At 45.1% G+C, this 144,179-nt stretch overlaps 4 protein-coding genes across 6 annotated transcripts in view; 3 read left to right on the forward strand and 1 right to left on the reverse strand.

Annotated features, from left to right (window-relative positions):
• Positions 1–4,094, reverse strand: part of LOC115480261 (hippocampus abundant transcript 1 protein-like) — a 21,254-nt gene extending 17,160 nt beyond the window's left edge. The window contains exons 1-3 of the mRNA XM_030218801.1: positions 3,869–4,094; positions 1,740–1,835; positions 1,147–1,209 (exon numbers count right to left, since the gene is read on the reverse strand). Coding sequence (XP_030074661.1) covers positions 1,147–1,209; positions 1,740–1,835; positions 3,869–3,955 — 246 coding nt within the window. The 5' untranslated portion in view covers positions 3,956–4,094. The remainder of the gene's footprint in view (positions 1–1,146; positions 1,210–1,739; positions 1,836–3,868) is intronic.
• Positions 4,095–16,226: 12,132 nt separating this feature from the next.
• Positions 16,227–37,525, forward strand: ODF3L2 (outer dense fiber of sperm tails 3 like 2). The gene is made up of 5 exons (XM_030220194.1): positions 16,227–16,278; positions 24,644–24,754; positions 34,734–34,847; positions 35,644–35,651; positions 37,049–37,525. The coding sequence occupies exons 1-5, from the start codon at positions 16,227–16,229 to the stop codon at positions 37,523–37,525; spliced, it is 762 nt and encodes a 253-aa protein (XP_030076054.1).
• Positions 37,526–45,145: 7,620 nt separating this feature from the next.
• On the forward strand, positions 45,146–112,326 carry SHC2 (SHC adaptor protein 2). Of its 3 annotated transcripts, XM_030218348.1 has the most exons (14): positions 45,146–45,206; positions 67,177–67,359; positions 73,670–73,740; positions 86,881–86,941; positions 95,417–95,536; positions 95,913–95,966; positions 96,471–96,522; positions 99,035–99,161; positions 100,458–100,629; positions 101,020–101,086; positions 105,626–105,790; positions 106,043–106,338; positions 108,020–108,142; positions 111,888–112,326. In XM_030218348.1, exons 2-14 carry the CDS (start codon positions 67,180–67,182, stop codon positions 111,906–111,908), a joined length of 1,509 nt encoding a protein of 502 aa, XP_030074208.1. In that variant the 5' UTR covers positions 45,146–45,206; positions 67,177–67,179; the 3' UTR covers positions 111,909–112,326. The 3 variants fall into 3 exon arrangements, with proteins under 3 accessions (XP_030074208.1, XP_030074207.1, XP_030074206.1); XM_030218347.1 differs by lacking the exon at positions 45,146–45,206 and having other exon boundaries at positions 66,798–67,359; positions 108,020–108,155; XM_030218346.1 differs by lacking the exon at positions 45,146–45,206 and having other exon boundaries at positions 66,798–67,359.
• A 9,258-nt stretch (positions 112,327–121,584) lies between these two features.
• On the forward strand, positions 121,585–125,666 carry C2CD4C (C2 calcium dependent domain containing 4C). Its single transcript, XM_030219193.1, has 2 exons — positions 121,585–121,623; positions 124,075–125,666. The coding sequence occupies exon 2, from the start codon at positions 124,132–124,134 to the stop codon at positions 125,440–125,442; it is 1,311 nt and encodes a 436-aa protein (XP_030075053.1). The 5' UTR covers positions 121,585–121,623; positions 124,075–124,131; the 3' UTR covers positions 125,443–125,666.
• The last annotated feature ends 18,513 nt before the right edge of the window (positions 125,667–144,179 follow it).

A 144,179-nucleotide genomic window follows, 5' to 3' on the forward strand; every position in this document is an offset into this window, starting at 1 on the left:
CGGACTGACGATCCTCCTTTGCTGCAATATGGATGGGAGTGAGAAGTTGGAACCCCTCGTCATTGGAAAGAGCAAACAGCCCCGTTGCTTCAAGAACGTTAAGTGACTTCCTGTGTCATACGAGGCTAACGCAAATTCATGGATGACTGGGGAAATTTGGAAGCAGTGGCTAAAGAACTTAGACACTAGAATGTGGGCACAAAGGCGTCAAGAGTTTGTTGCTTTGTGATAATTGTGTTGCACACAGGGATGATGTCAGGCTGTCTAACGTCAAAGTGGTCTTCCTGCCACCAAACACTACCTCTCTGATCCAACCTATGGATCAGGGCATAATAGCCAATTTCAAACAACATTATCGGGCTCTTGTGCTACGTTGTCTGATGAGCGTTATGGATGACCAGACTGGCAAGGATAAACGTGCTGTTGAACTGGCTCGTAATCTATCACTGTTGGATTCACTACATATGCAGAAAGAAGCCTGGAATCATGTTACACAGGCAACCATTGTGAACTGCTACAAGTGGGCAAGCTTTGTTAAGGATGTGGAGAGGGACGAAACAGATGCAGCTGTTGCAAACGTGTCAGATGAAGAGGTTATTGACATCCCAGCCAGTGTTACTGAAGAGGAGTTTCATCGCTACGTAGTTGTTGATTACGATCTACAAACAGCTGACGACAGCACTGATGTGGAGATATACGCCTACATGCAGGCAACAACGGCTGATGATGAAACAGAGGATGAAATGAGCAAGGCACATGCTGATGAAATTCAACAACCTCCACCTCTCACTTTTGCAAGAGCGCTGGAGAGTCTCAACACCGTGCGGGCCTATCTGGAGGCCACTGGATGTCAGTGCTATGACAGTTTTTACCGTCTGGTAGACGTAGTCAGTGGAACTCACAGACCCATTAGTGTACAGATGACTATAACTGATTACTTCAAGTAAGCCTAATGTCAGTTAACGAAGACTGTATACTGTACGTATAACAGTACTGTACATATGTTTATCATATGGGTCACAACGGTTAAGTGCACGCTCCAATTAACTGCATGCATTTCTTTGGTCCCAGACCCTTGCACTTAAGCAGATTGCACTGTATATACATATATACACATACATATTAGGTCCATTTATTTTGTCTTACCTTAACGCCATGGATCAGGCCATTCATCAGGAAGGTATGCTGAGAAAATGTCTGATGCAGCACCTGGAGAGAGACACCCTATTAGTCACATGGGAAGAGCCCTCTGTAGCAGAAGCCATTTGTGAGGAGCCTTCAATGATACACTGAGCCACAAGAGACACTGGTTCTTACCTAGGGAGCGGAGAACTTTGAAGCCTTATTTATTTGTTTGACATTCCTTAAAGATGTTCTTATTGAATACATTTTTAAATTGATTTTATCACCTTACCATATTTTTTATGGATTGTTTTTATCTGTATTATTGTATGTATATATATATTTTTATTATTACTGAAATCTGCTGTGGACCTAAGGGGCATTGCAGGAATATTAACCGCAGATTAAATTAGATTAGATTCTTGTGAGCTATACACAGATCTGTTTTTCAGATCTCCATAATATTTATCAGATATACTGGCATACAGTTGATATGAGTCCCAGTAGTTCACATTTTGGTTATTATAAACACTTGAGCTCTGTGTGGCTGTCAGGGATCTCCAACCTTCTAGCACCGTGTTCCTTTGTATTTGTCAATTCCTGTAAAACATACTTACTGTCAACATTGGAGTTGTTAGTAAACCCCAGGCAAAAAATTCCAGGAAAATAACCACCACCGCATGGTACACGCTGGGGTCTCCAATACCTTGACGCTGAAAAAGAAGAGCAATGTCCTATTACTGCTGGGCTAGACTGGGAAAATATGCAGAGGCAAGGGGTACATCCCTTAATGCCAGAGCATTAGTCAGGGGAACAGAATTATGAGTATCTATAATTTAGCCACTCCGACTCCTCAGCCAGTCATTAACTTCACTGCTTTTTGCTGTGTACATGTGAGACATAGGAGTCCTGCAATACAATTTGGAGATATGTTGTTCAAGACTTATCCATGCTAACACTGAGCACACAAGACATTAAGCAGCAAGCAAGAACCCAATTTAATTTTTAAGCCTGAAAGTGAAAAGTTTTCATATGTATATCCAATCAAAGCTTTCAAAAGGAAACAGATTAAAAGAGATGCTGTAACCAGATCAAGCCACGTGTCTAAATGTTTTTTTTTAATTAAGGCAATTTGTTTTTTTAAATGTAGAAACAAGGTCAAGGGACAAGTTGTAGGTGATACTTAATATATCTGTTGAATGGTTTTCAAGAAATATCACTGATCCAGAGAAGAGAGGTTAATTTTCAAAAGCCAGTCATAGATGTATTACTTAGTTCAGTAAAGTGTCAACTACATTTTTGGAAGTCTGATCCTCCCACAGCATCAGTTTTGCCACATCTCTAACTGAAGTTTTGGAAGCAGGATAAGGGTCACCTTGAGTTAGGTACTGGGATGATGCATGCTGTGCGAATTTTGTATCGCCAATTATGCCGGTAACTGCCGCTATAAACTACTAGCGTAAGTCCACAGTTACATGCCAAACTTTAGGTGTGAGCACTTACGATAGATAGCTGAAAGGTGCGAGTATTTACACCAGCCAAACTGCTATCAGTTAGTTAGGCACATAACTGATAGCGTTCTACAACCTGTGTGCATAAGTTCTAGGCATGCGCCTGACCTGTCCATACCCTCCATTGCAGTTATGCGCTATGAAGAATATCAACTAAGAGCAGATACACATGTAACTGCAAATTACTGCCAATTAGTACCAATTAACTCCAATTATCAGTTAAAGCCAATTAGCAGCTAATTTCACAATTAAGTTACAAATGTAACTGGTACAGTTCTGAAACTTGCATGTGCAAGTTTGCAAGCTAAGCATCAAACTGTGAGAGCAAGTTTATAGAATTAGGGGAAAAGTCAATGCAGAGGTGGACTTATAGCTTTAGCATTAAGAGATTTGGTACCAAGGTTCCTTGCATAGTTCCAGCCTCCTTACTGCAACACTGAAATGTTCTTTCCTCATCTTTACAGTACCAGACAATACATGACCTAAAGAATAATGGGAAAAGGTTCTCAAGCTTTGGGCCCAAATCCTGACACTTTTTTTTTTTTTAGTCTGCCTCATCATCAAGGAGCGTTCAGCCAGGTTCAAAATATAAGATGAGACAATTTCCCAGAAGTATACCTGACCCAGCAATAAAGCAAATTGTACCTTATGTAAATATTTGTCTTGGCAGGGATCCTAGCACAGGTATCTCCAATGCAAGTCCTATCTGGAAGGTTTTGGAGTGCATTCTAACAAAATATGTTCAAACACAGATCACACACCTCTTGATCAGAAAGGTAGCTGCCCAACACATCCTACACCCAAGGTCTCCAAAAAGTGTGGGCCTATCCACAGGCCAGTGGCATTAGCCCCTGCACCTAGAAGCCCACTGTCTTCACTAGAAACTGCTCCCCAACATCAGGGGTTCCTGATGCGACTCTCTAGCAATTTTCACAAGCCAGTCCTGGATAACTCTTTAGGCAACCTGGTTTTCAGGACAGTCATAATGAGTATGCATGAAATTGATCTGCTAACTGAAAACCCAGTGGATACAATCTCTCATAATATTCATTTTGCATATACTAAAAACCAGGCTGCCTAAAGAATTCAGGCCTGGCTTGTGAAACACTGCACTAGAAACCCTTACCAGGAGCCCCTGGGGATTGTCAGCAAGGCAGAACAGAGCACATCCGCTGGGGCTCCGCCCCCGCATCTCTTCTCGCCTCCCCCACTCCAAGGCCCCTCCCCGCACTCACGCTGCCTCCATCCTTGATAATAATTTTCTTGACTAGCAGGATGCTGCGGTTCAGCCTCTTCTTTTTCTTCTTCTTCTCCGTAGTCATGGTTAGCACGCAGCCATCCTCAGCGGCCCCAGCAGCCGCTCACACGGATGAGGCCCGCATCGGGCTCCAGAGCCTACAGCAGCCGGCGGCCCCCGCGCCGCTTCCTGTCGCAGCTCCGCCTCTGTCACCTAGCCCCACCCCCGCCCCAGCCCAGTTTCCCCGCTCTCATTGGCTCCTCTGTTGATTCTGGCCACGGAACGCCAAAGACCAACCCAAACCCCTTGGGAAAAGACACAAACGAGCCGCCCGCCAACCAACTACTATAATATCCCCGCCCCGGGAAAACTCGTTCCGGCCCGACCTGCGACTCTTTATTGGTTCGGATTACGGAAAATTCGCTGCGTCGCACTTCCTGATTGATTAGATTAATTGTCAGTTATAGTCTAGGTCTTTTGGATTGTGGTGTGTCTGGTGATGACGCCTGTGCCTGACTTTAAATGCAGAAATCAGAAGTAGTGGTGAATGCATGCAGCTACGGTGACAACATAAAACTGGAGCCGTATCGCAGGGGCTGAGTAATCATAGGCACCTGAACTCCAGAATCAGCCTGGAGTTGCATGAGGGGATTGGGAGATGATATGCAGCTGAACTTGAAGTCCGGGATCTGCCTGGAGCTGCACGATAGAGACTGGGTGACCGCATGCACCTGCGCTTTGTTGAGGTGCAGAGATAGAGCGTGTCAAAAAGTTGTCCGAAATAAATATCTTTATTAAAAGTCATCTGACGTGGTCCAGGTTTTATCATATAAACACAATAAACGCTTTGTTTTAAAAAAGCACACAACATGCTAAGTGTAAGGAATGTAGGTCACAGGATTATGTGCACAGAGTGTAGCACATTGCAAGTGTACAATTACAATACGTAATCCATGCACAAACTTAAAGAGGACAAATAGATCTATTACATACTTAAAAAGTTAAAAAAATAAATGTCAGAAAAAGCCTGTTCAAACTGACGGACACAGTGAAAAATTGGACTGGTTCAGTTAATGATGTGTGCATCCGGATGTGATTCAAAAATACACTTGTACATCATCAACTCAGGACAACATGTACCTCATGGTCCTTGTTAGAAAAGCTAGAAATAAAACTCTCTAACACTGCCAAGAGGCATGACATAAAACCCAATGATATTTAAAATCCATAATGTAAGACCAATTTGAAACAGTCCTAAAAAAAACTGAATAAGAGAATAATTGAACACCTGGTTTGTGTAGTGGCAGGGTGACCCTGGGTGGGTGGAAGAGATGGTGATGGTGTGCTGCAACGAAAAAGTGAACTGAATGCCCCCTCTTTGTTGTGGCAGTAGCAGGAAACGCTGAAGGACTGAGGGAGACATCAACATTGACTTTAATTCACACCTTTTCTGTTGTAGCTCAAGACTACTTACACTCAGGCACAGTGGGTATGTTTCCCTGTTCCAGTGGCGTAGCCACAGGTAGACCTGGGTGGGCTAGGGCCCACCCATTTAGGGCTCAGGCCCATCCAACAGTAGCACATGTTTAGCGGTAGCTGGTGGGGATCCTAAGCTCCACCAGCTGAAGTTTCCCCCTGATGATAACGAAAATGCTACTCTCCATGATACTGGCAACTGCGCATGCTCAGTTTTCAGCACATGCCTGCTGCAGACTGCCAAGGTGGAGAGAAGCACTTTCCTACCAGCTGAGATCTTTTTTTGGTGGGGGGGGAGAACACTTGGTGCCCACCCACTTCTTGCCTAGGCCCACCCAAAATCTGCTGTCTGGCTACGCCCCTGTGGCCTGTTCCCATTGGAGCTACAATCTAACCCTTCTCCCTTTTACAAAGCCACGCTAGTGGCTACCAGTGCGGTAATGCCGACACAGCCTATTCAAAGTGAATGGACTGTGCCAGCATTACCACGTGGCTTTGTAAAAGGGGGAAGGTAAATGTGTACCTTAGGCTACTGCTTCTTAACCCTATCCTGGAGGCACACCTAGCCTGTCAGGTTTTCAAGATGACTGCAATGAATATGCATCAGACAGATTTGCATATAATGGGTGTCCAATTAGGAGTGGCCTAGTGGTTAGTGCAGTGGACTTTGATCTTGGGGAACTGAGTTCCATTCTCACTGCACCTCCTTGTGACTCTGGTAAAGTCACTTAACCCTCCATTGCCCCTGGTACAAAATAAGTACCTGAATATATATAAACCACTTTGAATGTAGTTGCAAAAACCTCAGAAAGGCGATGTATCAAGTCCCATTTCCCTTTCCCCTTACCCATATTCATTGTGGTAATCCTGAAAATCCACCTGGCTAGGTGTGCCTCTAGGACAAAGTCGAGAAGCACTGCCATAGGCAATAGAGCGTTAAGGGGACCTTTTACTAAAGGGGGTAAAATCTTTTGTAGGGCTTAAAAATTTTTTTTTATTTACAGGTTGTGTGCAGATGTTCCCATTAGTGCACGGTACCTGTCAAAAGTTAACATGGGAGCACCTACCACCTCCTATTTAGCAGAGCTCCTATAAGAGCTCCCTCATTCATAGGCGCCCCATATAAGAGGCTTGGGGAGGCTAAGCCTCCCCAGCCCAACTGTGACCTGCTTCCCCTGCCTTCTCCTCAAATTCAGCAGGGCTGGAACAACAAAATTGTACTTTTCTCTCCCTGCTAGCAAGCCAGTTCTCCTTCCTCTCCTCCCCTGTCCAGTGAATTCTTTGGGGCAGGCAGTCTTGCCTGCCCGCTGCCGGTGCTGACCCTCCCCCGCTGCCAGATCGCTCTTTAAAAATGGCCGCCAAGACTTCCAGCGGCGGCCTCCTGAGACTGCTACTGAAGTCTTGGAGGTCGCCCTTGTAAGTCTCAGCGGCCATTTTGAATAGCAATCCGGCAGCTGGGGAGAGTCAGTGCCGGCAGCTGGGAGGAAAGACTGGGGATCTTTCCTGCCTGCCCCGAAGAATCCGCTGGACAACCTGGGGGGCAGGGGAGAAGGGAGTCGCTGGACATGGGTGGGTGGCTGGCTGGCTGGAGGGGGACAGGGGAGAGAAGGGAGTCGCTGGGCATGGGTGGCTGGAGGGGGGGCAGGGGAGAGAGGAGAGTCGCTGGGCATGGGTGGCTGGAGGGGAAGCAGGGGAAAGAGGAGAGTCGCTGGGCATGGGTGGCTGGAGGGGGGCAGGGGAGAGAAGGGAGTTGCTGGGCATGGGAGGATGGAGGGCAAGGCAGGGGAGAGGAGGGTCGCTGGGTATGGGTGGATGGAGGGCAGGGGAGAGGAGGGTCGCTGGACATGGGTGGATGGAGGGGAGAGGAGGGTCGCTGGACATGGGTAGATGGAGGGGAGGGCAGGGGAGAGAGAAGAAATGCTGGACATGTGGAGGGGGAGGGAAGAGTGAGGAAGGAGATGAGATGAGGGGAAAGGAAGAGAGGAAAAAAACTGCACATGGATTTTATTTATTTATTTATTGCATTTGTACCCCACATTATCCCACCTTTTTGCAGGCTCAATGTGGCTTACAGGGTGTTAATATGATATCTTAGATACAGTCGATAATAAGCTGAAGGTAGATGAGGATTTAGATGGAAAGGTGTTAGGTAAGGTCATGTGAGAGGTGTTTTAAAGCACTTGGGTGGTATAAGGAGTGATTTGTTTCATTAAGGATGACTTTTGTAGACCTTGTTGAAGAGATGTGTCTTCAAAGATTTGCGAAAGCTGGTTAAGTTGTCCGTGGTTTTCAGGGCCATGGGTAGTGCGTTCCATATCTGTGTGCTTTTGTACGCAAAGGTAGTAGCGAATGCCTGTTTGTATTTAATTCCTTTACAGCTGGGGAAGTTCAAATGGAGGAACTTGCGGGCTGATCTTCTGGCGTTTCTGGGCGGTAAGTCTACTAGGTTTAGCATGTATAGTGGGGCATCTGCGTGAATAATTTTGTGTACGGTCGTGCAGATCTTGAACTCAATTCGTTCCTTGAGCGGGAGCCAGTGCAGTTTCTCTCTTAGGGGCTTCGCACTTTCGTATTTGGTTTTTCCAAAAATGAGTTGGGCTGCAGTGTTCTGGGCTGTTTGGAGTTTTTTAATGGTCTGTTCTTTACAGCCTGCGTACAGAGCGTTGCAGTAGTCCAGGTGACTTATCATTAGTGACTGTACTAGGGTGCGGAAGATGTTTCTTGGGAAAAAAGGTTTTATTCTTTTGAGTTTCCACATCGAGTAGAACATTTTTTTCGTTGTGTTCTTCACGTGGGTATCAAGTGTGAGGTTTCGATCAATAGTGATGAAGAAAATAGGCAGAAGCTGAGGACCAGAAATGAAGAAGAAAGGAGGAAAGGAAATAAATGGAAAGGAAGCCCTGGAAACGGAGTTAAGAGGACAGATAACAGCAGAAACGGATACTGGGCCAGCATGATCAGAAAAACAAAGTCACCGGACAACAAAGGTAGAAAAAATTATTTTATTTTCATTATAGTGTTTGGAATATGTTCACTTTGAGAATCAGGTGCTCAACATTAAAAGTTTATATTTATTTACTTATTTATGGCATTTTATTGCACATTAAACATGGATTAGATTGGAACCTGGGATCATTTAATTTTTTTTCCTGGAGTAATGCATTGCCCCCCCTCCCCCCCCAGGTTCTCTCCCTGGCTATAGCCAGCTCTGCAATTTGTGGGGGGGGGGGGGGGCCCGCAGAGGGGGACCGGGGAGAGAGCCTGTTGTTAAACATTTACCAGCACACCACTGCATAGGGGCAGTGTTGGATGGTGGTGAGGGGCAAGACAGTGGGGCAATACTGGATTGGGGCAGAGAGAGAGGTTTTATAATTTAAAATAAAAATAAATATTTTGTTTCATGCAGATCTCTTTTGTTTAAACATAACTAAATGGGCTATAAGCCCCTAATGCAGTCGATTGGTTTTCTTATATTTTGTTCTTGTAATGACTTATACTGTACCAAAATTGAAAACTCTTATCTCTATCTAGTCGTTAATAGAAGGAGTTCATTGTGAACACTATCCACCCTAACAGGTTGTTTTGTGGCTGTACATGAGGAATTGTGATAGTATGATCCCTTGTTTCATATTGAAATATTGTTTCCTATTGTAAGCCACATTGAGCCTACAGCTTTGCGGGAAAATGTGGGATACAAATGTAATAAATAAAATAAATAAAAAATATTGTTGATGGTCTGTGTTTACCGTATGGGTGGTATATTGGTGTACTAGGGTCTGCCCAGTGTAATATTTACAGTGCTGCCTTTTCATGCACAATGTTACTTCACTAATGTGACCATTTCATATTGGGATTTTCAATGGATGGAAATAGCAGTGTTTAACAATTGATAACATTTTTGAATAGTATACATTGGTTAATATGTGCTTTGAACAACCACTTTATTCTTTGACATATGATACTACTACTACTACTACTCAACATTTCTAGAGCGCTACTAGGGTTACGCAGCACTGTACAATTTAACAAAGAGAGACAGTCCCTGCTCAAAGAGCTTACAATCTAATAGACAAGTGAACGGTCGGTCCGATAGGGGCAGTCAAATTGGGGCAGTCTGGATTCACTGAACGGTAAGGGTTAGGTGCCAAACACAGCATTGAAGAGGTGGGCTTTAAGCAAAGACTTGAAGATGGGCAGGGAGGGGGCTTGGCGTAAGGGCTCAGGAAGGTTGTTCCAAGCATAGGGTGAGGCGAGGCAGAATGAGCGGAGCCTGGAGTTGGCGGTGGTGGAGAAGGGTACTGAGAGGAGGGATTTATCCTGTGAACGGAGGTTATGGGCGGGAACGTAAGGGGAGATGAGGGTAGAAAGATAGTGAGGGGCAGCAGACTGAGTGCATTTGTAGGTAAGAAGGAGAAGCTTGAATTGAATTGGAAGCCAGTGAAGTGACCTGAGGAGAGGGGTGATATGAGTATATCGGTTCTGGTGGAATATGAGACGTGCAGCAGAGTTCTGAACAGATTGAAGGGGGGATAGATGGCTAAGTGGGAGGCCGGTGAGGAGTAAGTTGCAGTAGTCCAGGCGAGAAGTAATGAGAGCGTGGACGAGAGTTCGGGTGGTGTGTTCAGAGAGGAAAGGGCAAATTTTGCTGATGTTAAAGAGGAAGAAGCGACAGGTCTTGGTTATCTGCTGGATATGCGCAGAGAAGGAGAGAGAGGAGTCAAAGATGACTCCGAGGTTGCAGGCAGATGAGACGGGGAGGATGAGGGTGTTATCAACTGAGATAGAAAGTGGAGGAAGAGGAGAAGTGGGTTTTGGTGGAAAGACGATAAGCTCAGTCTTGGACATGTTCAGTTTCAGGTGGCGGTTGGACATCCAGGCAGCAATGTCGGATAAGCAGGCCGATACCTTTGCTTGGGTCTCCGCGGTGATGTCTGGTGTGGAGAGATACAGTTGGGTGTCATCAGCATAGAGATGATACTGGAAACCATGAGATGAGATCAGGGAGCCCAGGGAAGAGGTGTAGATTGAGAAGAGAAGGGGTCCAAGGACAGATCCCTGGGGAACACCAACAGATAAGGGGATGGGGGTGGAGGAAGATCCATGAGAGTGAACTTTGAAGGTGCGGTGGGAGAGATAGGAGGAGAACCAGGAGAGGACAGAGCCCTGGAACCCAAATGAGGACAGTGTGGCAAGAAGTAAGTCATGATTGACAGTGTCAAAAGCGGCGGATAGATCGAGGAGGATGAGGATGGAGTAGTGGCCTCTGGATTTGGCAAGGAACAGGTCATTACAGACTTTAGAGAGTGCTGTTTCTGTCGAGTGAAGAGGGCGAAAACCGGATTGAAGTGGATCGAGGATGGCATGAGAGGAGAGAAAATCAAGGCAGCGGCTGTGGACTGCGCGCTCAAGTATCTTGGAGAGGAAGGGTAGGAGGGAGATGGGGCGGTAGTTGGAGGGGCAGGTAGGGTCTAGTGATGGTTTTTTGAGGAGTGGCGTGACTACGGCATGCTTGAAGGTGTCGGGGACAGTTGCAGTGGAGAGAGAGAGGTTGAGGATATGACAGATGGAGGGGGTGATAGTAGGAGAGATGGTGTTAAGTAAGTTGGTGGGGATGGGATCAGAGGAACAAGTGGTGCATTTTGAGGAGGAAAGAAGGCGGGCGGTTTTCTCCTCGGAGATATCAGGAAAGGAGGAGAAGGAGGTCTGGGTTGGTTGGTTGAGGGAGAGGGTTCAAGGGTGAAGAGGAGGAGGTGGCTTGGTAGTGAACTCAAGGTTGATCTTTTGCACGTTGTCGCGGAAGTAGTCAGCCAGTGATTGAGGAGAGAGTGAGGGGGGATGGGAGCGGAGGGCACTTTGAGGAGGGAGTTAAGGGTGGCGAAGAGACGACGAGGGTTAGAGCTGAGAGAATTAGTCAATTGGGTGTAATAGTCCTGTTTGGCAAGGAATAGTGAGGACTGGAAGGAGGATAGCATGAATTTGTAGTGAAGGAAATCTGAATGGGTGCGAGATTTCCTTCAGAGGCGTTCAGCAGATCGGGCGCAGGAGTGAAGGTAACGGATGCAAGGGGTCAGCCAGGGCTGGGGATTAGTACGCCTTGTGGGACGGGAGGTGGATGGTGCAAGGGTGTCCAGAGCAGAGGAGAGAGTGGCATTGTAAGCGGAGACAGCCTCGTCGACAGACTCGGAGGACATGATGGAGGGGAGGAGATTAGAAATACTAGATGATAAGGTGGGAGGGTCAATAGCCTGGAGATTCCTGGAAGTAGTGGTTAATGTTGGGCGGGGCTGAGAGGGAGGGTGAAGAAGTGTGAAGGTGATCAGGTGATGATCAGAGAAAGGAAGAGCTGAGGCGTGGAAATTGGAGGGTGAGTCAGAAGAGGAGAGGACGAGGTCAAGGTAATGGCCATCACGGTGAGTAGGGGTGGTGGAACACAGCTGGAGGTTGAAGGAGGATGGTAGAGTGAGGAACTGAGAAGCGTGAGAGTTGGACGGGTCATCAACGTGTATGTTAAAGTCTCCGAGAATGAGGGACGGAGATGAGGGTTCAAGAAAAACAGAAAGCCAGGCATCGAAGTCGGTGAGGAAGGAAGAGAGGGATTTATCAGGGGGGCGGTAAATGACTGCCACTCTGAGTGGCAATGGGTAGAATAGACTGATGGAGTGGACTTCAAAGGATGAGAAGCAGTGAGACTGTGGTAGGAGGAGGGGTTGGAAACTACAGGAGGGCGAGAGTAGTAACCCGACGCCTCCTCCGCGGCCAACTAGGCGGGGAGTATAGGAGAAGAGATAGCCTCCATGGCATAGAGCCGCAACTGAGGCAGAGTCATCAGGGGAGAGCTAGGTTTCAGTTAGGGCAAGCAGGTGAAGGGAATGAGAGATGAAGAGATCGTGGGTGAAGGGAAGTTTGTTGCAGACCGAGTGGGCATTCCACAGTGCACATGAGAAGGGGAGGGAAGAGGGGGGGAGGAGGGGAATAGATATGAGGTTGGAGACATCCCGGAAACGTTTGCATGGATAGGACGAGGACAGGTGTGGGGGACCTGGATTGGGATTGATGTCTCCTGCGGATAGCAGGAGGAGGAGCAAGAGAGTGCAGAGGAGGTTGGGGGAGGTAGGGTGACGAAGGCGACAAAGACGGGATGCGCTTAGGAGGAATGGGGATGGGTTAATGGCAGGAAGGAAGTGTTGAAGGTTGAGAGCTAGGAAGGAGGAGGGGGACAGGAGAGATGGTGAGGTGGTGAGGGACAGGGGTGAGTAGGGTATTGCAGTAGTGAGCAAGATGGGAGAGGACATGGGTGGGCAGTGAGTTCCAGTGGTAGACAGCGGTAGGGGGAGGGGAAAAAGATTAGGAAGGGACAGGGCAAGGAAGAGAATGTGTAAAGGGGCCATAAGTAGTAACTGAGGTGTTACGGGTGTATATGTAGTGACTGAGGTGTTAAGCAATAGATAGAGTGGGAAAGCTGGACTAGAGGCTTAAAACTGGAATGGTAGGCAGCAGGCAGGTAGGCACTGCCCAGAAAGAACAAGTCACACCCACTATGTTTGAAAAATGTGGGAGGAAGGGAGGTGAAGAGCCTGAACACAGAGACAGAGCAGTTATCTGCAGGCAGATTAGACAGATTAGGTTGCTTGGGAGGGTATATAAGAACTATCACCCTAGGGGTGGGTGGGAGAGATCTAAGTCTAAAATGTAGAGACAGAGCTGCAGCACAGCCAGATAATCTGTACATATCTGATATCTAAATTTAATAAAAGGTATTAATTGTGACTATTTTACTTTTACTTATTTTTTTTTCTGTGTTGTCAGACAATTATGGATATAAGCCCCACCCCTGGCACCACCCCTAACTCCGCCCCCTTTTGCCTCCCCAAACAGTTGGGCCACCGACCGCCTACGCCCTCATTAACTGCGCTATTTGGTGGGAGCTAGTCATAATGCACCCGCTCTCTACCTATGACAAGCCCCCGCTGAAAGATATTTTGTAAAAATCATTAATGCGTTAGTGCACTCAGGCAAAATACTGCAAAATGCTTTAATGTGGTCTGTGGCAGCCTGTTTGTGTGCACCAAACTGCGTGTTAAGGGTTCAAGGTCACAACAAGCAGCGGAAGGATTTGAACCCTGGCTTCTCTGGTTGTCAAGACACCAAAGGGCACTGATGAGTTCCACACAGACACACAAATCAAAACCAAAAATGTGGAAAAACCCAACCAAAATGTCCAGGGTGACCAAAGTTTATTCTTTAAAAATAAAATTGCTGATAGAACAACCCAACATGTGTTTCAACAAACACAGTCTTCGTCAAGGGAACTGCCATAACAGCAGTCTTATGAAGGCGCACCAGAGCTCGCAGAGTGAGTGCCGGCGGACCACCTGACTACTATGCGCCTTTCTGTTATGGCAATTCCAGTATCACAACATACTGTTTGCTGATTTGAAAGATTCCCCTGACGAAGACTGTGTTTGTCGAAACACGGCCCGTGCTGGATTGTTCTATCAGCAATTTGTGTTGAAGAATAAACTTTGGTCATCGCAGACATTTTGGTTGGCTTTTTCCACTTTTTTTGGTTTTGATTCCCTGGTTATCAGCCTGCTACTCCTGCACTCATGCAGGCTGGCTGGGGGTGGTGTTGGCAGTCCACGCATATGGTGATCTCCCCCTTTTGAACAGCTAGAAGCAAGTTGAAGAGATAATGCTGACCTCTCAGAAAGAGGTCCATCACAAGAAAAAGACAGACTAGCATGCATCAGGGGCACAAATGGCTCCCAAAACAGTGAAAGGCCACAAGCAGGACTTCCCAAACCTCTTTTTGTAAGAGGAAAGGAATTGATATACTGCCTTTCTGTGGTTACAATCAAAGAGGTTTGCATATTGTATACAGGAACTAATTTGTGCCTGGGGCAATGGATAAGCAGCATAAAATCTGTTTTACTCTTTTGGGATCTTGCCAGGTACTTGTGACCTGGATTGGCCACTGTTGGAAACAGGATACTGGGTTTGATGGCAACAGTTATGTTCTTATGAGAGTTAAGTGACTTGCCCAGAGTCACAGGGAACTGCAGTGGGAGAATGGAACCCAGTTCCCCTAGTTCTCAGGCTACTGCACTAACCATTAGGCTACTTCTCCACTCCTCTAGAGCTCATTGTATTTTTGGGATATCCACAATGAATATACATGAAGTACCTTGAAGATCCGGTATGGGCAAATGTATTCGTGCATATTCATTGCGAGTATCCTGCTAAACAGAATAATTATGTTTTCCCACAGATGGGGAGGGCAACTTTCATTGCTTCTTGTTCTACAGCTAAACAACTGCTTACCCATGGGATAAGCTTTGAAATTTCCTCTCTGTGCTTATATGTGTTTATGCTGTTTATAATGATTCATTGTTATAATGTGCATTTATTGATGTGCTGTTGTATTATGTTTTCCCCATGCCCTGGACTAGTGTAGAGAAGGGTCAAGCTGTTATTAGTTTCATTCAGGGCCAGTGTTGGGGAGGGGGATGTAAACAAGGTAGTTGCCCTGGGCTGGACCCCAGCTGCCTAAATCAGGACATACAGCTCACTGGTGGGCTTTGGGGCCCCCTTCCAAATTTCTGCCCTGCACCCTAGCATGTTCAACACTGGCCCTGATTTTACTAAGTGCAATTTGGGACCTTTCCTTTCAGTATCTTAAGAAACAGGACCCATAAGTCAATGCATGCAACGTGGAAAATTTGGTGTGGCTTAGCCTGTCCCTACATATGTGGAGCTGTATGGTCACCCCAGAGCTGAATATGTCTGTGCCTACAGTAAGGAGAATCTGGGAGCTCTTTCTGGGATACCAGCTGCAGCTCAAAGTGAAGAACTACCAAGTTACCCATTCCAGGAGGGAGACTTTTTAGCTGGCCCTGCATTTCTGCCAACCTCATCCTGGTGCATTATGAGACCTGAAGCACTGATTTCAATGGATAGAATCATGGGCCATGTAAGTTTAAAACCAGGACTGGCCAAAAAGTCTCCCACCTGGAATGGGTAACTTTGCAGTTCTGGGAGTGTGAGGACACAGCACACAGGGACAGAGATTTTTGTGAAGAGCAGAGAAAGTGATTTTGCTTCCAGCTCATAGTTACTGTGTTTGCGTTCAGCCTTTCTGTGCTGTTATTAGAAAAGTAGTCGAAATACCTCTCAGTCCTAAAGAAAAATACTTCTGCCACTGTGTGCCCTGATTCTAATTAAATATAGATATAATTCTCCTTAGTATTTACAAAACAGAGAGAGCCATACAAGAAAAGTCAAATTACAAGATCCCTGTCCCAGAGAGCTTAGAATCAGAGTTTGAGAATATGGGTTATATAACTTGTTGAAGGTTACAGAGCGACTTGTCACATATATGGCAGCAGCAACAGGGTTCTGTTCCAAGCCCATAAACCCTCTTCATTTCTGGGCCATAATCCCTCCTTCCTTCTCATCCCTTCTCAGTGTATGTATTTGAGTTCTTTCCTCCCTCCTTCCTGAATGGGCTCAGAACAAGGCATCTCCTATATGAGTGATGCCCTTTACAGTGATCTTGCATGTTGCTAGGTGGACAGCCTTTGTGTTCCCCTTAGAGGAGATAGTGTATCAGGTAAGTTGACACTGCTGTTACTGTCTGAGCATTACTATAGGTAAGCCAGTGCCTGTTACAGAGTAAGCTGAAGATATTCTTCAGGGCCGGAGAACCTGTGCTCCCTTGAGTCAGGCTGATGCAGACTGTGGATACTCTCTGATAAAGGGCAGTCTTCATGCATCTGCCTTCTCCTGGTATAGCTCCAGTACACGGAGAGCCCACAGAGTTCCAGGCGCTGAGCAGATAGCTGCAAATTCTTATATTTCAGCTGAGGCTGGCTTTGTCCAGGATGGGGGAGACAGGAGAGAAGAAGCATCCCATGATTGCTGCCCGTGACACAGGTAGGTAGCTGCATTTTCTGTACAGTGGCAGAGATGATCCTACTGGAGTTTGCATACACAGCCTCAAGGCCCCAGGCAGATAATTCTTAAGATTGGCTTTGAAGTCCACTTGCGAACATGACAGCAAATAAGAACCTTGAAGCCCATCTATTCTGGCCAATTTTGTTTTATTTTGTGTGCAGCATCATAGATGTCAGTTGAGTTTTGGCTTTCCCCTCACTTCTTCACAGCTAGAAGCTCTCTAAGCTCATTTCACACCCCCTGAACTCCATCACTGTCTTTGGTTCTGCTATTCCCATGGGAGTCTACCCCTCTTTCCGTGTTAAGAACAGCGTCACCCAGCTCATTGCTGCACTACAGTATATATATATATATATATATATATATATATATATATATATATATATATATATATATATATATATATGCCCTCCCAGAAATCTGCATGAGGACCTTCTGTGCTCCAGAACCTCTTGCAGGTATTGGGAAGATAGATTATTTTCTGTTGCATTTTAAACTCTAGGCAGACCATCTGAACTCTCCTGTGTGAGCCTGCAGCAACCCTGGTCTTCATAGCAGTCAACATCAAAAAGTGACTTCAGAGAGACACATCAGTGAAGACCCAAGGTCCCGGTGTGCTTGACCCCCCTCTTTTAATCTCTTCTTGCAGCCATGGTAGACTCCCCTAGTTGTCTTCTTCTTACCATAGTGATGTTTATGGAGTTGTCTGCTGATTTGAGCCTCCTCATTCACAGTATAAAACACTGTACAGGAATTGTTGGGCACAGGTTAGACAGTTAAGGGTTGAACTGGATGCTAGGTCTGGTGTGAAGTTTTGGTTAATTTTTTCAGAAGAAGGTGACTATTGCTATGCAGCAATTTGGAGAAGAGGAACAATCAGGTGACTCTGAGTTTTCAGAGACTGGATGTGAGGGTTATTTGAATACATTTGTCATGCCTGCAATACAACGTTTATATGATAATTTGGCTGGCCTAAGGTCAGTTTACTGTGAAGAGGACCCCATGTCCTACTTGATTACTTGAAGGAGGACATTCAGAGGTTTTGAAGCATGTTAGAAGACTGTGAAACAACCACAGAAGGTGATCTCTCCACAGGAGAAATGAAGAACACCAGGTATACACAGTGGATAAACTTCATTTTTAGATCAATATGCATTTCAAGTTGCTTCTCCCAGACCGCTGACATTTAATGGGCACCTGGCTCATATGCTTTTCTTTCCCAGTCCTAGGCTAGGGAGACTGCTGAGCCGAGAGATCAGGGAAGGACTGGGAAAGAAAAACATATGAGCCAGGTGCCCATTAAATGTCAGCGGTCTGGGAGAAGCAACTTGAAATGCATATTGATCTAAAAATGAAGTTTATGTAAAAGATTTAAAGGTGAAGGTACTGAGCGACGAGAGTGAAGGGTCCGACAGACACTGCCTTCGGGAGAATTCTACTAGGTCGTATCCCAAACCCTGAATCATTCAGCTCTTCCTCACTGTGGAATCTTTATCAGGTCCAGAACCCTCCAGGAACCTCTCCAGACATCCTTGTTCTTTACAATTTCATTGTAATTCAGCTGTTTCATCTGTTCCAACCAAAGCTGATAAACCCCTGATGCAGGCCGGTGTGGCCAAAACACGATTCGTGTCGGGCTTTTATTGATTTTAATAAAGACATTGTTTGGGAAGACATTACATGAGAGAGGACTCTTTTTTGGATCCACTGTGTGTACCTGGTGTTAGAAGACTGTGGCAGTCTCTTTTATGGCAGGGATGCTTCCAGAGGCACTCAAGAGGACAGCTGGAAGACCTAGATTAAAGGAGAGTTTAGATAGATAATCCTGGCCAAGTTTCACCACTATCAAAGCTCCCTTTCTTAGGAAAAGCTTTGGAGAAGGAAGGTGGTATGATGTTAATTGACAGTGTTTCTAGTTGAGACTATAATTCTAGATACAAATCAATCATGGTTAATTTCTGGGAAACAATCCTTGATGAATTGTCACAGAATATGGATGAGGGAGGTGGTACAATTTTGATCATGCTAGACCTTACTGCTGCTTTTGATATTGTGAATCATCAGCTTTTGTTACATCAGTTAGCAGCAGTGGGGGTTGGAGGAATGGTATGGAAGTGGTTTTGATCTTTTCAGAAATAAGCAGAAAAGAGTAGTGATGGAATCAAGTAACTCAAAACCTTAATGTATGGATAGTAGGGTTCATCAGGGGTCAGTTTCATCCTTGTGTCACTTTAACATCTATGTGTACTTACTGTGTGATGTGTTTAAATAATGAAGGGATTTTGTACCATATATATATGCTTATGATATACAGATTTTTTTGTCCAGTACTGAGGAATGTAGAGGCAGACTTTTTAGTACACAGTAATGTTTTAGAACGAGTAGCATGATAGCTTAAGATCGATAACCTTCAGCTGAATGCATCAAAGTCAAATGTGGTATGGGTGGGTAAGGATAATGTAAGACCAGTTGGTAAGGTGGTGTTACAGGGTATACCATTGCCATGGGTTCAGGAAGTACAGAATTTAGGTGTGAATATAGACTATTTACAGTGGCATCACATATTTATTCTCTGGTTCAGTCATCCTTTTTGCAACTTAAGATGATTTGTCAACTATGTACTTTCCTAGCACCTGAAGACTAGCAAATGGTAATACAGACTTTAGTATTGTCACACCGAGATTACTGCAGTGTTGTCTATTTTGGTTTACCTATACATAATATACACTGCATGTAATTGATTCAGAACAGAGCACACGGTTAATTGGGAGTGTAAAGAAGTACAATCATGTGAATCAGCAGGTTGCCGGTCTTACATTGGTTACTGGTCACTTTTTGACTACAGTTTAGAATGTCAACATTGGTGTTTAAAGAGCTCTATGGGTTGGTGCCAACCTAGTTGAGTGATTGATTATGGGATTATCTGCCAGAGAGGAATCTATGATCAATGGGATAGAAGCTTCTGATTATACCAGGAGTTGGACTGATTCGTACTTCTGGGATTCAAGGACAAACTTTTTCATTTGCAACACTTGTATATTGAAATAGACTTCCAAATGAAAATTGTAATTACACTGATTATTTTCAGGTTTGCAAGGTTGTAAAGATATGGATGTTTTGTCAAGCCTTTGACCATGTTTGATTTGTCAACTGTGCTGAGATTGTGAATTTGATGATTTTAGCTGGTATGTGGGTGACGGGTCAATAATCAAAGAGATTTAAATGGACAGGAGAGGCACCTGCCCGCTGAACATTGTGTTCAGCAGACCGGCTGCCAATATTCAGCGGTACCTAACTGGGCAGTGCTGCTGAATATTGGCTCTGACTGGCCATTAGAAAAGTGAGTAGGAGAAGAGCATTCTGGAGGCTGAGGCGGAGGTGGGGAAGAGCTAGGAACACAAATTGTTCTGACCTTGTTGTTTAGCTATTCAGGTGCCGGCACTGAATATCGGCTGGCACCTGCATAGTTTCTTGGTCTCAGCTGATACTGTGGGATGCACTCCCCTCCCTCCCAAACCCCCTGTGACCAGGACCCTCCCAGACAAGACCCCCCCCCCAGCAAAACCCCCTTGTCAGGCCCCCTTAAAAAACCCCAGGACAAAAATCCTCCTTGAGCAAGCTCACTCCCCTGACACGATCCCCCCCCCCCAAGATCCCCCCTCCCCCATGAGATCTGCCTAAATCCCTGGTGGTCCAGTGAGAGGGTACCCTCGGCATGAGTGATCCCTTCTCATTCTTGTCCCTAGAGGCTGCCTGAGCTAATATGGCTTCTGTCAGATCTCAGACCTAGCAGTGGTCTTGTGGTACTACCACTAGAGGCTAGCCTTCCATATAAGGGCTCCTTTTGCCCTTATATGAAAAGCTGACCTATAGCAGTAGTATTGTGAGACTACTACTAGAGCTGGCAGCAGTCATTTTAACTCAGACAGCTTCTAGGGGTGAGAGGAGATCACTCCTAACTGGGTACCTCCCACTGGACCATCAAGGATATAAGTAGGCCCCATGGTGGGGAGGTGTCTTTTTTGGGGGTTTCTAGTCTGGGTTTTCTTTTCTTGTTTGGGGGGCTTCCTTGGGGAGGAGGAGTTGATCACAGGAGGAACCTGGTCAGGGGGTGGGGTGGAGGAAAGGCAGTATTAGTGGGAGGAATTGGGGGAATGTTTAACAGACACTTATGTGGGTCCCAGCCAATATTTTTCCAAGACCCGCATAAGTATCATATGTGAATCCTGGTTGAATATCGACAGGGATCCACATAAGTTGGGGCAGCCAGCAGCAGTCCGCTTTGAATATCTGAGTTAAACTTAGCCTGCGATAGTCAACATTTAAAAACACACTGACCACTGCTAGCTGAATATTGACCGGATAGGTTTTAGCTATTTTGGTTTTATGAAGAATATATTTTATTGTCACCACAACAAAGTAGAATATAACCATAGCTTACAACTGCCGAAATAGAACTACATAGACATTATAATCGAATTGTGACAACCATTTTACAAAGATAATCCCAACCAAACCTGTACCAACTCCCCCACGAACATCCAAAAGACATAAAAAACCTTCACAGCATGAAATCCACTCCCCCACAAACCCCCTCCCCCATAACCAACCCATCCCACAAGACAACTGTTAAACATCCCTAGGACAAAGCAATGAAGAATAGCAAAACGTCCTCCAGTAGCAAAGTTCTAAGGTATTCAAAAAGGAAGAACAAACCCTTGGTGGCAGAGTATGTGGATAGGATGTCCAAAGCTCAACAAAACACTTTTATGTTCTAGGGCTGTGGTCCTCCATAGATAGGCACTCCACAGTAAGAAGCTTGTGCATTTGATTTTTTCCTTTGGAGCATAGTAGGCAGTGAATCCTCAATCCACTGAAGCAAGATGCGGTGTTTTGCTATCAGTGCAGCTTTTTGCAGACATAGACCAATCTAGCACATGCCCTCCACAATGCTTGTGATCTTATCCAAAATATATAACCGAGGGGTAGCTCACCTTGGTTGCCAATACATCACCTCCAGATGGGACCACACTGCAGTCCAGAAGACACAAATAGGTGCACATTCCCAAACACAATGAGTATAGGAGGCATCCAGCTTGCCACACTTAACGCATGCATCATCTGTGGGAAAACACATCTTCTTTGCTCTGGAAGGCTGAATGTGCATGCTGAGAAGAAACTTGAAATGCTGCTGCTGAATTCGTATACTGCCTGCCAGTCGAGGGCCCTCTTTTAGACCCAGGAGCAAGGGTTCAACTGTATATTCCACAAAATCTTGAACCCATTTGTGAATAATATGATGAACAGGAGTCATTCCTAAGGACTTTTTGAAAGTTCCGTAATAGTACATAAGTACATAAGTACATAAGTAGTGCCATACTGGGAAAGACCAAAGGTCCATCTAGCCCAGCATCCTGTCACCGACAGTGGCCAATCCAGGTCAAGGGCACCTGGCACGCTCCCCAAACGTAAAAACATTCCAGACAAGTTATACCTAAAAATGCGGAATTTTTCCAAGTCCATTTAATAGCGGTCTATGGACTTGTCCTTTAGGAATCTATCTAACCCCTTTTTAAACTCCGTCAAGCTAACCGCCCGTACCACGTTCTCCGGCAACGAATTCCAGAGTCTAATTACACGTTGGGTGAAGAAAAATTTTCTCCGATTCGTTTTAAATTTACCACACTGTAGCTTCAACTCATGCCCTCTAGTCCTAGTATTTTTGGATAGCGTGAACAGTCGCTTCACATCCACCCGATCCATTCCACTCATTATTTTATACACTTCTATCATATCTCCCCTCAGCCGTCTCTTCTCCAAGCTGAAAAGCCCTAGCCTTCTCAGCCTCTCTTCATAGGAAAGTCGTCCCATCCCCACTATCATTTTCGTCGCCCTTCGCTGTACCTTTTCCAATTCTACTATATCTTTTTTGAGATACGGAGACCAGTACTGAACACAATACTCCAGGTGCGGTCGCACCATGGAGCGATACAACGGCATTATAACATCCGCACACCTGGACTCCATACCCTTCCTAATAACACCCAACATTCTATTCGCTTTCCTAGCCGCAGCAGCACACTGAGCAGAAGGTTTCAGCGTATCATCGACGACGACACCCAGATCCCTTTCTTGATCCGTAACTCCTAACGCGGAACCTTGCAAGACGTAGCTATAATTCGGGTTCCTCTTACCCACATGCATCACTTTGCACTTGTCAACATTGAACTTCATCTGCCACTTGCACGCCCATTCTCCCAGTCTCGCAAGGTCCTCCTGTAATCGTTCACATTCCTCCTGCGACTTGACGACCCTGAATAATTTTGTGTCATCGGCGAATTTAATTACCTCACTAGTTATTCCCATCTCTAGGTCATTTATAAATACATTAAAAAGCAACGGACCCAGCACAGACCCCTGCGGGACCCCACTAACTACCCTCCTCCACTGAGAATACTGGCCACGCAATCCTACTCTCTGCTTCCTATCTTTCAACCAGTTCTTAATCCATAATAATACCCTACCTCCGATTCCATGGCTCTGCAATTTCTTCAGGAGTCTTTCGTGCGGCACTTTGTCAAACGCCTTCTGAAAATCCAGATATACAATATCAACCGGCTCCACTAAAGCAGCACACTAAACCCTTATGAACTGCTGGTAAAGGCCAGCTATCATCAAAAGGAGACTCAGTGAAATCCACAGAAGAAGTGCAAAACAAATTATGTACATAATGTGCAGTTGGAGGTAGGGGAACCAGTCAACAAGACCCAGAGCATAATACCACTTCAAAACGTCTTAAGATAACATTATAGGATCATCATCTTCTATTACATGATACAACAGAGTCAACCCATGCTGCTGCTATTGAGTGATGAAGGTGGACATCATACCAGGGGGATATTTCACATTGCCCTGGATAGGAAGAAATCAAGAGCAATGAGAATGTAAGCCAAACTTTTTGTGGAATCGAGACCAAGCCCATCACACAGCTCTCACCAGGATATGATGCTTCAGGAAAAGGGGCCATTGAACCGATTTTGCATGAAAGACATATGCCAAACTCAAGGGATGGACCAAGTTGGTCTCAAAATTCAGACATATGGAACACCCAATCTCGAGCATAGTGCAAGTGACACGCAAGATTATGTGCTTGAAGATCCAGCAAGCCCAGAAGAGACACCCGAGGCCTCCTCGCACCCCAAATAACAGAGAAAATGATCTTATTCCATGCTGCCAAATCATATGGGTGAAGAATAAGAGGCAAATGCTGAAGTGGGCAAAATGACCATCTTAAGGAGCTGGACTCTACCCCACAGAGACAAGGGGAGATGTTTCCACTGGGTGCACAACCTCCTTGCTTCATTCAATAATGGTGAAACATTAAAAGCATACAGATTGCCTAGATCTTTAGGAATCCACAAACCCAAATAGCGTAACTTTGGAACTTCCCATTTTAGTGGGAAGACCCCTGGCCAAGTCATCTCTAGATCTTCTGCTAAGCACAAGGCCTCAGATTTATCATAGTTAATCCAGAGACCAGAGAGGTGACCGAAGGTTTGCAAGTGATCTAGTGCGCTGGGCAAAGCACGAGTGGAGTGAGTAAAAGCTACCAGCAAGTCATCTGCAAACAAGGCCACCTTAAATTCATGGTGGTCCACCTGAATGTCTCTGACAAGGGGATCTGCCAACCACTTCAAGGCCAAAGGTTATATGCATAAAAGGAATAGGGTAGAAGGGGGCAACCCTGCTTTGTGCCCCTAATGGATGGAAAATCTCGAGGAAGAAGGCCATTTGAGCCCAGCGATCAGTATAAAGTAATCTAATCACTGGCAATATAGGGCCCTGGAATCTATGCCTGTCCAACACTTCCCAGAGATACGGCCAAGAGACCGTATCGAAAGCTTTCTCTATATCAAAGCTCACTAGAAGCGCCTCTACATCCTGCATGCTCACCGACTCCAGAGCACAAAGCAGACTTTGAAAGTTAGCAACCACATTCCTACCCCTCACAAAACCCACCTGAGAGATCCCCACCAGGCGGGGGAGGATATGTAAAAGCCAAGTAGCCAGGACTATCGCATAACGCTTAAGGTCTACATTCTTAGCTATTTTGGTTTTAATTGTAGTAATGAGGGCTGGTAGGGTTAGATAAGTGTATTGATTGTGAGTTATGATGTATAGAGACTGAACTGCTGTATTTTGGTGGGAGGATTTCAATTTTGTATTGGGGTTATGTCATACTTAGTTCTATTTATGATTGCTACGATTCACTTCAGGTCTTTTTGATAAGTGTAAATAAATAAATAATTTGTTATTTAACACAAATTGTCTTTTTATCTGAAAGGTCCTGGACCAGGACGATACAGTTTGCCACCAACTGTGGGATTCATGAGCCATGACTACACCAGATTCACTAGTCCAGCCTATTCCTTTCATGGGAAGCTCAGTGACAGCAGTAAGTCTCAAACATCTGGAAAAAAAAGTAGGTAGTGAGCTTATACTCTGATCACCATGTGCCAGGAGTGAATCCTCCTGGGAAGAGCAGCTACCAGATACAGGATGGAAGAGACTTCAGGGTAAAATTACACCTCCAGTTAGAGTATAGAAATGTCAATAAATGAAATAAGGATAAAATCCTGACTATTTCTCTGAATATGCTCTTCCAGATAAACCAAGTTCCAGTCCAAATTTCTGTTTTGTGGTTTCTCTTCCAACAGCACTAAATTCCCAAATACCCATCATTGGATGCATCAATAGCAGTGCTTTGGTGAAAAACATTTTATTCAAATTGATAAGGAGATGTGGAAGCATATTTTCAATGCACTTAACCTTACAAAGTTTTATTGTAACCTATGGAATTTTGTAAGTCTAAGTGCTTTGAAAAAGTAAGATTGTTCATGCTTTTAATTACTCCACATTTCAACTACTGTAATTCATTGTTCTTGGGTTTATCAAATAATGTTTTGAAATGTTTGCAAGTTGCTCAGAATGCAGCAGCTAGACTTATTTCTGGGATTTCAAGATTTGAGCATGTATCACCAATTTGAAATAAATGCCATTGAATGGCACATTCAGTTTGAAATATGAATGCTTATCTCTAAAGTTTTAAACAATGGTGTACCTCTGACACTGGCCACTACTCTGAGGATTTATTGTCCTCTGTGTTCTTCAAATATGACTGAAGGAGTATAGATCTACAGTGTTTTGTGCAGAAGGGGTTAAATTATGGAATTCACTTCTGTTAATACTACGCATCATGAAAGACATAAGAACATAAGAATAACCATACTGGGTCAGACCAATGGTCCATCTAGCCCAGTATCCTGTCTCCAAACACCAGCCAAGCCAGGTCACAAGTACCTGGCAGAAACCAAAATCGTGGCAGCATTCCATGCATTAAATCCCAGGGCAAGCAGTTGCTTCCCCATGTCTGTCTCAATACCAGACTATGGACTTTTCCTCCAGGAATTTGTGCAAACCTTTTTCAAACCCAGATATGCGAGTCGCTGTTAACACATCTTCCAGCAAAGAGTTCCAGAGCTTAACTATTCGTTGAGTGAAAAAATATTTCCTCCTGTTTGTTTTAAAAGTCATTTCCATGTAAATTCCTAGAGTGTCCCCTAGTTTTTGTACTTTTTGAGTGAGCCAAAAATTGATTTACATTTACTCATTCTACACCACTCAGGATTTTGTAGACCTCAATCATATCTCCACTCATTCATCTCTTTTCCAAGCTGAAGAGCCCTAACCTCTTTAGCCTTTCCTCATATGAGAGGAGTTCCATCCCCTTTATCATTTTGGTTGCTCTGCTTTGAACCTTTTCTAATTCTGCTATATCTTTTTTCTGCTATATCTTTTTTGAGATGCAATGACCAGAACTGAATGCAATACTCAAGGTGCGGTTGCACCATGGAACGATACAGAGGTATTATAGTATTTTCAGTCTTATTCACCATCCCTTTCCTAATAATTCCTAGCATCCTGTTTGCTTTTTTGGCACCACTGCACACTGAGCAGAAGATTTCAGCATATTATCTACAACGACACCTAGATCTTTTTCTTGAGTGCTGACCCCCAAGGTGGACCCAAGCATTAGGTAACTATGATTTGGATTATTCTTTCCAATGTGCATCATTTTGCATTTGTCCACATTAAATTTCATTTGCCATTTGAATGCCCAGTCTTCCAATTTCCTAAGGTCTTCCTGCAATATTTCACGGTCGCACATGTTTTAACAACCTTGAATAGGTTTGTGTCATCTGCAAATTGAATCACCTCACTCATCGTTCCGATTTCCATATCATTTATAAATATGTTAAATAGCACCGGTCCCATTACTGATCCCTGAGGCACTCCACTGTTCACCCTCCTCCATTGAGAGAAATTACTATTTAACCCTGTCCAATAACAAATTCCTAATCCACATCAGAACCTTGCCTCCTATCCCATGACTTTAATTTTTTCAGGAGTCTCTCATAAGGAACTCATAAGGATCGAAGTGGTGAACTGGATTAGGAACTGGTTGACGGACAGACGCCAGAGGGTGGTGGTGAATGGAATTCGCTCGGAGGAGGGAAAGGTGAGTAGTGGAGTGCCTCAAGGATCGGTGCTGGGGCCGATTCTGTTCAATATATTTGTGAGTGACATTGCCGAAGGGTTAGAAGGTAAAGTTTGCCTATTTGCAGATGATACTAAGATCTGTAACAGAGTGGACACCCCGGAGGGAGTGGAAAACATGAAAAAGGACCTACGGAAGCTAGAAGAATGGTCTAAGGTTTGGCAATTAAAATTCAATGCGAAGAAATGCAAAGTGATGCACTTAGGGAATAGAAATCCACGGGAGACGTATGTGTTAGGCGGGGAGAGTCTGATAAGTACGGACGGGGAGAGGGATCTTGGGGTGATAGTATCTGAGGATTTGAAGGCGATGAAACAGTGTGACAAGGAGGTGGCCGTAGCTAGAAGGTTGTTAGGCTGTATAGAGAGAGGTGTGACCAGCAGAAGAATGGGGGTGTTAATGCCCCTGTATAAATCGATGGTGAGGCCCCACCTGGAGTATTGTGTTCAGTTTTGGAGGCCGTATCTTGCTAAGAATGTAAAAAGAATTGAAGCGGTGCAAAGAAAAGCTACGAGAATGGTATGGGATTTGCGTTAAAAGACGTATGAGGAGAGACTTGCTGACCTGAACATGTATACTCTGGAGGAAAGGAGAAACAGGGGTGATATGATATAGACGTTCAAATATTTGAAAGGTATTAATCCGCAAATGAACCTTTTCCAGAGATGCGAAGGCGGTAGAACGAGAGGACATGAAATGAGATTGAAGGGGGGCAGACTCAAGAAAAATGTCAGGAAGTATTTTTTCACAGAGAGAGTAGTGGATGCTTGGAATGCCCTCCCGCGGGAGGTGGTGGAAATGAAAACGGTAACGGAATTCAAACATGCGTGGGATAAACATAAAGGAATCCTGTTCAGAAGGAATGGATCCTCAGGAGCTTAGCCGAGATTGGGTGGCAGAGCCAGTGGGGGGAGGCGGGGATGGTGCTGGGCAGACTTATACGGTCTGTGCCAGAGCCGGTGGTGGGAGGCGGGACTGGTGGTTGGAAGGTGGGGATGGTGCTGGGCAGACTTACACGGTCTGTGCCAGAACCGGTGGTGGGAGGCGGGACTGGTGGTTGGGAGGCAGGGATAGTGCTGGGCAGACTTATACGGTCTGTGCCCTGAAAAGGACAGGTACAAATCAAGGTAAGGTATACACAAAAAGTAGCACATATGAGTTTATCTTGTTGGGCAGACTGGATGGACCGTGCAGGTCTTTTTCTGCCGTCATCTACTATGTTACTATGTTTATCAAAAGCTTTCTGAAAATCTAGATGCACTACATCAACCAGTTCACCTTTATCCACATGTTTAGTCATGGCTTCAAAGAAATGAAGCAAATTGGTGGGGCAAGACTTTCTTGTCTGAACTCATTAAACCATGTTTGTCTATGTGTTCTGTAATTTTATTCTTTTTAATAGTTTCCACTATTTTGCCCAGCACTGATGTCAAGCTTACTTGTCTGTAATTTCCCAGATCACCCTTGGAACCCTTTTTAAAAATCGGCATCACATTGGCCACCCTCCAAACTTCAGGTAGTATGGACGATTTTAATGACAGGTTACATATTACTAACAGCAGATCAGCAACCTCATGCTTGAGTTCTTTGAGTACTCTCGGATGTATACCATCCGTTCCAGGTGATTTACTACACTTTAATTTGTAAATTTGGCTTAGTACATCTTCCAGGTTCACTGAGATTTCTTTCAGTTCCTATGCATCATCACCCTTGAAAACCATTTCCGGTACAGGCAGATCTCTTACATGCAAAGTGATGCACTTAGGGAGTAGAAATCCAAGGGAGACGTATGTGTTAGGCGGGGAGAGTCTGATAGGCACGGACGGGGAGAGGGATCTTGGGGTGATAGTATCTGAGGACCTGAAGGCGACGAAACAGTGCGACAAGGCGGTGGCCGTAGCTAGAAGATTGCTAGGCTGTATAGAGAGAGGAGTGACCAGCAGAAGAAAGGAGGTTTTATTGCCCCTGTATAAGACGTTGGTGAGGCCCCACCTGGAGTATTGTGTTCAGTTTTGGAGGCCGTATCTTGCGAAGGATGTTAAAAAAATAGAAGCGGTGCAAAGAAAAGCTACGAGGATGGTATGGGATTTACGTTCCAAGACGTATGAGGAGAGGCTTGCTGACCTGAACATGTACACCCTGGAGGAAAGGAGGAACAGGGGAGATATGATACAGACGTTCAAATATTTGAAAGGTATTAATCCGCAAACGAATCTTTTCCAGAGATGGGAAGGCAGTAGAACGAGAGGACATGAAATGAGATTGAAGGGGGGCAGACTCAGGAAAGATGTCAGGAAGTATTTTTTCACGGAGAGGGTGGTGGACACTTGGAATGCCCTCCCGCGGGAGGTGGTGGAGATGAAAACGGTAACGGAGTTCAAACATGCGTGGGATATGCATAGAGGAATCCTGTGCAGAAGGAATGGATCCTCAGAAGCTTAGCTGAAATTGGGTGGCGGAGCAGGTGGGGGGGGAAGAGGGGGTGGTGGTTGGGAGGCGAGGATAGGGGAGGGCAGACTTGTACGGTAACCTTGGAGGATGTAATGGGTCAGTTCAGCAAGCTGAAGAGTAGTAAATCACCGGGACCTGATGGTATTCATCCCAGAGTATTAATAGAACTAAAAAATGAACTTGCGGAGCTACTGTTAGAAATATGCAATCTGTCCCTAAAATCGAGTGTAATACCGGAAGACTGGAGGGTAGCCAATGTTACTCCGATTTTTAAGAAAGGTTCCAGAGGAGATCCGGGAAATTATAGACCGGTGAGTCTGACGTCGGTGCCGGGCAAGATGGTGGAGGCTATTATTAAGAATAAAATTGCAGAGCATATACAAAAACATGGACTGATGAGACAAAGTCAGCACGGATTTAGTGAAGGGAAGTCTTGCCTCACCAATCTAATGCATTTTTTTGAGGGGGTAAGCAAACATGTGGACAATGGGGAGCCGGTTGATATTGTATATCTGGATTTTCAGAAGGCGTTTGACAAAGTGCCGCACGAAAGACTCCTGAAGAAATTGCAGAGTCATGGAATCGGAGGTAGGGTATTATTATGGATTAAGAACTGGTTGAAAGATAGGAAGCAGAGAGTAGGATTGCGTGGCCAGTATTCTCAGTGGAGGAGGGTAGTTAGTGGGGTCCCGCAGGGGTCTGTGCTGGGTCCGTTGCTTTTTAATGTATTTATAAATGACCTAGAGATGGGAATAACTAGTGAGGTAATTAAATTCGCCGATGACACAAAATTATTCAGGGTCGTCAAGTCGCAGGAGGAATGTGAACGATTACAGGAGGACCTTGCGAGACTGGGAGAATGGGCGTGCAAGTGGCAGATGAAGTTCAATGTTGACAAGTGCAAAGTGATGCATGTGGGTAAGAGGAACCCGAATTATAGCTACGTCTTGCAAGGTTCCGCGTTAGGAGTTACGGATCAAGAAAGGGATCTGGGTGTCGTCGTCGATGATACGCTGAAACCTTCTGCTCAGTGTGCTGCTGCGGCTAGGAAAGCGAATAGAATGTTGGGTGTTATTAGGAAGGGTATGGAGTCCAGGTGTGCGGATGTTATAATGCCGTTGTATCGCTCCATGGTGCGACCGCACCTGGAGTATTGTGTTCAGTACTGGTCTCCGTATCTCAAAAAAGATATAGTAGAATTGGAAAAGGTACAGCGAAGGGCGACGAAAATGATAGTGGGGATGGGACGACTTTCCTATGAAGAGAGGCTGAGAAGGCTAGGGCTTTTCAGCTTGGAGAAGAGACGGCTGAGGGGAGATATGATAGAAGTGTATAAAATAATGAGTGGAATGGATCGGGTGGATGTGAAGCGACTGTTCACGCTATCCAAAAATACTAGGACTAGAGGGCATGAGTTGAAGCTACAGTGTGGTAAATTTAAAACGAATCGGAGAAAATTTTTCTTCACCCAACGTGTAATTAGACTCTGGAATTCGTTGCCGGAGAACGTGGTACGGGCGGTTAGCTTGACGGAGTTTAAAAAGGGGTTAGATAGATTCCTAAAGGACAAGTCCATAGACCGCTATTAAATGGACTGGAAAAATTCCTCATTTTTAGGTATAACTTGTCTGGAATGTTTTTACGTTTGGGGAGCGTGCCAGGTGCCCTTGACCTGGATTGGCCACTGTCGGTGACAGGATGCTGGGCTAGATGGACCTTTGGTCTTTCCCAGTATGGCACTACTTATGTACTTATGTACTTATGTACGGTCTGTACCAGAGCCGGTGATGGGAGGCGGGACTGGTGGTTGGGAGGCGGGAAATACTGCTGGGCAGACTTATATGGTCTGTGCCCTGAAAAGGACAGGTACAAATTCAAGGTAAGGTATACACATATGAGTTTGTCTTGGGCAGACTGGATGGACCATGCAGGTCTTTTTCTGCCGTCATCTACTATGTTACTATGTTACTATCTTCTTCCGTAAAGACCGAAGCAAAGAATTCATTCAGTTTCTCTACTATGGCCTTGTCCTCCCTGAGTGCCTCTTTTGCTTCTTTGTGATCTAACAGTCCCACAGATTCCCTTGCAGGCTTTCTGCTTCTGATGTACCTGAAAAAGTTCTCTTTTAGCCTTCTTTATCCATGTTTTATTTTGTTTGATTTCTATTGATAGCCTTCTTTATTAATGCTTTGTATGTGACTTGCCAGTTCTTATGTTCCTTCTTATTTCTTCATTTGGGTACCTTTTTCATTCTTTGAAGGACAATATTTTGGCTGTAATAGCCTCTTTTACTTCACCTTTTAACCATGCTGGCTGTCATTTTCTCTTCTTTCCACCTTTGCAAATACATGGAATGCATCTGGACTGGGCTTCCAAGATGGTATTTTTGAATAACATCCATGCTTGATTTAATTCCCTAACCTTGGCAGCTGATCCTTTTAACTTCTTTTTAATCATTTTCCTCATAGTGGACATGGAGAGCAAAGAAGTGCCAAATGGACAAGGAGACCCTGGCAAGACAGTTAAATGAAGACAAGAGGAAAGCAGAACCCACAGACTGGGACCAACTCCATTAGAAAAATAATGATCAAACAACAAAAGTAGAAAAAATAATGTTATTTCTATATATTAATTAGCATATGTCAGTTTTGGAATGTGTATCTACCACAATTGGTTTTAGACATGGCTGGGGCCCCCTAGAAAAACTAATGCAGATTAAAGAAACCTCTGGCCCCAAAAAACTTGAATCAAAAACATCAGAATCCAAACACTCTGAAGATGAAAATCATGCAATCATGTCACACATGACTTTATGAATCAACTTTATTTAAATTAAAAATGAAAAAAATGAGCTCAATTATTGAACAGCAGCAATACTAAAAACTACTTCAATCAACAGTACTTACTCGGGTCATATTCATGAAGATTTCTTTTTATCAAAATTTTTCATTCTCTTAAAAAATCATTTTAATTGAATTTATTCACATCACCCTTGCTGTTTTTCATCACAATGGTATCAATCCAAAAGGAAGTTGTAGATAATTTATCTGGTTTATAATCCCAACAGGACCCATTTCACACTAATAAAGGGGCTTCTTCAGGGGTTACCGTTTAAATCTTAAATAACATCAGATAAGTATAAGCAGACTTATAATTCCAAGTTCCTTTTAGCCAACAAAATGAACTTTACATAGCTGATGCAATGCTATCATTTAAAGTCGCTTCCTTTTGGTATTACGGAGTGCTACAGAATCAAACTAGAAAAACTTTACTCATTGGCATTCAATCTCCAGCATAGCGATGGTAAATCTCCAGCTTTGGGATGGGCCACCCTTGGCATCTCTGTTATTTTATTTAATTTTATGATTATGAGTGTTTTATTATTTGTATGTTTGACATTTTATTATCATCAGTGTTAGATTGTAAGCCGTGTGGAACTGTGGATAGTGTGGTCTAGAAATTGTGGAAATAAATAAATAGAACTCTCCCTGTATCCATCACCTACCGCACCAAAAGTACCAGACTCTTCCAGTATCTCTTAACGCATGCATAAACAGCACCAAAACTCCCCAATACCAATCAATGGCTGCACCAGCAGCACCAAAACTCTCAGTACCTATCGGTGGTAGCGCCAAAACTCAAACGCCCACAAATAGCTGCACTAGCAGCACCAAAACTCTTTTTTTAATTGACATTTCAAAATAATTTTTATACATATATATCTAACAAGTAAATGATTTATACAAGAAATAAAGCAAATAAATAAACAAAACAGGAAGTCATCCAAAAATGTTTTTCCATATCCATTGCCATTATCCAAAAGTCCATAGAAGAGATCAAGATACTTTACTCTCAAAAGAAAACTAAGCATAAACTTACTATTAATTAAGCCTAAACCTTTTCAAATTCCCAGATCTCAAACTTTCTCAAGTTCCAATACAAATTTCTCCAGCTGTGTAGGATCATAGAATATATACTTCTTGTCCTTAAAATGCACCAAACATCTGCATGGAAACCACAAAAAAATGAGGCTCCCAAAGCTGTTACTCTAGTCTTCAATAACAAAAAATTGTTTCCTATGTTCTTGAGTGACCAACAGTACTAGACTCTTCCAGTACCTCTCAATTCATGCATAAACAGCACCAAAACACCTCAATACCTATCAATGGCTGCAGTAGCAGCACCAAACTCCTTCAGTAACCTTTAGCGACAGCACCGAAATGCACAAATGCCCATCAATGGTTGCACCAGCAGCACCAAAACTCTCAGTACCTATCAGAGGCAGCACCAAAACTTTCCAATGCCCATCAGTGGCTGTATGAAAACTCTCTTAGTACCCATCAGCGGCAGCAACAAAATTCCCCAAGGCCCACCAGTGGCTGTACCAAAATTCTCTCAGTACCCATCAGTGGCAGCACCAAAACTTCCAAATGCTCATCAGTGGCTGCACCAAAACTCTCTCAGTACCCATCAGCGGCAGCACCAAAAATCCCCAAGGCAGTAACCTTTAGCGACAGCACCGAAATGCACAAATGTCCATCAATGGTTGCACCAGCAGCACCAAAACTCTCAGTACCTATCAGAGGCAGCACCAAAACTTTCCAATGCCCATCAGTGGCTGTACGAAAACTCTCTTAGTACCCATCAGCGGCAGCAACAAAATTCCCCAAGGCCCACCAGTGGCTGTACCAAAATTCTCTCAGTACCCATCAGTGGCAGCACCAAAACTTCCAAATGCTCATCAGTGGCTGTACCAAAACTCTCTCAGTACCCATCAGTGGCAGCACCAAAATTCCCCAAGGCCCACCAGTGGCTGTACCAAAACTCTCTCAGTACCCATCAGCGGCAGCACCAAAACTTCCAAATGCTCATCAGTGGCTGTATCAAAACTCTCTTAGTACCCATTAGCGGCAGCACCAAAATTCCCCAATGCCCATCAGTGGCCGCACCAAAATTCTTTCAGTACCCATCAGTGGCAGCGTCAAAACTCCCCAATGCCCATCACTAGCTGCACCAAAACTCTCTCAGCGCCCATCAGTGACAGCACCAAAACTCCCCTCTTTCCCAGTGTCTTGTATGCTAACACTAATAATAGTCAGTTTGACTATAGGGTTGCTGCCATTATTTCTGAGTTTATATTGGATTGTGGGGTTTGTGTATTGTGTTTTCTTAAGGATCACCAAGGTCTGTGTGTATTCTGCTCTGGGTGAAAAGCCTGTGTTTTTTGTCCAGGTGTGGTTGGGGGAGGGACAGAGTTGGAAGGAAGGTTTTGGATGATAGCTATTCAAATGAGCCATGGTCCCTATGCTGTAGGAGCAGATGGCAGAGGTCCTTTGGTCACTGACATGACTTCTCTGTATTACAGTGTTTTTTAAAGACTCCAGCCCAGGACCCTGCTACTATGTGGATGCAAAGGTTACCCGCTTTGGCCGACATGAAGGTCCTTCCTATTCCATGCTGCCTCGAGCCAAACCTGCAGGTAATTGGCACTTTTCAAGAGCCAAAAGTGTAAAGGGAGGCACATCCCACACTGAGAGATCCCCCAGCTTCATTCTCAGACATACATGAAGACAATGAGGAGGAGATGATGCTGAACAGCTCTGAGCTCTGACCTGCTGGCTTCAGAGTCACAAAGTTGCTTCCTGCAGGAGGTCCTAGGCCACCATCTGACAGTAACACCCCTAGAATAGTATAACCATACAGACAAGAAGGAGTTGGTTACCAAGGATCCTTTGTTACAGGAGCCTCTCCTCTTTTTTAGTTGTGTCTTGTTATTTCATTGCAGCCTACCTCATGTTCTGCTACATCTGAGCATCCATTCATCAGAATTTGCCCTACCTCTACACTCTGCTATTTCTAACGGAGGTTGGAGCTGAGGTTCATGGGTCTTCATTCATAGTTACCAGAGCATTTTCCTTGCTAAGTGCCCTCTCTTCCACCTTTTCTAGCCTAGCCGTCACAGTGACATCCTTTGGTAAAGGGCTGTGATTCCCTTTAGAAACCTATACATGAGCACTCTTAATTCTCTCCCCAAAGGCTGTGAGTGCTGCCTGCAGCATTTTCAGCCCCAAATAGTCCAAGAAACAAAGGCTGGGCCTGGGCATCGACCTTGAATCTTCCATATAGCAGTGCACAGTATTGCCAATAGATCCTCAGATGAAATTCATTAATGGGGTGGATTGTGTTTTAATCAAGACATTTCAAGCTTCAGAAATGGCCCATCTGATCAAGATGTCTCTCATAATCAAGGTGTCACAGCAGTGCATTTTTTCTAGCAAAAAAGGTGCCAGTACTCAAATGCCAGGCCACCCTTCAGGGGTGGGGTGATCACTGAGGGGACCCACCCCATAATAGCCAGGCCCCCTGCAACCTGTCACAAAATCTATGACAAGGCAGAATTGGTGTGTAGAGCCTGAGCTCTTTCATTAAAACTTGGGGACCATGGGTCAATTTTTGCAGACAACGGAAAAGGTGCCGGTACTCAGTACCCCCTCAAAAAAAGCCCTGTGTCACAGAATCTTAAAGGTGTCTCTTGTTGGCTTCAGTAAGCTCCTTCAAATTTGACAGTATACCTGTTGCTGACTGCAGAGGGAGCTCTGAGCCTTTCTGACTCTGCCAAATAGTTGCCCCGCCTATCCCCCCCCCCCCCCCAATCCCTCATATGGGGCGGCTCAGGCTGTTGTGTGCCTTTCTCTAACCAAAAAAGCAGAATGGCAGGGGATGAAAGCAGCGTGAGACTGGAAGTGTTGTATAAGGCTCTAAACTGAAGAAAGAAAACTCACAGTTCAGTATTCCTAGGGAAAAACGAGGAAACTTCAGGGATGTGCTATTTTCATGCTTTTCTTGGTGTTGGTATAATAAATAAATACCCTAGTGGACAGGATGTGGTAAAATGTTTTTCCCTGTGGTCTGTGGATTAAAAGCTGATTTTCTCTGTTCAATGGCCTGTGGCTGCAGGACAGATGTTTTACATAGTAACATAGTAAATGACAGCAGATAAAGATCTGTATGGTCCATCAAGTCTGCCCAACAAGATAAACTCATTTACATGGTATGTGATACTTTATATGTATACCCGAGTTTGATTTGTCCTTGCCTTTCTCAGGGCACAGAGCGTAGAAGTCTACCCAGCACTGTTCTTGTACTAAGTTCTGGAGCTAACGTTGAAGCCCCTTAAAATTTACACTGCAGCCCATCCCTATCTATTCAGTCACGATCAGGGCATTGACCGTAGAAGTCTGACCAGCTCCAATTGTCTCTGGGTTTTGCACTGATACGTTTGTGGATGGATTTAGAGATGTGATGTGTGATGGGTTTGTCTGCACAAAGCCAGCGACAATGTCCATATGGTTCAAAATGTGGAATTCCATCACATACAAGTGAAGTATACAGAACACGCAGCCACCTACATGCACTGTGCCTATTCTGAGAAGAAATAAAGCACTAATTAAATTTTTCTCTAAATCTTTGCCAGCAGGAAGGGCCCTCACCAGTCTTGGTTTTGTGGCTCCCATTCCATTGCATCCAGATGCTGAAGGATGGGGGCCAGAAAGCTAGCACTGGATTGTAACATGTTAGCCATATGGAAGGGGATTATGGAGAGCTGTGCAACAGCCTACTGTTGGAATCTATCACTTACAGTGACTTCTGGGGCCTTTTGTCTCTTCAGGTCGATTGCAGGTCTCTGGGCCTGGACCTGGCTTGTACAGTCCAGAAAATGCACCTCATCCTCATCACAGAAGACCACCTTCTTACAGCATGGGAATCCGCACCAAGTACCGTAGCTTAGACCCTGTGCCGGCCCCTAATACTTACACTCTCCCTTGCCTGCTGGGGCCCCGCATCCCCAGCAAACCCTCCTCTGCCAGCTTCACCATCTCTGGACACGTCAAATCTGGTGGCTTCTCTGAAGACCTGGCCCGGACTCCTGGGCCAGGGCACTACAAAACCACAGACCCTGGCACCTACCTGCGTAGGGGGCCTGCTTTTTCCATGCTGGGACGTCACAGAGCAGCAACCAAATCATTCCAGACACCAGGACCTGGAGCGCACAGTCCTGAAAGAGTGACAACCCACAAGGCCAGAGCCCCAATCTACACGCTGGGAATCCGCCATTCTGATTTCCTTACACCTCTAATTGTGGACACATTAGAGTGAGACACTTGGGGGCATGTTTTCTAAAGCATGCTAAACAGTTATCGCAGGATTTAGCGCGTACTAACTGTTAGCATGGGCCCATGCTATTGGTCACTGCGCACTGAAAACAGCGAGGGCACTAAACATTCCACATTAAGGCCCAGACGCTCAAAACTCTGGCACTGAAATGGAACAGCTCTGAAAAAAAACTTCCCAATTCTCAGTGCTAATAGTATGCAAATATATGCGCATTATTAGCATTGAGCATTGGGAAGTTAAGGGGGAGGAACCTGCCTGGTACATGCGCACAAGAGTTGTGCCTTAAGCACAGCTCTTGTGAGCATGCCCAATCAAACTGTGGAGCAGGAACCTGTGCCGAGGAATGGAGGCCGGCAGGGAAGAGAGCAGATAAATTGGGTGGCAGGATTCTTAAAAGTGTATAGTTGGATGGGAAATATTTTTCCAGCTTCACCTTAATGCACAATTTCCTCCGAGTGTGTGCCATGTACAGAGAGCTTCCCTTCCTGTCTCCCACTGTCATCACGGACAGACATGTGCTCTGGCGATCCTGAGCACCCCCCGCCCCCACCCCAAGCTGGATGTCCGTTGAGAAATCTCACTTCAAACACCATAACGTCAGCTCAGAGCTGGCATTAGATTTTCGGCAGTAAGGTGCCTTTGCTTTAATGCGGTGTTCCCTCATCATTGGGAGGGAATAGAAAATGACCTGATTTGCATGCTGTTTGCGGTAGTATTTCCCACTGGCGTTTCTCCCCTGTTAGAGCCCCTCTGAATAGCACTGTACACCCTAATGCCAGTGCTAGGTTTCCAGTCTCCTGATAACTGTTTAGTATGGGATGGGGAGGGAGGGACTGGGCAGAGGACAGGGATTAGATGTGGACTGCATATTGCAGTTAACACACAGTAATTGGCATATGTTAATTATCACTTGTGCAATCAGTGTGGGTGCAATTAACACCTGAAGAGGAGCCGTTAAGTGCTAATTGCAAATTAACTTAACATGTGGTAAGGGCTTTTCTGTGAGGTAACTGCAAGGGACATGCTGGATACGCCCCCCTCCCCCATTACTGCACAGCCTTTGCACTTACTGCATGATACTTTTTGCTGTTAAAACACAGTAAGTGCAAAAACTTGCTGCCCTTCAGTAAATTTGGCCCCTTGATTTCATTTAATACCACAGGCTTACTAAACAAGGTAGATTACAACATAATTATTACAGTTCACACATTCTACAGCCATGGTGGCGCCTTCATCTTTTTAGCAGGGGCGTAGCCAGATAATAGATTTTGGGTGGGCCTAGGCAAGAAGTGGGTGGGCACCAAGTGTTTTCAGCCCCCCCCCCCAACCCCCACCAAAAATATATCTCAGCTGGCAGGAAAATGCTTCTTTCCACCTTGGCAGTCTGCAGCAGACATGCGCTGAAAATTGAGCATGCACAGGTGCTGGTATCATGGAGAGTAGCATTTTCGTTACCATCAGGGGGAAGTCTTCAGCTGGCGGAGCTTCAGATCCCCACCAGCTACCGCTAAATGTGTGCTACTGTTGGGTGGGCCTGAGCTCTAAGTGGGTGGGCCCCAGCCCACCCAGGCCCACCTGTGGCTACGCCACTGCTTTTTAGATTCATTTTGTCACTTCATCACGCTTCGGACATTGCTTAGAAGATCCCACACAAAAGGCCTTCCTCTCCCATCTCTTGAGCCCCGCTGCTCACACACATTCAGCAGCCCTAAAGCTCAAAAGTCTCAGTACATGAAAGAAAAATGCAGGGGGCAAAAATCAAATGCTCCACTTTTCACCTGGGCTCCTAACTTTATTTCCCTGCGCTAATTCTATCCCCATAATCTCCTACCTTTTAGGCAACTACATTTAGGTATTCAGCTTTTGTCAATTTTCAGAGGGGCCTACTTCCCCCCAGGCCTGATTTAGAGTCTTTTTTTCCCATTCTGTATCTATGACGGAAACATTTAATAAATACAGCCCTAAGGGGTCCTTTTACTAAGGTGTGCTATTGACATCCTTGTCACACAGCATGTCTCTAGCAGTTGTGACAAGACTTTTGAGCTTTAGGGCTGAATGTGTGTGAGCAGCGGGGCTTCAGAGATGGGAGAGGAAGGCCTTTTGTGTGGGATCTTCTAATTTTAAGCAATGTCTGAAGCGTGATGCAGTGACAAAATGAATCTTAAAAGATGAAGGGGCCACCATGGCTGTAGAATGTGTGAACTGTAATAATTAAGTTGTAATCTACCTTGCTTAGTAAGTCTGTGGTATTAAATAAAATCAAGGGGCCAAATTTACTGAAGGGCAGCAAGTTTTTCCACTTCCTGTGTTTTAACAGCAAAAATGATCATGCAGTAAGTGCAAAGGCTGTGCAGTAACTGGTTGTGTGTGGGGGGGAGGGTGGCGTATCCAGCATGTCTCTTGCAGTTGTGTCACACAGCTCATAGGTATACAACGGACAGCGTAGCATTTAGGGGCCATTTTACAAAGGTGCGGCAAGACCACCGCAGGCTTACCGTGGGCCAATTCGGCACTACCGCTGTGCTACCGCAGGAGCCCAGTGGTAGTGCCTGCCCTCACCGCGCACCATTTCCGGCGCAGAAAAAATACTTTTATTTTTTTAGCGCCGGGGGCTTACCTGGTGATAATGGGGCAGCCCCGCGTGTTGTCCGGTTACCACCAAGTTAGTGTAGGAGCCCTTACCGCCTGCTAAATAGGTGGTGGTAAGGGCTCACACCAGGAAATGGCCGTGCTGCAAGTGGCTCACTTACCACACAGAAACAGAAAAAAGCAACACTGGGCCTTCAGGATAGAGGTAAATGTCGTCCTTTAATTTGAAAATGACCCGACACGGGCCGTGTTTCGGCGAACAAATGCCTGCCTGAGGGGTCAGAATGGTTCTTTTAGGTATAAATATGTACAATTGGAGATAATCAGACAAACAGGGTATATTACCCAAAGCCTGCTAAATGTCCGTGCACTCCAACAAGACGCTGTCGGTAAAAAAAAATGCCAAATCTCTGATGCTGTCGGTTTTTTTACTGACAGCGTCTTGTTTGACTACACGGACATTTAGCAGGCTTTGGGTAATATACCCTGTTTGTTTGATTATCTCCAATTGTACATATTTATACCTAAAAGAACCATTCTGACTCCTGAGGCAGGCGTTTGTGCGCTGAAACACTGCCTGTGTCGGGTCGTTTTCAAATTAAAGAATGACATTTATCTCTATCCTGAAGGCCCAGTGTTGCTTTTTTCTGTTTATGTTTGTTTGCTGTTTTACCTTCTCACTTACCGCACAGCCATTTCCTTTAAAAAAAAAAGCCTTTTATCCGCTGTGGAAAATCCATGCACTGACACTACTGCAGGGTCCCTTTTATCGCACTTGGTAAAACGGGCCCTTAGTGCGCACTAATTGTTAGTGTGCTCTAAATCTGTTAGCGCATTTTAGTAAAAGGACCCGTAAGTTAGGTGTCAGAATTCTTTGAAAAGTGACCCCATAAGGGGCAGTTTGGAGACTGCCAGGGTAGCGTACAAGTGTGTGGGTACAAAGGCAAGCTGATTGTCAAAGGGCATGCATTTTTGAATGTAAAGAAAGGATTCCTGTAACACGGTGCAAGGATGCATGTGCAAGTTATACCACTATTTAACAAAGTTCAAGGGTATTTGAGTACTTCGTTCTGCCATGTAATATTGTGTAAGGATATGCCTGTATTTTACACCACCAGGTAAAGGTACAGGTGTACTTTAAACCATTGTCCCATTATTGCAGAAGAGCACGTGGGGCCCAAGGTTAATATGGGTGGACACCAGGACACCGTCTTCAGTTCTTTCTTTGGCCTATGGTACTGCCACTGACTGGGTGGGCCTGACTCCAAAGTGGAGGGGTCATGACTCACCCATGACTATGCCCCTAATGTGTATGTGTTCTTCACATCCTGTATGGTTCTTCACAACCAGTTTTTCAAATTCCTTTTCTATGGAAAATGTATCCTTCTATTGATATACTGAAGTCTACAGAGTTTCCAGTTTCTAGCTTCTGAAAGTTACTCTGCAGATGAGATAGATTGGATGGACATTCTGATCTCTCTCCAGCACTGCACAGCAATTATGCTGGTTGCAGTGGTGTGCTGGAGCCGGCTTGCACCGGCTTGCAACAGCTGGTTGTTAAATTTTTAAACATTTTGCGAGTTGGTTGTTCAGGCAGGGCGAGCCAGTTTGCCTCTCTTCCCCCGAGCTGCAGGGTCCCAGCACACAGAGCCAGTCAAACCCAGTAAGCAGGGTAAGCACCGCAGGGGGGAGCTTGCCTTGAAGGGCACCATTGCGGCGCCATACTGCGCCGCCCTTGGGGGTTTAAATCTTTAATTTTCCTCCGTCCCAGCAGCCGCGTCATAAGTACATAAGTACATAAGTAGTGCCATACTGGGAAAGACCAAAGGTCCATCTAGCCCAGCATCCTGTCACCGACAGTGGCCAATCCAGGTCAAGGGCACCTGGCACGCTCCCCAAACGTAAAAACATTCCAGACAAGTTATACCTAAAATGCGGAATTTTTCCAAGTCCATTTAATAGCGGTCTATGGACTTGTCCTTTAGGAATCTATCTAACCCCTTTTTAAACTCCGTCAAGCTAACCGCCCGTACCACGTTCTCCGGCAACGAATTCCAGAGTCTAATTACACGTTGGGTGAAGAAAAAGTTTCTCCGATTCGTTTTAAATTTACCACACTGTAGCTTCAACTCATGCTCTCTAGTCCTAGTATTTTTGGATAGCGTGAACAGTCGCTTCACATCCACCCGATCCATTCCACTCATTATTTTATACACTTCTATCATATCTCCCCTCAGCCGTCTCTTCTCCAAGCTGAAAAGCCCTAGCCTTCTCAGCCTCTCTTCATAGGAAAGTCGTCCCATCCCCACTATCATTTTCGTCGCCCTTCGCTGTACCTTTTCCAATTCTACTATATCTTTTTTGAGATACGGAGACCAGTACTGAACACAATACTCCAGGTGCGGTCGCACCATGGAGCGATACAACGGCATTATAACATCCGCACACCTGGACTCCATACCCTTCCTAATAACACCCAACATTCTATTCGCTTTCCTAGCCGCAGCAGCACACTGAGCAGAAGGTTTCAGCATATCATCGACGACGACACCCAGATCCCTTTCTTGATCCGTAACTCCTAACGCGGAACCTTGCAAGACGTAGCTATAATTCGGGTTCCTCTTACCCACATGCATCACTTTGCACTTGTCAACATTGAACTTCATCTGCCACTTGCACGCCCATTCTCCCAGTCTCGCAAGGTCCTCCTGTAATCGTTCACATTCCTCCTGCGACTTGACGACCCTGAATAATTTTGTGTCATCGGCGAATTTAATTACCTCACTAGTTATTCCCATCTCTAGGTCATTTATAAATACATTAAAAAGCAACGGACCCAGCACAGACCCCTGCGGGACCCCACTAACTACCCTCCTCCACTGAGAATACTGGCCACGCAATCCTACTCTCTGCTTCCTATCTTTCAACCAGTTCTTAATCCATAATAATACCCTACCTCCGATTCCATGACTCTGCAATTTCTTCAGGAGTCTTTCGTGCGGCACTTTGTCAAACGCCTTCTGAAAATCCAGATATACAATATCAACCGGCTCCCCATTGTCCACATGTTTGCTTACCCCCTCAAAAAAAAAAAAATGCATTAGATTGGTGAGGCAAGACTTCCCTTCACTAAATCTGTGCTGACTTTGTCTCATCAGTCCATGTTTTTGTATATGCTCTGCAATTTTATTCTTAATAATAGCCTCCACCATCTTGCCCGGCACCGACGTCAGACTCACCGGTCTATAATTTCCCGGATCTCCTCTGGAACCCTTCTTAAAAATCGGAGTAACATTGGCTACCCTCCAGTCTTCCGGTACTACACTCATTTGAAAGCCCTGCCCGTCTCTAGCCTTCCCTCCCTTCGTGAGTTCGTTCCACAGAGTCCCGCCTTCTGATGTCATTTCCTCAAGGGCGGGACTCTGAGGGAACGAACTCACGAAGGGAGGGAAGCCTAGAGACAGGCAGGGCTTTGAAATGACACGGCCGCTGGGACGGAGGTAAATTAAACAAGACTTAAACCACGCAGGGTGGCAAGAATAAAAAGGGGGATGTTGGGGGGAGAAGAGGGCGGGCAGGTGGCCAAAAATGGGAGGGGGTTGGGGGCGAAGGAGAATTGCTGGACAGGGGCAGGGTGGGATAAGAGAGAAAGGAGATGCTGGGGGGGGGGCGCCAACATAGTCTGCAGGGGGGCGCCAGAGACCCTAGGACCGGCCCTGCCAGCACATACTTGAAGGCAGCCACCCTGGTGGTCTAGTGGATTCTTCAGTTCGGGGCAGGAGAGATCCCCAGTCTTTCCTGCCCGCTGCTGGCACTGATCCTCCCGCTGCCGCATGCTCTTTAAAAATGGCTGCCGAGACTTCCAGTGGCGGCCTCGCGAGACTTCCACTGAAGTCTTGAGGCTGCTGTTGTAAATCTTGGCAGCCATTTTAAAGAAGATGCTGCAGGACTCAGGAGGAGGGTCAGCCGCAGCAGCGGGCAGGAAAGACTGGGGATCTTTCCTGAACCAAAGAATCTGCTAGACTACCAGGGAGGTTTCAGGTATCTGCCGGGAGGGCACCCTGCAGCTCGGGGGAGTGGGGAGGAAGCCTGGAATAGGTGGGTGGGGTGGGGTGGGGTGGGGACCGTGGAGAGGATACTGTAAAAAAAAGCTATATTTTCAAACATATCGGCTTGTGTATACGGATGTATACAGAGGAAGTATAATAAGGGAATAACTTTTCATAGGTAAACTTTTCATAGGTAGAGTAGAAATTTGTTATAAATCATAATCAGTGTGTCATTTGGAGGGACTGGTTATAGGGACACCCTAGCACATGTTATATTCGTGCAGACATTTTTTTTCCTCCTGGTAAAGGGCCACTAAAACAGAAATCATGTTATGAGAATCAGGTGCTCAATATTCAGAGTTTCCATCTATTTATTTGCTTAATTATGGCATTTTATCCCACATTAAACATGAAATAGATTGGAACCTGGGAGCATTTAAAATCTTTTTTTATTTTCCTGGAGAGAGTAATGCATTGCCCTCCCCCCCCCCCCCAGGTATAGCCAGCCCTGCAATTTGAGGGTGTGTGTGTGTGTGCAGAGGTGGACTGGGGCCCCCAGTCCACCTCTGTGCCCCCCCCCCACCAAATTGCAGGGGGCTGGCTATATCCGGGGGAGACAGCATGTTGTTAAAAATTTACCAGCAAACCACTGACTGGTTGAGTATCAAAGATGCTTCCCTAAGACTCCTGCCACAGTGACAATGTAAAAGTTGCTGACCTGATAATGAGTTAATTTTTTATTCACCTGTCTCTGTTCATCCTGCTAGCCTTCCTTAGTATTGTACTGAAAGTCTACCCAACATATGAGCTGCCACTGGCTGGCCATGGAGTTTCCAATTCAAAGTGGAAGAAGGACGGACAAATGAGGTTTCTGAGAGCTGTGCTCAGACAGGAAGTGGTGACAGGGAGTTTGTCACAGAACATGCAGCCTGACAAAGAGACAGCACACAACACATTCTCTGGGCACTGGGGGAAGACACACAGAGGGACAGTTGGGAGAGAGACAGTGAGACACGCTGGAGCAGGTAGATATTTTGCTAGTTTCCGTGCATTGAAATGCCAGAAATAGATCCTAACATTGAGGGTGAAAAGGAAAAATAATTCTATATTCAATGAGTGAAATTCTTAGTTCAGATCCTGCTGTGAGAGAGTTGAAAGCAGGTGTAAGCTTTGTTTCTAGTCTTGTACTTAGTTCCTGGGTCCACTTCTCAGAGGCAGTGGGGTTGTAGCACAGTAAGACAACACACAGGTGTGGCTTGGAAAAGGGTATTTTATATAGGAATAGGCTTATTACAAATGCACAGCACTTAGAATAGAAATTTCTTACTGAGCTGCTTCTGGGTGTGTATGTAAGTGATTGTGTGTCTGTCCTTCCGTTGGTGGCTGAGGAGGTGTGTGTGTGTGGAATGGCTGTTGCTAATTATAGTGCTTTAAGGTATAAAAACATCACATAAACAATAAAGTTCAAGAAAAAGGTTTATTTCAACTGTCCTCCCTTGGTACATTATATACACTGTCTGTAGGTATGAATGTGGGTTGGTGTCCCTTTCCTGTTTGTGTGTCCAAATGTGATAATCTGAAAGTGAGTGTGTGTATATGTCCCCCTCCTGTCTCTGTTTGTCCCTCTTTGGGTTTATATACCTGAATTATCTCTTTTCCAGCACATTCCTGTGTCATAATCTGGTTTACTTGTTCTGATGCCTCCTGATTACCAAAGAGATGTGTGTTCCTTTGAAGGCCCAGTTCTCAAAGCCTGACTGACTGCCCTTGTAAACTAATCCATCAAGCCAACTAATCCCATCAGGTAGGGAGATGTCCTGTCTACTTATACTAACATCACCAGGGGTCCGGGGGGGGGGGGGGGGGGGGGGGGTCAGAGCTGCCTGCAGTATCTCCCAGAGGCCTAGTTAGGCTGACTTTCAGGTTAGGCCCTGAACAGCACAATGTCAGCACAAGTAGGCAGTGATATCCAGGAACTGTGGAAACTTTGTAAATTTTGAGAAATAAAATACACTATACTACAAGAGATCAATAAAACTGGTCTTTTATTAGAGCTACATAATATATCTTGTTAACAAGGAAGAAAGACTGGGAGAGAAATCTCTCTTCTTCCAAGTCCCCCCTGAAGTTTGGTAATCCAGATGCTCACATTTAAATCCTCAACCACATATAAGATAATTGATCCATCTACACAGAATTGCATAGCATCAGCAAGACATCTTTTTAGAATGCTGAACTTAATTGATTAATTTATTTGTTACATTTGTATCCCACATTTTCCCACCTATTTGTAGGTTCAATGTGGCTTACATAGTACTGGAGCTGCGTTTGCAGACTCCGGTGTAAACAAATACAAAGTGATGTTGTGGTAAGATAAAGTTCATGTGGCACAGCCACATTTGGGAATCGTACAACGGAAGAGTTGAGTCATGTCCTTTACGTACTTTAGTTTTGGTGCGTTGCAGAGATCATCATTTATGTTGGATTGGTAGGGTCCCAAAAAACAACAAGGCAAACGATCTGCAAAATCCAATATGGGAAAGAAAGCCAGCAGATCAATGTCACAACAAAAAGATTTTATTGAAGATACCGTGTATGAACAAATCGCCCAACACAGGCCGTGTTTTGCCCACCTAGGGCTGCGTCAGGGGCTAATTTGAAACCTTCGTAAAGGGGCAAATATGGTGCATAAAAGTCAAGAAAAAACCAGCTCAAACGGGAATCCTGAGGCCTCTAGCATAAATTTCCAGCTTCAATAATGGTGTGTCCATTTGTGTATGCTAGAGACCACAGGATTCCCGTTTGAGCTGGTTTTTTCTTGACTTTTATGCACCATATTTGCCCCTTTACGAAGGTTTCAAATTAGCCCCTGACGCAGCCCTAGGTGGGCAAAACACGGCCTGTGTCGGGCGATTTGTTCATACACGGTATCTTCAATAAAATCTTTTTGTTGTGACATTGATCTGTTGGATTGGTAGGGTATGCCTTTTTAAACAGGTAAGTTTTTAGTGATTTCCGGAAGTTTAGGTGGTCGTACGTGGTTTTCAAGGCTTTTGGTAATGCGTTCCACAGTTGTGTGCTTATCTAGGAGAAACTGGATGCGTAAGTAGATTTATATTTGAGTCCTTTGCAGCTTGGGTAGTGCAGATTTAGGTACGTTCGTGTTGATTTGGATGTGTTTCTATTTGGTAGGTCGATCAGGTCTGTCATGTACAGTGGTGGAAATAAGTATTTGATCCCTTGCTGATTTTGTAAGTTTGCCCACTGACAAAGACATGAGCAGCCCATAATTGAAGGGTAGGTTATTGGTAACAGTGAGAGATAGCACATCACAAATTAAATCCGGAAAATCACATTGTGGAAAGTATATGAATTTATTTGCATTCTGCAGAGGGAAATAAGTATTTGATCCCCCACCAACCAGTAAGAGATCTGGCCCCTACAGACCAGGTAGATGCTCCAAATCAACTCGTTACCTGCATGACAGACAGCTGTCGGCAATGGTCACCTGTATGAAAGACACCTGTCCACAGACTCAGTGAATCAGTCAGACTCTAACCTCTACAAAATGGCCAAGAGCAAGGAGCTGTCTAAGGATGTCAGGGACAAGATCATACACCTGCACAAGGCTGGAATGGGCTACAAAACCATCAGTAAGACGCTGGGCGAGAAGGAGACAACTGTTGGTGCCATAGTAAGAAAATGGAAGAAGTACAAAATGACTGTCAATCGACAAAGATCTGGGGCTCCACGCAAAATCTCACCTCGTGGGGTATCCTTGATCATGAGGAAGGTTAGAAATCAGCCTACAACTACAAGGGGGGAACTTGTCAATGATCTCAAGGCAGCTGGGACCACTGTCACCACGAAAACCATTGGTAACACATTACGACATAACGGATTGCAATCCTGCAGTGCCCGCAAGGTCCCCCTGCTCCGGAAGGCACATGTGACGGCCCGTCTGAAGTTTACCAGTGAACACCTGGATGATGCCGAGAGTGATTGGGAGAAGGTGCTGTGGTCAGATGAGACAAAAATTGAGCTCTTTGGCATGAACTCAACTCGCCGTGTTTGGAGGAAGAGAAATGCTGCCTATGACCCAAAGAACACCGTCCCCACTGTCAAGCATGGAGGTGGAAATGTTATGTTTTGGGGGTGTTTCTCTGCTAAGGGCACAGGACTACTTCACCGCATCAATGGGAGAATGGATGGGGCCATGTACCGTACAATTCTGAGTGACAACCTCCTTCCCTCCGCCAGGGCCTTAAAAATGGGTCATGGCTGGGTCTTCCAGCACGACAATGACCCAAAACATACAGCCAAGGCAACAAAGGAGTGGCTCAGGAAGAAGCACATTAGGGTCATGGAGTGGCCTAGCCAGTCACCAGACCTTAATCCCATTGAAAACTTATGGAGGGAGCTGAAGCTGCGAGTTGCCAAGCGACAGCCCAGAACTCTTAATGATTTAGAGATGATCTGCAAAGAGGAGTGGACCAAAATTCCTCCTGACATGTGTGCAAACATCATCAACTACAGAAGACGTCTGACCGCTGTGCTTGCCAACAAGGGTTTTGCCACCAAGTATTAGGTCTTGTTTGCCAGAGGGATTAAATACTTATTTCCCTCTGCAGAATGCAAATAAATTCATATACTTTCCACAATGTGATTTTCCGGATTTAATTTGTGATGTGCTATCTCTCACTGTTACCAATAACCTACCCTTCAATTATGGGCTGCTCATGTCTTTGTCAGTGGGCAAACTTACAAAATCAGCAAGGGATCAAATACTTATTTCCACCACTGTATCCTGGGGCTTCACCGTAGATAATTTTGTGAACCAGAGTTTAGATTTTGAAGGCAATGCGTTTTTTGATTGGGAGCCAGTGTAGTTTTTCACGGAGGGGTTTTGCACTTTCAAATCACGTTTTTCTGAAGATAAGCTTAGCTGCTGTGTTTTGAGCGGTCTGAAGTTTCTTTAAGGTTTGTTCTTTGCATCCCGCATAAATTCCATTGCAGTAGTCTACCCTCAGGAAGAATTGTTTTACGCGTTTGAGTTTCCACATTGAGTGGAACATTTTCTTTCTTGTGGATGTCACTTGGCTCTCTAGTGTTAAGTTGCGGTCCATTGTAACGCCGAGGATTTTCAGGCTGTCTGAGATAGGGAGGGTGTAATCTGGGGTGTTGATGATTGTTGGGTTGTCCACGCTGTAGTTGAAATGCATTTGCCCATGATTCCATGATGTTCAAGCTGTTCTTGATTTCATTGGTGATTTCTGTCAGTTTAGATTTGTAAGGAATGTATATTGTAACATCGTCTGCATAGATGAAGGGGTTAAGGCAGTGGTGTGCTGGAGCCGGCTCGCACCGGCTCGCAAGAGCCGGTTGTTACATTTTGTACCGACTTGCGAGCCGGTTGTTTCCCACTGTGAGCCGGCTCTCCTCCCTCCTGCCCGATTCGGTCCCTCACTTGACTTTTCTAATTCTTCGGCGGGGCAGGCAGTCTTGCCTGCCCGCTACCAGCGCTGACTCTCCCCTGCTGGTTTGCGCTTTAAAAATGGCTGCCGAGACTTCCAGAGACGGCCTCGCGAGACTTCTACTGAAGTCTCGGCGGCCATTTTGAAGCGCGAACCGGCAGGGGAGAGTCAGCGCTGGTAGCGGGCAGGCAAGACTGCCTGCCCCGCCAAAGAATTAGAAGAGTCAGGTCGGTGAGGGACGGATCTGGAGGGAGGGAGGAGAAGTCGCCGGTGAACAACGCGGGAGGGGTGGCAGGGGAGAGAAGGGAGTCCCTGGGCATGGGTGGATGGAGGACAGGGGAAAGAAGGGTCACTGCTGGGCATGGGTGAATGGAGGGCAGGGGAGAGGAGGGTCACTGCTGGGCATGGGTGGATGGAGGGCAGGGGAAAGAAGGGTCACTGCTGGGCATGGGTGGATGGAGGGCAGGGGAGAGGAGGGTCACTGCTGGGCATGGGTGGATGGAGGGCAGGGGAGAGGAGGGTCACTGCTGGGCATGGGTGGTTGGAGGGCAGGGGAGAGAAGAGTCACTGCTGGGCATGGGTGGATGGAGGGCAGGGGAGAGGAGGGTCACTGCTGGGCATGGGTGGATGGAGGGCAGGGGAAAGAAGGGTCACTGCTGGGCATGGGTGGATGGAGGGGAGGGGAGAGGAGGGTCACTGCTGGGCATGGGTGGATGGAGGGCAGGGGAGAGGAGGGTCACTGCTGGGCATGGGTGGATGGAGGACGGGAGAGAAGGGTCACTGCTGGGCATGGGTGGATGGAGGGCAGGGGAGAGGAGGGTCACTGCTGGGCATGGGTGGATGGAGGATAGGGAAAAGAAGGGTCACTGATGGGCATGGGTGGATGGAGGGTAGGGGAGAGGAGGGTCACTGCTGGGCATGGGTGGATGGAGGGCAGGGGAGAGGAGGGTCACTGCTGGGCATGGGTGGATGGAGGACAGGGGAGAGGAGGGTTACTGCTGGACATGGGTGCATGCAGGGCAGGGGAGTGGAGGGGAGAGAGAAGAAATGCTGGACATGGATGGAGGGGAGAGAAGAGTGAGGAAGGAGATGAGATGAGGGAAAAGGAAGAGAGGAGAAAAACTGCACATAGATGAAGAAAATAGGCAGAAGCTGAGGACCCGAAATGAAGAAGAAAGGAGAAATGGAAAGAAATAAATGGAAAGGAAGCCCTGGAAATGGAGTTAAGAGGACAGATAGCAGCAGAATCGGATACTGGGCCAGCCTAATCAGAAAAACAGTCACCAGACAACAAAGGTAAAAAAAAAATCATTTTATTTTCATTATAGTGTTTGGAGTATGTTCACTTTGAGAATCAGGTGCTCAACATTAAAAGTTTATATTTATTTACTTATTTATGGCATTTTATCCCACATTAAACATGAATTAGATTGGAACCTGGGGTCATTTAATTTTTTTTCCTGGATAATGCATTGCCACCCCCCCCCCCCCCAGGCTCTCTCCCCGGCTATAGTCAGCTCTGCAATTTGGGGGGGGACACAGGGGTGGACGGGGGGCGCAGAGGGGGATGGGGGGCACAGAGGGGGACCGGGGAGAGAGCCTGTTGTTAAAAATTTACCAGCACACCACTGGGTTAAGGCCTTGTTGGATAAGGACTTGGCTAGTGGGGTCATCATTAGATTGAAGAGAATCGGTGATAGTGGTGATCCTTGTGGTACTCCGCAGTCTGCTTTCCACGGTGATGATATGTTTGAGTTTGATTTTACTTGATATGCTCTTGTGGTTAGGAAACCCTTGATCCAGCTAAGTGTGTTTCCACCAATTCTGAACTTATCTAGTAATCTTATTAATATGTTATGGTTTACCATGTCGAATGCACTAGACATATCGAATTGGAGGAGGAGGAAGGTGTTTTTGCCTATTGCTGTTTCCTGTTTGAATTTGCTTAGGAGAGTGAGTAGTACTGTTTCTGTGCTGTGGAGGGGGCGAAAACCTGACTGTGATTCGTGTAATATTCAGAATCTGTTTATATAATCTGTAAATTGTTTGGCTACCATGCTTTCCATCAGTTTGATTGACAACGGGATGGATGCTACTGGACGGTAGTTAGTGATTTCATTGGTTTTTTTCTTGTTGACTTTTGGTATCGGGCAGTGGCGTAGCCAGAAGGCAATTTTTGGGTGGGCCAACAGGTTGGATGGGTGGGCACTAGAGTTGCCAACTTTTTTGAAAAAGAAAAAAACAGCAAACCTGATGCACCCATGCTCTGTCCCTACCCCACTCCCCATAACTTCAATGAGGGTTGCAGTGCAGGCTTCAGTGGCTGCAGGCCAATTGAGAGCTAAGGGAAGTACAATAGACTGCACTATTCAGCCCCACTGAGCCATGGTTCTCCAACACATATATGGTATTGAAGCCAAACACATTCTGCATCCAGAGAACCTCCTGGCCGTCCACCAACAATGGATACAGAGCACAGCAAGGACAATTCTCCATAAAACTCATCATATAAAGAAATTTTGCTTTCTAGTGTAATCTCAATTACAGACATATTATAAATTAACTTTAAAAAAATCTATAAAACAAAAGTCACTCAGAACCTAGAGCAAATCTACCATGCCAACACTAACTTCCAAAAACAAAGATCCTACCTATGAAAAAGAAGTGCCTTAAATATTATAGTAGGGCCCTAAAATACAAATACATTTATCAGGAAAGCTGAACAAGCCAAATTGCTACAGAATGCTACATGGAAACTTCATGCTAACAGAATACCTCAGTCACACACACAAGACACAAATGCCAAATACAGAATAAGTGACCACAAACTCTAGAAATATAAATTAAACGGAAACCCCAAGAAACTAGACCTTGCATGTAGTACAACACCAGAGAGACAAGAAAGAAAGGCACTTGCTCCTGTGCAAAATATAAAGATGGCACATGCCAGGGATGGTGTTAGGGGATGGAACTAGGGCAATTGTGCTTGGTTCCTTGGCCAGAGAAAGCCTGCATGCTGGAAGCTGAAGGAGCAGCCTGGTAATGGACTTTGGGGTCCTTTCCTAGATTTCTGTCCTGGACCCCAGCCATGTTTACCATCAACTTTGGCAAGATGTACATTCCAAATCCAACATATTATATTCACAACATTGAAAATAAAATATTTTTTATACCTTTTTGTTGTCTGGTCATTTTTTCTGAAATCATATTGGTCCCAGTCTCTGGTTTCTGCTTCCCTCTGTCTTCTCTTAACTCACTTGCCAGGGTCTCCTATTTGACATTTCTTCTTTCTTCATGTCCATCATCCATCTCCCATCTCTGTTTTCCTATATTTCCTTGTTCAGTATCTCCCCTGTGTTCATATCCCCTCATCCATCATCATTCCTCTATGCACCTATGCATCCCATGCCCAGCATATCCCTTCTGCATTCCTATTCTCTCCCTTGTCTGGTATCTCTCCCCCCCCCCCCCCCCCGTGTCCATATACCCCCCTCTCCAGTGTCCAGCATTTTATCTCTATTCAGGCATTACCCCTCTGTGCCCATGTGCCATCCCCATACAGCATCTCACATTTGTGTCCCTGTCCCCATGCTCCCACCTAATGCCCATCATCTCCCTTCTGTATCTGTATACTTCCCTAGGTCCCCTTTCTCCCTCCTCCACACCAATGTGTCCCTCTCCTCTCTGATCCCACCCCCCAACCAGCTTCTCTTCCTCTCTTTCCTTCCCCTTATGCATCTGGCTCTTTCTCCCTGCATCTCATCATCTGCATATCCAGCACCTCTCCTTCAGCCCCCCCCCCACACACACGTCCAGCATCTCTCCCTTTCATCCAGCCCCCCTACATGTTCAGCACCTCTTTCCCTTTCATCCAACTCCCATACATGTCCAGCACCTCTCCCCTTCACTTCAACCCTCTGCATATCCAGCACTTCTCTCCTTTCCCTCCACCCCCCTGCATATCCAGCACCTCTCCCCTTCCTTCCACCCCCCCCTATATATCCAAAACCTCTCCCTTCCCTCCAACCTCCCCTCTGCAAATCCAAAACCTCTCCCCTTCCCTCCAACCTCCCCTCTGCAAATCCCAAAACCTCTCTCCTTCCTTCCAAGCTCCCCTCTGCAAATCCCAAAACTTCTCTCCCTTCCTTCCAACCTCCCCTCTGCAAATCCAAAACCTCTTCCCTTCCCTCCAACCTCCCTTCTGCAAATTCCAAAACCTCTCCCCTTCCTTCCAACCTCCCTTCTGCAAATCCCAAAACCTCTCTCCCTTCCCTCCAACCTTCCCTCTGCAAATCCCAAAATCTCTCTCCCTTCCCTCCAACCCTCTGCCCCTTGCAAGTCCAGCACCCTTCTGTTCCCTCCCCTCCCTGCCTCCCCTTACTGGGCCAGCACGCAGCACCCCACTGACTTCCTCACCCTCTCCCACCCCTGCCGCAGCGCTTTATTTAATGTTGTTGATGCTGCTGTTACAGTTTCCCACCCCCGCGGCGGTGCTTTACACTTTACCTGACGGCAACGCTACAGATGCAGCGCTGACGTCCGACGTCCTGCTCCGGGGCCTTCCGCGTCCTGCCTCCATAACAGGAAGTTACATCAGCGTGGAAGGCCCGGAGCAGGACGTCGGACATCAGCGCTGCATCTGTAGCGTTGCTGTCAGGTAAAGTGCAAAGCGCCGCCGCGGGGGTGGGAAACTAACAGCAGCGCCGACAACATTAAATGAAGCGCTGCGGCAGGGGTGGGAGACGGTCACGGCAACTGGATCTGCTTCTGGGCGGGCCTGAGGCTAAACTGGGTGGGCCTGGGCCCATCCAGGCCCACCCGTAGCTACACCCCTGGTATCGGGGTGAGTAGGATATTACCATTTTCCTTAGGGAAGAGACCTTGCTGTAGCATGTAATTTAAGTGGGATGTGAGGTCTGCTATGAAGCGGTCTGGGGCAGATTTCATTAGGTAGTTGGGGCAGGTATCCAGTTTACAGTGGGTGTTGGAGAACCTGCAGATTGCCTGTGTAACTGTATCGACGGTAAGGAGGTCAAAGTTTAACCAGGTTCGGTCAGCCGGGTATTCTCTATTGGTTGGGTCCAGTTCATTAAGGAAGTTTTTGATGTCAGTGTTGTTCTGAGGTAGTGTGTTGCGTAGGTTTATAATTTTTTAATCTAAGCACATATGCTAAAAGTCTAAAGTTTAAGGGCACTGTACAATGGAAAAAGCCTATTACATAGTATTTCTCAATTACATTTATAGACTAACATTTATAACCTGTTCTCTTTAGTTAAACACAGAGTATGATTTACTTTTCCAAATACAGACATCTATCATTAATCCTGGTCAGTTTCAGACCTACTTTAACCTCTCTTATCTGAAGGCCTTTCTTTGTCAATATAGATAAAGAGGTCTGCAGTAAATAATGACTTCTATTGTTATATACTGGCCTTCTTTTCACAATATAAAAGTGGAATCTACTAAACTAGCATTTGTCAGTAACCAGTGTGTTTTTTCTAGCAAATAAGGTGCTGGTACTCAAATGCCAGGCCACCCTTCAGGGGTGGAGTGATCACTGAGAGACCCACCCCACAATAGCCAGGCCCCCTGCAACCAGTCGCAGAATCTATGACAAGGCAGAATTGGTGTGTAGAGCCTGAGCTCTTTCATTAAAACTTGGGGTCTCATGGGTCAATTTTAGCAGACAATGGAAAAGGTGCCGGTACTCAGTACCCCCTCAAAAAAAGCCCTGTCAGTAACTCACGTAAGACAATTTCTAACATTTTTTTCATGTTAACTCTAACTTTTCCAGTTCCACATTACCTTGGTACAGTGCTCTTCTGATAGATGAAGGCACTGCCACACCTAGGGGCTGATGCAGAAAGCCCACCATGAACCTAACTGCACAGTTACTGTTAAGTGTGCATGTACATTATTGGGTGCAGAATGCAGAGAGAGCTTGAACGTGTGAGTTAACTTGTGCAGAAGAGATGGCCATATGCTGTATTAAAATGTATAGTAATAAGCTTATTTAAGTATTCTGGCAATGCTATTCACTTTTGATGTACACACAGTGCAAGAATTTTTTTGCCAGGACCTGGGGGGGGGGGGGGAGGGGGGATTTGATATACTGCCTTTCTGTGGTTACAATCAAAGCAGTTTATATATTAAATATAGGTCCTTATTTTGTACCTGGGGCAATGGAGGGTTAAGTGACTTACCTAGAGTTACAAGGAGCTACAATGGGAATCAAACCTAGTTTCCTAGGTTCTCAGGCTGTTGCACTAACTATTAGGCTACTCCTCCACTCACATAGAAGGGTTTGCGGAAAGGATTTCATGCCAATTTTTGATATTTAACAAACAATTATATCTTGTTTTGCAAGCAGAAGGAAGCCCCTGCAAGTTTCAAAGGCAGATGAGAGGTAACACATGTGTGCCAGGGACATAGTCAAAAGTTCAATTTTGTGGGAGTCCAAAAGTGGACTGAGGGGCAGTGGCGTTCCGAGGGGCGCTGACACCTGGGGCGGATCGCTGATGCGCCCCGCCCCCCCGGGTGCAGCGCGACCCCCCCCAGAGAAGAGACACCCCCCCACCGTGGCGAAGGAACCCCCCCCGGGTGCACGCCGCTGGGCGGGGCTGCGCGCCGGTCAGCATCATTGGTTTCCATGCTCCCTCTGCCCCGGAACAGGTTACTTCCTGTTCCGGGGCAGAGGGAGCATGGCAACCAACAACGTTGATCGGCGCGCGGCACCCCCCCAGCGGCGTGCACCTGGGGCGGACCGCCCCCCCCCCCTTGGTACGCCACTGCTGAGGGGGCCAAGCATTTCCTCTCAGCTCTTCTCTCCCCCACCTCCAACTCCCCTTCCCACTCATACCCTTGCTGGCAGAGATGTTCAAATCCCACTAGCTCAGAATCTCTTTGGCTGCCAGGGCTTGGGCAACCCCACCAGCCCTCATCTACTGCTGCAATTTTGGAAGGGGTCTGAGTCCAAAATTGGGGGAGGCCAGGCCTCTAAGGCCTCCCAATGGCTACATCACAGGTGCATGTGTCCAGAAACAAAAAAAAAAAGCAAACATGAAAGAACACAATAGCCCCTGTTCTTCTGCACCTAAATATGAGCCTTGCAAAATATTCATATGCAAGCAGTTTTTGTGAGGCTCATATTTATGTGCAGAAGAGCCAGTGCTGATGTGTGCTGACACGTTTGTATTTTGTTTGGACATGCACAAAAGTAGCTGTACTTACTGCAAAACCTTTGTGCATCTCGAATATTGTGTTCAATTCTGGTCGCCGCATCTCAAAAAAGATATAGTGGAACTAGAAAAGGTGCAGAGAAGGGCGACGAAAATGATAAAGGGGATGGGACGACTTCCCTATGAGGAAAGGCTAAAGCAGATAGGGCTCTTCAGCTTGGAGAAAAGGTGGCTGAGGGGAGATATGACAGAGGTCTATAAAATAATGAGTGGAGTTGAACGGGGGTAGATGTGAAGCGTCTGTTCACGCTTTCCAAAAATACTAGGACTAGGGGGCATGCGATGAAGCTACAATATAGTAAATTTAAAACGAATCGGAGAAAGGTTTGGACGGCTTCCTAAAGGAAAAGTCCATAGACCATTATTAAATGGTCTTGGGAAAATCCACTATTTCTGGGATAAGCAGTATAAAATATTTTGTATTTTTGGGGGATCTTGCCGTGTATTTGTGACCTGGATTGGCCACTGTTGGAAACAGGATGCTGGGCCTGATGGACCTTTGGTCTTTCCCAGTATTGCAATACTTATGTACTTATATGTACTTATGTATCTGACATGCACCCTCCCCCCCCATTAGCCACAAGTTTTTGACACATAAAATTTGCATGCATTAGCTTTCTGCATGGCATGGTATTAAGCTTGCAGTAGAAGCCACATGCTCCGGCACCTGAGAGCCTTTCTGCATCAACCCCTGGTGGTTATATGGGACTAGTGCTAGATATACTGGGAGAATTCTGCGCAGCTGCACAGTTTGCTCAGACGTCTCCTCCTCTGCAGACTGCATAGAGTTCTGCCTTTACCGGAGCTGGAGGATGTAGTAACAGCGGTTAGCATATCTGGTTTAAAAAAGGTTTGGACAAGTTCCTGGAGGAAAAGTCCATAGTCTGCTATTGATACAGACATGGGGAAGCAACTGCTTGCTTGGGATTGGTAGCATGGAGTGTTGCCATGATTTAGGTTTCTGCCACAGCTGGAAACAGGATACTGGCCCAGTATGGCTATTCTTATGTAATTCTGTGCAGTCTGCTAAATATGCTCCATTTCCAGTTGGCCGTCTCCCTCCCTCTCTGCCTCCCTCACGCACCACTACAGAGTGGCAAGAGAGAGGAGCTTCATGGCTGCACATTGGGCTGCTTCTACCTTCTCTGCCCCCTTGGTCCCAATTGGTTCCTATAAGCTGTGTGTTGTAAGGAGGCTGACACGGCTCAAAGGAACAATCAGGCCCAGGATGGCAGAGGAGGAGGAGGCAGTCCAATGTGTGGTTATGCAGCTCTTCTCTCTTGCTGCACTGTAGTGGTGCGAGTGCAGGTAGGCAGAGAGACAGAGGGAGGGGATGCCTGGAAAAAAGGTGGATGGAGTGTGAGTGGTGAGAGGTTGGAAAAAGGTAGATGGAGTGTGGCTGGAAAAAAGTGGATGAGGTGTGTGTTTGTACCATGGGAAGGGGGTGGATGGCTGTAAGATGGTGTTGGAGTTGTGTGTGTGTCATGGGAGAGGGGTTGCTCAAGCAAGGTGGATGGGTTGTGTATGCCATGGAGGGGGGCTGAAGCAAAGTGAATGGGGTGGTGTATGCCATAAGGGTGGTGACTGAAACAAGGTGCATGGCAGTGGCATAGCCACAGGTGAGCCTGGGTAGGCCAGGGCCCACCCACTTTGGACTCAGGTCCACCCAAAATTGTGACACTCTTGCTGTGGCTGGTGGGGATCCCCAAACCTTGACAGCTGAATATTTTCTCTCCTTGGGCAGCCAGCGCTCTTCCAAATGTCAGCCAGCAGCACTTGCCTTGAGCTGGCGCTGAGACCGGCCCTTTTGCACATGCTCAGTTTTCACACATGCAAAAGCACTGAGCATGCACGGCCTGGACAGCAGCATCAGTATGAGGCAAGTGCTGCTGGCTGCCATTTGGAAATGTGCTGGCTGCCGTTTGGAAATGTGCTGGCTGCTTGAGGAGGAAATCTTCAGCTGGCAGGGTTTTGGGATCCCTCCAGTTTAAGTATTTAATATTTGGGGTTTGTGGGCAGGGAGGGGTGGAGAGAGGAGCAAGAGCAAACCGGAGGGGGGGGGGGGGTAGGGGTGGGGCAAATCCATGCCCACCCACCTTGGGCTCAGGCCCACCCAAAATTAGCCATCTGGCTACGCCCCTGGTGCATGGGGTTGTGTATGCAGGGGGAGTGGAAATAAAGTAAAGTGGATGGGGTTGTGTATGCCAAGGGGAGGGGGGAAGGCTGGAGCAAGGTCGATGGGATGGGTGTGCAATGGAAGGGGGGGGGGGCTGAAGCAAGGTAGATCATGTGTGTGTGTCATGGGGTAGAAGACTAAGAAAAGGTGGTTGGGGGATGTATGCACCTGGGTGGAGATGCCAACACTTATATTGGGGGAATTCTGCTGAATGCGAAGCCCATTCTATTCGCATGGGCTTCTTGGCAATCAGCATGCCACTAATCAGTAGTGCAGCTTTGTAAAAGGAGCCCAAAGTATGTAGAATTTCAAATATTATGCGCATAATTTTGAATTTTTTTAAATGCAGAATTCCATCAGGATATCCACAATGAATGTGCATGAAATAGATTTGTATGCAATGGAGGTAGTGCATGCAGATTTATCTCATGCAAATTCATTGTGGGTATCCTGAAAACCACTGGTGTAAGGGCTGTCAAAAATGACAGGAATGAAAAAAAATGTAGGTGCACACATTCACTCCCCATGCCGGCTGCCCACAAACCTTTCCAGAGCGGCTGAAAGTACACAAGCTGGTACGCAGCTAATAGAAGAACATGAACTGAATCAGTGTACAGACGTCTCTAGTGGGTGGGCGATTAGAAGAATGCTACATATATGAACAGAAAAACTCATGTGAAATGGCAGAAATTCAGTTTCTTTGCTTCCCACTAGAAAATCATTTTATTGTATTTCATCTTCAGTTTATTTATTTATTTCAATTTGTAAGTCACCTCAAGAGACCTTCCGTTAAGGTTATTGAAGTTTTTAAAAAACTTTTTTATATAAAGTACCAAAAGCAGACCCAGGAGAGAAAAATCAATCAGCTAATGTCCTGGAAAAGGCAGCACATATATGGGTTTTGGTGCAGGACTGACAAAGAGGGGCATTTTCGAAAGAAACGTCTAAGTTGTAATTTGGATGTCTTTGTAAAATGTCCAGATTCGGAGGCGGGAAAAAGGTCATTTTCAAAAAAAGATGGACGTCCATCTGGTTTCGATTACACCGATTTGGACGTCTCTGTGAGATGGGCGTCCAAGTGCCGATTTATGTCGCTTTTTGGACGTCCATATCTTTCAAAAATGAGCCTGAAAGTGACCTACACACAGAGGGAAAAACTTAGAGAGAAAAAATGAACTCCCTGAGGGAGCATGACATGAAATGGAGTAAGCTGACTGTGCATGATAAGTCCCTGAGGACAGCTGGATGGTGAGAAGCAATGAAGTACTCGGTACTCTGTCTTGATTCACAGAGATGGAAACCCTTCTAAAAATATATTTAGTCATTTCTGGGATTAAAACAGCTTCTGGCATCTGACTCCTTCAGACACTGTCAACAGCTTAAAAAAAATACACAATACAGCTGCCAGCAAAAAGAAATGATTAGAGAATAAAAATCCAACAGTCAAAGCTTGCAATTCTGCCACCTCCATTACATCAGTTTGTGCCATAACCCCTTCAGAGCATACCATTACATCCGTACTGCATGTTGCACATCACGTGAACATCTGAGTGATTCCATCAGCCTTTCATAGTAAAAAAAAAAACCAAGGCCAGAAAATCTGCCGGTGAATTTCAACCAGCCACACCAAAAAAAAAAAAAAAAAATCTCATACTTTTATCAGGCAAGCTCAACTCAACACAAATTACCTCAGTGAAGGGGGGTTTAGATATCCACTGCTGAGCCATCCACTACTGGCGAGCCTAGGATGGAACAGATTCTACCCTCCCACATTAACTTCCTCATCTTTCTGTTAAACTAGGACCACTTCCAAAGTTTGATGAGCCTGTTTTCTCTAGATGAGGATACAGTGCAAAGGCCAGGCCTGAACGGAGTGTCTTTGAGGATTCCTAGGCTCTCTTCCCCGTAGACTGGCCAGGCAGAATATATCAGGTGGGCTCTGAAAATGGAGCCTTCAAATGAGAACTGCAAGACTTGATAAGATAGTCCAGGGATGTAATTCTATTACTGTGATTTATTGATCATCACTGAGTGCTCTGGCAGGCTTCCCCAAGTGAACCAAATCAGAGGGGGGGAAGGGATGAGCAGGAAAACAGAGAAGAAAGGAAGGAGAGACAAAACCAAAGAAAGGGAGGGAAGGAAGGAGAGAGCATACAAAAATATACACGTCAGTTCTAGAAATAAGATAAAACCAAGAGCCAATGATTTCTACACTTCCTACAATCTAGAAAACACAATCTGTCTAGTACAAACGACAATGTGAGTAAATTAGTCTTGATTATTTTACGTTCATCTACCTTTATAAATAAGAACATGATAGTTTGTAAATGCAAAATGAGAGTAATAGAAGACTAAGCTATACACAGTGTCAGTGGTAGACTGAGTGATACCTTTTGAAGAGGCAAAAAAAAAGGGGGGCTGGAGGGAGCCCAAGAAAGAGAGAGAGGGAGAAAGGGTTAATACTTAAAGCCTGTTACAACATCCTAGATCAGTTGTCTTCACAAATTTTTAAGTCAGGGCCACTTTGGATCCAAAGGAGCTGAAGGAGAGCAACCAAATACCTTCCCATGTGAGGCCACAGCACTGCTGATCAGTGCGTGTCAATGATATCCACCTCGCTGGCCTGCCTTCAGACTTTTTATTGGGTGTATCCTTGAGGAGATGGGAATTTCCAAATACATTCTCTTCAACAATTGAGAAATGCCTTGTCCTTCATGCATGCAGCTTTTCCTCCCATCCTCTTTCCCCTTTCTGTCATGATCTTGGGTATAGAGGCAGAGAGTAGCAGGAAAAAAGTCAGAATGATGATGAAGGCCACCTCTCAGGTCTATCCAGGGGCTGCCATTGGCTCTCAGGCCTTGCATTGACGAGCACTGGCCTAGATCATGAATTCAGGCAGACTGGTAAGGAAATTCTTACTCAGAGTGGTAAAATTATGGACCAGTTCATTAGTAAATTAAGGAATATTTAGAGATTGAAAGATCTTTGGACAGATCAAGTGTTAATGTAGCAGTCCTGACCTGCTTGTCATCTAAGAGGAGGGGAGAGGTCAGGGAGGAATGATTTGTACTGTTCCAGATGTACAGCACAGATGCCAAATCTTACTCATTAGAAGTGTGTCACACTCATTTGAAGGTTTTCTCACTCTCTTAGAGCCAGGGCTGCTGAGGGGGGGGGGGGTGCAAAATTCCTTAGACCGATGATTGCATTAACGTGATATTGCGTTAATGCAATCATCCAGGTCCCGACTCCTGGCACACAGGAGCAGGAGAGGACAGACAGAGTGAGCAGCAGTCAGAGACAGAAAAGTAAGGGGGCAGCAGACTGAGTGTGTGTGTGTGGGGGGGGGGGGGGGGGGACACAGCGGTCCAGTTCTGCCCCAGTCGACTGTGTCTCTTGGCAGCCCTTCTTTCAGCCCCTTCTCTTACTCAACAGAGCACCAGGGTTAGTACATTGACCTTGATTGTTGTTTTCATGAAAGACAAGCCTCTGAGAAGAAACGTCAAGTGACCCAGCCAGTAGGAAGAAATCTATGTTTGATCTATTCTTACTGAACACTGCCTTGAGAGAATTCCTTCAGAAAGGTGGTAAATGAATCCTTATAAATAATAAATAAATAAATATATATTTCTATGTACTGCCTCTCCCTGCCCCATCCCTTTTCCTTGTACCTTCAAGTCAGGGGCATATCTTCTATGGGGCCATGGGGGCCAGGGCTCCCATAGATTTGGCCCTGGACCCCCCTACCGACGACCCTCGCAACCCCCCCTCCCACCGCCAACCTGCTGTCAACATCCTTTGCTGGCGGGGGACCCCAACCCCCGCCAGCCGAAGTCGTCTTCCTTCGTTCGTTTGGGTTTCTTTCTTCTTTCTGAGTCTGACTGATGTCCACGTCAGAGTCAGACTCAGAAAGAAGAAACCCAAACGAACGAAGGAAGATGACCTCAGCTGGCGGGGGTTGGGGTCCCCCGCCAGCAAAGGTAGGCGACAGTGGGCGGGGGTCGAGAGGGTCGTCGGGCGGTCGAGAGGGTCATCGGGTGGGTGGTGGGCCACAGTTGTTGGAGGTGGTTCTGGCGGCGCCGGGGGGGGGGGGGGGGGGGTCACATGGTGGGGCTAAAATGTGCCCCCTCACCTCGGCTCTGGACCCCCCTACCAGCGAAGTCTAGATACGCCCCTGCTTCAAGTACACGTGTTCTGAAACTTAGGAGGCAGTGAGGGCTCCCACGCTACTCCCGTGCTAATCAGGTAGCATGTAGCAATGTGCCTGCACTACCCAATTAGCGCAGGCATGCCTACTGTCTGCCCCCCAGACAAAAATTTTATAATATTTTTTACCATGGAAGTAGCATGCTCCAGGGGCGTATCTGTGTGGGGCCACGGGGCAATTGGCCCTGGACCCCCCCTACCACCAATGCCTTCGACCCCCCCTCCCGCCGCCAACCCTCCCCCGCAACCGCTGGTACCTTTGCTGGCGCCGCCAGCCAAACAAGTCCTGTTCTCCGGCACGAATCTGCAAGGGCAGGCTTCACTTCTGTGAATCTGACGTCCTGCACATACAACGTGCAGGATGTCAGACTCACAGAAACAGAAGCTTGCCCTTGCAGATCAGCAACACACGGCCGCACACTTCTGTTTCTGTGACAACGTGATGTCCACAGGGTCCTTCCCGCCGAAGTCTGGCCTGATCTAGTCCGGTCCAGGTCAGCAGCTGTCCGACTCCACAATTCTTCCCGCTGCCGCCCTGTTGCTCACCGCCTCGTCATGCCTCACTGCCGCCCTGGCTGGCTGCTCACCTTGACCCGCCTCGTGCCTCACAACTTCGGTTTCGCGAACTTCTCACCAACCAGTTGCCACTCACCTGAGGAGGAGGACTGGAGCACTGAAGAGCCCACCACTGAACAGAGCCACCATCCGCTGCCTAGCCTGCCTATCACTGCAGCAGCAGCAGCTCCAGTAGTCCTCCAGGCTCCACACTGCCCTGCCTGCTGTCCACTCCAGAGTCCAGACTGAGAGTCCAGACTCTGCAGGTAAAAAAAACAAACCCCAAAACAAAACAAAAAACTTTGGGGACACTGGTGAAGTGATGCTGGTGTTGTGTGGGTTGTGGAACTGTGGGAACTGCAGAGTTAACTCGATGCAGGGTGATGTGGGGTTAGTGCCCCCCCATTTTAACTCTGGCCCCCTCAAAATGTCAGGTCTAGATACGCCCCTGGTGTGCACTGATAGCCAAACTATCATGGGATGCATCATCATGTCCCATGGTAGTGCTCTTTCACCGTGCAGTAGGCCCACGTTAGGCCTACCGCACCTTAGTAAAAGGGCCCCTTAATCTTTCTCAATTTATCCCCTGAAAAATCTCAGGGGTCACTATTCAGCCAGTGGTGCTCAGGGCCACCGGGATTATTCCCAGATATTTAATGCCAGGCCCTGTCCAGGCTTCAGCATTGAATATCTGTTTTTTTGCGGAAACAGCTAATGCATAGCCAGTTAAGACCGATATTCAGCAGTTAACCAGCTAAGAGTTATCGCATAAAGATAGGACTGACTTTTATGTGGTCCCATTTATGCATTAAACCTTTTTGGTTAAGTTAACCGACCAAGTGCCAACTCAGTCCCTGGAACACCCCCAAAATATCTGGGTTTCCCTTAGGCACTAACCACTAATTTTCAGAAGTGATGACCAGTTAAGAGCTGCTGAAAATTAGCAGATAGCCCCTGCACAGGTGATTTAACTGGCTAGGAGCTGTTTCTGGCCGGTTACATCACTTTGACTCAGTGGCGTAGCCACAGGTGGGCCTGGGTGGGCCGGGGCCCACACACTTAGGGCTCAGGCCCATCCAACAGTAGCACATGGTAATGAAAATGCTGCTGTCCACAATACTGGCACCTTTGCATGCTCAGTTTTCAGCACATGCCTGCTGCAGACTACCAAGGTGAAGACTGGAGAGAAGCATTTTCCCACCGGCTGAGATATTTTTTTGGTGTGGGGGTGGGGGAGAGAACATTTGGTGCCCACCCACTTCTTGCCTAGGCCCACCCAAAATCTGCTGTCTGGCTACGCCCCTGCTTTGACTGTTGACCTCTCAATCTTTAGCTTTAAGTCTCTTTGGAAGGTTAATCTCAGTCTTTGGGATGGCTCACCCTTGACATCTCTGATTCAGGAAGTTTTACTGTTCCATGGAGTATCCCAGAAAGTAATTAAGTAGTCAGGGAAAGGTTATAGAAAACAGCCTCTAATTTTCTTCTGACCTAAACTAGCTTTGCAAAGGAATACTAGGGCAGTGCAACCATATTGGGGAAGGAAGTGGCGTTCATTAGAATGACCCAGAGGCATGCCAAGGAACTAGGGTTACCATATGTGCTCTTTTAAGAGGACCTGTTCTCTTTTTGGACATCTTCAGATATGTCCTCCGGGTTTTTTTTTAAATTTTTAGGAAAACATCCTCTTTTTCTTTTATGTGCTTATGACCAACACACCTACCCACATAATGAGAGCAACCATCTCTGTCCTATTAGGCAGTTTGGCATTGCTGATCTCCTCTGTTTCCTGCTGGTAGAATCTGTCAAAGGAATTTTGTTCATGCAGCACAACTTCAAGCAAATGTAATACAAAGATTTTCACATGTATCTCAGAAGCCAGTCAAAGTTGTTGAGGGATATCCGCTCTTTTGATAAGCATGCTTGGGCTCAGACTCAGTTCATATCTGGAAGTTTTTGAAAAGTAGATTATTGTCCACTGCTGTACTGTAAGTCAGTCACTGTTTGATGTGTGTTCATTAACTAAAAGCCATTTACACATTTACTACGATTAAAATTAAATATTTCTTTAGCAATGGTAGCAACCATTTTAAATATTTTTTGTCCTCTTTTTTGTCTCTGCAAATATGGTAAGCCTACAAGGAACTCTTCCTAGGGAAAGGACAGGAGCTGTGCTTACCGTGGCTGACACTTTGGTGCTTATTTTCAAAGCACATAGACTTACAACATATGTAAATTTGTAAGTCTATGTGCTTTGAAAATGAGCTTTTTTCTGCCCGATATTTAACTGGCCAGGAATGGGTCCTGGCCGGTTAAATAGCGTTTAACAGGCTATCTGCAAATATTCGGTGGGAGATAGCCGGTTATCTTCTATTGAATATTTGCAGTCAGCGCTTAGCGGATAACCGGCTATATTGCGTGATATAGCTGGCTATCTGCTAATATTCAGTGCATCGCCGGCTAAGTTTGGCGGCCAAATTGGGCCGCCAAAATAGCAGGCCTATCTTTGGCCGGCTTCAGCTTAACCAGCCAGCGCTGAATAATTGACATGGCTGGTTAAGCTGAAACCGGCCAAAAATAAACTGAATATTCAATGACGGTCACTGGAAACGGCCTGGTATTGAATATCTGGGTTTGGCGTCGACTGTGGGAGTCAGCCCAGTGGTTATCCTGTGGTCTGAATATTGGCCCCTTTGTCTCTTAGAAATATTTGTGGGTTCAGAGCAGGAGCCACAGCCTGCTCCAGCCGGCTTTCCAGGGATGCACCCCAGGGGAAGCTGCTGCTTGCTCTCAGTTACTTGTTTTCTTCTCTAGTTGAGTCCAGCACAGGCTGCAGTCTGCTGGCAGATGAGCAATAACAGCATGACATCATTGAGAGAGCTGAGCCTCCCAAGAGGGGGGGATGGGGGCAGGAGAGCGAAGGAGAGAGAGAGAACTCGCTAAAAGCCCTCAGTCAGACACACAGCAGCAGGGCATGCTGACAGAACTCAAGTACGATCGCTTTCGGAATGACTCTGTGACATCCTGCGAGGGCCTAGCACAGGGCAGCAACATGAGCAGCAAAGTGTCCTCATCCCCAATCGCCTCCTCGGCCCCTACCAGCACCCATCCTTGTCCCCCACTCAGCGAGTCCCACCTGCTTGATGACCAGGAACCTGCCACCACCTTCTGCATCCTCATCCCCAAGATGCCTCAGTGGAAGTTCTCCAATCCTTCAGGGTTCCTGAGTCGTAGTCCTTCCAGCAACAGCAAAGAGCTGCCCCCAGCTAAAGGAGGAGGCCAGGGCTCCAGCCTTGCTGCCATGTTAAGTGCTTGTGAACCTGTCTGCTCCACTCCTTGTTCTCTGCAGGTGATGAGCCGTTTCCGTGCTGGAGGGGGAGGGACAGGGAGCAGGAAGGCAGCGCGTGTGGAGGGCATCAAATTGGCAGGGGAAGAGTGGAACCGGAAGGGGAGCTTCATCAACAAACCGGCACAAGGTTGGCTGCACCCAGAAGAGAGGGTCCTGGGGCCTGGGGTCTCCTACATTGTGCGGGTAAGTTCATTCTTCTCTCTGTTTTGTTTGGGAATAGAGAATGACACGGGGACAAAGTTTGTCCCCATCCCCACCCCATCCCTAAAGCTTTGACCCCATCCCCGACTGTCCCCGCAAACTCAAACTCCACTGTACTAGTTCTGTCATTTTCAATAAAAGACAATCACTAGCTTTTTGTACAAATGAGATTTGGTACTGTTGTAGCGATGGGGTGGGAATTGGGATGGGGACAAACTTTGTCCCTGTGTCATTATTTGGGACCCAGGAGCTGAGAGGAGAGGATTCCCTCCCCAGGGTCACAAGCTTACCCAGATCAACCTGTAGCGGCTAAGTTAAGCCTTATATATGAAGTTCCTGGTTGTCTTAAGGAAATCAGAATGACATCTCCGTGCATGGAATGGAGCAAAACCAAAACAGCACCAGCTTCTCCAGTTTAATCCAGATAGGGTGATGAACCTAGCTATGCACTATGCTGTCAGAGAAGCAGAGGCAGGACACTTGCCCAGTGACCTCTTTCCTGGAGAGTTAGAAGCAAAATTCCATCCAAGAAGCTCCTGAAGTATAGGGGGATATACCTTGGTGTGGATACCCCCCTTACTTTATGGGCTTTTTCTGGTATTTTGGTTGAGGACCTTTAATTTGAACTCTTGCTACTGGAGGCAAGTCCTCACCTTGATGCCCTCTCCTGAAGCATTCTGGGCCCTACAGTGCTGAGTTCACATGGAAGAAGCAGGACTACAGATCACACAATTCAATGGGATGGTAGTTCAAACCCAGGCCTAGTGGAGTTTCCTTTGAGGCACCGATTGATAGGGCAGCTGGGGAAAACAGAATTCAGAAATGTGTGGGGAGGATAGGTAGCCCCTCTGAGCAGTCACCAGCATCTAGACTTCAGCCCAGGCTGATCGAACAGGCTGACCCAGTGCTGTCTTACCCCAATCTATGCATAGATCGTAGTTCTGATCTGCTGTTCCAGGGACCTCACAGCTAGCTGGGTTTTCAGGCTATGTCCAACAAATGTGCAAGGGTTAAATTAGCATATACTGGGGTTTTGATGTATGTAAATGTATCTCATGCATCTTCACTGGAGACATCTGAAAAACCTAACTGGTAGGTTTGGGAAGCCCTGTTTTGGGAAGTTAGTGGGAAAATGAGAAGTACAAGTCTGTGTATGCAATGGGACAGAACCAGGACTAGCTTAATCTGTTTAGTTGATCTGAGCCTCAGGTGGCATGTTTAGCATTTCTGGTAGCAAATGATAACTGAGCTGGTCCAGCCACACTGCGGTGGACACCAGAAGCTGTTGTTCAGGTTAGGGTTAAGAACAAGAGTGCAACCTGTACTCCTGTCTCCCATTAGTTTAGTATCTGAAGTTATCTGAAGAATTAGAGATTCAGATAACTTTATTGGCATATCGGTGTGTTGCCAAAGTGATACATTTAGCAGTTTAGCTAAAAATAAAAAACAAGATAATAGTAACAACAGTAAAATAAAATTACAGTGCACAGAGAGGACAGTAACAATGACAATTTCCAGACTCTGGTTTATATTGTCCCTTCTAAACTGCTTTGATGGTATGGGTGAAGGGAGACAAGAGATTGTAACTGAACCAGTGTGTATAGAGCAGCATTAGACTGAGAACATAATCCAGGGATGGGGGGGGAGGGGAGGGGGGTCAGTATGTAGTGCAGCATTAAATCTGGGCAGTTAACCCAGAGAAAGGGGTCAGTGTATTGAGTGACATTAATCTCTGGAGATACCCCAGGGAAGGGGGGGGGGGGGAATGGAGCATTAATCTGAGTAGATAATCCAGGGAGGGGGCGGGGTGGGGGTGGGGGTGGAGGATCAGTGTGTAGTTTAGCATTAAATCTTGGCAGTTAACTCAGAGACAGGGGGTTCAGTGTGTGGAGTGACATTAATCCCTGTGGGTATCTGGGTAGGGGGAGTCAATGTAGCATTAATATGAGCAGATAATTCAGGGATAGGGCGGGGGTGGGGCTGGAGGGTCAGTGTGTAGTGTAGCATTAAATCTTTGGCAGTTAACCCATTTGAGTTCTTACATTCCTGTGATGCACATTTGAGTGTAAATCTGTACACAAAAAAACATTCAGACCCTATTTACTACAGTGCACTAAGATTTGGCAGTGACTGAACAGTAACAGCCAAAATCAACAAACAAAAACTGCAAAACCTCCAAGTTCAGGGTTGGGGGCATTCTCAGCATTTTGGGAGGCTGCCATACCTTTAACACAGAGGAAAAATTTCTCTATGTGTTAATGATATGGCCATCACTGTGCAATAAAGTCAGCTACACCTCTGGAGGTGACATTAACTGCTTTGTGTTATCTGCCATGATAACAGAATTCACAGTAATGACCTCTGTGGTAACTGAACAATGCAGTCCCTGCCCATTGGGTGTTAAAAACTACATCAAACAATGCAGTTTAGTAAATGGGTTCTTTAATCTCTTTCTCATTCTATGGTGTAATTCAATCACTTATCCACATACTGTAGTATGTCCCTCCTCCTCTACAGAGAACAACAGGGGAATGGGGATTGGAACAGAGCTTGTGGGGACAGGACAGGGACAGAGCCTGTGAGGACAGGGCTGGGACAGGGACAGAACCCACAGGGTCTTATCCACATACAGAATGTCCCTTCTCCACTACAGAGAACAACAGGGGGATGGGGATTGGGACAGAGCTTGTGGGGACAGGACAGGGACAGAGCCTGTGAGGACAGGGCTGGGACAGGGATAGAACCCACAGGGTCTTATCCACATACAGAATGTGCAGATGAGGACAGAGTCCGCAGGGATGGGGTGGGGACGAGGACAGAGCTCACGGTGATGGGGCAGGGGCAGGGACAGAGCCCACGGGGATGGGGCGGGGACACAGACAAACTTTGTCCCCTTGTCATTCTCTACTACAAGTGGCCTAATGGTTAGAGCAGTGGGTGGAAACCAGGGAAGCCAAGGAGTAAATCTCACTGACAGGCCTTTGATCTAGGTCTCTATTGCCTCAGTTACAAACCTATGAGCCAATGCTCAGAACTCTGGTGCTATAGGGAACAGTGCTGGAAAACACTGTGGAACCAGTGCACAAAAATAACTTCCCAATGCTCAATGTTAACAGCATGCAAATGATATGCGCACTGTGCAAGGGGGGAGGAACATGCCTGGCGCATGCACACAAGAGTTTTGCGGTAAGCAAAGCTCTTGTGCGCATGCCCATCCAAACCCGGATGAGCAGGCACACATCATAGCTGTTCTTCTGCTCCTTAAATGTGAGCTTTTCAAAATTGTTTTCACATGAAAAGCTTATAGTTAAGCAAAAAAACAAGCGCCAATGTGTGCTTCCACTCTACACTCACTGGTTCATACCTATGTTATTTCAAAACTGGATTATTGTAATTCTATCTTTGCTGGTTTGCCAAATTCTCAGACGAAGCGTCTTCATACTTTGCATAATTCTGCTGCCTGTTTCCTTTGCTCAGTCAAACAATAGGATCATATCACCCCCGTTATTCCTCCATCCTCACTGGCTACCTTTTCCTAACAGGGTTTTTTCAAGGTCCTCTGTTTAGTTCATAGAGCCTATTTACACTGGTGTTCTGCCCCCCCCTCCCCCCAGCAGACTTACACTAGTTTCATAGTGTGGCCCTAAAATGTGTTTAATGCCTTTACTGTTATCCTCACTTCTAAGGATTTTCACTGCTGCAGTCATTCACTGCAATAATATATGAGCAATGCATTGTATGTAATATAGTCTTACTAGCCGTTCAGCCCGTAAAAACGGGCTAGTATAGGAGGGGGGGTTGAAAGTCCCCCCACCCCCTCGCCGAGTTCGTCGCTGCCGCTCCCCCTCCGAGTTCGCCCCCCCCCCCCCCGGAGCCGTCGCCACCCACCTTCCACCCGGTCGGGCCCTCGCTCCGCTATTGAAACAGCGAGGGCACGCAGCACACAGCTCTACTGCTGAGCTGCCGTCGGCCTTCCTTCTTCTCTGCCTGTGTCCCGCCCTCGTGTGATGTAACATCGTCGAGGGTGGGACACAGGCAGAGAAGAAGAAGGAAGGCCGACGGCAGTTCAGCAGAGCTGTGTGCTGCATGCCCTCGCTGTTTCAATAGCGGAGCGAGGGCCCGACCGGGTGGAAGGTGGGTGGCGGTGGCGACTCCGGGTGGGGGGAGTGTTAGCGACGGCGGTGTCCCTCGCAAATGCGCAGTAGAGACCCTCTCTGTTCCGCCCTCATCATCACGTATTGACGCGGGGGCAGGGCAGAGAGAGTCTCTACTGCGCATTTGCGAGTGAGTACGACACTCGCCATTTATATATATTGATATGTAATGCAGTCATTCCTGCTTGTTTGTATAAAACTTGTTATTATTGGTCTATTCTCCTACAAAGACCTCTTCCCTTTCTCAGCCAAGCTTGGCTTCTTTGTCTACCTACTGTTATTTCCTGATTATTTCTCCTGTCTCTGTCCTGATGGGTCAGCTAGGGTTTGACCTTTCTCCCCAATCCTCTGGAATCACCTCTGCTACCTAGTGGCAGGTTCTGTCCTTATTGTCCCCTTTACCTCCCCCTCCCTGGGCTTGTGTGGGGCATTTCTTGACTTCCCTGTCTCCAGAAGGCACATTCTCCATCTTGCTGTGGACAGCACTTGTCCTTCTGCTCCCCTGAAGAAAACTCATCTTTTCACCTCGTTCATTCTTTCTCTCAAGATATTGCACAACCCAGCATCCCATCTCTGAACTGCTTCCATTTATTTAATGACTCTCCCACCTCTGCAAAAAGCTCCCTTTCTTCAGATTTCCATCCACTGTTACAGCTATCAGAACTACGAAGCCTCGTACCTTGGGGCATGAACTTCTGAACATCTACTGACTGTGAGTAAACTATCTACATTTATTCAATAAAATAAATTTCAGAAAAAAAAGAGACTTCTGGGTGTGCTGATATGCCAAGGTTACACTTCTTGGATATTAAAGCCTTAAGCTATTATGCTTTAAGAGGCCTTGACAACTGGTTTCCCTGCTTTTGTCTCTACCCTGACCATTCCTTATACTCCTTCTAGGTTCCTTCGCTCCTTAGATTCTCGTTGATTAGTCCTCCCCGCTCCCAAACAGGCCCACCTTGAATCCATTAGGGATACTGCTTTTTATTTTTTAGGACCAAATCTTTGAAATGACCTCCGTCCATCCGTGCCGAACTCTCCTTTAAGACCTTTAAACCTTTGCTTAAGACTTTTTATTTTTCCCAAGCTTCTGGTACTCAGCAACAGTTATTTCTTAGTTTTCAGGATTTAACTATTTTAATCTTAGGTGTGTTTGTTCTTGATTTGCGTGTTTCTTTCCTATCATTAATGGAATTCTTTTCTGTTCTTGGTTTTATGTTATTTTCAGTTTATTGTAAACCACCCTGACTTGAGTGCTCAGAAAGGGCGGTATAGCAAATTTGGGATGCAAGTTCAAAACCCAGCCTGGAAATGGGTAACTTAGTATCTCTGTGTCTCGCTATCTTTCTGGACATGCTTCCATAGATTTAATGACACTTATTGATTGATTGATTGATTGATTGCTTCCTTTCTACAACCCAAATCACTATCTAGCTCCTGACTCTTTACTTCAACTATTCCACTCCTAAACCCCACACCAATACATGAACACAAAACTAACTAGCCCTTCATTCTATTCACTCAAATCTTCCCCTGCTTCATCCCTCCACATTCCCATTTCACTATCACTGCGACAACAGTCAAGGAAACTGGGCAGACAATGGTATCGTGTCTGTCTGATTGGGGCAGGGGGCAAGATGGCTGTGAGTCTCTCTGGGGTGTAGGAGGGATCACATGTGTCATTTGGACGTAGGGAGGAGGGGAAGGAATTTTTTTTTTTGTTACATTTGTACCCCGCGCTTTCCCACTCATGGCAGGCTCAATGCGGCTTACATGGGGCAATGGAGGGTTAAGTGACTTGCCCAGAGTCACAAGGAGCTGCCTGTGCCTGAGGTGGGAATCAAACTCAGTTCTTCTGTTCCCCAGGACCAAAGTCCACCACCCTAACCACTAGGAATGACAAGTGTTACTGTGAACCCAGGGCCAGCTTAAGTCATGAGCCAGGTAAGGTACTGGCTCAAGGTGCCTGAGGTAAAGGATGCCAAAATCCTCTGACATCATCGACTTACCTCAATATATGTGTGTGTGTGTGTGTGGAGGAGGGAGGGGGTCGCAGCCTCTTGACCTGGTCCTGTGTGAACCTGTTTGGGAAGTAGAAGGAATCCTGAGTCTAATCAGTTTTTCTCATTTTCTCATAGTATATGGGCTGTATAGAAGTGCTCAGATCCATGAGGTCCCTGGATTTTAATACACGTACACAGGTTACCAGGTACGTGTCTTTCTTTCTGAATGTATTAGGTTTTCATACTTATTGTCACCCAGCAGAAACCTGACTCTCTCTGTCTGCCAATTTGGGAGAGATCTCTAAGATCAAATACAGGCCAGAGGCTACTTACAGAGCAAAAACTGGGGGAGAAAGAAATGTCAGAGAGGGCCATCAGAAGACTTGAAATATATAGAGAGACCAGAGCGAGCCTGAAAAAAAGCAGCAGGGAACATGGGAGCCATCTTTACAATACATTTGGAGGAATTAAACTCAACACAAATTACCCCTCTCTGGAAACAGGGAAGGAGTTTGCTCAATACTAGGGATGCTTTATTCAAGCAACCACAGAGCCTATACTAATGACAGAGAGAAGGATGGAAGGAAGGACAGAAGAAACATGGGGAAGTAGAGAGAGGGAACACCTCACTTAGATGCTAGATTCACAAGAACAAAACCTCAATGTCTCAGACCACCTAGCAAGCACACAAGCTGTAAATATTTCCAAAGAATTAGATTATTCATCAGCTGTGTAAGCTCTCAAGAGAATAAAGACAGTTTCTATATTTCCAAGGCACCAACCACCTCCAGTTCTAGAGCAATCTACAAGAATTAGGCAAGCTTAAGAATATAAAAACAACCTCAGAACATGCACAACACTGAAAGACCAATTGACCACCAACTAAGAGGCCAAGCAAGCAAATGATGGCAGCACTGGCCTACCACTCTGTCATATAGCCCCTTCAAACCAGTCAATAATGGAAGGGGTGGAACATGTCCCAGACTCTCCTAATCTTTTGCCTTGTACACCCTGTGAGAGAAGACCCCCAGGCTCTCTTGGCTCTTTCACCTTGTACACCCTGTGAGGGCAGACCCCCTAGGATCTCCTGGACCCTTCACCTTGTACACTCCCTGAGTGTAGACCCCCAGGCTCTCCTGGCCCCGTCACCTTGTACACCGTAACAGAGCAAACCTCCGGGCTTTCCTAGCCCCTCTTCCTCATACACACTGTAAAGGCAGACCCCCAGACTCTCCCAGCCCCTTCACCTTGTACTCCCTGTAAGGGCAGACCCCCCCAGACTCTGCTTTCTGAGAAGTTCTGAGAGAAGAGGATATTTCTCTGGGTAAGTGAACATTATTTTGCTCTGTGCTTTGGCGATTTAAAGATTAGGGATAAAAGAGAAACTGTAGGTTTATTGATAAATACAGTTTGAATTTAGAAAAGCAAACTTTATTAACTAGTTCCCATAGTGTAAAACCCTTTTCCTCATAGTTTTAAACCTGAACTTTCTGCCAGAGGTAGAAACTTAACTGTCATGGTCTACAGCATTAACAGATAGCCTCTAGAAGGCATAGCAGTGCCTAGTTCAGTCTTCATTCTCACCCACTCCTAGCACATCTCTTTATTTATAGTCTTAATTTATAGTCAGTTATTCTAATTAGGATAGCAAAAGGAGAGTTTTCATTACAGAGTTTGGTGAGAGGTTATATGTGTATGCTCAATGCAAAGATCTCCTAGCTCTCAGAGAACAAGTCCATCCGCTCGAGGCTAGAGTAGAAAACTTGGAGGAGCTGAAGGAGACAGAGAGTTACACAGAGGTGACCTACAGGGACATTGTAGAGAAGTCCCACCTCCAGTCTGACAGCCCCTGTGCTGCCTTGGAGAGGGGAGGTCTGCTAAAAGGAGAGCATCACCCTGGTGAAGTAGGAAATAATCCTGTAGCTACGATTTGCCTACCAGGGGACGCAATATCCTCTCACACCAAGGATGTATCTCCAGGGGCTTCTGCCCAGGAGGGAAGGGTTAGGAAAGCTGTTGTGGCTGATGATTCAATCATTAGTAATGTAGACAGCTAGATGGCTGGTGGACGGGAGGATCGCCTGGTCACTTGCCTGCCTGATGCAAAGGTGGCAGACCTCATCTAGATAGGATTTTAGATAGTACTTAGGAGAAGCCAGCTGTCTTGGTATATATGGGTACCAATGACATAGGAAAATGTGGGAGGGAGGTTCTGGAAGCAAAATCTAGGCTCTTAGGTAGAAAGCTGAAATCCAGATCATCCAGGGTAGCCTTTTCAGAAATGCTCCCCATTCCATGCAAAGGAACCAAGAGGCAGGCAGAACTCTGAAGTCTCAACATGTGGTTGAGACGATGGTGAAGAGATGAGGAATTTAGATTTGTTAGGAACTGGGCAACATTTTGGGAAAGGGGAAGCCTATTCCAAAAGGATGAACTCCATCTTACCCAGGATGGAACCAGGTCACTGGCGCTAACAATTAAAAAGGAGATAGAGCAGCTTCTATAGCAGGACATTTAGGGAATCCCAATAGAGAGGTCTCAATAATGGTGAAAGAAAGCCAGGAGAACAGCGTAGTAAAGGATGCAAATGATCCCTGTCAACTTCTAAGCAGCTTGTAGGGTCAAGGAAAACACACAATTTGAAGTGTCTGTATACAGTGGTGGGAGGCGGGACTGGAGGTTGGGAGGCAGGGATAGCGCTGGGCAGACTTATACGGTTTGTGCCAGAGCCGGTGGTGGGAGGCGGGGATAGTGCTGGGCAGACTTATACGGTCTATGCCCTGAAGAGCACAGGTACAAATCAAAGTAGGGTATACACAAAAGTAGCCCAACAAGTTGTCTTGTTGGGCAGACTGGATGGACCGTGCAGGTCTTTTTCTGCCGTCATCTACTATGTTACTATGTTAAATGCTAGAGGCCTAATAAATAAGATGGGAGAGTTAGAGTATATAGCACTAAATGAAGAGGTAGATATAATAGGCATCTCAGAGACCTAGTGGAAGTAGGACAATCAATGAGACACTGTGTTACAATGATAGATGGGCTCATTTTCGAAAGAGAAGGACGTCCATCTTTTGACATAAATCGGACGATGGACGTCCTTCTCCCAGAGACGTCCAAATCGGAATAATGGAAACCCGATTTTGGACATCTCCAGCTGCACTCTGTCGCAAGGAAGTCCAAAGTTCAAGGGAGCATGTCAGAGGCATAGCGAAGGCGGGACTTGGGCGTGCCTAACACTTGGGCTTCTTTGACCCATAATCGAAAAAAACAAGGATGTCCCTGACGAACACTTGGATGTTTTCACCCGGGCATGTTTTTTTAACAAATAAGGCACAAAAAGGTGCTGGAACTGACCAGATGACCACCGGAGAGAATCGGGGATGACTTCCCGTTACTTCCCCAGTGGTCACTAACCCCCTCCCACCCTCAAAAAACATCTTTAAAAATATGTCGTGCCAGCCTCAGATGTCATACTCAGGTCCGTGACAGCGCATGCAGGTCCCAGGAGCAGTTTTAGTGGGTACTGCAGTGCACTTCAGACAGACGGACCCAGGCCCATACCCCCCTACCTGTTACATTTGTGGAGGAAACAGCGAGCTCTCCAAAACCCACCACAAACCCACTGTACCCACATCTAGGTGCTCCCCTTCACCCGTAAGGGCTATGGTAGTGGTGTACAGTTGTGGGTAGTGGGTTTTGGGGGGCTCAGCACACAGGGTAAGGGAGCTATGTTCCTGGAAGCATTTTATGAAGTCCACTGCAGTGTCCCCTAGGGTGCCCGGTTGGTGTCCTGGCACGTCAGGGGGACCAGTGCACTACAAATGCTGGCTCCTCCCATGCCCAAATGGCTTGCATTTGGATGCTTTTGACATGGATGTCTTTGGTTTCGGAAATTGCCGAAAGTCAGAAACATTCATGTCTAGGGACGTCCAAATCTAGGGACGTCTAAATTTAAGGATTTTGGACGTCCCTAGACATGAATGTTTCTGACTTTCAGCGATTTCCGAAACCAAAGACATCCATGTCAAAAGCATCCAAATATTCAAAACGAAAGATGGACGTCCATCTTCTTTCGAAAATACGGGTTTCCCTGCCCCTGGATTTCTCCGTTTTGCAAGGATGTCCAAATCACAACTTGGACACTTTTGAAAATGCCCCTCAGAGTGGACCAAATTGGGGGGGGGGGGGGGTGCAGTATATGTTAAAGAGGGAATTCAGCCAAACAAAATAAACATTCTACATGAAACAGATAGCAGCGTGGAATCCTTATGGACAGAAATTCTATATGCATAGGGAAGGAGTATACTACCGTCCGCCAGGACAGAAGAAACAGACAGATGAAGAAATGTTTACAGAAATTAAGAAAGCTGGCAAATTGGGCAACAGTATAATAATGGGTTTTGAATCTCAGTGGCACACCCGTACCATTTCCTTTCTGGCTGTGGAAGTAACTTATGATCAAGGGGCATTTTGTACTTCTGTTTTTGTGAAACCTACTGATCATAATATTTTACCAGCATGCATCCGATTCATTCAAGATCTAGTATTCCTTTTTCTGAGTTTCTACATTACTGTAGAATTTGTTCATCTACACTTGATTTTAAAGATAAGGCATCTACTCTGCATGAAAAATTTACAGCTAGGGGTTATACGATTAAAGCTGAGGCTAAAGCTGCCAAGAGAGTATTGTTTAATCACAGAGAACATTTGTTGAGAGATAAAACTGTAGATTCTGATACAAATATTTTGACCTTTGCAATGAAATACAATGCCCATATACCTCAAATATAGTGCATCTAATAAAGAAACATCTTGGACTGTTAATGGTGCATCTATGCTATCAGAATTTGGATATTTTGTTGTCTTATGAATGCAATTCTAATCTAAATGATCAATTATATTTGGCAGAAGTTTGGAAACAAGAGGGAAGTAGGTGGGGTAGGGAAGTTTGGGGTTTCCATTCTAAATGTGACCTGTGTGTGATTTGATGATGGAAATGTCTCCATTTACTGACAGTAAAATGGGCAAAATCATAACCTTGAAATCTTGCACGTCTTGTGAATCGTCTAATGTGATAGTTATTGGTCTATCCTTGCAATTTATATTACATAGGACAGACGTCACGACCACTGAAGACAAGATTGATAAAGCAAAAGCATAGACATTATGTGTCTGCACAGAAAGACCTTGAACCTTTAGTACCACATAGCTTAGAGTACAATCATGATTTTTCTTCATTTCGTTGTGTGGTAATTGAACAGTTAAATTGAAGGGATCGTCGAGGGAATGTTTGCCACTGACTGAGACAGAAGGAACAATGTTGGATTTTTTGTTTGTAGACGGTGATTCCGCGGGGTTTGAATACAGCTTTGTAGTGGAAAGCTTTTCTGTGACCCAACTGGTCAATTTATTGCTGTGATGTCAATATGTGATATTTTATTTTGTTGGCATCTTTGTCTTCTGCAGCCATTTTGAAGCAGCTAGGCTAAATGTTGGTGATGTTCCCCTGAAGGGTAATTCTGTTGGGATTTCAACTATCATCAGTGAACTGAATTTATGCTGGATGAGTATTTCAATCTTCTTTATGCTGAGATTGTGAGATTACTGCTTTGAAAAGTTTGAACTTTCTCCTTTCACTGAAAAACAAACCATAAAGATGATTAAAGTCTCTTTGATGTTACCCTAATGTGAGTTTGATTCACTATTTCTATTATTCATTTGACTTCAGGAGTTTTTTTTCTGACCTATGATTACTAGTGAGCATACTTTTATGTGTCAGCTGTATGCTGAAATAGTATGACTTCTACTGACTGAGGTCTTTTTTCTCCACATATTTTGTTATGTAATTTCAGGTTCACATTGGAAGAGAATAGATGTTTATGATTAAGTATTTGATTTCAATTATCCCAATATTGACTGAATAAATATTATATCAGGGAGCTCTAGGGAGGTAAAATTCTTGGATGTAATAAATGATTGCTTCTTGGAGCAACTGGCCCAAGAACTGACAAGAGGGGAAACTATTTTAGATCTAGTCCTTAGTGGAATGCAGGGCATAGTATGAGAGGTAATGGTGTTGTGTCTACAGGGAAACAGTGCTCATAACATGATCAAATTTGAGTCGATATCTGGAGTGAAGTCACAAAGGAAATCTACTGTAGCAGCATTTAATTTTCAAAAGAGTGACTATGATAAAATGAGGAAAATGGTTAAAAAGAAGCTAAAAAGGATCGGACACAAAGGTTAGGACTTTAAATCAGACATGGACATTGTTTAAAAATACCATTGTGGAAGCACAGACCAGATGTATTCCAAGTATTAACAAAGGTGGGAAGAAGAGCAAACAACAGCCAGCGTGATTAAAAGGTGAAGTGAAAGAGGTTATTAGAGCCAAAAGAACATCATTCAAAGAATGGAAAAAGGATCCAAATGAAGAAAATAAAAAGCAACATAAGCACTGGCAAACTAGATGCAAAGCATTGATAAGAAGGTTAAAAGAGAATATGAAGCGAAACTTGCCACAGGAGCAGAAACTCATAGTAACTTTTTCAGGTACATCAGAAGCAGAAAGCCTGTGAGGGAATCCATGGGACTGTTAGATCATCAAGGAGCAAAAGGGGCTCTCAGGGAGGACAAAGCTATAGTTGAGAAACTGAATGAATTCTTTGCTTCAGTCTTTAAAGAAGAAGATGTAAGGGATCTACCTGTACCAGAAAAGGCTTTCAAGGGTAGCAATTTGGAGGAATTGAAAGAAATCCTGGTGAACCTGGAAAATGTACTGAGACAAATCGACAAGTTAAAGAATGATAAATCACCTGGACCAGATGATATACACTCCAGAGTACTGGGATTGGTAGCATGGAATGTTGCCACTATTTGGGTTTCTGCCAGGTATTTGTGACCTGGCTTGACCATTGTTGGAAACAGGATCCTGGGCTAGATGGACCTTTGGTCTGACCCAGTATGGCTGTTCTTATGTTCTTATAAAACAGCTCAAACGTGAAATTGCTGATTTACTGTTAATGATCTGTAACATGTCATTAACATTGTCTGTAGAACCTGAAGATTGAAGGGTGGCTAATGTAACGCCAATTTTTAATAAAGGTTCCAGGGGTGATTTGGGAACTTATAGACCAGTAAGCCTGACTTCAGTGCCAGAAAAAATAGTGGAAACTATTATAAAGAATAAAATTGTGGAACACATAAAGGGGCATAATCGAACGGAGACGACGATCTCTAAGGGTGCCCATCTCTAAGGACGTCCGGCGAAGGGGCGGGGAAACCTGTATTATCGAAACAAGATGGACGTCCATCTTTCATTTTGATAATACGGTTGGGGACGCCCAAATCTCAAAATTTAGGGCGACCTTAGAGATGGTCGACTTAAATGTTGAGATGGCCGAGCTTAGAGATGGTCGTCCCCGGTTTTCGGCCATAATGGAAACTGAGGATGTCCATCTCAAAAACGACCAAATCCAAGCCATTTGGTCGTTGGAGGAGCCAGCATTTGTAGTACACTGGTCCCCCTCACATGCCAGGACACCAACCGGGCACCCTAGGGGACACTGCAGTGGACTTTACAAATTGCTCCCAGGTGCATAGCTCCCTTACCTTCGGTGCTGAGCCCCCCAACCCCCCTCAAAACCCACTCCCCACAACTGTACACCACTACCATAGCCCTAAGGGGTGAGGGGGCACCTACATGTGGGTACAGTGGGTTTCTAGTGGGTTTTGAAGGGCTCACATTTACCAGCACAAGTGTAACAGGTAGGGGGGATGGGCCTGGGTCTGCCTGCCTGAAGTGCACTGCACCCACTAAAACTGCTCCAGGGACCTGCATACTGCTGTCATGGAACTGGATATGACATTTGAGGCTGGCATAGAGGCTGGCAAAAAAATATATTTATTTATTTTTTTTAGGGTGGGAGGGGGTTAGTGACCACTGGGCGAGTAAGGGGAGGTCATCCCCAATTCTCTCCAGTGGTCATCTGATCAGTTTGGGCACCTTTTTGAGGTTTGGTCGTGAAAAAAAATGGACCAAGTAAAGTCGACCAAATGCTCGTCAGGGACACCCTTTTTTTTCCATTATTGGCCAAGGACGCCCATCTCTTAATCACGCCCCAGTCCCCCCTTTGCTATGGTGCCGACACATCCCCGTGAACTTTGGTTGTCCCTCCGACGGGATGCAGTTGAGGATGCCCAAAATCGGCTTTCAATTATGCCGATTTGGGTGACCCTGAGAGAAGGACGCCCATCTCCCGATTTGTGTTGGAAGATGGGTGCCCTTCTCTTTCGAAAATGCCCATGACAGACAAACATGGTTTAATGGGACAGAGTCACCATGATTCAGCCAAGGGAATTCTTGCCTCACCAATTTGCTTAATTTCTTTGAAGGCGTGAATAAACATGTGGATAAAGATGAGCTTGTTGATGTAGTTCATCTAGATTTTCAGAAAGCTTTTGGCAAAGTTCCTCATGAGAGACTCCTGAGAAAATAAAAAAAGTTATTGGATAGGAGGCAATGTTCTTTTGTGGAGTAGGAATTGGTTATTGGAAAGAAAACAGAGGGTAGGGTTAAATGGCCATTTTTCTCAATGGAGGAGCGTGAACAGTAGAGTGCCGCAGGGATCTGTACTGGGACTGGTACTATTTAACATATTTATAAATGATCTGGAAATTGGAACCACAAGTGAGGTCAATACATTTGCAGATGACATAAAACCATTCAAAGCTGTCAAAACACATGCAGACTGTGAAAAATTGCAGGAAGACCTTAGGAAACTGGAAGACTGGGCATCCAAATGGCAGATGAAATTTAATGTGGACAAATGCAAAGTGATGCACATTGGGAAGAATAATCCAATCAACACACAAGTGGAGGAGACCAAACACCTCACCTCAAGGTTGTCCAAAAAGGTACTTCATTAAGATCTTCACCAAAACCCGACATGAGTCGTGTTTCAGCCTATATGACCTTCTTCAGGAGTCTAAAATAATACATAAAAATATAACAATAAACATATGCATTCTTGATATAAAAAAAGAAAAAACATATATAAATAATTATATGTTCAAAAAAGTAATTCAAAAAATGACATCCAATCTAAAAGGGATGAACACTAATGAGACCATCTTGAACAAAGCACAGAAGAACTGTCCTCTACGGATAAATCACAAAACACACAACAGTGGAGGAGACCAAAAACCTCATGTTAAGGGATGTCCAAAAAGGTACTTTATTAAGATCTAAAGAAGAATAATCCAAATCATAGTTACCTGATGCTAGGGTTCACTTTAGGAGTCAGCACCCAAGAAAAAGATCTACGTGTCATTGCAAACAATAGACTGAATTCTTCTGTCCAGTGTGTGCTGGCAGCCAATAAAGCAAACAGAATGATAGGAATTATTGGGAAAGGGATGGTAAATAAGACCAAGAATACTATAGTGTCCCTGTATCGCTCTATGGTGCAATCTCACCTTGAGAATTGCATTCAGTTCTGGTCGCCGTATCTCAAAAAAGATATAGAATTAGAAACGCTCTAAGAAGAGTGACCAAACTGATAAAGGGGATTGAACGCTTTTCATATGAGGAAAGGCTAAAGAGGTTAGGTCTCTTCAACTCGGAAAAGAGACGGCTGAGGGGGGGGGTGGGGATATGATTGAGGTCTACAAAATTCTGAGTGGTGTAGAATGGGTAAAAGTGATTTGATTTTCTCTTTCAAAAAGTATGAAGACCAGGGGACACTCAATGAAATTGCATGGAAATATTTTTAAAACAAATAGGGGAGGAAATATTTTTCAATCGAAGAATAGTTAAGCTGTGAAACTCATTGCTAGAGGATGTGGTAACAGTGGTTAGCATATTGTGGAATATACATACATTTGTAGAAATAACATTCATTGTATCGCACAAGATCAGTAAAACTGGTCTTTTTATTAGAGCTGCATAATATATCTTGTTGCAATAGTCTACTGACTAGGAGAAGGCCAGAATGAACAAACAGAAATATTTACTACAGACCTCTTTATCTAAATTGACAAGGAAAGGCCTATAGATAAGAGAGGTTGAAGAAGGTCTGAAACTGACCAGTATTTGTGATAGATGTCTTATTTTGGAAAGATAAAAGCATATTCTGTGTGTAACTAAAGAGAACAGGTTATAAATGTTACATTTTCTCATTACAAATACATCTTCTTATTTGCTGGGACAACGCCTTAACCTTCAGCCTTAATAGAGTTTTGGCAATTTCTTCAACATAAAATTTCCCCTTGGCCATCTCTTGTCCAAGCTGAAGAGCCCTAGCCGCTTTAGCTTTTCCTCATAGGGAAGTCATCCCATCTCCTTTATCATTTTCATCATCCTTCTCTGTACCTTTTCTGATTCCGCTATATCTTTTTTGTGATGCGGTTACCAGAACTCCACACAGTATTTGAGGTGTGGTTGCACCATGGAGCGATACAAAGGTATTATAACATTCTCATTTTTGTTTTCCATTCATTTCCTAATAATTCCTAACATTTTATTTGCTTTCTTAGCCGTTGCTGCACACTGAACAGAAGGTTTCAATGTATCATCAATGATAACACCTAGATGCTTTTCCTGGGCAGTGACTCCTAATGTGGAACCTTGCATCACGTAGCTGTAGTTTGGGTTCCTCTTTCCCACATGCATCACTTTGCACTTGCTCACATTATTTATTTATTTATTTATTGTATTTGTACCTCACATTATCCCACCTTTTTGCAGGCTCAATGTGGCTTACAGAGTGTGGAAATGAGGACGTCATTACATGATCTAAGAAAACAGTTGTTCGATCATAAGCTGAGGTGAAAGAGGAATTTAGGCAGAAGGTGTTAGGTAAGGTTGTGAGAGAGGTGGTTTGGTGTACTTGGTTGGTTTAAGGAATGATTTGTTTCATTGAGGGTGACTTTTGTAGGCTCTGTTGAAGAGATGCGTTTTCAAAGCTTTGCGAAAGCTGGTTAGATTGGTCATGGTTTTTAGGGCCTTGGGTAGTGCGTTCCAAAACTGTGTACTTTTGTACTCAAAGGTGGTAGCATACGCCTGTTTGTACTTCATTCTGACATTTAGATGCCCAGTCTTTCAGTCTCATAAGGCCCTCTTACAATTTTGAACCATCTTCGTGCGATTTAACAACTTTGAATAATTTTATGTTATCAGCAAATTTAATTACACTAGTTATTCCCATCACTATATCATTTATAAATGTTAAAAAACAGCAGTCTCAGCACACACCCCTGGAGAACCTAACTATCTACCTTTGTCCTTTAAGCATACTGACCATTAAACCTATTCTTTATTTGCTATCTTTTAACCAGCTTTTAATCCTCAATAGGACATTACCTCTTATCCCATGACTTTCTAATTTCCTTTGGAGTCTTTCATGAGGTACTTTGCCAAATGCCTTTTGAAAATCCAGATACACAATATCAAGCGGCTCATCTTTATCCACATGTCTATTCACCCCTTCAAACAAATGTAGTAGATTGGTGAGACAAGATTTCCTTTCACTAAATCCATGTTGGCTTTCAGGCCACATTGAGCCTGCAAAGAGGTGGGAAAATGTGGGATACAAATGCAATAAATAAAAATAAATAAATGTTGGCTTTCAGGCTCATTTTCGAAAGAGGACGCCCATTTTTCGACACAAATCGGAAGATGGGCGTCCTTCTCACAGGGTCGCCCAAATCGGTATAATCGAAAGCCAATTTTGGGCGTCCCCAACTGCTTTCCGTTGCGGGGACAACCAAAGTTCACGGGGGCATTCTGGAGGTGTAGTGAAAGAGGGACTTGGGCATGCCTAACACATGGGCGTCCTTGACCCATAATGTAAAAAAAAAAGGGCGTCCCTGACGAGCACTTGGATGGCTTTACCTGGTCCTGTTTTTTCTACGATCAGGGCACAAAAAGGTACCTGAACTGACCAGGTGACCACCGGAGAGAATCGGGGATGACCTCCCCTTACTCCCCCAGTGGTCACTAACCCCCTCCCACCCTCAAAAACATCTTTAAAAATATTTGTTGCCAGCCTCAAATGTCATACTCAGGTCCATCACAGCAGTATGCAGGTCCCTGGAGCAGTTTTAGTGGGTGCGGTGCACTTCAGGCAGGCGGACCCAGGCCTTTCCCCCCCCCCCTACCTGTTACACTTATGGTGGTAAATCTGAGGGTGCGAGATTGGTGTCCTGGCATGTCAGGGGGACCAGTGCAGTACGAATGCTGGCTCCTCAAACGACCAAAGGGCTTGCACTTGGTCGTTTCTGAGATGGGCGTCCTTGGTTTTGATTATCGCCGAAAATCAGAAACGACCAAGTCTAGGGATGACCATCTCTAAGGATGACCTAAATTTCAGGATTTGGGCATCCCCAATCGTATTATCGAAATGAAAGATGGACGTTTATCTTGTTTCGATAATACGGGTTTCCCTGTCCCTCCACCGGGATGTTTTGCGAGGACGTCCTCAGCAAAACTTGGGTGTCCCTTTCAAATATGCCCCTCTTTGTCTCATTAATCCATATATACTCTGTAAGTTTGTTCTTTATAATAGTCTCTACCATTTTGCCCAGCACCAACATCAGGCTCACTGGTCTACAACTGAGCCCAGAATCTCTCTGCCTTTATACACCCTGCAAGAATAGAGCCCCAGCCCCTCCGTCCCCCATATACATCCTGTGAGTGTACACCCCCAAACCTTTCCTCTCCCCATAAACATCCTATGAGTGCAGATTCCCAGACCCTCTCTCCCCTCATATAGATCCTGTGAGCCTTGCATTACCCCCAAACCTCTTTCTCTGCACCTTACACACTAGGAGGGCAGAGCCCTGAACTCCCCCACCCATATACAAACTCAGCCTGTGTTCAGAGAGAAGAATGGAGTGGTGATGAATTATTAAATCTTTTCTGTCTGCCCATCCTTCTCCAGCATGACTGTCAAGGTATGAAGCAAGTGACTGAATAGATATGGATGTGCTTGAGTGTAAATTTTAAGGGGCTTCAACGTTAGCTTCAGAACTTTTAGTACAAGAAGAGTGCTGGGCAGACTTCTAAGGTCTGTGCCCTGAGAATAGCAAGGACAAATCAAACTCGGTTGTACAAAGTATCGCATACCATGTAAAATGAGTTTATCTTGTTGGGCAGACTGGATGGACCACACAGGTCTTTTTCTGCCGTCATTTACTATGTTACTGTGTAGTGTGACTGGTGACCCCCAACACACTCTTTGCTTCTTCCTCCTACTCTTGAATATCTGTACTGGAGGAGAACCTCATAAGCTTGGCCTCTTTTCTCATGATTTAAAGTTCATAGCCCTTGATTTCTCTTACAGGGAAGCCATCAACAGACTGTACGAGGCAGTTCCTGGAGTGAAGGGTACATGGAAGAAAAAGGTAAGCAGAAAGATTATACCCTTCCCATTAAGCCACTGTTTCTGTAGTGCAATAGGAAGGGGGCTGAGCTCCAGCTCCTCACTGCTCTTTCTCCTCTTCCTTAAAGCCAGCACTGCAGATAAATCTGAGATGACAGGGCAGGCACACGGCTGATTTGCCAAGGTTGCCCTGTACCCTAGATGATAGTACCATTTGGGTTTTACAGGTATTTGGTACATCCTACCAACAAATTTTCTACAATCACAGCTAGAAATGTCTTCTTTTTAGTAAGTGTACATGTTTTTACTTCATTAAATTATTTTTTTTTCATAAGTGCTGATATTTAAAAGGGTTTAACCAGGCAGGAGAGGAACCAGCCCAGTTAAACCCACTAAGGGCCCGATGCACAAAGGCAGCCATAAAATACGGCTGCCTCGGTAAAATTTAACAAGCTGCAAACAGTGACCGATGCACACAGGGGACCGTAGGCAAATGAGGTGCACAGATCCCCCTTTGTGCATTGGCTGATGTATGTGACTCCTCTGAGCTGTCATATTCATTTGACACCATTTTGTGCAGGCCAGGAGGGTGGGAGGTGTTGCTTCCGCCCTCCTGCCTCCACATTTTTTCCAGGTATGGGGGAGGGAGGAGGGGGAGGGGTCAGTAGACCACCAGGGCCCAGAGTCACAAGGAGCTGCAGTTGGAATTGAACCCAGTTTCTCAGGATCAAAGTCCACCACTAGGCTACTCTTCCATTAAGAAGAGCAACCAAATGATAAAAGCGATGGAACTCCTCCCATATGAGGAAAGGCTAAAGAGGTTAGCTTGGAAAAGAGACCGCTGAGGGGGAATATGATTGAGGTCCATAAAATTCTGAGTGGTGTAGAAAGGATAGAAGTGAATCAATTTTTTACTTTCAAAGACCAGGGGTCACTCAATGAAATTACATGGAAATACTTTTAAAACAAATAGGAGGAAATATTTTTTCACTCAAAGAATAGTTAAGCTCTGGAACTCACTGTCGGAGGATGTGGTAACAGTGGTTAGCGTATTTGGGTTTAAAAAAGGTTTGGACAAGTTCCTTGAGGAAAAGTCCATAGTTTGTTATTGAGATGGACATGGGGAAAGCCACTGCTTGCCCCAGGATTGGTAACATGGAATGTTGCTACTAATCGAGTTTCTACCAGGTACTTGTGACCTGGCTTGGCCACTGTTGGAAGCCTGATGGATCACTGATCTGACCTATTATGGCTGTTCTTACGTTCTTAGACTGGCCACACAGACATCCCAGCAGAGTATTGGGGCAGCCTAGAGGTCACTGCATGGACTTCACGTAAAAGGTCCCAGGTACACATCTCACCATGACCCCCTTAAACTGTATAGTGAGCCCTCCAGGAGCAGAAAAATACCTACTTTACCTCACTGTACACCACTACAATAGCACTCAAGCTTGTAGGTGTCACCTATATGTAGGTACACTAGGTATTTAGTGTATTTTAGAGTCCTCACATGTTCCACCACAAGTGTACTAGTTGGGTTCCCTTCACTACAGTCCACTGAACTGACCAGTGACCACTAGGCTACTCCTGAGAGCTGCTTGCTCTCTAATAGGAATGGCCATCAAATATAAAGCTGTAGCAGAGCCTGGTATGTACTATCACAATCACATCTTAGGAGGCTAGGAGGGGCTCATTGACCACTGGGGGAGTAAAGGGGGTTATGCCTTAATCCCTCCAGTGATCATTAAGGGCACCTTTTGGTCACTTAGTCATGACTGAAACAGGGTTAGCCAAAAAGTCTTAATTTTGGCCCTAGACATTTTAATTTAGTTCCATTATTGCAGAAAAATGTATGTCTTTTGGGGCCACCCATTTGCTATCTAAAACACACTCCTATCGCGCTCCCTTGAAATTTGGATGAACTGTGGAGGAAAACATCTAAAATTGGGGTGTCAAAGAAACTTGAAAGTATACACAGCAGGCAGTAACACATAGATCTTTGTTGATACTACAATTTGTTTTGATTAATTAGACCTCAGCAGCGTTTCCGTATCACCAGAGCCAACTTGCTCATGGGTCGCCTGCTTCTTCATTGGCCCGTTGAAGTATTTTTATCTTTTTAATCCCACATTTTAAATATTTTTTATGTGCAGAACCATCTGTAAGCTTCATGAATCCTTCAATGATTAACTTCTTCAACAACTGGATTCTAAAATAATTTGTGATTTAAAACTTCACTTAACTTAAGCACAAATGCTGCTTGGACCACTCGCCAACATGCGGCATGATTCGCAAAGGCTATGTCAGGGTTTGGTGCACCAGTCACGTCTCTTATCGGACCAAATCCTGATACAGCCTTTGCGAAACATGCTGCATGTTGGCGAGTGGTCCAAGCAGCATTTGCTCTTAAGTGAACTTTTAAATCACAAATTATTCCAATTAATGAAGAAATTAATCATTGAAGGATTCATGAAGCTTATAGATGGTTCTGCACATAAAAATATTTAAAATGTCAGATTAAAAAGATTTCAATGGGCCAATGAAGAAGCTGGTGACCCATAAGCAAGTTGGCTCTGCTGATATGGAAATGCTGCTGAGGTCCAATTAATCAAAAAATTGTAGTATCAACAAAGATCTAACTACGTATTACTGAATGCTGTGTATACTTTTTAGTCTCTTGAATATTTAAGGCGTTGGGCAATTGATTTATATTATTGCATCTTACCCCCGCTATTTTTTAGGATATTGGGTCATATTAATTTGAACAATAGAAACATGGGCATTTTTGAGAGAAGAACGTCCTTCTGTCACCATATGACGGTTTTTGGACATTTTTTTTGTTTTGAAAATGAGCCCCACAGTATTTAATTGGTTTTCATCCTACCTATCTGAATGTTTCTTTCGATTAAAAATGGAATCATTTCTTGAGTGGTTGCTGTAAAGAAAGGAATCCCCTGGGGACCAGCACTATCAGTTCTCCTTTTTAACATATATATGGTCTCTCTGGTTTCAGTGTGTGATGATATGGGTGTTCAGTATCGATTTTATGTGGATTATATTCCATTCTTCTTCCTTGTAGAGAGTGGCTTTGATGAGTTGCATCGTCATTTGAATGTATGTATGGATGCAGTGAAAGGTTGGATGAAAGAGAATAGGTTGATACTGAATGTACAAAAAACTGAAATTGTGATGGTGTTGAGAGTTGAAGTGAGTAATTGGTCTGAGTTCATGAGGGTTGATGATATAGTGTTACCAGTGAAACATCAGTTAAGGTCATTGGGGTTGATTTTTGCCTTCCATTTAACTAGGCAATATTAGGTTTCCCAGGTTGCATTGGCTTCCTTTTTTCAACTGCTTTTACTGAGTAAACTGAAATCTATGTTATCAGGCTGAGATTATAGAACAGTGGTTCAGAGCAGAGCTTGGTTTTGTCAAGGATGAACTATTGCAATGCCCGCTTTTGAAAAAAAAAATTGTCTCACACCTTTTTCAGTAATAGCTCAAGATGAGTTACATTCAGGTATACTGGTATTTCTTTGTCCCTGGAGAGCTCACCATCTAATTTTGTACCTGACGCAATGGAGGATTAAGTGACTTGCCCAAAATCACAAGGAGGAGTAGCAGCATTTGAACTGGCCACCTCTGGATGTCAAGACGCTCTAACCACTAGGCCACTCCTGTACTAACACTGCAAATTGTCTAAAAATAAGAGTCTCAATAAATGTATGTATTACTCCTGTGTTGAAGCATTGACTACCTGCTCAGTTTCAGGTACATTTTAAAGTACTTTGTCTTATTCACCAGGCCCTATATTCAGTTGCCCTGTGGTATATGAAACAGGTTTTGTTACTTTACCAGCCAGGCTGACAGTTGCTATCTGAGTCACCTATGAGTTTGTCTATTGAGGAGTTAGGTGAGATTCATTATGCTGATATCAGGACTGCAGCATTCTCTGTAGAGGGCTCTTGCACTGGAATGCACTTCCAGGACTATTACAGTTATGCAGCAGTGAAGTGACCTTTAAGAATCACTTGAAATGAAAACATACTTGTTTGCAAACATCCATGCAGTGCAGAGGTAATTATTCTGTTTGTGGGTATTTTACAGGAAGATGGTTTTGTTTGGGGTTATATTTTACTGTGATTTGTTTTATGTTAGTTTATTTTTATGTGTGTTTGCTGTAATCCGCCTAGGTTATAGGTGGGCTATAAATTTTTAAAATAAACAAATCCAGCCCACAGCCAGATGCGGTTTACCAGCTGCTTATTGCCACTGCCTGAATATCAACCCCCTCATTTTTTTTAACTAGAAGCAATTTTACTGATACCAAAAGTTCTGCTACATTAACTTCCATGTATTCCCCTCACACTTACAACTGGGAGGGATTTTACTTTAGTTATCCACCCTGGCATGCGCCTCTCCTTCCTGCCCAATTCATGCACACATCACCCTATGACCAATCAATCTGCACCAAGTCGCAGCAAACCAATCAGATATGTCCATCACTCAGGGGAAGGGAAGACACTACCCATTAGTCAGCTGAAGGTAGCAAGCCCCACCCCAGTATCTGCTAAATGAATATGGAAAGAGGTGGAGCCAGGCTCTCCAGTGCTTGGCTCCACCGTTGTGTCTGCTAATTGAATATGGAAAGGGGTGGAGCCAGGCTTTCCAGTGCTTGGCAGAGGCAGGTTGGGTGCATGCTCACCTGCAGAGTAGGAATAGGCTAAGAAAGTCTCTGTGAGGGCAAGACTGAGGATGGCTGATTCAGGGGTATAGCCAGATACCCAATTTTGGGTGGGCCTGGGCCCAAGATGGGTGGGCAGAAGAACTCTGCCTTATCCCACAAGCAGTGGCATTCCTAGGCTGTCTGACACCCGGGGTGGATCACCGATGCGCCCCCCCCCCCCGGGTGCAGCGCAGCCCCCCCCCCCCCACCGGCGAAATTACACCCTCCCCCATCCACCGGCAAAATTAACCCCCCCACCAGCGAAATTACACCCTCTCTCCCCCCCGGGTGCATTTTTACCTGCTGGGGGGGGGGGGGGGCGGTGCCGCGCGCCTGTTGGCTGAGTCCACTCGTTCCCTCCCTGCTGCTCCCTCTGCCCCGGAACAGGAAGTAACCTGTTCCGCGCAGAGGGAGCAGCAGGAAGGGAACGAACGGACTCAGCCAACAGGCGCGCGGCACCCCCCCAGCGGCGTGCACCTGGGGCGAACCGCCCCCACCGCCCCCCCCCCCTTGGTACACCAGTGCCCACAAGTGATTTTGGTCTTTCTCTCTCTCGTCTGCATACCATATGGTCTCTCAAACATCCCCCCCCCACATACCTTTTAAATAGCAGATTTTCACCGGCAGCAAGCAGCAACTAATACACACTGCTCATGTTGGCCCCACAGCATGTCAGTCACTGCATGCTGTAGGTGAAGATCTGCTATTTACAAGGTATGAAGGAGGGACAGTTGTTGGGAGTTTTCGGCTGGTGGGACTTGGGAAGAATCCCTGCCAGCCATATCATAGGTATGCTGCTACTGGGTGGGCCTCAGCCCACCTGGGCCCACCCTTGGCTACGCTACTGGTCTGATTACTGTTCAAAGCTCTTTGCCCCTTCATAATCTTTACAGAGATCATTTAATTCAGTTATATTCCTGCTCATTCCAACACAAACCCTTTCTAAGGAACAGTATGATTTGTGAGCAGTGCTAAATGTGCAAAAGGCATAGGAGCCAATTTTTCAAAATGATTGGGGGTGCTAAACCTGACAAAAATGACCTGTCTCTGGACACAGTCAAGGAGTTTGCTCAATATTGGGAGTGCTGAAGCACCCACTGCATCCACAGAGCTGGCTACTATAAGGTGATTATAGGACTCATTCTCGAAGGAGAAAAACATCCAAAAAGCTTAGCCGAGATTGGGTGGCAGAGCCAGCCGGTGGTGGGAGGTGAGGATAGTGCTGGGCAGACTTATACGGTCTGTGCCAGAGCCAGTGGTGGGAGGTGGGGCTGGTGGTTGGGAGGCGGGGATAGTGCTGGACAGACTTATACGGTCTGTGCCCTGAAGAGGACAGGTACAAATCAAAGTAGGGTATACACAAAAAGTAGCACATATGAGTTTGTCTTGTTGGGCAGACTGGATGGACCATGCAGGTCTTTTTCTGCCGTCATTTACTATGTTACTATGTGTCATAAAACACCATTTGGATTGCTTCTCAAAACGTCCAAATCGATATTTTTGAAACCTGTTTTGCAGACATCTATTTATGCATTTTGTCTGCAACGCGTCCAAATCACAAGGGGGCGTGTTGGGAGCATTTCGAAGGTGGGATTAGGGCAGGCTGGCGGGCTTAGGGAGTGCGTAACATGTGGACATTTTACAGTCATAATGGAACAAAACCAAAATGTCTAGGGTGAAAACTTCAACATTTTGGTTTATACCTGTTTTTCTAACAAATAGGTGACCTAAATGACCACTGGAGGGATTCAGGGATGACCCTCCTTATTCCCCCAGTGGTCACTGACCTCCTCCTGCCACAAAAAAAGTGAATAAAGATAGTATTCACCAGCATCTATGACAGCCTCAAATATTATAGCCACATCCATTAGAGCAGCATGCAGGTCACCAGAGTAACGTAGTGGTGGGTGCAGTGCACTGTAGGCAGGTGGACCTAGGCCCATACCTCCCCCTACCTGTTACACTTGTAGTGGAAACTGTAAGCCCCCCTCCAAAACTCACCAGAAACCCACTGTACCCAAATATAAGTGCCCATAAGGGCTATTGTAGTGGTGTACAGTTGTGGATAGTGAGTTTTGGGGGGCTCAGCAGACAAGATAAGGGAGCAATGGTGATATGTGTACCTGGGAGCATTTATATGAAGTCCACAGCTGTGCCCCCTATGGTGCCCCACTGCTCTCCTAGGTTGTCTGGGGGACCAGTCTGCTAAAAATGTTGGCCCCTTCTATATCCCAATGGCTTGATTGTCAACATTCTTTCACTTGTGTGTTGTTTTTTTCAAAAATGGCCTGAAAAGATAAATGAACAGAGCACAAATCCTTGTTACAAACGGTATTTTCGAAAAAAAAAAAAAAAAAGAAATAGACATTTTGCTTTTTCGAAAATGGTTACATTTGTTATTTGGATTTGGGATGTTTAGTGCTAAACATCCAAAGTCCGACTTAGACATCATATAGAAAATGCCCCTCCACATTATTTGAAATAGTCTGTGATCTGGCCCCTATCCCCCAGCTTCCTAGACTAAGAAGCAGGAGGTCTGGCACCAAGAGACGATGTAAATAAGTGAAGGGCTTCTCCTCACTCTTTACATTATCATTGTATGTGATCCTGGATAGTGCCATAAGAAATTCTTCCATGATACCTTAAATGAATATTCAAAAATGTCAGTGATCAGTGGAGTCCTGAGGCAGTACAGAGTGGAGTGGCTGGACCTTCCAGTCCACATCTTCCATAATTTTCTCTATTTCAATGAAGGTTTCATGTTCTGTGACAATAGAGGAGGGGAGTTGGGGATTCCACAGACAACTGAGTTGCCAGGTTATCTGTAATAAATATGCATTAGATAAATGCCAAGTCTCCAGTGAATGAAAAATGATATCATGCTTGGTCAGTGTACATATGCAGTCTGATAAATGCCAACTGCCTGTGGGGTCACCAAGACTAGTTTGGGAAGCCCTGATATAGAATCACAAATATAAGACTAGAAGAGGTCATCAGGTCTTAGTGCTATGACTACCGTATGTACTCATGTATATAAGTCTATCTCATGTACAAGTTGAAGGCAGTTTTGGGACTAAAAATGGCCAAAACTGCTGCAACCCATGTATAAGTTGAGGCTCCCCTCTAGCCCTCCTTTCCTCACCTGGTCCAGCACCCCTTTCTGTCTCCCCCAAAATACAGCATATCCCTCCCGGTCTACCTTAAAATGTATTTCTCTCTCTCTCTCTCTTTAGAGGTTGCCAATGGCAGCAGCAGAGATTCATGTATGCTTCTTGGGGCCTGACCAAGAGCCTTTCTTCTGATGTGTCCCACCCCCTATGATGCAACTTCCTGTTTCTAAGCAGGCAGGATGGATGCTTCAAAAGAAAGGTTCCAGGTCAGGCCACAGGCAGCATATGTATATCACTGCTGCTGCTGGCAACCTCTAAAGAGAGAGAGAAAGACATTTTAAGGTAGACCAGGGGAGTTGGGGGGATGCTGGACCGTGGTTGGAGAGAGGGATTGAGATAGGGGGGGATGCCAGACAGTGAGGGGGGGAGGGAGCAGTGGGTAGAAGGAGAGCTACCTGCCCATGAAAGTGAGTAGATAAGACGACCCTGTTTTAATGAAGTAATTTTAAAGACTAAATTTCTCGACTTATACTTGAGTATATACTGTACTTCTTCCAAGATGAAGGTACCACAGATGACCTTCTCCTTGGTACTTAAGGATATGACCAATGGTATATTAAACTCTAAGGTCTAGTTACAGCCCTAATCTCTCTTTTCTCAGTCTCCAAACAAAGCCCTGTTCTCCATCCTAGGGAAGAGCAACCTGTGTTTCGCAGGGGTGAACATAGATGTGAACATCTCCATTGAAGGACTCAACCTCGTGATACCCACCAGCCAACAGGTGGGTCAGATATGAGTCATTAAATTTGGACATAGGGATTTTAGGAGACTTTTAAAAAAATTATTTATTTATTTGTGAAATGTCAAAAAATGATATGCAAGAATATCACTCTTGGAAAGAAAATGAGAATGAGTCACAAAACATTTTGGAGACTTTTCTTTAAAAAAAAAAAAGCAAATACAGATCCCAACAAGGACAATAATTCAAACACCCTATGAACTCCCTGGGCACTTCTACTCGTACCCCCCGAAATTCAGAACCATTTAACCAGCCAGGAACAGCATCTTCTGCACTCATTTTCTTCTCAGGCTTTTTCTTACCTATTCTTGCAGCTCAGCCAGTAGTCCTCATGTCTTTCACTCTCTTTCTGGTACAGGTCATTGCGAACCATCACATGCAATCCATTTCCTTTGCATCTGGAGGAGATACGGTAAGAAATGGAAGGGCTGATGGAACTGTACACAAGTGATGAGCCATAGACCAACCAGATGGCTCCATGTCTTTTCAAATGTGAGGGGTTTTAATGAGACCCAGGGGAGCAGTCATCCAATTGAATATCTCCACTGGTCAACTTGTCTTGTACCATTGCACAACCTATTGCACAACCATTGCATAACCATTGCACAGCATTGTTAGTGAAAGTGATGAACTTGGATGACTGTCCGAAGGAGGAAACTCAATGGCACCGTGCTGTGCCATGTCTGAAGTCATCAGAATTCTACTGTATGTTCTTGCTTTTTATTGTGTTTTCAGTTGTGAGTTGAAGTTTCAGAATAGCATTGTAATGTCATGAAGTTGTATTGGCACAGCCTTCTCCCATTGGTTAATTTCTCCTTGGTTGCATCCTGAAAGAAGCTTCTCAGTCTTTTCATGATCTAAGATAAAATACACATTCAAAATTCAATTTTAAAGCTTTCACTATTTCTGTCTTCAGGATACCACAGACTATGTTGCCTATGTGGCTAAGGATCCAATTAACCAAAGAGGTAAGACAAAGGCCTCAGTTTATCACCTGGTTCCAAGGAGACATTGTGAAGGAGCAAAGGGAAGATACAGTTAAAAGTAAATGTGTCTATGATCACAGCCATCTTTAGACTGGCGCAGTTCCTGATGTGAAGCAAAGGGGTTTGGGGTAGGAACTTGCTAGAAGAGGATGATAAGCAACAGGAATGAGATGAGAAAGAGGAGAGGAACCTTGGGGCTAATGGCTGATGAAGGTAATAGTGGATGAGATGAGACAATGTGTTAGTTGACTGGAATGCTCTTGGATAATAAGCATTTTGGATGAGAGCAGAATTGATAATGAGGAAGATTTTCTAATTTTGGTGCTGGTAAAGAGTACAAGATGAGGAAGATACTACAAGTGATGAATAATTGTGATAATGACTTTTTGGCAGCTACAATTTAATGCTAAAAAATGCAGGGTCACGTGTTTGGGCTGCAAAAATAAAGGGAGTGGTGTAATGTAAGGGATGAAGTAGTTCTGTGTACAAAAGAAGAGCAGGTCCAAGAGGTGATCATATCTGATGGGCTTAAGGTGACCAAGCAGGAAGAAAAGGCAGTGGCAAAAGCCAGAAGGATGCTTGGGTGTATAGGGATAGGAGTGGCCAGCAGGAACACGAAATGATGCCTTTATATGTCTCTGGTGAGACCTCATTTGGAATATCCCTCACAGTTAGAGACTGCACCTTCAAAAGGATATAAACCAAATGGAATCAGTCCAGAGAATGGTTACTAAAATGGTCAGTAATGTTCTTCATAAAGCATATTTGGACAGATTTGTTTTGAATGTGATTTGCAGTATATCTAGCTTTTGTAAATAAATAAATAATCTAAATATGTATTTGAAAGAAAGGAGAGGGGAGATACGATGGCGACATTTAATTACTGTATATACTCGACTACAAGTCAATCTCAAGCATAAGTCGAGGGCAGTTTTATACTTAAAAATGGACACAAATGTTGTGACCCATGTATAATTCGAGGCTCTCCTCCAGCCCTCTGCTCCTCACCTGGGCCAGCACCTCTCTTTCCCTCCTTCCCACCTCCAGGATCCAAAATTGCTCTCTCTCTCCCACTTCACTAGCCCGCTCAACATCTCAGTCCCAACCCCCTCGGTGTGTATCTTCAAACAGATCTTCCATAGAGTAGTGGCAGTGCAACAGTGCCCCTAGGCTGCCTGCAGCCTGCTCCGGAGCACTCTCTCTGATCCGTTCCGCCCTCTCTGACTCAACTTCCTGTTTCTGCAGGAGCCCAACAGATCAAAGAGAGTGCTCTGGAGCATGCCACAGGCAGCCTAGGAGGAGTACTGCTGCACTGCCACTGTTCTATGGGAAAGGAAAAGGGATGGGATTTGATAAACTGCCTTTCTGTGGTTACAACCAAAGTGGTTTTCATATTATATACAGGTACTTATTTTGTACCTGGTGCACTGGAGAGTTTAAGTGACTTGCCCAGAGTCACAAGGAGCTGCAGTGGGAAGTGAACAGAGTTCCCCTGGGTCTCGGGCCACTACAGCGACCATTATGCTACTCCTCCACTCCATATAGAAGATCTGTTTGAAGATACATGCCAGGGGCGGGGGGCAGAGATCATGCTGCCAATGGGGTTGGGTCATGATTGTTTTCAGTGCTACGGGTGTTATCCATAGATAAGAGGACCCTGGGGGGTTTTTAAAGGCATTTTTGGCTCAATTTTCTTGATTTATAGTCAAATACATATGGTACCCCTATAGTATAAACATAGGAGGCAGTCCTCTTGAAAGGAAGCTCTAGAATGAGGTGGCATAGGATGAAGATGAAAGGTGATAGGAGTAATCTAAGGAAACATTTACAGAAACGGCCTCCCAGTGGAGTTGAGGACTGTATTTGAGTTCAAGAAGGCATGGGATAAGCACAGAGGATCTCTAAGTGAGGGGAAGGGATTGTAGAGCTTAATAGTTGGTATGGATGGGCTGTATGGTCTCTATTTGCCATCATTTTCTGTTTTTCTTTGATGAGGATTTTTAGATCAGGGTTTTTCGCTGGTAGCTCCAGTTGAGTTACTTTCAGGCACAGTAGGTATTTCCCTGTCCCTAGAAGACTTATAATCTTATAAGCCACCTTGAGTCTTATTGAACAAATAAATAAATAAATAAATACATTTACTAGCCTGCATTAACACACATTATTGTGATTAACATAACTTATTTCTAAATAGGCCCCACTGTCAATATTGGGGGGGGGGGGGGGTACACTAACACAAGGTGGCAGAATAATGCATGTTAATAAATCTAGTCCTTAGTTTGTAACATAGCAATGGAGGGTGAAGTCAAGTGAGTTGCCCAAGGGCACAAGGAGCCTTGGTGAGATCTGAGCACTGTCCACCAATGGTTCTCAGCAGCTGCAAAGTGTGGATGAGTTGTTGTTTGTAAGTTTGCCTCCTTTTATTCAGGAGAATGAGGTTTGGGCAGGAGCCTAATAACAAAGACACATCTGTCACTGTTTCCTTTTCTTCCAGCGTGTCATATCCTGGAGTGCTGTGATGGGCTGGCCCAGAGCATCATCAGTACCATTGGCCAAGCCTTTGAGCTCCGTTTCAAACAATACCTATACAGCCCCCCCAAAGTGGTGGTACCACCTGACAGGTAGGGTATAAAGTCAGAGATCAGATATGGCATCTTCTTTTCCAACTATTGGTAGTCCACTGAAACATATCCCCAAAGAGCTTTTCAAACACTGTTAGAGACATTCAGTAATGTTTAGAAGAGACTCGCTTATGCCTACCTTTCCTGGATTCTCAGGTGATGATAATGTTGGAGACATATGAGGAAAGGGTAAAGAGGTTATGGCTCTTCAGCTTGGAAAAGAGATGGATGAAGGGAGATATGATTGAGGTTTACAAAATCCTGAGTGGTGTAGAACTTTTTCCAAATGTACAAAGACTAGGAGGTACTCAAGGAAGTTACATGGAAATACTTTTAAAACAAATAGGAGGAAAGAGTTTTTCACTCAAAAAATAGTTAATCTCTGGAACTCTTTGCCGGAGGATGTACTAATAGCAGTTAGCATATCTGGGTTTAAAAAGGTTTGGACAAGTTCCTGGAGGAAAAGTCCATAGTCTGCTATTGAGACAGACTCGGGGAAGCAACTGCTTTTCCTGGGATTGGTAGCATGGAGTGTTGCCACGATTTGGGTTTCTGCCAAACTTGTGACCTGGCTTGGCCACTGCTGGAAACAGGATACCGGGCTAAATGGACCATTGGTCTGACTCAGACTGTAACTTGTAGGCCAAATCCAAGTGTCCAACACTATGATCCTGAACCACTTGATACACTGTGCAAGCAAAGGTCAGGAGAAAGCTGTAGCAAGGGCTGCATTGTAATTTTGTTCTAAAACACAAACTTATTGGAAGTTCTATGATTTCTGAGCTCCACCACCACTGGCTTTGATTGGACTCGTCTTTTCAATGTTACATTAGAACAGCCCAGCTTTATAAGAATCTCCAGACCAAAGGGAAAAGATTACAGGCTTGGTTTATGCTTAACTTTCTTGTAGAATATTAAGAATTGATATTAAAATTACATGAAAATATAGACATAGAATGGGGAAAATAGCCTTAGTTAAAGAAGCCCTAAGTGAGGAGGAATTTTTGCATTGAATGTTTGTTGAGTTGAGGCAGCAGGCAAAGACTTTTCATCCTTAGAGAGGCTCAGTGTATCTCAAGAGGCCACCAAGCAGCTAGAATGAGTGGGACCTGGGACAGAAAGTCCAAGGGATGCTGGGGAAGTATAGAAAAAGCTATTGCTTTGTACTTATTGCTGCATGTTACCCCACCTCAAGTGCATTAGGAGGACTATAAATGTAATGATACATGTTGGCCCCACCAGGCCACCAATCCCCAACTTAATGCTCATTCAGATTGATACTTGTATTTTGCTCAGAATGACATCGTGTGAGCAGTCTGCCTGGGGGGAGGAGGAGGAGGAGGCATCTGAACATGATTATTATAACAGCATCCCAGGCAAGGAACCTCCCCTGGGGGGACTGGTTGACTCCAGGACCAGGGTGAGCCATGTTCATACCCAGCCTTCCAGCACCAATCACTTCAGTCAGGTTAGTAAATGCACTGCGTACCAAGCCAAGAGTGCTGAGAGCAGTAGAGCTGTTCCATGGAAGCTGTAGGGAAGGGACTGCTGAGGGCATCACTCATAGAAGTTCTTTCGCATTTGGATGGCAAAATACATTGCTGAATGTTTTGGGGCCATTGTCTTCTGTTGAGGGCATTACTCATGCAGGATTTGGGGTCTGGATAGTAAACTAAATTGCTGAACATTTATCAGTGTAATAACTCTCTCCTCTTGGTCTTTTGTAAGTGTTGTGGCTTGTACCTGGGTGTGGTGTACTGGGAGCAGTGATATGGGCACTGATGCTTCATTCAGGGTCTATGAAGAGGAGAAATTCTGCTACTGCTGACACAAATTCTTTTTCTTTCTTCCTCCTCAGGTTGGATCTCCAGCCCGGAGAGACAGAGCCTTTCCCCTGGGAACTCACTGGGATAATAATACCCAAGGTACAGAGAGAAAATACTGGGGACAGCCTGACTGCCTACTTTTTATTTATTTATGTATTAATTACATGTCCCATTATTCAGCCCAGCGTGAGTTACAATAGAATCATTCAAATGAATAATATTGCATAACATAAATTATATAGTAAACACATCTAAATAGGAACAAATTTTACAGCTGCCTAATACTACTTGTGGTGCAATTGGTAGGTCGCTTGCTTACTGTACCCAAGATCTGAATTCAAATCCTGTAGCCAACTCAGCCATCGATCCACTTTTGGTCAGTAAATGAGTCCGCACACCCCAGCCTTTGTAGGGGGGTAAAGTTGATTGGGGAAGGCAATAGGAATCTCATAAACAACTCATTCATGTAGCGGAAATATAAGTGTAATATAGCATCGCGATCCAGCTCTAAAGCAAATGTCACTATTGCCATGGACCTCTGCTTAATCACCTCCAGTGAGGATTTAACAAATTCTGTCAGATCTAAATTGACAGATCTTCCCACTAGAGACTTGCATGGGAATCCCGCAGGGACGGAAGCAGTTCTGTGGGGATCCCATGGAGACGGAAGCAGTTCCTGCGGGGTTCCTGCGGGGATGGAAGCAGTTCCTGCGGGGTTCCCGTGGAAGTGGAAGTGTGTGCTGCACTTGCGCCAGCCTCTCACCTACCGAGTACCAAGTTCATTGAGTTCTTTCTCCTCCTCCTCCTCCTCCTTGTTTTAACAGCACAGATGCGGAAAGTCTCCATTAAGGAGGTGGTAGAGATACAAATGGTGATGAAATTCAAAAGGGCATGGGATAAGCATAGAGGGTCTCTAATTAGGAAATGGAAGTTATAAAAAAAACCTAAACCTAAATGGCTGAATGTGTGTGGATGTGTCGAGTGACACTTAGATGGCAACTCTGGCAGTGATGAACTAGGGCCAATACCAGGAGACCTGTAAGGTCTGTGTCTCATATATGGCAATCTGGTTTAAGATGGACTGGAAAGGGCTTAGACAGCAACTTTAGTGGCTGGAACATGAGGACAGTGCTGGACAGACTTTTATGGTCTGTGTCCAGCAAATGAGAAGATAAATAGACTGGAGTGGGCTTCGAGGGCAACTCCAGCAGTTGGAACATAAGGATAGGGCCAGGCAGACTTCTATGGTCTATGTCCCAGAAACGCCACAGAAAGACCATAATCAAGTATATAATATCACATTCATTGTTGATTTAATCATGAATTGATAATGATTATATCTATTGGGCAGACTGGATGGACCATTCCGGTTTTTATCTGCTGTCATTTACTATGTTACTATTAATCCTCTCTGCTCCCGGGCTGATGCGCAGACCTCAACTCTGACATAGGCACGAGCATCAGATGTCACCTGACCTACTGGCATGTGCATTTGGTGATCTCTTAGCACACAGTGCCAGCGAATCAGAGAAGTCTTACATGTGCGCACCAGAGTGTTCCAACTTCCATTCCTTCCTTGCCTGCAGTGCTGCGGCTTGAACCCATAGAGCAGACAGGAATAGTTTTTTTTAATGTACCATTAAATTCTTGCGGGGACATGTGGGGATGGGTTAGATTCCCCATGGGGACGGGTGGGGATGGGTTAAACTCCCCATGGGGACAGATGGGGATGGGTTAGATTCCCTACGGTGACAGATGTACGTAAGTACATAAGCATCGCCATGCTGGGACAGACCAAGGGTCCATCGAGCCCAGCACCCTGTCACCGACAGCGGTCAAAAGAACAAGCAATTTGTCCCGCCCATCCTAGAAATACTGTATTCCCTCGTCCATTCAATAACATTCTATGGCTTTTTCCTCCAGGAAGCCGTCCAACCTTTTTTTGAAGTCCACTAAGTTAAACGCCTTAACCACCTTTTCCGGCAGCGAATTCCAGAGTTTAACTACGCGTTGAGTGAAGAAACATTTTCCTCTGATTCGTTTTAAATTTACCACACTGCAGCTTCATCGCATGCCCCCTTGTCCTAGTATTTTTGGAAAGCGTAAACAGACGCTCCACATCGATCCGCTCCATTCCACTCATTATCTTATAGACCTCTATCATATCTTTCCTCAGCCGCCTTTTCTCCAAGCTGAAGAGCCCCAGCCTATTCAGCCTATCCTGATAGGGAAGCCATCCCATCCCCTGTATCATCTTTGTTGCCCTTCTCTGCACCTTTTCCAATTCCACTATGTCTTTTTTGAGGTGCGGTGACCAGAATTGAACACAATACTCGAGGTGCGGTCGCACCATGGAGTGATACAACGGCAGAATAATATCCTTATTTTTGTTTTCCATCACTTTCCTAATGATACCCAACATTCTATTTGCTTTCCTAGCCGCAGCAGCACACTGAGCAGAAGTTTTAAACGTATCATCAATGACGACATCTAGATCCCTTTCTCGGTCCATGACTCCCAACGCTGAACCTTGCATGACGTAGTTATAGTTTGGGTTCCTCTTTCCCACATGCATCACTTTGCACTTGTTCACATTAAACGTCATCTGCCATTTAGACGCCCAGTCTCCCAGTCTCGTAAGGTCCTCTTGTAGTTTTTCACAATCTTCCCGTGATTTGACTACTTTGAATAACTTTGTGTCATTGGCAAATTTGATTACCTCACTAGTTACCCCCATTTCTAGGTCATTTATGAATATGTTAAAAAGCAGAGGTCCCAGCACCGATCCCTGAGGGACCCCGCTAACTATCCTTCTCCATTGCGAATATTGACCTTTTAGTCCTACTCTCTGTTTCCTTTCAACCAGTTTTTAATCCACAGTAAGACACTACCTCCGATCCCATGTCCCTCTAATTTCCTCTGTAGTCTTTCATGAGGGATCTTATCAAACGCCTTCTGAAAATGTAGATACACAATTTCATGGGGACGGGTTAGATTCCAGTGGGGACGGGTGGGATTTCTGTCCCCATGCAACTCTCTACTTCCCACTAAATCTCCCACAGACTCTCATTCTTGGATTGAAATCTGTTACCGGAATTGGCGATCGCCTTTACGGTACAATGTAAGCCACATTGAGCCTGCATTAAAGATGGGAAAATGTGGGATACAAATGTAACAAATAAATAATAAACCTCCCCACTAATAGTCTGCTGAGAAAATAGAATCAGATGCTGGGCACAGAAGAACTGTAGTACATGTAACTCGGGCAGGGCCTGGCTACCAATGAGACAGCTGCACATGCTGAGTGCTTACGAGCAACCAAAAGAGTTACTATTTATAAATGATCTAGAGACAGGAATAACTAGTGAGATAATTAAATTTGCTGATGACACAAGGATTTTCAAAGTTGTTAAATTGCAAGAGGATTGTGAAAAATCGCAAGAGGATCTTACGAGGGCATCCCAATGGCAGATGATGTTTAATGTAAGCAAGTGCAAAGTGATGCATGTGGGAAAGAAGAACCCGAACCATAGCTATGTGATGCAGGCTTCCACATTAGGAGTCACCGCCCAGGAAAAGGATCTAAGTGTCATCACTGATGATATGTTGAAACCCTCAGTGTGCAACAGTGACTAAAAAGGCAAATAAAATGTTAGGAAAGGAAAGGAAAACAAAAATGAGAATGTTATAATGCCTTTGTATTGCTCCATGGTGTGACCGCACCTCGAATAGCAATTCTGGTCATTGCATCTCAAAAACGATATAGCAGAATTAGAAAAGGTACAGAGAAGGGCGATGAAAATGATAAAGGGGATGGAATGACTTCCCTATGAGGAAAGGGTAAAGTGGCTAGGGCTCTTCAGCTTGGAGAAGAGATGGCTGAGGGGAGATATGATAGAGGTCTATAAAATACTGAGTGGAGTAGAAAGGGTAGACCTGAAGTGTCTGTTTACTCTTTCCAATAATACTAGGACTAGGGGGCATGCACTGAAGCTACTAAGTAGTAAATTTAAAATAAACCAGAGAAAATATTTCTTCACTCAACATGTAATTAAACTCTAGAATTTGTTGGTAAAGAATGTGGTAAAAGCAGTTAGCTTAGCAGGGTCTAAAAAAGGTTTGGATAGTTTCCTAAAAGAAAAGTCCATAAACCATTATTAAGATGGACTTGGGAAAATCCACTCCTTATTTCTAGGTTAAGCAGCATAAAATCTGTTTTACTGTTCTGGGACCTTGCCACGTATTTGTGACCTGGATTGGCCACTGCTGGAAACAGGACACTGGGCTTGATGGACCTTTGGTCTGTCCTAGTATGGCAACGCTTATGTTCTTATGTTCTAAGTCTTTGAGTCCTATCAAACCATGACCAGTGAGCTCTAGCTTATGTTAGAGATGGGATTAATATGTAAGGAGCTAAGCTTTAACATTCTTAGAGGAAAGGTATCCTTTACTTATCATTTAATTGGAAATATAATGCCCTACTATGTGAGCACTTCCAGCTGTGCAGCATCTCCCCTAGTCCTGCCCTGCAGTGTCAGCACTAGAAGGACAGCAGGTGAGCTCAAAAGCTGATAGACTAGCTCAATTTAAATCTGTAGGTACCACGATGCTAAAAGCAACCACTCTTGTGTCTTTAAGGATCATCCAATGATGGCTACCTCCAAGCAAATAGCCACCCCTCTGGGTGCCGGGACTATGAGGAGCACATGTATGTCAACACACAGAGCCTGGATAACTGGGAGATCGAGAATGAAGTTCTTCAAGCAGCAGAAGAGAGCCCCAAGAAGGATCTCTTTGACATGAGTAGATTATTCAGCTGTCTTCTGGGATAAGAATGTCAGTGAAAGGAAGAGACAGAAAATGGGAGAGAGCAAGAGGCAAGGGAAAGGGAGGAGAGGAAAGGAAAGTGAGATGGGGTGGTATTTGAAGTCGTGAGCAGGAGAATGTGGGGTCAGAAAGGGATAGATGGAGAAAAGAAAGTTGTAGATGGTCCTAGTATCTGGGGAAGATAATGCAGCTCCAGAGGGCTGATCAGACTTGCCTCATTTCTTGCAGGACCTTTTGAGGATGCCTTGAAGCTTCATGAATCCACAGATGTGAGTAGCTCATCCATTGAGGACCAGTGGCCAAGTCCTCCTACCAGGAGGGCACCAATAGCCCCTACTGAAGAACAACTGAGGCAGGAGCCCTGGTACCATGGAAAGATGAGCCGGCAGGATGCCGAGAAGCTCTTATGCATGGATGGAGATTTCTTGGTGAGGGACAGTATCACAAACCCAGGGCAGTATGTCCTTACAGGCATGCAGGACGGGCAGCCAAGGCATCTCCTCCTTGTGGATCCAGAAGGAGTGGTAAGGGTCCTCTAGGCAAATTACATTCATGTACAGTAGGTGTTTTCCTGTCTCTAGAGGACTTACAGTCTAAAAGGCAGGGGTGGACTGATCATTGGGGCACTAGGGCAGTGGCTGAGGCTCCACACCAGTAGGGGGCCCACTCTCCCCTAGCTTCCATCTAGATTAATCATTTTTGATAGGTAGTTAGGGGCCCATGACCCTTGGTGCCCAGGGGCCCATATCTCTGTCTGTCCGCCCCTGCTACAAGGGCAATTTTAAAAGGGACACCTAAATATAGGTACCACATATAGAATAGGCATACCTCTGTGTGTAAATTACATTACTAATTGGCATTTATGGGTATTGGTGCTAGGTGCTATTCTATAAAGAGTCCCCCTCCCCCCGATATTCAGCGCTATTTAACCAGCCAGGAATGGCTCCTGGCCGGTCAAATAGCGCTTAACTAGCGCTTAACTAGCTATGCATGAATATTTGTGTGATATAGCCAGCTATCTTCTAATATTCAGCACATCGCCGGCTAAGTCTGGCAACCAAATCGGGCCTCCGAAATAGCAGGCCTATATTTGGCTGCTATAAACTTAACCGGCAAGCGCTGAATATTAACTTGGCTGGTTAAGTTTAAACCAGCCAAAAATAAACTGGATATTCAATGCTGGTCACCGGAAATGGCCCGACATTGAATATCCAGCCTCGCTGCCGACCGTGGGAGTTAGCCGGGTTTGCCTCCCACGGTCTGAATATTGGCCCCAGGGAGCCTAAGTTGCACAGTGCACAACTGCAAGGGGGTGTTAATGTGGGAGGAGCATGGGCCTGTCTTGGGCATGTTACCTAGTGATTCGCACAACTTATAAAATAGGAGTGGAGGAGTGGCCTAGTGGTTAGAGCACTGGTCTTGCAATCCAGAGGTGGCTGGTTCAAATCCCACTGCTGCTCCTTGTGATCTTGGGCAAGTCACTTAACCCTCCATTGTACCATCCTCAGGTACAAACTTAGATTGTGAGAAATATCCAGTGTACCTGAATGTAACTTACCTTGAGCTACTATTGAAAAAGGTGTGAGCAAAATCTAAATAAATGACCATGCCTACCATTAGGCATGCCAGAGTGGATTTACACTACTATATACATAACAGCTTAGGTGCACCCTGAAGTGTTACTGTACTGAATTGCCACTTAAGTTTATACCTGGGGCAACTGGAGGGTTAAGTGACTTGCCCAAGGTCACAAAGAGCCTCAGTGGGATTTAAATCCTGGCTTCCCTGATTCTCACCCACCCACTGCGCTAACACCTAGGTTGCTACTCCACTCACGTTTCTGCACATGAGGCAGCGTGAAAGTGAAGAAGGCTGTGTGAAGGAGGGAATGTGTGGGTGTGCTTGAGGGAGCATGCATTCTGTGTAAGGATTTGATATGACTGGGCCGTGGAGGACCCTGCTCTATGAGGCAAAAAGCTTTTCATAGATTTATTATTAAATGGCATGAATCCTCCCAGGAGACAGTGATGAGTAGACGACTGCTATAATCCTCTGTGGTCAGTGTCTGCTAGACTGTAAGGATTGGGGGAGGGAGGGACCTTCCTGTATTGCTAGTCATAAAGCCCCAGACTCCCAGCCATAGTGCCTCTTCTCTAATCTTTTGTGTATGTACATTAACCAACAACTTCTCTCACATTATTCCAGGTGAGGACAAAGGACGTTCTGTTCGGGAGCATCAGTCACCTGATCACCTATCACTTACAGAGTGAGCAGCCGATCATGGCAGCAGACAGTGAACTCCACCTACGGCAGGTGGTGAAGAGGAAGGTGTGACTGCTGGGTATGCACCCGGGTAGGGGAGGGGTGGGGGCGCATTCAGGCTGCTAATATCTGCAATGCCTTACCACAGTATTACTTTCTTACCCTGCCCCCCTCCTGCTCTTGCCACCTTTCCCCCTTCTCCCTGGAGAAGACCTGTCCTCATTCCTGTTCTGCATTAAGCAAGGAATTAGTGATCTGATGCATGGAGCCAGTTTCTTTTTTTGATTTTTAATTTATCGTTCATCCAGAAATTCACAAGTATTAACACTTGTTAAAGAAACATGGATACAGAAAATCTTTCCAGATCAAAAAATGAACAATATAAAGGTATATTAAAAAATATTAAAGGTATATTAAATCATCCTTCTTAGACCACTATCAAGAGGGGGTTAGATCCATACTGATAAGGAGATTCATTATAGGAAACAATATAATTATGAAAAGGAAAAGGCCCTTAATGTGATTACCCCCCCCCCCCCCCATCTAAATTCCAATACAACCAACTGAAGAAGTTAAACATTACCAGATACAACTTCATCAGGTCTAAAAAAGACCTCAAATGTTCCGGACTAAAGAATACATATTTTATCCCCAGATATTTTACTATGCATTTACAAGGATAAGACAATCAAAAGGTTGCCCCAGAGGCAGGACCTCCTGCCTCATGACCAAAAAGATTTTTCTTTGCTCTTGAGTTTGACTAGTTAAATTTGAGTACAATATCTTTTTCCCATAAAATAAAGCTTGGGCAATATGAAAGAATAACTTCATCATGGCATTTAAATCCTGCTCAAAAATAAACGAGACTAACAACTTAGCCCCTTCAGAATTTTCCTGACAAGATGATTCCATGATTTTAGATATATTTAATAGATGATTTTGTCTCTTGAATCCCTGTCCCTTGAATTTCCTCAAACTATTTAAAAAGGAATATAATAAAGCTGGTTCGGAGAAGGAATAGTCTCAGGGGTAAATTTCAATATTTCAACAAGGTATTTCTTAAAAGCATCCAAAGGGGATATCCCAGGGGCTTTAGGAAAGTTCAGGAGATAAAGATTAAGCCTGCAATTATAGTTTTCTATTTGCTCTAGCTTTCTATGTAGTATCACTTTGTCTCTAACAATGGCAATTGGCAAGCCCTGTAAGGATTTCACCGCTTCCGTAACTCCAGAGATTTGAGTAATAAAGTCCATCTTAGTCTCTTGCAGACTCTTAGACAAAGAATCAACAGTACTTACAAGCGCAGATATTCCTTGAGTTTATTTAGCAAGTGTTATGTCCAAAGAGCATTCCGAATGCCCTCAAGAATCACTGCCATGGGCTTGCCAGTCTCAACTGTTGCAGCAGGAGAATTTCCACTTCTGCTACTCGCTGGACCCTGAGAAATGGCAACTTCACTTCCAAACAAGGCCTCCCTTCCAGCGACTCCCGCAGGAGGAAGCACTTTGAATACCGCCATGTCAAGCAGACGTAGCAGTAGGTTATGCTCTGGAGCAGACAAGATGACATCTATCACCAAGGCCGCGGGCTCTCCTCCACCTGAGGCTACTGCCAAAGGACTCCTTCCAGACTCCTGCAATGGAGTTCCAGCGGCGTACTTTGTTATCATCTGTTGTACAGAGGACGAGGTCCTTATCATAAGTACATAAGTATTGCCATACTGGGACAGACCAAAGGTCCATCAAGGCCAGCATCCTGTTTCCAACAGTGGCCAATCCAGGTCACAAATACCTGCCAAGATCCCCCAAAAATACAAAATATTTTATACTGTTTATCCCAGAAATAGTGGATTTTCCCAAGACCATTTAATAATGGTCTATGGACTTTTCCTTTAGGAAGCCGTCCAAACCTTTTTAAAACCCCGCTAATCCACTTGTCTGGCAACAAATTCCAGGGTTTAATTACTCGTTCAGTGAAGAAAAAGTTTCTCTTATTCGTTTTAAATTTACTACTTTGTAGCTTCATTGAATTCCCCCTAGTCCCAGTATTTTTGGAAAGAGTAAACAGACACTTCACGTCTACCCTTTCCACTCCACTCATTATTTTATAGACTTCTATCATATCTCCCCTCAGCCGCCTTTTCTCCAAGCTGAAGAGCCCTAGCCGCTTTAGCCTTTCCTCATAGGGAAGTCATCCCATCCCCTTTATCATTTTCGTCGCCCTTCTCTGCACCTTTTCTAATTCCACTATATCTTGTTTGAGATGCGGCGACCAGAATTGAACATAATATTCTAGGTGCGGTCGCACCATGGAGCGATACAAAGGCATTTTAATGTCCTCATTTTTGTTTTCCATTCCTTTCCTATCGTCAGAGTAGTGTTCTGACCACTCTATTCCTTTTGGTATATAGGGCATAATGGTAGTAGGAAACACAGAAACATCAGCAAGTAAGAACACAAAAGAAACACTGCTGGATCACTCCACCATCTTGACTACACCCCCCGTCAGAAGCTACTTATTTTGTATTTAACCTGCAGAAACTGAGGGGTGACAGAGTTTGGGGGAGTCTGGGTGTAAAATTTGCTTGTATGGGAAGAGACAAAGTGTAAATAAAAGAATGGTGGAACCATGAAAAAAGAACAGGCAAACGAAGTGAGAGGAATGAGCCGTCTCTTCTCTGTCCTGCATTGTGCCTTGTCAGTGTCTGCTATTCTAATATGCGCAATGTGCACCAGTCCTTCTGTGCTACTTTGTGTCATCATGGTGTGCTTAGTGTCTGTCCCGAAATTGTGTACTGCTGTGATGTGCACTGTCTGTCCTGTAAGTGCATGCCACCATGGTCTCCAGTGTCTGCTATGTGCACAGTGTCCTGTCGGTGTGTGTCGCAGTGATGTGCAGTGTCTGCCACTGCATTGTGTGTTGATCTGATTTGCAGTGTCTGTCCTGTTAAAGTGTGCCACCATAGTCTCCATTGTCTGATATGTGCACAATGTACTGTTGGTGTGTGCCGGTGTGATATGCAGTGTCTGCCACGGCATTGTGTGTTGATCTGGTCTCCAGTGTCTGATATGTGCACAGTGTCCTGTCAGCGTGTGCCACTATGGTCTCCAGTGTCTAATTTGTGCAGTGTCCTGTCAGTATGTGCCACTATGGTCTCCAGTGTCTGATATGTGCACAGTGTCCTGTCAGTGTGTGCCACTATGGTCTCCAGTATCTGATATGTGCACAGTATCCTGTTAAAATGTATCATCTTGGTCTCCAGTGTCTGATACGAGCACAGTGTTCTGTCCGTGTGTGCCACTATGGTCTCCAGTGTCTGATACGTGCACAGTGTCCTGTTAAAGTGTGTCATCTTGGTTTCCAGTGTCTGATATGTGCACAGTGTCCTGTCAGTTTGTGCCACTATGGTTTCCAGTGTCTGATATGTGCACAGTGTCCTGTTGGTGTGTGCTGCCATGATGTGCAGTGTCTGCCATGGCATTGTGTGCAGATCTGGTTTGCAGTTTCTGTCCTATTAGTGTGTGCCACTGTGGTGTACAGTATTTGCCATGACACAAAGTGCACGGTGTCCTTTCAGTGTCCACGGTATCCTCTCATAATATAGGAGCCAACTTTTCAAAATTATTGGGGGTGCTAAGCCCAGTGGAATAACCCTTCCCTAGACACATACAAGGAATTTTCTCAATATTGGGGGTGCTCAAGCACCCACAGCACCCACAGAGTCGGCTCCTATGTTAAATATATGGCACTGGGTTCTGCTAGTAGCTTCTGTGGCCAGATTCTCTCATGGTGTTTTTTGATTTCTCTGCAGAGAGACTCTTCGTGGATCTGAGACTGAAGCCACTGAAATCCTTCCAAAGGAAGAAACAGGCACAGCCCACCGCAGAAGAAGAGAAAACGAGGGCTCCTTGAGGGCACCAGAGACTGTTTTGCACCCCCAACTCTTTCTCTATCTTCTTCTCTCTCCAGCAGCTGAGGATTTGTCAGTCTGCCTCTTTCTCCACCCCCTCTGGCATGATTCCATCTGTGAGCCAGTCTGTCTCCAAGACATTATCATGTATACATTTCCATAGCATGTGCTGGGAGGCAAGAGTGTCCCTGGGCCTGAGGCCCAGACCCCCATACTGAGGTGGGGATGAGAGGAGAAGGGGAAAAGCAGGACATGGACCTGGGAAAAGTCCAATATTTTTCAATAGACTGAAAAATGGCAAGAATGACCTCACAGACTGCCCCCACAACCCTTTTGTGATGTTTCCTAATAAAAGAATTGAGTATGGTTGGTTCCAAGATGTATCTATAGTCTTTGTCGCACTCATGAGTCATGCAGTCACCTGTAGGCCACACTCCACGGCACGCAGTGCAGTTAGGTTGGAATGTCAGCTTCCACAGCAGCCCCCTCTTTTCCAGTGAGGCACAGATTTCAAGGATTTGCCAGAACATCACTCCTCCTGCAGACCCAGCTTCTGCCAGCAGGAGGTGCTGTAAGGAATGGGGCACAGATTCTGGCTGTGGGGAGCTCATAGCTTCTGCAGTGACAGCTTCTTCCTACAGGAGGTACTGCAGGGAATGGTATGGGGAATACAATTTATGACTGGAGTTATAACACTTGGATGAGTGAATATATTACAGCAAATGGTAGTAAAAAGGATTTATTTAATGCCTTGAAGCTTTGGACTCTGAGAGCTAAAGAGCTTGGAGTATGATTCTAGTTAAATGCAAAACAGTGAAATCATTTATGCTAGGAGTTTAAGTAGCTGCTGAGAATCTGTCACAGATGCCAAATGAAAGAAGCAGCGGGAGGGTAGTCACTGCAGGGCTTACTGCCACTCACTGGTATTGCAAGCAGAGCATGACTTGCTTAGTGGCAGTGATGTGTCCTGCCACGCAGGAGACCAGGCTTCTGTTCTCTAGATTGTTTCAGAGGCAGTGTTTACAACCCCCCCCCAAGGGAAAGGGAATTCCAGCTGTTACTAAACAGTGACACCTAGTGACTGGCTGAAGAGTACACATGTGGGACACTCAAGTAAAACTGTGATCTGTGCCCCAGAAAATGCCACGTTCACTATCAGGCAGAAACTGCCAGGCAAAGAAAGACAAAGAAAGCAGAAGGTGGTGTTTCAGGGCAGTGAGACTGCACAAATAATTCCAAGAATCCCCTCACTCAGTACTGGTATCAGCTGAGAACATATTGTTCCCTGATTGTGTTCAGAAGGGCAGAGGAGAACAGGGCCTGTTATATGTTTATGTTTAATTAAGTTAATAGACAGCGTTTCAGTAAAACCAATCAAAGCGATTTAATAAATTCATAAAATAATTAGAAAGAAGAACGGCAAGCCATTTTTATAATAGAATAGGGTACAGTCAGAGGGACAGAATAGATTTGTTGAGAAATTAAACAGAATACATGGGGGAAGACTGGAACAGAAAGCAAAGAATTAACAGAAGGGCAGTGCACAGAGAATCCAGATATATAGGCCTCACAGTTTTCATTAGGAAACTAAATGACCTTCCCTCAGCTTTAAACATTAAATATTTTGAGTATTCTAGGGAAAAAGAATGCTCTTCAAAATAATTACTGTTGAGTGACACAGGGATACAGAGAGCCTGTCACTTCTAAAACTGGAGGCTCAGGGCACAGGGATACAGAGCCTGTCATCTCCAGGACTGGAAGGCTCAGGGGATAGTCACAGGGACACAGAGCCTGTCACCTCTAAAACTGGAGGACTCAGCTGATGGAGCACAGGGATGCAGAGTGGAGGAGTGGCCTAGTGGTTAGGGTGGTGGACTTTGGTCCTGAGGAACTGAGTTTGATTCCCATTTCAGGCACAGGCAGCTCCTTGTGACTCTGGGCAAGTCACTTAACCCTCCATTGCCCCATGTAAGCCGCATTGAGCCTGCCATGAGTGGGAAAGCGCGGGGTACAAATGTAAGAAAAAATAAATCTGTCACCTCGTGGACTGGAGGGCTCAGGGAATGTGTACAGGACAGTGGTGTAGCTACGTAGGGCCTGAGGGGGCCCTGGTCCCCCTGCCGACGATCCCCTTGAACCCCCCTCCCGCCACCAACCCTCCCCCGCCGTAGCCGCCCGCCCTGCCGCTGCATCAGATACCATGTTTGCTGGCGGGTGTCCCTGAACCCCGCCAGCCGAAGAGAGTCTTCTTCAGCGCCGGAGTAGCACCTTCGTTCAACGAAGTTCCTGGTGCGATCAGCTGTTTCAACGCCTTACGTCCTGCACCGTGCATGTAGCCCCGTGCAGGACGTAAGGCGTCAGAAACAGCTGATCACACCAGGAACTTAGTTGAATAAAGGCGCTACTCCGGCGCTGAAGAAGACTCTCTTTGGCTGGCGGGGTTCGGGCACCCCCACCAGCAAACAAGGTATCTGATGCGGCAGCGGGGTGGGCGGTGACGGCGGGGGAGGGTTGGTGGCAGGAGGGGGGTTCAAGGGGATCATCGGCAGGCCAGCAGGGGGTCCAATGTGGCGGTGGCTTGTGGGGGGGGGGCGGCTAAACAGTGCCCCCCACCTTGGGCTCTGGCCCTCCCTCCCGGCGAGGTCTGGCTACGCCCCTGGTACAGGAATACAGAACTTGTCACCTCTAGGACTGGAGGACTCAAGAGAAGGACGGGAGAATACAGAGCCTGTCATCTCTAGGACTGGAGGACTCAGAGGATGGGCACAGGGATACAGAGCCTGCCACATTTAGGACTGGAGGGCTCAGGAGGTGGATACAGGGTATACAGAACCTGCTACCTCTAGGCCTGGTGGGCTCATGGGATGAGCAGGGATACAGAGTCTGTCACCTTTAGGACTGGATCATTTTGTACAATGAAACAGAACTTTTTACTCATGATCTGAAACTTGAGAATTGCTTCCCAAATGCTGGTGAGCCCATGAATACTCCACAGAATAAAATGTAGAGAAACAAGGAACAAAAGAGAGCCCAAGGCCAAAGCTGCAGTATTAATTGGCATTTGGCTTCAAACTGGTAAGTGAAAAGAAAAGCAAACAGGGTCGTGGAAGACTGACAATGTGAGAAGTTGTGGTTATGTCTGCATCACCAGTAAAACAGAAGACAAAACTCATAGACTCATGAAAGCCATTTTTGTCTGGATTATACATTTCTAGGTACACTGCAAGATGGGTGCAATGGAGGGAAGTCGTGGAGGGGCATAATTGAATGGGGCTGGCCATCTATAAGGGCGGCCATCTCCGGGGCCGGCCCCACAAAATTGCGTACCCGACCATATTACCGAAAAAGATAGCTGGCCATCTTTCGTTTCGATAATACGGTTGGGGCTGGCCAAATCTTAACATTTGGGCCGGCCTTAGAGATCGCCGGCATTAGAGATAGCCGCCATGGGTTTTCCCCGATAATGGAAACTCATGGCGGCCATCTCAAACCCGGCCAAATCCAAGGCACTTGGTCGTGGGAGGAGCCAGCATTTGTAGTGCACTGGTCCCCCTCATATGCCAGGACACCAACCGGGCACCCTAGGGGGCACTGCAGTGGACTTCACAAATTGCTCCCAGGTGCATAGCTCCCTTACCTTGGGTGCTGAGCCCCCCAACCCCCCCCCCCCAAACCCACTGCCCACAACTGTACACCACTACCATAGCCCTTAGGGATGAAGGGGGGCACCTACATGTGGGTACAGTGGGTTTTGGGGGGGGTTGGAGGGCTCCCATTTACCAACACAAGTGTAACAGGTAGGGGGGATGGGCTTGGGTCCGCCTGCCTGAAGTGCACTGCACCCACTAAACACTGCTCCAGGGACCTGCATACTGCTGTCATGGAACTGGGTATGACATTTGAGGCTGGCAAAAAATGTTTTTTTACATTTTCTTGGGTGGGAGGGGGTTGGTGACCACTGGGGAGTAAGGGGAGGTCATCCCTGATTTCCTTCGGTGGTCATCTGGTCAGTTGGGGCACCTTTTTGAGCTTGGTCATGAACAAAAAGGGACCAAGTAAAGCCGGCGAAATACTCATCAGGGCCGGCTTTCTTTTTTCCATTATCGGGTGAAGCTGGCCATCTCATAACCACGACCCTGTCCCGCCTTCGGTACACTGCCGACACGCCCCCTTGAAGTTTGGCCAGCTCCGCAACGGAAAGCAGTTGAAGCCGGCCAAAATTGGCTTTTGATTATACCGATTTGGCCGGGTTTAGGAGATGGCTGGCCATCTCCCGATTTGTGTCGGAAGATGGCCGGCCTTCTCATTTGAAAATAAGCAGGATAGTCTAATGGTTAGTACAGTGAACTGGAAGCCAGGGTTCAAATCCTGCTTCTTCCACTGATGGCTCTTGTGACCTTGGGCAAGTGACTTAGATTGTGAGTCCTTGGGGACAGAGAAATAACCTGTAATTTAAACTGAGCTCAAAGGTTTAGGAAAAGGACAGTAATTAAAATCTAGTTTCCAATCCATTGATTCTTTTTGGGTGGAGCATTGTCTTCACTCCCACTTTACATGAGATTAAACAGAAGGTCCACTGACAACAGTCAAAATAAAGAAAGACAACAGAGCCAGTCTAACCATTAGGCAGAGCAAGTGAATGCTTAGGATGGGAACTTCTGGGAGCTGGCAAAGAGCAGATGCAGCCAAAGCAAAATAATAAGTCCTGACAGTCACAAAGAATCATCAGTGTTTAAATTATTTTTGTAATTCCAGTCCTACTCAGTGTCATTTCAATCACAGATTTCTAATGCATGTCTCTTAGATTATGAGCTACTTCCAAGGATTGATTTTATCTCTCCTATTGTTTAATTTGTTTTTGACCCTGTTAACAATCTTGGTTCAATCTCTAAGCATCAGTGAGCATTTTTTGCTGATGATATTTAGCTGATTTTCTATTTGAGTCTGTGCAACCAGGTCTGGCACCAATAAATCATTGTTTGATAACTTTTGCTCAATGGCTAAGTGAAAGCCATTTGAAACTTAATCCTTTGAAGTCACTGGCGATGTGGGTGCCAGGTTTTGTGCAATACAGTTATGCTCCATCATTCTTGGGTCAGCCGATTACTTTAGTGCAGGGGTTTCTTAACCGAGTCTTCGGGACACACCCAGCCAGTCAGATTTTCAGGATACCTGCAACGTATAGGCATAAGATAAATTTGCATGCGCCACCTCCACTGTATGCAAATCTAGCTCATGCATATTCATTGTGGATATCTAGAAAACCTAACTGGCTGGGTGTGTCCCAAGGACTGGGACATACAGAGTTACTTCAGAAAATACAAGTAGATCAACAACCTTTACATTTCCAGGAAGCTGTAATCAGAAAAGGATTAAGGTATACAAAAACTAGTTATGTGCCCAGGGCCCAAAGGTTTGGAGGGGGAGGGGTGCTGTCAGGTGTGCATTAATCTGGCCTTGCCTTGTGTGTGGGCTAACAGGTAATGTCATTATTCACGGCTGTTGTATCAACCCATGTGAAACAAAAACGACATCATCAGCTGCACGTCATCTACTGCACCCTCTTGGAGTCATAATATTAGGCCTGTGTCTGAGAAGAGGTGGCGTTATTATCCAACAGAGCGGGTCTCAAAAAAACAGAAAGGCAATTGATCCGCAAACTCCAAGATGGAAAAGATGACAGCAGATCAGTGATAGGTAAATGATAGTGCGATAGTGCGAGGAGTTCACTCATGCCACTCTACTAGCTACAAGGATTTCACTTATTATCTGTGCTGTTTTTTTCAACGAGGACACTGTAATTTACCACCATCAATACACCTAAACTAAATCTACCAGTTTCGGACTCCCTAAAAATCCTCGGAGTCACCATTGATTGACATCTAACACTTGAGAACCATGCAAATAACATAACTAAAAAGATGTTTCACTCAATGTGGAAACTAAAAAGAGACCATTTTTTCCAAGAACTGTCTTCCACAATCTGGTACAATCATTTGTACTCAGTCATCTGGACTATTGTAACTCACTCTACGCTGGCTGTAAAGAGCAAATACTTAAAAAACTCCAGACAGCCCAGAATACGGCAGCCAGACTAATATTTGGCACACCAAAATACGAAAGCGCGAAACCCCTGCAGGAAAAACTACACTGGCTACCACTAAAGGAACGCATCACGTTCAAACTGTGCACCCTAGTCCAGAAAATCATCCATGGTAACGCCCCAGCCTACATGTCAGACCTGATAGAACTACCACCCAGGAATGCAAAAAGATCCTCTTGCACATTCCTTAATCTTCATCCTCCCAAGTGCAAGGGTCTGAAATACAAATCAATGCATGCATCTACCTTTTCCTATACGAGCACGCAGCTCTGGAACGTGCTGCCACGTAACCTGAAAATGGTCTATGAATTGACCAATTTCCGCAAACTATTGAAAACCTATCTCTTCGACAAGATATATCACAAAGATCAACATGTGTAACTGTATAATCTTTAAAACTTCCAGAACTGACTTATAATGTCTTTCTGCTTTACACCATCATGTATTTCACCACCATGTAACACATAACCCTCTGTAAACCATATGTATATTCACTTCTATTTCCATTATCCATGATGAATTGTAAGCCACATTGAACCTGCAAAGAGGTGGGATAATGTGGGATACAAATGCAATAAATAAATAAATAAATAACTAACACGTCCTACATATTTGCTTGCCAGTTAAATCCACAAGATAGTCCCTGAGGCAGCCCTTTTTGGGCGAAACACGGCCAGTGTCGGGCAATGTAAGGAGATTGCTATTGCATGAATAAAAGTTCATTTACCTATCACTGATCTGTTTTCATCTTTTCCATTATTATCCAACATGCATCCACCCCTACAACTCCAAGTGCCTTCAGGTCCCCATTGGCCTTAAAGCAAATTCACAGCACAGCAAAGGTACAGAAAACAGTGAGCAGCCAAACAGCTGCCAGAATTTTTAGAGCCCAGGGAAAGTGCTTGCAGGAGTCTGGAGGGAAAGAGGGGAATGAAAGAGTGCTTGCCGAGGTCTGAGGATGTACAGCATGGACTGGGCAAAGTTTTAAGTCCCCATATTAACGTGACATAATTAGATGTAGAGGCTAATGTTCTAGAGCTCACAAATTTTGGGGCCAGCGAGAGGATGGTTAAAAATTCATTTATATTGTAAGTGGGGTGTCCAACTCATTTGTTTGCCTAGGTTTAACTAGGTTTGCCTAGGTCCCTACCCTGTCGCTTTTCTCCAAACACAATTTCTACAATTTCACATCAGGTTTGTATTATAGAAGGAAATCTGAAAGATTCTGCTAGTTTCACTGATTCATAGCTCACAACCGCTCTGAAATCAGTTGAAGGCTCAGATTCACAGGTTGTGTTATGTTATACCCTGCTTTTATTCTGCAAATACCACAAATGGGTCATTGCGGATTACAAAAAAAAAAAAAGACTAACATTTATCATCGCACTATAACATAATTAGTAACCATATCAAAATGATTCTACAAATAAAACTGTTTTAAGAACTTTCTAAGACGTTCTTTCACCCCACTTCCAGTGTAAAATCTGATTTGACAGAGCTGTTTCTAAGCACCAGATGGCGCCAAAGAAGTAAAAGGGTCTTGTGATTTAAATCATATACAGTGATTGGTGAGTGAGGCTGATCACAGAGAGTCAGTACTACGGGACGGTGTTAGGAGCTGCTTGAACTGTGGTTACCTGCTGCCGCTGTACCTGTTCTGGGTATACTGTATATGCAGAGCTAATTGTGCTTTTAACCTCGTCAGTTCTGTAGGACTGCTCTACCTTAATGCCAAAACGGAACAACACATGTCAACCTCAAGTACTGTATTGAGACTTCTTTGTAGCTATTGTGAAACTAACCAATCAGAGTTAAGAACCTGATTTTAAGAGTTTTGGCAGTAATCTTGTAAGGTATGTGGAAAATAGTGTTTTACATGTCATAATGGCCACTTATCAAATTGCCTGGGCTATAGGCACCTAAATGTACATATATCCTGAATAGTTAGGTTTCTCTGACCCGAGCAGAGGCGTTTCTGGGGCAGGGATGAGACAAGGTTTGGACTTACACACCCATATCAGGTAAAATAAACTGGGATACATGTGTGTGTGCCTCATAGCAGGAGCACATATGTGTGTGTACATCCCATGGGACATTTTTTTTTAAAAAGTGGATTTTAAAAAAACACATCTTTTTAAAGTTTAATGGGATTTGATGCACCGCCAGATACCTATATGCTTAAGTTGGAAAATGAGACACACATTTACATATATTTTGAAAATGTGTACTGAGTGGGAAAAATACCTTTGCTTTGAAAATATGACACAACAAGGAGTCCACCTTTCAAATCATTTTCCTTCTTATCAATATAGGGAAAGAGTCTGACAGAAAGCATCTGCCGCACTCCATATCAGTGCAGATGGCTAATGATTTTTCAGAAACCTGGGCAGCTTTTTCAGTAATCGGGATTCAAATATAGGGAGAGCGCTTTTTCATATCCAGCGTCGTCATCTTAAGATTTTTGCTGTCTGCCTTTATCCATACAGACAGAAATAACCAAGTGAAAAAATGTTCAAAGTTTGTGGAACGGAGTGGAAGGCTAACAGTATCCATTATTTATTGTGTTTATTTATTAGGATTTATTAACGCCTTAATGAAGAAATTCACCGATGGCACAGCACACCTTTTTATAAAAATGCAGATGTAATAGAAAAGCAACAGACTCAGGAGAGATGGGGAAGGAAACAAAGCTAAATATGTTTAAATAGAGGGTTGTCGGTTAGAAGTGATACATTTTGCTCCCTTGTCCTCTCCCTCCCCCCCCGTTTTATCTTTCAGTGTGGATATAGCGCCATGTACCAAGTGAGAATTCTGCACCCGGGTTTCTTTCCAGACTGGCCTTCTTTCACTTAACTTTACTTAACTAGGAAATTTAACAGTAAAAAGTGCCATAAAGTGGCCAGTGCGCTCATAAAAATGGCTTGTTATCGATAGAGCAGTTGGTACTTTCGGCCAGTGGTTGATTAGAAAAGAGGGAGCGGTCCAGCAAGTAGCATAATGGTTAGCGCGGAAGGCGGAGTCCCAGGAATGCAACTCACACCACAGCCACATATGGCTTTCGGGTGACGTCACCTGCTGTCCACGGAGAACCACCGCTACAGGTAAGTAACCCCACTTTGTGATCTTGGTTAAATTATTCACCCTCCAGTACCTCAGCTATAAGCCTAGATTGTAAACCCTAGAAGAGAGGAAAATACTTACCATCCCTGAATATAAATCGTCTTGAACTCCGGGGGAGAGGAAAAATGTACAGATCCATGAATGTAAATCGTCTTGAACCCCTACCGAAAAGAGAGGGGGAAATCCAGTTTCCTTTCAACACAGCACAGCTATTTTGGGATCATGGCCAATGGGGTGATAAAACAATAGGCAGAATCCGGCGGCGCTAGGACCAGAGAGGTTTCTCCTGCTCGCGATGAATGAAGTCCGACAGCCCAGCGGCGGCTATAAAAGTGACGGCAGGTCTCCTCAGTTTCTTAATCTGATCCTGGAGCTGCCGAGAGTGTTGTCGTAACTGGCTGCCTTAGTCTGCAGGTAAGGTCCCGACCCGCAGGGATTTGATTGGCGGACAAGGCTCAGCCACGCTGCTTTGCTTTCGGTCCGCTTTTACCCCTGGGGCTCTTCCTTTTGTTTTCACGAAGTTGGTGGCAGTGCGGGTGTGTATACATGTGTGTATGCTGATCATGTGTGTGCTTGCATGTCCGTCTCACCTGCCTCAGGTGTCCCCGGGAGGGTTTCCAGACCCGTTATCGTCCCTCCCTGGGTTTGCCAGATGGGCTTTTCATTCGGCTGCAATTGATCGTTCTGCTGCTGCTACTTAGCGGGGAGATTTAGCTGGATTAGAAGCAGAAACTCGAGATGTGCAGGATGACATCTGCCTTGTGTCTATTGTACTGGATCGTCTGTATTTCTATGTATGGCTAATGCACAGTACATGCGTACGCTTCTATGTTAACAATGTATAAATGTATGTGTACAATATCTGTTTGTATAATATATGTCCTTCTATGTGTATAAAGCATCCGATTGTAGGTCTATGTGCATATATCCGGGATCACACGTCTTTCTGTATGTTCATGGATTTATGTGACTATCTATCGTGTACATACATGTATGTCTCTGTGTATCAGCGCTTCCTAAATGTTGTCACAACTCTTTTTTTCTGGGTTTATTAAAAATCCATTTACAAATACAAGGGTCTTCTTCCTCTTTAGTGCAATGGCTTTTTGTTTTGTTTTAAAACGCTTCAAATGCCAGCACAGCAGAGCACTGAGTCCCAGTAGGGAATAAAGCAGAGCCACATACGTGAAGCAGGCTTGCATGCAGGTGAGAGATGCTCCCCGGTGCTGCAGGATGGGGGGGGGGTAACTGTCCTCTCCCACCCCCTGCAGTCTTTTGAAGAAACTAGCTCTTCACCCGGGCCTATTCCTTCTGCTCACGTTTTGAGTACTCAGGTGAGGCAAGTGGATGATTATAAAACCTCCCTTATATAAATGCTCCATTATAATACTTTGGAGATTGTGGTATCTTTGGAAGAATCACAGTTAACCAGATGTAGGTGCTGGAGCTTTCTTGGTCTTCCTTTTGTCTGTTTCCTTCGATATTACATCTCCAAAGTATCCCTGCAATATCTGGGACAAACAAGGCGAGGAAGGACATTTGAGTGGAACCATTATGGATGCAACTGTACTGTGGACTTCACCATTTTAGTGGAACACCTCTTAATTTCTAATTGTTAAAAATCTGGCTTTGCGAGGTGTTTCCTACCTGTACAGCTGTACAGCAGCTACATTTAGTCTCTCCTGTTAGGTGCTGGCCCTGGTTCAGAGGTGAAACCTCGCCTTCCAGCTAAAAACAGCCTTATCTTTTTAACGCTTTGGTGCCAAGGGGTTAGGATTTTCTAGTTAGCTAGCATCATTAGCACTAAAAAAAACAGGCTTCACCTCAGGACAAGTCTCAGAATGCTTTGTTTGAGCTAGAAGCAAAATGCAGTTCAGACAGGTCTCTAGTCCCTATTACCCAGTCTCTAGACATCCACCCATCAAACAAAGACATGATAAAGGCAGACACTAGCAATGACTTGGGGGAGGGGGGTCTTGAAAATAATAATAAAAAACAAATGAACTTTCCTCCAGTTAAACCAGGCACAGCTGGGGATGTCACTGAAGGAGGAGACAGCTATCATACAGTAGGGCCATTGCTTGTCTGGCTTGGACACTTCTGTCCTTTCCTGACGGGAACCTGACTTTTTTTTCAGCCCAATGACAGGACAAGGAGGAATTGTCACAGGTTACAGATGAAAACCAGGTTGAAGAAGTTAGGTCCTTGAAAGAGCTGGTAGTTTGGTACCCAGCTGAAGGGTTCACAGCAGGGCTCCCATCAGACTCCTGTGCACCTGTGGATTCTGCTGTAGCTCTCTTCCCATCCCCCTCACTGATATGCCACAAGACAAGGGTGGTGGGGGGGGGGGGGGGGAGACCAAGACCAAGACCATTGGTGCAATGACTGGGCTAAACAGAAGGGTGTTGAAGTATGGTGGGGAGGGGGAGAAGGAGCTCATCAGCTGAATTGCAAGTTCCAGGACTTAATTGCTGGTCTTACTAAACCAGTGCTCAAGGTAAGTTAAATTGGCATAAAACAGATGTCCCTGCTTCAGAGGTGGCTTACATTCTAGGTTGACATTTGGGCCAATGGAGAGCAACATGACTGACCAAGGTTACATGGGGTGTTAGGGGGATAAGTAGGATTTGAACTTTGCCTTTCCTGATTTTGTACATTGCTCTAATCACTAAGCTACAACTCCAGCCTATGCTGATAGGCTAAATACCCCAGCTCCCTTCTCCTGACACCCCACAAATGAAAGAAGAGATCCTCCCCTCGCCACCTCCTAGGTGCTATTGTACACACAGGGACAGGGCCCTTCGTCTGTGAGGAGATTCTTCCATTGGGATAATGACTTCATTGGGTTACTTGTTTATTTTCCAGAGGGCAAGCTCTGGGTGTAAATTCTGCCCCCACGCCTTCCAGCTGTACCGGACCAGCATGTGGCTGCTGGAGAGAATTCGTGGATCGGTGGACAGCAGTGGAGCCCGAGGCAGTGACTCAGACAAGCAGTCGAAGGGGGCACCCTACAGCAATGTCCTGACTCCCGATAAAATCCCGGACTTCTTTATTCCACCCAAACTCACCACTGGGGTGCCTGAGGGTGAAGGGGCAGAAGGAAAAGCCAAGCCGAACCTGGGCACATCTGCCTCTGAACAGAACTTGTCAGCTAGGAAGCCCCAGCGTAGCCCACGGCTGCCAAGCAAAACAGTTTCAGAGAGTAAGAATCTGCTGAAAGCAGCCAACCGGCACATCATCCAGATAGAAAGTGCTGATGAGTGGGTATCTGAAGAGGACTTCAGCACCAATGCAGATCCACAGTCCCAGACTGCCATGTCTCTCCCCTATGTGCCCAAAGCACAGACCTCATATGGCTTTGCCACCCTCATGGAGAGCCCGCATACCAGGAGGAAGGAATCCCTCTTCCACAGTGATCATGGCAGTCTGTCCCAGTGCCATTCTCCGTCCAACTCTCCCAGCTCTCAACGCAAGCATGCAGATAGCAGCAGCAAGGTGAATGGAGAGAGCACCCACCTGAACCCATCCGACATTGGCATGTCCCTCATGAATCCTTACCGCTACTTCAGTGGGGGGGAGAGTGACACCTGCTCCTCGGCCGAGTCCTCCCCCTTCAGCTCCCCACTGCTTTCCAGATCCGTGTCCCTGCTCAAGATCTTCAGCCAGGACAGTCAGTCCAAAATGATCAAGCTGAAACACTCAGTAGCCCGGAACAGTTCGCTGTCTACAGATGAATGCAGTTCGGCGGACACTAGCCCCAGCATTCCCCGGCGGCTGCGGGGTGCTGTGCCCCCTGCTGGGGGCAGCTCTGCTCAGCAGAGCCTCCTTCCCTTGGATCTGCTGCAGGAGAGGGCTCAGGAGCACACCATCAACTTGAGCAAAGGGGGCAAGCTGCGCCTGTTGGCTGAGTATGATGCAGCCAACGCCCGCCTGCGGGTGCGTCTCCTCTCAGCTGAGAACCTCTTTCACAAGCTATGTGATGTGAAAAACATTAACTGCTGCGTGGTCCTCTACCTGAACCCAGGCAAGGTGCACAAGCAGAGGAGCACCATCATTAAGAACAGCCGCAACCCTGTCTTCAACGAGGACTTCTTCTTTGATGGACTGGGCACCAGTAATGTCAAGAAGATGACCCTGAAGGTGAAAGTGCTGCATAAGGGCAGCAGTCTCAAGAGGGACACCCTACTGGGGGAGAAAGAGATGCCACTGGCCACTCTGTTACCCTTTCTATGAACTCCTTATGACTCTGGGTGGGGGAGAGGACATCTAGGCACAGAGTGGTCCAGTCCCTAAACACATATGTCACTCACCACCCACATAACCTTCTAGCACTTAACTCCTGTTTGCTTTTTTTTTTTTTATTAACAGTAAAGGTTGAGCAGGGTCAAAGTTCAAATGCAGGACTAGCCCAGCCTAACTGTAGATCTCTGGTATCAGGTAAGTTGCAGAGCACAAAAGCTTGGTTAATGCACTGTGTCTTAATTGTTCCTTAGCTCAAATAAGAGAAGTGATGGGGAGACTTAACACTTATATACACCCTGTTTCTCCAAGAATATTGAATCTGTATCATGTTGATTTTTATCTACAGAGCTGGAAAGTGAGCTGGCTTCTGCAGGAAGACTTCCCCATATTTCTGTTTTTATGAGAGAGCATTCCAATGCATTAAGAGAAGTGTCTAAAATCTAGCATCTCCCTGCAGAAGCTAAGCACCTCTAGGCCTAATTTCCCAAAGCTGTTTTCTGAATATTAGGGCACACTTAAATAACCTTTTCTGATATTAGCAGTCTAGATGTTCACCCTAAAATGCAAATCCCTAAATTTTTTGGCATGGAAACTACACGTAGAAACAACTAGGAGTATCATGGCTGGAGGGTGTTCTCTGTCTGTCCTTACTGCCTTATTGCCAGTATATCCAGTCTATCTGCAGCTCATGAATGTGAGCCAGTCCTGTTGGGTTTTAATACCCATTACAATGCAGGGTAACCAGGACATGATTATAGTGCCAGTTACAAAAGAAGTAGCACATTCCGAGATGGGGTTTGGATGGCAACAACACTGCAGCTACTTTAGAGAGGTGATTCGGGCAGGTCACTAATTCTAAACGCTGACGCATCAAGAGACTTGTGTGAGCAAACACCTTGAGCAATGCCGGAGGATTTCACCTCGTCTGGCATCTGTTTCCTGACATGAAGAGGACTGAGAAGTGCAGTTTCCAGATCAAATGTGTAGACAGCTTGAGGGTGGCTGGTAGAGCTGTACCGAATAGCATATTTTACTATTCAACCGAATACAAATAATGAAAAATATTATTTGGCTGAATACCAATATTGGGCACTGAGCTTTAACAATACAAATAACAAAATAAGCAACGTGAAATCAGAGATCAGGTGTTTATTTCAGTAGGATTTAGCACAGTAAAGCCCTGGATTATTTGTATTCAAATTTAAATCACTATTCAGCCGAATACAAATAATGTATTTGAGGCTGAATTGAATATGAATATTCAGTACAGCCCTACTTTATAGGAAAACTCCAAAGCAGCTAGCCCAGGTGTACCTGAAGGGGAAACTCCTGGCCAAGGTAAACTCAGAGCAGATCAGCAAACTCCCTGCCCCAGGACAAATTACTGTGTCCTGTCTGGGAAGGATCAGGAGCTTCAAGAAAAAGCAATGGTACAGCACAAGAGCCCCAGGCCTTGTTTGAGCCTAAACTGCCCTGTTGCACAAGTTGTCAAGTGGCAGGCAAGAGATGCTGCTAGAGCATTGCAAACAGACGTCAGCGACTGTGGGTGTAATATAGACAGTCCAATCATCGCCATGCCAGTCAGCATGAGCTACAATTAATCTCAAGAGGGTGTAAGAAATATGAGCTTAGGCAAGGCATCTGGGTTTTGGGTCTCCATCATGGTTAATATTTTTCTCTTTCAAAGCTCAGGCTCTGAGGAATAGAGATGATGCATTCTTGATTTGTGTTCCTTGATGCACAATGCAGCACTCATCCCCCGTCTTCCCCATTTCCCTCACCTCCTACCACTTTTTAAATAAATTGGGCAAATTTTATTTAAAGAAACAGCTTTTATTAACACATTACAATAGTGGAGTAAAAGACCACAGCTAACAGATAAAATCATTTAACTATAACCAAGCAACAGCCACCGCCAAGGAAATAGTCCCTTCTTTATTATTATTATTCAGCATTTGCCCTTCTGTTGGATATGTGGGGCTGCTGTTCCTACCAATCCCTTTTAACTCATCCCCAACTGCCTGTGTTTGTGGTCCAGGACAATATTTTAACCTTTGTGCCACATCTGTACTTAACTCAGTCTTGCAATTTGTGGTCTGAGGAGTGGGGGGGGGGGGGGGGGGGCAATTTTTACTAAACTAATATTCTCCACCAGCCCAGGTACCCACTATCTAATGGCGGTGCCACAACCTGCTTTAATCATAACATTATTTCCCCCATCAGCTGCATGAAATTCCCTCCTTTCTATAAAAATCAGTGGGTGGGTTCTTCACTGAGATCATTCCCTCTGCATCTTCCTGTTAGAATGAATGATCTCATCTCCTAAGTATTTTATTCTCTCTTTCCTGTCTCCTCTTACCTTTACCTGCCTCAGTCAATTGGCTTTAGGTATTTAAAAAACTAGCCAGCCTCTGTATATCCCTGGTTCTAGCCCCCTGACTCACCTTATATTGTTCCTCATCCAAGGGGCCTCAACCCCTTTACCTGGGGAAGTGGCTGAGGACAGTGGCCATTTTAAACACTCTTGGAAGCTCATTTTCAAAGCAAATAGTAACCTATAGAACTTTGTAAGTCTAAGTGCTTTGAAAATGAGCACTGTTGATCACCTAGGTGGCTGCCTACATGACTAGACCCTGGTGTCTACACACTGAGCCCTATTTAGTAATATGGGAAATGAAGTTGAGGCAGGAATGAAATTAAGCAAGAGCAAGCTGATAGAACTAAGTATATCCTCGCATTTCAAACCCTTTTAATCAGGGCTTTTTTTGAGGGGGTACTTGGGGGTACTGAGTACCGGCACCTTTTCCATTGTCTGCTAAAATTGACCCATGGTCCCCAAGTTTTAATGAAAGATCGCAGGCTCTACACACAAATCCTGCTTTGTCTTAGATTCTGTGACTGGTTCTAGGGGTCCTGGCTATTGTGGGGTGGGTCCCTCAGTTATCACCCCACCCTTGAAGGGTGGCCTGGCATTTGAGTACCGGCACCTTTTTTGCTGGAAAAAACACACTGATTTTAATAGACATAGCCAGTCAGTGACTGTACCCAGATTTGGCTGCATCTCCAGTAATCACAAGTCATAAATTCTGCTCTCACTGTGCCCCAGATCTTAGCCCCTGGTTTTTGCTTCCTCCTGGTCTATGCACTTCAGAGGGGTACCTTGAATTTCTAGAAGAATAAAGAGCCTGCCCACCTCATCTTCTAGCATTAGAGGATCCCAAGATACTGATCCCTAACACTTAACTGGGATCTGAAGACTTGATTTTTATGTATGAAATTTGTATGTGATGAAAGCATGCAGGAAACCCTAGGACTACCAGATTTTAAGGACCAAAACTGCAGCTGCCCCCCCCCCCCTCCCACCCTGTTAGATTGATAAGAAATGTTGGATTGCACCCTCCTTATAGCCTGCTCTGGATATGAGTACACAGAACTGCAGTCTTCAGTTCCATCCAGCTTACAACAATCGGAGCGGAAAAAAAAGGAGCCCAGACTGATTTTCACCTCCTTGACAATATAACATACAGTGAAAATAGATTCCTGGGCATCGGTCTTCCATGGTCGCTTGGAAGCGCCATCATTCCCATGATGCCTCCTCCTGTTGCAGATTTGTTGGAAAAATCAAGAGGAGTCGGGGAACAGGACTGTGAACATGGACCATTTTTGCATCCTTTTAAGTGTCTTTTCTGTGGTTTTCCTTTAGTTGGAATGTGCACATGAACTTGGGGCTTTTCTCCCTTGTGTTTTTGCTTTGTCCCGTCTCCTGATGTTACATCTGATGGTGGCTGTCAGGCTTCACCTTAGAAGTTCTTCTTTAGACTTCCCTCATTGCTGGCCTGTTTTTCCCTTATGGATGTAAATATGCTTTAGAATGTATTTGAGGCATGGTTTTTAATATTTCAATATCTGCATGGAGGGTCTCTTTCTAATATTCATATCAGTTTTGGCTCTGTGATTACAACATTTTTGTGTGGTGGGGGAGGGATAGTCTATTGCCCTGTGCTCCATAGCATCCAAAGAGCCGGGGACTCTGGGATCAGATGAGATGTATAGATTTTTCCAGTAGGTGACCTAAAGGTTTCTGAAGATGTTTGAGTGGCTATTAGGGTGTGCAGCTAGGAAACTGTTCCATGGTTGTGACATTTCCAAGAATGTTCTTTTTTTTTTTTTCAGGGGTTTTTCTTTCACTTTGTTATGGGAATATCCCAAAATGAGAATGAAACATGCAGTTTGCTAACAAGAGGGCTAACCCAGACTGTGAGGAGCTATGCTAAATCCCACAATTTAAGCAAATGAGGCCTCAAAACTCAAAGAGCAATGGTTTGACCAAATGTGTCAGTCAATCCCCAAAGGGGTTCCCAGATATTATGACTGGCCCCACTAAATTACGCAGTGAAGGAATGGCCTAATGGCTAGTGCAGCAGATTGCAGACCTGGGGAACCAGGTTCAATTCCCGCTGCTGTTTACCTGTCAGTAATGGGTTGAGATCTGGAGGAACTAGGCTCAATTCCCTCTGCAGCTCTGTGTGACCCCGGGAAAGTCACTTCGCCTTCCATTACCCCAGGTACAATGCAATACTAGATTATGAGCCCATTACGGACAGTAACAGTACCTGAAAAAAAAAATAACCACTTAGGTCTAGAAGGTATATATATATATACATATGGAAAATAAATAAATCTATCTCCAGGACAGTGGCGATCCTAGCCGGCATGACACCCGGGGCGGATTGCCGATGCGCCCCCCCCCCCCGGTGAAATGACACCCCCCTGGGTGCACGCCGCTGGGGGGGGGGTGCCGCGGCACGCGCCTGTCACCTGAGTTCGCTGACTTCGCTGCAGCTCCCTCTGCCCCGGCCGGAACAGGAAGTAACCTGTTCCGGGGCAGAGGGAGCTGCAGCGAAGTCAGCGAACTCAGCTGACAGGCGCGCACTACGGCACCCCCCCAGCGGCGTGCACCCGGGGCGGACCGCCCCCCCCCTTGGTACGCCACTACTCCAGGAAAAAGAGAGCAACAAAAACCAGAGAAAAAAGTTGCTAACTAAAAAAACTTTAAAGTTCTGGTCAGTGGCGTTCCTAGGGGGGCTGACACCCGGGGCGGATCGCCGATGTGCCCCCCCCCCCGGATGCAGCGCGGGCCCCCCCGGCGAAAGGACACCCCCACGAAGGAACCCCCCCCGGGTGCACACCGCTGGGGGGGGGGGGGTGCCGCGCATGCCTGTCCTCCGTTGTTCCATGCTTCTTCTCTGCCCCAGAACAGGAAGTAACCTGTTCCGGGGCAGAGAAGAAGCATGGAACAACGGAGGACAGGCGCGCGCAGCACCCCCCAGCGGCGTGCACCCGGGGCGGACCGCACCTACCGCCCCCCCCTAGGAATGCCACTGGTTCTGGTTCCACCTCCTGAAGCTGCGGGTTTGTGAAACAAGTGGCCCTTGTCATGGTTTTGGACAGCTGGAATTTGTTAATGTTCTGCAGAACTCGAGGGTTCCTTTTATGCACTGGAATATTAGCAATTTCAGGAGCTGATATTGGGGAAAAGATACCTCTTCAGTCAAGTACTTGTGGAACTTTATTTTGATATAAATCAAGAACCACAAGTGCAGTGTGTTGGACCATTGGGGAGTTAATGTAATGTGGATATTTTTGTTTTTTTGATGACTAAAACATACCGTGTGGGTTTTGGCTATTTTTCTCTGTTTTTTTTTTTAGTTACTACTACTTATCACTTCTATAGCGGTACAAGGCATACACAGCGCTGTACACCATACATGAAAAGACAGTCCCTGCTCAGTTCATTTCTGCAGTTTTTTTTGTTCTCTTTTTTTCTGAAGATAGATAATTTAGTGGGACCAATGATAACATCTGGGGATAGACTGACACGTTTGATCAAACTATTGATCTTCGAGGTTTGAGGCCTCATTTGTTTGTGAGATTTTTCATAGTTCCCCACAGTCTGAGTTAGCCATCTTGTTAGCATACTGCATGCTTCATGCTCTTTTGGGGATATTTTTGAAAGTTTGCTGTCCCTTATATATTTTTTCTACTTTGGTATGGGAGCAGTGTCATCAAGTGGCATGTACTGCTCGCAAAAGGCTGGATTCAGTAAAAGGCGCTCAAAATCCGGTGCATTAAGCGCAGTTCTGCAAAGAGTGCACACCCTTTATAGAATCGTGCTTAGCGCCGATTCCCGAGCCAGACTTGCACCTGATGAAATCTGGTATAAATGCTGCCACCCCAGTTTAAGGGGCATTTTTACAAAGTGGCAGTAATCCCAACGTGGGCTTAACGCTCACTAAAAGAGAAGTACTGCTGGACTACCATAGCAGCATGGTGGTAGTTCCCACCCCCAGCGCATGCCATTTCCAGTTACCACCAGGGTAGCGCAGGAGCCCTTACCGCCACCTCAATGGGTGGCGGTAAATGCTCCCACCCAAAATGGGTGCATAGCAACTGCTTCACTTGCCACACATCCATTTCTTTAAAAAAAAAAAAAACAACTGCTTTTTACCTGCTGTGGTAAAAGGGGGCCTCGGTGTGCGTCAAAAACACGTGCCAACGCCAGCATAGACCCCCTTTTGCTGCAGCTTCTTAGAAGGACCCCTGACGCTGAGGTAGTCTTCTATAAACACATGTGCAACTTTTTAAAATGCCCCCTTTTGAGTTACACAGTACTAGTGGAGGAGTGGCCTAGTGGTTAGAGCACCAGGCTTGCAATCCAGAGGTGGCCAGTTCAAATCCCACTGCTGCTCCTTGTGATCTTGGGCAAATCACTTAACCCTCCATTGCCTCAGGTACAAACTTAGATTGTGAGCTCTCCTAGGACAGAGAAATATCCAGAGTACCTGAATGTAACTCACCTTGAGCTACTACTGAAACAGGTGTGAGCAAAATCTAAATAAATAGTTAGGAGCCATGCCTTATAGAATAGCATGCAGCCAGATGAGTGCCAATTAACATCAGTAATTGGCTGTTAGCTCCCAATTAATAAGGGCTCATTACTCAATTAATCTGGGAGAAAGATAGCATTCTCTTTGCAAAGACTGCACACTCTTTTCCCCAAGAAGGTATACACTGTTCACACATGCACACTGTCAAGAAAGAGAACACGCTGTTTACAAACTGGATGCATCTTTTGTAAAAAAAAAAAAAGACACATCCTTGTGAATAAGGTGCTCTCTTTTTGAACAGTGCACATTCTATCAAAAGAGTGCACAGTCTTTCAGAAGAATGAACGATATTGACGGCACACAAAAAATACATTTCATGTTTTTCTTCTTCTCGTTTTTGTTTGCCAATGACATGGGACATGGGACATGTTTCAAATGAATGCACATCCCTACTGACTACTGTTAAGAGCTCTAAAGCTTACCCTGGGTTCCTGAGATTCTGGAGAAGCAAATGAGAGTTGGGGAACAGGGTTGAATAATTAATCCAATATGACACAACTCTACAATGTTGCAATCTACTCCAGTGGTACCTGCCCATCCATCCTGTAGTGCCCTGTGTTCCATCCCCTATGCTCCTTTCAAAAAATATTAAAGATTGTTTAATCTGATGCCTATACCCTAGGCAGCAGTAATCCTGGCTGATTCAGTCCTACAAGATTATGTACAGTCTTAATGATCTATGTACCCTGTTCAATTATTGACAGACCTTCCAGAAATTTGAGGATTTGATTTGAACATCTAAGTAGATAAACTGGCCTCATTTTACATAGTGGTATGGAATTCTAAATTTTAAAGTACAATATCTTATTACTCATTTTCCTAGGTTGGTAGAGACTGAAAGGTTACAAACTGTCTTCTCATGGCTGGTGTTGAAGGTGTGGAACCAGGGTAATTGCCCCAGGCCCCCACACCACAGGAGTCCCCAAGCCTTTTTGAAGATGAATGCAGCACAACTGCTGCAAGGACTGGAGCCCCCTCTGAAATTTCTACCCTGAGCTCTCTAGCAAAATGCATGATGGGAGGGTATCACTGGAAAAGTCCATGCTTGTACTTGTAATGCCTGTCTGGGATTAAAAAAAAACCACATAGATGGGTTTCACTAGAGGAAAGATTTAGGTAAAATGAGGCTCCAAGGAAGGGACTTAGAAAGAGAAGGTTTGGCTCAAACAAGGGTTTTTCATATGGCTGTATGGACTAGTTCTGATAGGGATTCCCACACCCCAGCATAAGCAAAAAATAGTCCTTACAAGTCCCCTGCCAAAGTCACAGGGCAGCTGTGAGCCAGGCTTTCACCACATGTCCTGTACTGGTTTAACATGTGTTAATTTGCTGACAAGGCCACCAGCTGACTCCATGCTTCAGAATATGTTCTCATTTTACCACACTGCTTGCATGGACTTTTAGTTCCTGCTTTCTGGGAAATCAGCACTATAAATGTCTGCATGCGAAAACCAGTACTGGATCTAGCAGCCCTGGAAAAAGTGGAGCAAGTTACTAAACCTACCTAACTGCTTTGTTGTAACTCACCAAACCTGTTCTGAGGATCCTGCTGCAAGGGTATTGGGTGCTTTAGGCAAATCAACCTTGTATCAGCTTCACCTGCTAACCCAACTTGTCACTCTTTACCCTTCTTCCTCCTCTTCCTTTAAGGCTGGCACTGCAAGGCTCGGCAATTCAGGAGATCAGCAACAAGAAATGCAGGCCCTCTGTTCACCCAGCTTGGGGAGTAGAGAAGTAAAGGGTTAGAGCCCGAGAACCAGGGAGGCCAGAATTCAAATCCTTGTGATCTTAGGCAAATTGCTTAACCAACCTTTTTACAGTTTTGTTAACAGCACAACAATAGTATAATAACCAAGAATAAACATAAATACAATAAATGAGGCAAACTTGAAAACAGTAAACTGAAACCTAATAATAGAACTACTGTGAAACAGTATCAAAAATATATACATTTAACAGCACTGGAATTCAAATACCAGAGATATAATACAATGTTAGCATTATACTAATGATACACCTAATAAACATGCATTAGAACATTCAACTAACATAGATATGATGCTAAAGAAACCCTTTTACAAAAGCTTAGCACGCTCTAACAGAATTAGCATGCGCTAAATGCTAAGTTCATTTTATACCTATAGACTTCTTAGCATTTAGTGCGAGTGCTGTAAGCTTTTATAGAAGGGCCCCCCCCCCCCCCGGGACAGAAAAAATACCTACTGTATCTGTCTGCAAATCACCTTGAACTCCAACTGAAAAAAAAATTGTGAGCTACATCAAAAATCCCTTTCCCTTCCCTTAAGGAAGAGTGGCAGCTCTTCCTCTTGTTACCCTACTCCATCCATTCAATTCTCCTTCAGCTGGAAGGACATGGACTTTCAGCTGGCTCTACTTGCCAGCCCCTCACATCCTTAAATTTTGGCCCTGCCCACAAGCACTGTAGTTTTGAGGTAATTTCCATTACATATGTGTATACAGGAGCCCCAGACTATAAAAACGTATCTTTATTCACTATGGATACCCTGAAAACCCAAGTAGCTCTGGGGTCCCCAGGACAAGTCCAGGAAGCCCTGCACTAACTGATTTCTACTTAAACTTATAGCACACTTTTTAAATAAAAAAAAATGATAATAAAAAACATTGCGATATAGGTGTTGTGTTGTTACATTCCAGGAAAACACCATGGATCTTCACTTTAACTCAGATACTTGGAGTGTTTTAATACCCAGGGCTCTTGCTTGTTTGTACTAACCCACGTACAATCCCCACTTTTTGAAATGTAGCATCTGACATCCTGTGGCTCAAAGACCCAGAGGGGGCAAAAGTCCACAGGAACTTGTGTGAACCCTTGAACACAAAATTGCCTTCAGAAAACACAGTAGAGGATCATTGTTGTAGCCTTTGAGCCCAGGAAAAGTGCCTCTCCTGTCGAGGTACCCATCTCCCTGTCCTGGGCTCTTCGTTTCCAGATACCTCAGCTGCTTACTGTCAGCAGAATACTGCCCTATAGAATGTTCTTCAAAAGTACCTGCTGAGTCTGCCTATCTAACAGGTGGGGGGGGGGGGGGGGGCTTTATCCAGCTCAAGGAGAACACCTGGGGACAAGGTAGAGCGATAAGAAGGGGAAATCACTTCCAGGAAACAGCAAAAAGGAGTGCAGCATCCCATGTACTTCTGAATTTTGCCTTTCCCAGGTCTTGTTCTGCCTCTGTACCAGCATTAAGTATACCCTGGAGTAAGAAAAACCCAGGTTCAGGGGACTCTCTGCTTGTCCCATTGGGTAAGAAGTCTTTCCTGTGTTATAACAGCATCTCCAAGTAGAGCTGGTGACCAGCATGGAAGGAACTCCACATGGTTTATGTTCTTGTAGTCAGGGCTTCCAGTTAAACTCATTATTTTACATGTATGAAAATATTTTATAACCTACAACCTCTAAAGAATTAACGAACAATGCTGTTGTTGTTGTCCTCCTCCCTCCTCGTTAATATGGGGGGGGGGGGGGGGGAGTCTTACTATTATTTTGGTTTATAAAGTAGGAAATTACTTCCAAAGTGGGATATATGGGATCTCTCAGCTTCCAGTCCTTAAAAGGCCTTCACCTGAGCTGTTAATGATCTGGAGTCCTGGTTCCTCCCCCTCCCCCTGCATATTTTTCTAAGCACTTGTTTGATATATTGATGTGTTTGGATTACGATGCATTTTTCAGTGAGAAATATACAATGGAATGTTTGTTTATAAATGCAAATTTTTGTGCAATAAAGATATTTATGAAACATATCATAGATTGTAGCACTGCCTGTGTACATGGTGGGGAAGGGGTTGCACACTGAAGCTCCATCGCTCCCATCCTTGTTTATGTAATCACAAAATCTGTAATCTGGAACATAATTTGGGATAGACAGAAGAGGGCAGGAGTCCCTTTTAGCAGACAACTGTTCATCCTAAACCTAAGCAAGTGTAGCTAAACTGTAAGTACATAATCATAGGAGCTGGCTCTGTGGGTGCTTGAGCCCCCCAATATTGAGAAAATTCCTTCTATGTGTCCAGGGTGGGGTTAGCACCCCCAATAATTTTGAAAAGTTGGCTCCTATGTACATAAGTATTGCTATACTGGGAAAGACCAAAGGTCCATCAAGCCCAGCATCCTGTTTCCAACAGTGGCCAATCCAGGTCACAAGTGCCTGGCAAGATTCCAAAACAGTACAACACATTTTATGCTGCTTATCCTAGAAATAAGCAGTGGATCTTCTCCAAGTCCATTTTAATAATGGCTTATGGCCTTTTCTTTATGAAGCTATCCACACCTTTTTTTAAACCCCACTAAGCTAACTGCTCTTACTACATTCTCTGGCAACGAATTCCAGAGTTTAATTACATGTTGAGTGAAGAAATATTTTCTCCGATTCGTTTTAAATTTACTACTTTGTAGCTTAATTGTGTGTCCCCTAGTCCTAGTATTTTTGGAAAGAGTAAACAAGTGATTCACGTCTACCTGTTCCATTCCACTCAGTAATTTATAGACCTCTATCATATCTCCCCTCAGTCATCTCTTCTCCAAGATGAACAGCCCTAGCTGCTTTAGACTTTCCTCATAGGGAAGTCGTCTCATCCCCTTTATAATTTTTATCACCCTTCTCTGTACCTTTTCTAATTCCACTATATCTTTTTTGAGATGCAGTGACCAGAATTGCACATAATATTCTAGATGCAGTTGCACCACGGAGTGATACAAAGGCATTATAACGTCCTCATTTTTGTTTTCCATTGCTTTCCTAATAATACCTGACATTCTATTTGCTTTCTTAGCCGCTGCCACTGCTGAGCAGAGGGTTTCAACGTATCATCAACGAAGACGCCTAGATCCCTTTCCTGGTCGGTGACTCCTAATGTAGAACCTTGCATTATGTAACTATAGTTCGGGTTCCTTTTTCCCACATGAATTGTTTTGCACTTGCTCATATTAAACGTCATCTGCCATTTGGATGCCCAGTCTCCCAGACTCGTAAGGCGCTCTTGTAATTTTTCACAATCTTCTTGCAATTTAACAACTTTGAATAATGTTGTGTTGTCAGCAAATTTAATTACCTCACTAGTTAATCCCATCTTTAGATCATTTTATAAATATGTTATAAAGCAACAATCCCAGCACAAACACCCAGGGAACCCCACTATCTCCATCGACAATACTGACCATTTAACCCTACTGTCTGTTTTCTATCTTTCAACCAGTTTTTAATCCACAGTAGTACATTACCTCCTATCCCATGACTCTCCAATTTCCTCTAAAGTCTTTCATGAAGTACTTTGTCAAATGCCTTTTGAAAATCCAGATACACAATACTGACTGGCTGACCTTAATCCACATGTTTGTTCACCCCTTCAAAGAAATGTACTAGATTGGGGAGGCAAGATTTCCCTTCACTAAATCCATGTTGACTTTGTCTCATTAATCCATGCTATTGAATATGCTCTGCAATTTTGTTCTTTATAATAGTCTCTACCATTTTGCCCAGCACTGACGTCAGGCTCACTGGTGTATAATTTCCCGGATCACCTCTAAAACCTTTTAAAAAAATCGGCGCTACATTGGCCACCCTCCAATTTTCTGGTACTATGCTTGATTTTAAAACAAATTGCATATTACTAACAATAGTTCTGCAAGTTCATTTTTCAGTTCTATCAGTACTCTTGGATGAATACCATCTGGTTCAGTCGATTTGCTACTCTTCAATTTGTCAAATTGCGCAATTACATCTTCCAGGTTTATAGAGATTTCATTCAGTTTCTCTGACTCGTTAGCTTTGAATATCTTTTCTGGCACTGGTATCTCTCCCAAATCTTCCTCAGTGAAGACTGAAGCAAAGAATTAATTGAATCTCTCTGCTATGGCTTTTTCTTCCCTGAGTGCACCTTTTACCCCTTGGTCAGCTGATTTTTTTTTTGCTGGCTTCTTGCTTTTTTAATAATATACTCTCTCTGCTCTTAGCTGCTGCTTTGTCCTTTCTCCCCTAATTCTATATATAACACTCAAATGTGGACACAAACCCAAACTGTGCACACAATTTAATTGCTTAATGAGCCAACTAGTACTGATAAATGGGCGCTAACAATCAATTATTAGCGCTTATTGGCAATAATTGGAATTTACGTGCACATCTTTATAGTCACTGTTCTATAAAGATGTGTGTGTAAATTGTTCTGCGCAGATCTGATAAGGGGGTATGGTGGCCAGGGGAGGGGCATGGGCAGGCCAGGGCATCTCTAGGATTTGCGCGCAGTGTTATAGAATTTGGGGGATCTGCGCCTACTTTAGGCATGGGGGATTTACACTAGGGTTCAGTTGGTGTAAACTTTCATGCCTAAAGTTGGGCACAGATCCTGGCACTAAGCGTTGTTTTACAAATGGTGCCCAACTTGGAGTGCCATTTCTAGAATAGCACTTAGTGTGCTTTCTTTCCTTTTTTTTTTTGTCACCCGAATTTGGGCTTTCACAGAGATGGGTGCAAGAAAGCAGAAGAGCTTAGGTGACTTCTGTAGTCTGCAGTGCACAGGTTGTGGGTATAGAATATACTAATGGAGCCCTACTGGAGAGCATCAAGGGGGAGTCAGAGACCACTATTCTCTCCTTCCGCACCACCGAAGATTCCAAAAAATCATTTTGCTTCAGTTAAAGGAAAAAGTAAAGAAGGGTTAGATTCTTTGTTTCTGCATCACTCAGCAGGAAGTTAACTTTGCTTATTTATTTATTGGGATTTATTAACCATCTTTATGAAGAGATTCACCCAAGGCGGTGTACGGCAGGTACAGTTTAACATAAAACTTGCAATTTTATTAACAGCATAACAATAGTATAATAGCCAAGAATAAACATAAATACAATAAATGAGGTAAACTTAAAAACAGTAAATTGAAACCTAATAATAGAACTACTGTGAAACAGTATCAAAAATATACACATTTAACAGCATTGCAAGTCAGATATCAGAGATATAATACAATGTTAGCATAATACTAATGATACACCTAATAAACATGCATTAGAACATTCAACTAACATAGACACCATCGCCGCTTTCCCATCGCCGCGCTGGCGAAAGTTCAAGGGGGCGTGTCGGTGGCATAGTGAAGGCAGGACATGGGCTGGCATGGGCGTGGCTACCAGATGGCCGGCTTTCGCGGATAATGGAAAAAAATAAAGTGGCGTTAAGCAGTATTTCGCTGGGTTTACTTGGTCCTTTTATTTTCAAGACCAAGCCTCAAAAAGGTGCCCCAACTCACCAGATGACCACCGGAGGGAATGGGGGATGACCTCCCCATAGTCCCCCAGTGGTCACCAACCCCCTCCCACACTAAAAAAATAAAAATAAAAACCTTTTTTGCCAGCCTCAAATGTCATACCCAGCTCCCTGACAGTAGTATGCAAGTACCTGGAGCAGTTTTTAATGGGTGCAGTGCACTTCAGGCAGGCAGACCCAGGTCCACCCCCCCTACCTGTTACACTTGTGATGCTAACTGTTGAGCCCTCCAACCCCCCCCCCCCAAAACCCACTCTACCCACATGTAGGTGCCCCCCTTCACCCATAAGGGCTATGGTAATGGTGTAGAGTTGTGGGGAGTGGGTTTGGGGGGCTCAGCACCCAAGGTAAGGGAGCTATGCACCTGGGAGCTATTTGTGTATTTTTTTAACATTGTTAGAAGTGCCCCCTAGGGTGCCCGGTTGGTGTCCTGGCATGTCAGGGGGACCAGTGCACTACAAATGCTGGCTCCTCCTATGACCAAATGCCTTGGATTTCACCAGGTTTGAAATGGCCGGCATTTTTTTTCATTATCACTGAAAAACAAAACCGGCGATCTCAAACCCGGCGAACTCTGGCATTTGGCCGGGCTAAACCGTATTATCAAAAAAAAAAAAAGATGGCCGGCCATCTTTTTTGATAATACGGTTCCGGCCAGCTGTTGCGCCGCCGCCAAAATAGATCGCCGGCGATCTCTTTCGCCAGAGACATTCGATTATGCCCCTCCATATGGCTCCAGAAAAAGGAGGACAGAATCAACCAGTCTGTTTTTTTTCTACTTCTATTAATTTCAATGAATATGCAAGAAAGAGATTTGCATATAATGAAGGCAGTGTATGCAAATCAAGTTCATGCATATTCATTGTGGATATCCTGAAAACCTGACGGGCAAGGGGTACTCCAGGACTGGACTTGGGAAACACTGCCCTAGGGCCTAGGCAAACCTTCAGCCCAACCCCCTTCCCCCAATTATCTTTCAGGCCCCACAACATCATGCTTTTAAATATTAAAATTTGTTGTGTGTATATATCACACTAAAGGATAATGAGGGCAGTTTCCAAAAGTCATTTATCCGGGTAAATGGACTATTTGAAAATTGTGCACTTTTCCTGCAGTTTAAAGTGGGAACTGATGACCCTCCACTTATACCTCATACGATCACTATACAATTTTGTATTTGTTATCCACCGACTGGGCAAACGCCTTTGACGGTACTATGTAAGCCATATTGAGCCTGCATATAGGTGGGAAAATGTGGGGTACAAATGCAACAAATAAATAAATAAAATGTTTTGTACTTTTTTGGGATCTTGCCAGGTATTTGTGACCTGGATTGGTCACTGATGGAAACAGGATGCTGGGCTTGATGGACCTTTGGTCTTTTCCAGTATGGCAATACTTATGTACTTATGTGTAAAGGGAAGAATAATTGTATTGTGTATAGCACCCCCAGTCATTTTGTAAAGCTGATTCCCATGAAGTAGGGGCTGCTCGTGCAACCTGGCTGCTAGGACTGAGCTATGCCAAGGGAATGGGCAATATCACGTACTGTTTCTGAAAATGACACAGGGATCTGCAAACTGATCTCACTCATAAAGGAAAAAGCCTTAAGGAGAAATTACAAACTCCAAAACATTAAAAGAATAACCCCCTCCCTCTTCCACTGAAATATACTCTGAATCTTAATGGTAGCTGCTTTGTGGATTTTGAGCTGCTTAACTCCAGCCTCTTTCTTGATCTGCTGTCTCCCTTTTCTGCTAATTAACATCAGCACTCTGCTTTACTCTGCATCAAGGATAAACAGGACTGGATCTACTTTTTCTGCATTAGTCTTATGTGCAAGTGGGGATTAAAGCACATGCCTGGGTCTCTGTCTCTCTAGCTCTTGAAGACTGGGCTGTCTACATGCTCAGAAGGGCCCCTTTCTACACTATGGACTGTGAGGTAAGCAGCACTGTCTTCTGTGATGTAAGGAAGCTTGGGGTGGTCAAGGTCTTCGTAGTTAATATTCCATGCAAAAAGGTGCAGAAATTGGAGGGGAAAGAACACATAGGATGGTAAGAAGATGATGTGCATCTACCAACAGACCTTGAGATAGTCACATCTGATGACCTCGAGGTAGTGAAACAGTGGGATAAGGTAGTGGCCGAGCCAGAAGAATGCTGGGGTAGAAAGGGAGAGGTCTAACCAGCAGAAAAAAAAGGTGAAAATGCCTCTGCATGTGTTCTTATTTAGACCTCATCCAGTATATTGTGTCTATCTCTTGAAGGAGTGGGGGAGTATTGGTTAGACTTAGAGCATTGGGTTGACAAACAAGGAAACTTGGCTCAAATCCTGCTGTTGCTCCCTGTAATCTTGGCAAGTTGCTTAACCGTCTGTTGTCTCAGAACAAAAATTAGATTGTAAACTCTCTGGGGACAGGGAAATACTGAGTATATCCAGATGTAACTCACATGATCTACTAGTGAAAAAAGGTGTGAACTAAATCCCAATAAATTAAGATACCTCTGAAAGGTCAGAGACAGGCTGAACTACAACAGCCACACTAGACTGGGACTTAAGGACCTAAATATTTGCACCCTGAGGGGATAAAATACAGGCATTCAACTACCACAAAATTTGGGATAAATGAACAAAACACAAACCCTTTTCATAGGAAACAATGTTCTAGAGCCAAAGGTCAGAGCATGATGCTCCAAGTGGAGAGACTCAGGAGTAACATCCAAAAATATTTCTTTATGGATAGGGTAATAGATACATGGGGAAGTGATAAGAAGCTTGAAGAAACCTGGAACAGTCACAGAGAATACCTTGTACTGAAGAACTGAGTAGAACATTAAACAGGAATTGGAGTAAATGGCATTGTTCAGACTGAAAGGGCTGTAAGGTCCTTACCCACCATCACCAACAGAGGCAGGTGGCACCTTATAGATTAGCCCCAAAACGGACCACCAAAGTGGAAGAAAAGAAACACTACAATCTCGAAAAAAAGAAGCAAAGGACTAGTGTATGCAAGAGGACACTTCTGCATGCAAGGAAAAACAACAATATTGTTCAAAAATTCACAAAAGGTGGTCTTTATTCTGTGAATAAAAGAGTTGACAGGCACTAAATTATAGGAGTACACCTCAGTCTTTTTAAAGACTGACACACCATCAATAAATGTTCTATTGGTTCAATATCATTTGTAATAGCATTTCTGAGGCAGGGATCAGGCCAAAACAAGGTATTGTGTCAAGTCTTTTACTCACAGAATAAAGACCACATTTTTTTTGAACATTTGAACAGTATCGTTGTTTTTCCTCGAGTGCGGAAGTGTCCTGTTGCATACACTACTCCTTTGCTTCTTCTGCCTTATAAATTAACCGATTTATTGAGGCATGGGCTATTGAGGACCACAGTCCACTTCATCAGATGCAGCATCCAACTACTTATCAAACTTTGATACGGTCACAAACACAGGCGAATCCATATTGCCACAACTCGAAATTGCTTCAATAAGAATCAATAACCCAAAACTGCAGGATCAACTTAACGCAGTTATACTTTATAGACCACCAGGCAAATGGCAAGAATCCCAAGCACACCTCATGGACTTTATTTCGAACACTTGCATCTCTTCCTCAAACCTCATCATAATAGGAGACATCAACCTACACCTTGAAGATACCACCACAACAAGTACCCAAGAATGCAAAGAGTTCCTACAGCTATGGGACCTCCAAAAACCAAACTCGCAACAAACTCACACAAAAGGACACACACTAGATATCATCACACACAAATTTGATCACAATGCAAACCTTATGTTAACAGATACTAAATGGACACCTGTACTGTGGTCAGACCATTACAAAGCATATATCACCCTCCTATGGAGAATGAAAGACATAACTAACAAACAAACACGAAAAACTTACACCACAAGAGGAAAAATAGATCCGATAAAATTCTGGCAACAGATCTACCACGACAGATGGACAATTGAGGCAGACACAATCCAATTCCTCTCAGAATGGGATAAGAGATGCAATTCAATACTAGACAACATTGCCCCAATCCAAACCAGAACCTCGCACAGAAAGAACTCACTACCATGGTTCAATGAAGAACTGAAAAAACTCAAAACACAAGTCAGGAAATTGGAACGAGCGTGGAATAAAAAGAAAGACGACCCCACACTTACCGCTTGGAAACAACTCCGAAGGAAATATAAATATACCATAAGACAATCCAAAACATCATACTACAAAACTGAAATAGGACCAAATTATAAAGACACACACAAACTCTTCCAACTTGTAAATAAATTGTTGGACACCACACCAGTCACGAACAACAGCAAAGAAACACCACGAGCTGACAACCTTGCGAAATACTTTAAAGAGAAAATCATACAACTGCGACTCAAAATACCTGTCAGCCCCATTGAATACACTACACTCCTAGACTGCCTAGACCCAGACTCAGGAGTATACCCTGC

This window comes from Microcaecilia unicolor, chromosome 11, assembly GCF_901765095.1.
Source record: "Microcaecilia unicolor chromosome 11, aMicUni1.1, whole genome shotgun sequence".
Lineage (NCBI taxonomy): Eukaryota > Metazoa > Chordata > Amphibia > Gymnophiona > Siphonopidae > Microcaecilia > Microcaecilia unicolor.

Coding starts and splice junctions, on each gene's coding strand:
- ODF3L2 (XM_030220194.1), top strand. CDS start 16,227: ATGGGGGAGACAGGAGAGAAGAAGCATCCCATGATTGCTGCCCGTGAC. Junction 16,279..24,643: donor GATTGCTGCCCGTGACACAG/GTAGGTAGCTGC, acceptor TTTATCTGAAAG/GTCCTGGACCAGGACGATAC. Junction 24,755..34,733: donor TGGGAAGCTCAGTGACAGCA/GTAAGTCTCAAA, acceptor TCTGTATTACAG/TGTTTTTTAAAGACTCCAGC.
- SHC2 (XM_030218346.1), top strand. CDS start 66,802: ATGCTGACAGAACTCAAGTACGATCGCTTTCGGAATGACTCTGTGACA. Junction 95,967..96,470: donor TTGCATCTGGAGGAGATACG/GTAAGAAATGGA, acceptor TTCTGTCTTCAG/GATACCACAGACTATGTTGC. Junction 99,162..100,457: donor GTGGTGGTACCACCTGACAG/GTAGGGTATAAA, acceptor TATTTTGCTCAG/AATGACATCGTGTGAGCAGT.
- C2CD4C (XM_030219193.1), top strand. CDS start 124,132: ATGTGGCTGCTGGAGAGAATTCGTGGATCGGTGGACAGCAGTGGAGCC.